Source organism: Thalassophryne amazonica, chromosome 13 (assembly GCF_902500255.1).
Source record: "Thalassophryne amazonica chromosome 13, fThaAma1.1, whole genome shotgun sequence".
Classification (NCBI taxonomy): domain Eukaryota; kingdom Metazoa; phylum Chordata; class Actinopteri; order Batrachoidiformes; family Batrachoididae; genus Thalassophryne; species Thalassophryne amazonica.
In genome coordinates, this window is record NC_047115.1 from 24,732,669 (window position 1) to 24,873,364 (window position 140,696).

The 140,696-nt window shown below is 42.3% G+C and overlaps 5 protein-coding genes across 6 annotated transcripts; 3 read left to right on the forward strand and 2 right to left on the reverse strand.

The window, feature by feature from the left end:
• Positions 1 to 849: 849 nt before the first annotated feature.
• Positions 850 to 21,360, forward strand: LOC117523298 (mitogen-activated protein kinase kinase kinase 21-like). 2 transcript variants are annotated; one of them, XM_034184788.1, is made up of 7 exons: positions 850 to 1,021; positions 7,561 to 7,801; positions 9,433 to 9,555; positions 11,261 to 11,411; positions 12,742 to 12,836; positions 16,183 to 16,976; positions 17,049 to 21,360. In XM_034184788.1, the coding sequence occupies exons 1-7, from the start codon at positions 926 to 928 to the stop codon at positions 17,169 to 17,171; spliced, it is 1,623 nt and encodes a 540-aa protein (XP_034040679.1). In that variant the 5' UTR covers positions 850 to 925; the 3' UTR covers positions 17,172 to 21,360. The 2 variants fall into 2 exon arrangements, with proteins under 2 accessions (XP_034040679.1, XP_034040680.1); XM_034184789.1 differs by having other exon boundaries at positions 16,186 to 16,976.
• il22ra2 (interleukin 22 receptor, alpha 2) lies at positions 21,137 to 30,988 on the reverse strand. The gene is given in 7 exon segments (XM_034184790.1): positions 21,137 to 21,802; positions 22,145 to 22,282; positions 23,568 to 23,710; positions 26,267 to 26,396; positions 26,398 to 26,449; positions 29,405 to 29,516; positions 30,715 to 30,988. Coding segments are annotated over 7 exon segments (642 nt in total). The 5' UTR covers positions 30,779 to 30,988; the 3' UTR covers positions 21,137 to 21,799.
• Positions 30,989 to 45,165: 14,177 nt separating this feature from the next.
• On the reverse strand, positions 45,166 to 78,692 carry ifngr1l (interferon gamma receptor 1-like). Its single transcript, XM_034185479.1, is given in 10 exon segments — positions 45,166 to 45,369; positions 45,371 to 45,525; positions 45,528 to 45,586; positions 45,700 to 45,844; positions 46,630 to 46,792; positions 47,004 to 47,089; positions 47,092 to 47,184; positions 47,837 to 48,021; positions 49,553 to 49,670; positions 78,534 to 78,692. Coding segments are annotated over 10 exon segments (1,170 nt in total). The 5' UTR covers positions 78,607 to 78,692; the 3' UTR covers positions 45,166 to 45,276.
• A 5,165-nt stretch (positions 78,693 to 83,857) lies between these two features.
• Positions 83,858 to 90,071, forward strand: si:ch73-52p7.1 (uncharacterized protein LOC100321084 homolog). The gene is made up of 2 exons (XM_034185517.1): positions 83,858 to 83,934; positions 89,207 to 90,071. Exon 2 carries the CDS (start codon positions 89,261 to 89,263, stop codon positions 90,065 to 90,067), a length of 807 nt encoding a protein of 268 aa, XP_034041408.1. The 5' UTR covers positions 83,858 to 83,934; positions 89,207 to 89,260; the 3' UTR covers positions 90,068 to 90,071.
• Positions 90,072 to 127,380: 37,309 nt separating this feature from the next.
• Positions 127,381 to 128,582, forward strand: olig3 (oligodendrocyte transcription factor 3). Its single transcript, XM_034184829.1, has one exon. The coding sequence runs from the start codon at positions 127,484 to 127,486 to the stop codon at positions 128,396 to 128,398; it is 915 nt and encodes a 304-aa protein (XP_034040720.1). The 5' UTR covers positions 127,381 to 127,483; the 3' UTR covers positions 128,399 to 128,582.
• The last annotated feature ends 12,114 nt before the right edge of the window (positions 128,583 to 140,696 follow it).

Here is a 140,696-nt window from a genome sequence, read left to right on the forward strand (position 1 = left end):
CACTGTAGCCAGTGCTTGCTCACAGGGGGTCGTTTTGACCGTTGGGGTTTTACATAATTATTGTATGGCCTTGCCTTACAATATAAAGCGCCTTGGGGCAACTGTTTGTTGTGATTTGGCGCTATATAAAAAAATTGATTGATTGATTGATTGATGCACGCATGTATGCGTATGTATGCATATGTATGCATGCATATGCACGTATGTATGCGTATGCATGTATGCGTATGCATGTATGCGTATGTATGTATGCATGTATGCGTATGCATGTATGTATGCATGTATGTATGCATGTATGCGTATGCATGTATGCGTATGCATGTATGCGTATGCATGTATGCATGTATGCGCATGCATGTATGCGTATGCATGTATGCGCATGCATGTATGCATGTATGCGCATGCATGTATGCGTATGCATGTATGCGTATGCGCATGCATGTATGCGCATGCATGTATGCGTATGCATGTATGCGTATGCATGTATATATGCGGATGTATATATGCATGCGGATGTATATATGCGGATGTATGTATGTATGCGGATGTATATATGCGGATGTATGTATGTATGCAGATGTATATATGCGGATGTATGTATGTATGCGGATGTATATATGTATGCATATATGCATGCGGATGTATATATGCGGATGTATATATGCATGCGGATGTATATATGCGGATGTATGTATGTATGCAGATGTATATATGTATGCATATATGCATGCAGATGTATATATGTATGCGGATGTATATATGCATATATGCATATGTATGTATGTGTGTATATGCATGTATGTGTGTGTATATGTCTTAATTTTTGCATTGATCTGTTTGTTCAGAGTGCTGGGACCAGGACCCCCATGTACGTCCCTCCTTTTCGTGCATCCTGGAACAGCTGTCAGCCATTGAGGAGGCGGTAATGGCCACCATGCCCCAGGACTCTTTCCACAGCATGCAGGATGACTGGCGCGTGGAGATTCAGGAAATGTTTGATGAGCTTAGGACCAAAGAGAAGGTAGGACAGAGTGCAGTTAATTTTAACTTGTCTCACTGGGGTTAAAAATCAGACACAGACTATTTAGGTGTTGCTTGTGTCTGCTTTGTTTCACGCACATCGAGTGGAAGTTGGAGAGCTGGAGTTTTTTTGTAACCTCCATTCAGCTGCCTTTATTTTTCTCACGATAGATGTAGCCTAATGTACGTATTAGGATTTGGTCAAACCAGTCTGGCTTTGCTTTTGCAAACTTACGTAATTGGTTACTTTCAGTGTAAAAATTTATGGTGCATTTAACAAAACATTCTATTAATGCCGAGGTGCTTTACCCTTTGTTAAAACCCTAATCTGCTTCCTGTGTAAGTCTCCCATCCCTGGCTTAAAGTGGCGGGGGGGTTAATTAGTGTTTGTGAAACAGTAAGATCAGCACACCGAGCTGTGGGACCAGTTGGTGAACTTAAAACTGTACTTCTACTTTTATGTGTTCCAAGATATTTATTTACACAGTGTAAATAAATCACAGCTCCTTCATCCACCACCAGACTTTACGACACCACAATCAATAAATGAAGCACTGTGATGATTCTGTTCTCATCACATCACTACCATCATTCTGTGCTACTCGTTTGGCTTTCTGTCACATAATATTCGAGACCAACTTTTAACTGAACTTGTTTATCCTGCCACACAGTATTTGATAACTTTATTTGTAAGCTCCATCAGGTTGGATGGGGAGCATCTGTGCACAGCCATTTTCAGATCTTTCCAGAGATGTTTAGTCAGATTCAGGTCTGGGTGGATCACTTAAGGACATTCACAGAGTTGTCCTGAAGCCAGTTCTTTGATATCTTGACTATGTGCCTAGGGTCATTATCCTGCTGAAAGATGAACCGTCGCCCCAGTCTGAGGTCAAGAGCACTCTGGAACAGGTTTTCATCCAGGTTTTCTCTGCACATTGCTGCATTCATCATTCGCTCAATCCTGACTAGTCTCCCAGTTCCTGCTGTTGAAAACATCTCCACAGTGTGATGGTGCCACCACCATGCTTCACTGTAGGAATGGTGCCTGGTTTCCTCCAAACATGGCTCTTGTTCAATCTTTGTCTCATCAGACCAGAGAATTTTGTTTCTCATGGTCTTCAGGTGCCTTTTGACAAACTCCAGGCAGGCTGCCTTGTGTCCAAGGAGTAGCTTCCGTCTGGACACTCTATCATATGGGCCTGATTGCTGTATTGCTACAGAGATGGTTATCCTTCTGGAAGCTTCTCCTCTCTCCACAGAGGAATGCTGGAGCTCTGACAGAGTGACCATTGAGGTCTTGGTCACCTGCCTGAGAAGGTCCTGCTCCACCGATAACTCAGAGTAGATGGGCGTCCAGCTCTTGGAAGAGTCCTGGTGGATCCTAACATCTCCCATTTACAGATGATAGGGGCCACTGTGCTCATTGGGACCTTCAAAGCAGCAGAAATGTTTCTGTACCCTTCCCCAGATTTGTGCCTCAAAACAATCCTGTCTTGGAGGTCTACAGACAATTTCTTTGACCTCATGATTAGCTTGTGCTCTGACTTGCACTGTCAACTGTGGGACCTTATATGTAGACAGGTGTGTGCCTTTCTAAATCATGTCCAGTCAATTAAATTTACCCCAGGTGGACTCCAATTAAGCTGTAGAAACATCTCAAGGATGATCAGTAGAAACAGGATGCACCTGAGCTCAGTTTTGAGCTTCATGACAAAGGCTGTGAATACTTATGTATGAATACTTATTTTTATTGTATACTTATGCTTACTAGCCATAACTTTATTTTACAACAAGTCTACAGACTAGGCAGATCTATATTTCAATCTCTTTCAGTAGGAACATTTAGGTTTCAGGCACTAACTCCTATAATATTATGTTGTTATTATAGTTCTTGTATATGTTGTTTACAGCCCTGTTTGTGTAAATGTCATTTATGTATGTGCTGTCTATATTCTTGAGCCACGTGGGTGAGTAGGGAAAGTTCCCTTGGGATAAAAAAGCTTTTAAATCTACCATCCCTGGTTCAAGACCAGGCACCTAGGTGGCTCTGTCCCTTCCTCTTTCTTCCTCTCTGTTTTTTTTTTTTTATATTTAGGAGTATCTTAGTATACACTGGTAGAGTTCTACCTTAGATTTGTAATGTATAATATAAGATATACCTTACTGAGCTTTCATGTGAGTTCTTGGATTTTTTATTTTTAATAAATTTGTAAAAATAAAAAAAAAAATAAAAACTTTTATTCATTGTGTTTGTGGGTATTTTGTGTAGAATTTTGAGTAAAAAAATGCATTTCATCCATTTTGGAATAAGGCTGTAACATAACAAAATGTGGAAAATGTGAAGCACTGTGAATACTTTCCAGATGCACTGTACATCAGTTTGAAGAAGTAAGCAGCCAAAGAAAGCAGGAGGAGAGCGCTATGAATACTTTCTGGATGCACTGTATTAGTTTAATTCCCACTTGCAATTTCCATATCTTGTGCAAGTACTTTGAGTGCTGATAATTTCCTAGTGCAAAAAGGCAGCTACTGTTTTGCCAGTTAAGTTTTCATGCTTTATTATATATTTGTTTTTTAATTGATATTTAAAGTGCCGTATAATAATAATAATAATAATAATTATTATTATTATTATTATTATTACTATCATCAGCATCATCATGACTATTATTACATTAGACCCCAATGACTCACTTATTCATTATAATTGTTTCTTTCACACTTTAAATAGATAATCTTTATAATCAGACAAGTGCAGTGCAAAACCGTCCTTAAATTCTCATTATTAAAACTTACAATATTTTCTCTTTATTTTTTTAAAAACTTCCATAGGGCTGAAAAGTAAGCTAAGTCATGTTTTCCACATAAAAAATTGTAGCGTTCCCATTTATATCAATATCTTATGACTTAAGGTACATAAACAGAACATAAAGCAAGAAAAGGAGAAGAAACGTAGTCTTGAGTATTAGCAAACAATTCTCCTTTGAGGTTTCACTGTAGAATTAGCAGCTGTTGTCAGCAGATTTTCTGTAAACATCTCACGGTGATCTGTGTCGAGGTGTGTGGCTAAAGGGGCTCAACTGTAATGCTGCTTTGTAAAAGTCATCCAGTGCGGATTATTATTCCTCAACTGAGAGCAATTAAAGAGAAAATAGAGGGATAGACAAGGGAATGAGTTATGAGAAGGGAGAAACCTCTGTCTGTCTGAAGAAACATCGTCATTTCTTGAAACATAATTAATAAATGAAGGAATTGTCCAATTCATGACTCTTTTTTTACTGTTTTGTTTTGATGAGAAATAAATTAATAATGTCAACTTTTTCTTCTCCACTCAGCAGTTATTTATCTCTTACAACCACAACTAGCAATCACTTAAATTATTGAATATCATACAAATTTTCCAGTTGATCCAGTAGTGTATGAACACTGTGAATTGATGAGGAGACTTGAAATTTGAAATGAATCGTTTTAGATTTGTGTTTACTATGAAGAAAAACAAGCAGCTTGTGGTCGTGTCGGCTGCAATTTAGTTTTATTGCAACAAATTGATATTGATGTACGAGGTCTATTAGAAAAGTATCCGACCTTATTATTTTTTTCAAAAACCATATGGATTTGAATCGCGTGTGATTACATCAGACATGCTTGAATCCTCGTGGGCATGCGAGAGTTTTTTCACGCCTGTCGGTTACATCATTCGCCTGTGGGCAGTCTTTGAATGAGGAGTCGCTCACCCTCTCGTCGTTTTTTTCATTGTTTAGGAATGGCTCAGAGACTGCTGCTTTGTTTGATCAAAATTTTTTCAAAACTGTAAGACACAACTGAGTGGACACCATTCGATAAATTCAGCTGGTTTTCGGTAAAAATTTTAACGGCTGATGAGAGATTTTGGTTTTAAGTGTTGCTTTAAGGACGGCCCACGGTGCCTGACGGCGATCTGTGCTTCGAGGCGGCAGCGTCTCGCCGTTTCAAGTTGAAAACTTCCACATTTCAGGCTCTGTTGACCCAGTAAGTCGTCAGAGAACAGAGAACTTTCAGAAGAAGTCGGCATGAGGAGTTTATTCGGACATTCCATTGTTAACGGACATTTTGTAATGAAAGAACGTGCGGGCAGAGTCGCATGTCGGGCTGGACCCGACCGCGGGGGGTCGCGACAGGAAAAACACCTCCGTTGGAAACCTTAACGGGCAAGTTGGAACATGCCCAAGCTGTTAAACAATTTCTCAGTTACCGCCTGAATTTTACAAATGGTTTTCAACACGGAGGTGTTTTTCCTGTCGCGGCGCACACAGTCGTTTCCGTGACGACTCGGCGAATTTGCGCGCACGTCTTCCATTAAAAAATGTCCTTAAACAGTGGAATGTCCGCATAAAGTCCTCATGCCGGCCTGTTCTGAATCTTCTCTGTTCTCTCACGACGTCCTGGGTGAATTAAGCCTTAAATTAGGATGTTTTCAGGTCGAAACAGGCTGACGACGGCGCCTGGAAGCGCTGCAGGACGTCCCGCTCTGTGGGAAGTCCTTACACCGACAGAAACACCCCATAATCTCTCATCAGCCGTTAAACGTTTCACTGAAAACCAGCTTAATTTCTCGAATAGTATCCACTCGGATATTCCTCACAGGTCCAGAAAAAATTTTGATAAAGCAACGCGTGCCGTCTGGAGCAGCGTGTGAAACAAAGGAATTCAGCCGAGAGGGCGGGACCACATCTCACTCAAGGCCTGCCCACAAGGAAATGATGTCACCGACGCGTGAAAAAACTCACGCATGCGCACCAGGGTTCAAGCATGATTGGTGGAATCGCACTTCATTCAAATCCATATAGTTAAAAAAATAAATAAAAGGGTCAGTTTATTGTCTAATAGACCTCGTATTAAATTATGTAAATGTAGTACTTAATTCTACTTTTAATGGTGGCATTAATTTCCTTATGAATGTTTTTTTTAAAAGAAGACAGTCTAAGGTCTCTACAGTATAACAGCTGTTGCTGCATTGAAGATAAAATGCATTTACTGTGAAGCACATTTAGGAAAATATGTCATTTGTAGCTTTACACATTTTTCTTGTTGCATGCAGCAGTGAAACACAAGGCAACAGAAATCTGAACCACAGCAGCTCTTATCTCACTCCCATTGTTTTCTAGGTTTAAAGTGTACTTTCTGAGTGATTTCAAGGGAGGTGGATTTAGCTGGAATTTTAACTCGAAAACAAAGAAAAAAGGGGTATTGCAGCTATTTTGGGAGTGAAGACAGGTCAGGTCTGCGAGCATGTTCTGACGCCGCACCGAGTTCTGGAGAGCAACCACTCAGGCACCCAGGACAGGCTCCTCCTCACTTCATGAAATTTATGATCTCTCTACTGCAGCCAGGTGAAAATTAGGCATACTCATGGCCTTTTCCAGTTGTTTGGGTCCTCAACACATAGAAAAACACCAAATGCCTAAATTGTAGTTAATGCTCCTATTCATTTGGTATAAAATTATTCCAGCGGTACCCAAGGATTCTCTGAAGAGACCTAGTAACAAAGACATCCGATTGTTGCCTTAAGTCACTGGTTCTTAACCAAGTCTCACAACCATACAGTAAGACAGGAAGCACCAGGACTCTTAAGAACTGGACCTTTGTTCTCCTGCAAAGATGTCATCATATGAAAATACCTCTGTCTCAGTGCCTTATGACTCATAAGTTCTTCCCAGGCATCTCTCCTCCGCAAATACTGAGGAACTACAGAGACGAATATCACTGCTGAGATAAGTGACTTGGTCTTCAGTTTCAACACTTTAACACCACATAGAGATACGTGTCTGATGGATGACCCCAGAAAGTCAGTGAAAGTCTGAATATCAGTCTTGATCCAGGACACTCGCTCCTCACTCTGCTTTTCAAGGTCTGCATTCAGGGCGTCCATTGATTCTGCAATGATCACAAGATTGTCCATGAAGTGAAGTCAAGGTAGGTATGTAGTACTTTGATTCATCTGTGAGCAGGTCAGTGGTCACTAGACCACAGATGGTGAGCCACCTGATCACAGATTCTTTGAACATTTCTTCCTTGTCTACTCTCAGGTCCAACATAATGCAGAATATATTGATGCTTTTAACAGCACTACAGAAAACTTACTGAAAACACTACTAATACACATTTTGGCTTCTGTGTGGATTTTCCTGTTATGGGAGAGAGCTGGATGTGTAACATTAAAGAAATAACTATTTGACATGTTCCCACAATTTTTGTATTGCATGAAGGTTATGATCCAAGTCGAATTATTGCTCCTAAGTACTTTTCTCTGTTTTTATGACACTGTCCGACTGTCTGAATTAGGTATAAGAAACACAGACATAAGAATAAACCTCATTTCTTCTCATTCTTGACAAGTATATGAGTTTATTCCAGTCATGTTTAATGGATGGACTTCGACCTCCAGCAGAAATCTTTTGTTTCTTCTTCTCCAGTCCTGTTAGTGCCACGACAGCTATGCAGTCAGTCTCCGTCCCAGTTTCTCTCTCCTCATACATGAAACTTTTCTCCTGCTTCTCCCAGGAGCTACGTTCTAGGGAAGAGGAGCTGACTCGAGCTGCCCTCCAGCAGAAGTCTCAGGAGGAGCTGCTGAAGCGGCGGGAGCAGCAGCTGGCCGAGCGGGAAATCAACGTGTTGGAGAGGGAACTGAACATCCTTATTTTCCAGCTCAATAAAGACAAGCCCAATGTTAAGAAGAGGAAAGGCAAATTCAAACGTTCTCGCTTGAAATTGAAGGACGGAAACCGCATCAGCCTGCCATCAGGTGAGTTTCAACAACCAACCTGACTGACTGGCAAAGTTCAAGGTCAAAAATCAAAAGGTAGGAAAAGGAATGTATAAATTATGAAGGGTCATGGTCTAATATGTATTTTCAAATGCATTTGTCATGAAATATCATGGCGGACTTTCCTTTTCTCAAATTTGGCCTTGAACCATAGATAGTAGGACAGATTTGGAGGCGTTTGCTGGTGCATGTGCTGCATCCACCTCATGAATGGCAATCAGCCAGTCAGATCTGTGGTTTGACCTTATCTCATGATCTTAACCATCTGCTGTAGCCAGGTGTTAACTTGGCCCAGTCATGTGTGCTGGATCACACTTGGGAAAACACGCCACATGACCATAGTGTTGCAGATGAAGCGTGCAGTCAGGTTTGTCCTTATTTGACAAAGTAGCACACTATCAAAAGGTTGCAGTTAACATACTGCTGGAGCCCTTGTGTTTGACCTTTGTTTGTGCATTTCTCCAGTGGAGCACAGTGCTGTGCTACATGAAAATGAACACAGACCAAGGACAGAAGGGCTTAAAACACAATGAGAGCCAAACTAGGGAAACATCTTTGGTTAACCGTCAAGGAAACAAGTGGCCAACAGACTTAGAATAGCAAGATTTACAGCCGCACAAGCACGAGACTCCTAATGCTCAGAGTGAGGATGAAAAGGACGATGGACAAATATATTAAAGAGTGAAATAAATATAAAGAACCCTAAAACAATCATTGATATAGACGTATTCCAGTATAAAGTCAATGGGGTCATAAATAACTCCACTCTGTCATGTTAGTCCCTAAAATAGCTTGGTTGCTTAAGGGTTAAACAGCTAATAAACAGAATAAGGTAAGAGGTTGCAAAAGCCATGGCAACCAAGGAAAACAAACACAAATGTGTGAAACCCATGTTTGATACATTCATAAATATAGTTTGGTTCAAGGTACCAAGATCATATTTTGTGCACTTAGTAATTAAAATGTCTTTTTTCCAGTCATAACTGGTGTTTTTTAAAGTAGACTTTGTCATCCGTAGACAATATGCACTTAAACCATCTGTTCCCTCTATTTTTACTCCCTTTCTGATGAATAGCTTTTTTTTTGTTTTATTATTTTACTTGTGTCTTTTAAATGTGTATTTGAATCTTTTAATTTACTCACTCATTTTAATTTTGATTTTGAACTGTTTTTGTGTGGGGCGCCTTGAGGCAACCTTTGTTGTGATTTGGCACGTTATAAATTGAATAACCCCCCCCCCATTTTTAATCTCATAAATCAGAAATGTTCATTTCTTTCAGACATGCACCCAATTGATAAGAAAGTGTTATAACATGAGCATTATATTTAAAAATTTGAAAGATAAAGATATAGTGGGTTCAAAAATTTTGACAGAATATTTTTAATAGATTTCAGCAAGCGTTAACTTAGCAAATATGCAGCTGTAAGACAACCATTTCAAAAGTTAAAGACATTATTAGTGTAGAACAGTCCTGGCAACTTTCAAGCATGTAGCATGAATACTTCAAAAATCACAACTTGTGGAACTTTGCAGTTTTTTACTTGACTCACTAAAGGCAGAACAGGTCTAGGAATTGTTTGACTCCCTGTATACATTTTGCACTTTATAGACTTCCAGCACAAGATCACCGTGCAGGCGTCGCCTTCCATGGACAAGAGGCGGAGCCTACACAGCACCAGCTCCTCTCCTCCCAGCAGTCCCACGCTCATCCCTCGACTCCGAGCCATTCAGCGTAAGCTCTGTTTTTCCTGATCCAAGTTGTCCTTTTCTGTTTGGCCTCTGCGTCAGTAATCTGTCGACTCTGTACCTGGTTAAGTGCACTTTTTGGTCAAGTCAAATCTGCTAATCCGCAAATACAATTCAGAAGAAATGAAATCAACTTAGTGTGAATGTATTTAGGAACGCCATCATAACAGTGTTACATATAGTGATCGGGCGGTGTGAAGAGACCCCACACAGGCACTCAGCCAGTTGTTTGATCAGTTCAATAATGTTGTTAGTCACGTATCAACATCCAGCAGTCGCTGCTGCAAATTCCTGTTGAGCGTTAGGACATGCCGACCTCTGACATCCCCTCACTCTGCTCGTCACTTTTGTTATGATTAGTCCTGTTGGGGGTTTATTGATACACATCAAGATTTTACAGACATGTGGTGTAAGTATAGGTTTTTAAATCTAACCCCAAATGTTGTAGGTTTGACTTGGATTAATTTCATGCAGAGTTAAGTACAGCTTATGCACCATTTGCAACAGTTTACGACAAGTTTACTCATTTAGCTCTGCAGTGCGGGGATCACATTCATGCAAGTGTCAAGGTGGCTTTACTGGTCTCCTTGTACGTTCCCTCTGCCTTTGAGAACTGCCTACTACAGATGGGTTAACCTTGAAGTATTCTATCATATGTATGAGTTGTTCAGTGACATGAGCAGTGGTGGGCACAGTTCCGCTAACTGCTAATTAGTGAAGCTAACTTTTTTGTTAGCGGGTTAGCTTCTCAGCTAATTTTGAAAACCATCAGTGGACCACTTAGCTTCTGCTAAATTTAGTTTCAGTCTGCTAAAAAAACATTTCTGGCGTAGTGACTAAAACATAACAGTCAGAATCATATATTTTAGTAGCTACCTCTTACGTGTTTTGCAATAGTCACATGGCTGTGAGCTCAGTTCTCCCCCAGCAGAAGTGACCGGAGCGGGGTGGCTGCTGTTATCCCAGAGGGGGGGAAAAATCGTTTACTTTCAGCATGCAAAAAGACAGTGTGGAGGAGACATGAAACACAACACACTTTTCACTCATGGTTTTACTCATAAAACAACTAATTCTGGACAGTTTATAGATATTAACGGTGCCTCTGTCATTTTGACAGAGAGAAAATATCACACATATGACATATCTTTTAAAGGAATATGCTAAATTCTAAAAGCATTTAATCCTCAGAATTATGTTACTTGTGGACAAATAATGTATCCTCAAAAGACAATATAAAGTCTTCAAAAAATAAATTTAAATGAAAAAGGAAAAAATGCTCTTTAGGAGAACATGGTAATACCCCTTAATAGTAATAAGCAGGTTTTGAGAATAAATGAAAACACTTTAATAAAATAAAAAAGTAGCAATCTGAAGTCGCTGAGCTGAGACAAAAAAAAATCTACAGTGAACAAAGGAATGACTCCATGTTTGTGAAAGGCGGGTCTGAACCGAAAAGCAGTGAGCCCTGATTTTAAAGTGCCGGCTGATCAGACTGTCTGGAGGTTTGTGTAATGAAGCAAAACTAAACACAGTGACACATGTTACGTTCTGACCTTGGAGCACTAAGGAGACATGGGGCAGAAGATCCAAAAAGTCTGCAGGAGCACTTCTGACGTTTCTGTGTAATGCAGCTGTGTTCTGGGACACAACGGTTGTCTGTGTGCCCACACTCACATCCACTTCATTCACAGTCACTCAGGATGAGAGCAACCGCACGTGGGGCCGCAGCTCCCTCTTCAGGCCAGAGGAGTTTGATGACATGAAGAAAGGAATCAAGAAGAAGGGACGAACCTGGGGTCCCGGTTCAGTACAGAGCAAAGAGAGGCCCAGCGCTGCTGAGAGGTACAAATACACACACAGACAAACCCAACACAGAAAACCTAATACTGAATTAGGTTTTTACTTTAAGATTAACTGAACCTTGATTTTATTTATTTATTTTTTAATAATAATTATAATTCTCCCGTGAGACCTTTTTGGCACCTTTTTTTTTTTTTAATACACTGAGTGGAAATCCATTGTGAAACTTCAATATTTCCAAAAATCACAGGCTGTTTGTATTTTGTAGACACTGGCAGTGTTGTTACTACTTGACTGACTGCAGTCAACACTGCCGTCTTGTGTCCTCAGTTAGAAACACAGACGATGCCTCCGTCAGCAGGTGTGTCATTGAATTTAACTGCAGCTGAAAACCAAAATACTTTGTTCTCTTAGGGAAAGTGAGCCCATGACACCGTCACAGAGAGCTTTAATTTCCACAGCGTGCTCAGTTAGCACGTGTAGCACCACAAGACTTGTTGACATCACTCAGCCCATCCTGGCAACTGGTCAACTTTTGACCGGATGGAACCGACACACTCTACAAACAGTACAATAGGAATTCTGTTTTGCCAAGTGGACATTACGAGTTTAGTCAAGTCTAGGAGTATGCTATGGTGCCGCTTGTCGCCGATTCCAGTGTGCCACAGAATTGCACGGATGGCAACCATCCTAGTAGACAACTAACTCGTCCTCGCCTCTCAAAAGTAACCATCTCTCCATAAACTCATCTCAGGCATCTATCGATCTCAAGACGCCCAAGACCCAGACATTAAAGTCACTGCCGAGATAAGAGAATATCTCTAAAACTTTAACACTTTCACCACATAGATACATTTCTCATGGCCAAGTTCAGGAAGCCGGTAAAAGCCTGGATCTTAGTGTTGATCCTTGACAGTCACAAACCTCGAAACTCTGATTCTTCATTTAGCTTCTCAAATGCTGTGATCAGGGAATCCATTGATTCTGTGAAGATCACAGCATCATCCACAAAATCAAGGTCAATAAACCTTTCTTTGTCAACAAAAGCACCCAATCCGCTGATTTCTACAACGATACCCAAGCCCCAGTTTATGCAAGCATCGAAGTGTCGAGCCAGAGCACATCCCTGATGAGCCAGTTATCATTTTTTTCCCAAATAATTAGAGGATGATCAAAACAAGTTTGTATTAAAATACTACCCTAGCCATGTAACAAATATATGTATGTATTTGAGTATCAGATTGTACGAGTGTCCGCCATCTACTCAGTCCAACTTCTGATGCTTTCATACTAGTCCGTTGTTGTCATGGTGTTTGGCTGATGGGAGTAGAGTTCTTCAGTGTTTGATCTGTGCTCGTACCTCCTTCTTCAGAGTGCGTCCTCTCTCTGACGGCAGTAACCCCTGGTCCACCAGCCTGGTGAAGTCCCAAAAGTCTGTTCCTCTGGCTGCCCTATTTTCTGAACAAGGTGAGTTGTTCTTCTTTGTCTTTCGGCTGTTCCCGTTAGGGGTCGCCACAGCAGATCAATCGTTTCCATCTCACCCTGTCCTCTGTATCTTCCTCTGTCACACCAACCACCTGCATGTCCTCTCTCAGCACATCCATGAACCTCCTCTTTGGTCTCCCTCTTCTCCTCCTGCCTGGTGGCTCCATCCTCAGCATCCTTCTCCCTATATACCCTGGGTCCCTCCTCTGCACATGTCCAAACCATCTCAATCTCGCCTCTCTGACTTTGTCTCCAAACCGTCCCACCTGAGCTGTCCCTCTGATATGTTCATTCCTAATCTTGTCCATTCTTGTCACTCCCAAAGAGAATCTCAACATCTTCAGCTCTGCCACCTCCAGCTTTGCTTCCTGTCTTTTTGTTAGTGTCACTGTCTCTAAACCATACAACATAGCTGGTCTCACTACTGTTTTGTAAACTTTCGCCTTCACTCTTGCTGATATTCTTTGGTCACAAATCACTCCTGCCACCTTTCTCCACCTACTCCACCCTGCCTGCACTCTCTTCTTCACCTCTCTACCACACTCTCCATTACTTTGAACAGTTGACCCCAAATATTTAAACTCATCTACTTTCACCACTTCTACTCCTTGTAACTGCACTATTCCACTGGGCTCCCTCTCATTCACACACATGTACTCAGTCTTGCTTCTACTGACTTTCATTCCCCTTCTCTCCAAAGCATATCTCCACTTCTCCAGACTAGACTCAACTTGCTCTCTACTCTCACTACAGATCACAATGTCATCTGCAAACATCATAGTCCATGGGGTCTTATCTCATCTGTCAACCTGTCCATCACCACTGCAAACAAGAAAGGACTCAGAGCTGATCCTTGGTGTAATCCCACCTCCACCTTGAATGAGTCTGTCATTCTGACTGCGCATCTCACCGCTGTCACACTATTCTTGTACATGTCCTGCACTACCCTAACGTACTTCTCTGCCACTCCAGACTTCCTCATACAATGCCACAACTCTTCTCTTGGCACCCTATCATAAGCTTTTTCTAAGTCCACAAACACACAATGTAACTCTTTCTGTCCTTCTCTGTACTTTTCCAACAGTATTCTCAGAGCAAACATTGCATCTGTAGTGCTCTTTCTCGGCATGAAACCATATTGCTGCTCACAGATCTTCACCTGTTTCTAAGCCTAGCTTCTACTACTCTTTCCCATAACTTCATGCTGTGGCTGATCAGCTTTATGCCTCTGTAGTTACTGCAGCTCTGCACATCACCCTTGTTCTTGAAAATAGGAACCAGCACACTTCGTCTCCACTCCTCAGGCATCCTCTCACTTTCCAAGATTTATTAAACAATCTGGTTAGAAACTCTACTGCCATCTCTCCTAGACATTTCCATGCCTCCATTGGAATGTCATCTGGACCAACTGCCTTTCCACTCTTCATCCTCTTCATAGCAGCCCTCACTTCGTCCTTGCTAATCTCTTTTACTTCCTGATTTACTCTCATCACATAATCCAGCCTTTTCTCTCGCTCATTTTCTTTATTCATCAACTCTTCAAAATATTCCCTCCACCTTCTCAGCACACACTCCTCACTTGTCAGCACATTACCATGTGCATTTTTTACCACCCTAACCTGCTGCACATCCTTTCCAGCTCTGTCCCTTTGTCTGGCCAATCGGTACAAGTCCTTTTCTCCTTCCTTACTATTCAACTTCTTGTACAGCTCGCAATATGCCTTTTCCTTTGCTTTTGCCACTTCTCTTTTCGCCTTACGCCGCATCTCCTTGTACTCCTGTCTACTTTCTTCATCTCTCCGACTATCCCAAAACTTTTTCGCCAACCTCTTTCTCCTTATGCTTTCCTGGACCTCTTCATTCCACCACCAAGTCTCTTTGTCTTCCTTCCACTGTCCAGATGTCATACCCAGTACTGCCCTAGCTGTCTCCCTCACCACATCTGCAGTACTTTTCCAGTTGTCCAAAATTGCTTCCCCTCCAACTAGTGCTTCTCTCACCTGCTTGCTAAATTTCACACAACAGTCTTCCTCCTTCAGCTTCCACCATCTGATCCTTTGTTGAGCTCTCACTCTCTTCTTCTTCTTTACCTCTAAAGTCATCCTACAAACAACCATCCTATGCTGTCTAGTGACACTCTCTCCTGCTACCACCTTACAGTCTGATTTCTTTTAGCTTGCATCTCCTATAAAGAATGTAGTCCACGTGTGTGCACCTTCCTCCACTCTTATGTTACCCTGTGCTCCTCCCTTTTCTTAAAGTAGGTATTCACCACAGCCATTTCCATCCTTTTTGCAAAATCAAGTACCATCTGTCCTTCCCCATTCCTATCCTTGATACCATATCTACCCATTACTTCCTCATCACCTCTGTTCCCTTCACCAACATGCCCATTGAAGTCTGCTCCTATCACCACTCTTTCATGCTTGGGCACACTCTCCACCACCTCATCTAACACACTCCAGAAATCTTCTTTCTCCTTCATCTCACAACCTACCTGTGGGGCATATGCACTAATGATATTCATCATCACCCCTTCAATTTCCAACTTCACACTCATCACCCTGTCAGACACTCGCTTAACCTCCAACACACTTTTAACATACTCTTCCTTTAAAATGACCCCAACACCATTTCTCTTCCTGTCCTCACCATGGTACAACAACTTGTACCCACCGCCGATGCTCCTGCTCTTACTTCCCTTCCACTTGGTCTCTTGCACACACAATATGTCTACCTTTCTCCTCTCCATCATATCAGCCAGCTCTCTCCCTTTACCAGTCATACTACCAACATTCAAAGTCCCCACTCTCATTTCCACCCTTCTAGTTTTCTTCTTCTCCCGCTGTTCGTGGCAACGTTTTCCTCCTCTCTTCGTCGTCTTCGCCCAGCAGTAGCCCAATTTCCACCGGCACCCTGTTGGGCAATAGCACCGGTGGCGGACGTTGTTAACCCGGGCCGCGACCGATCCGGTATGGGAATTCGATTCTGAGTCTGCATAGTTGGGTTGGCTTGTTTTACCGCCGGATGCCCTTCCTGACGCAACCCTCCTCATTTATCTGGGCTTGGGACCGGCACTCAGAATGTACTGGCTGCACACCCCATGTGGCTGAGTTACAAGGTGAGTTGTTTAAAAGTTGAAATTCTTTACTTTTTCTGTGTGAAGTCAACATCAGGTGTGTTTGATAATGGCGTTAATGTTGTGCACTCATAATTAAGGTTTTTGGTTGCAGAATACGTGCCGAGTTCTGGTTTCATGTGCAGCAGCAGAGCGTGCAGGATGGGATAGTTGCAGCCTTGAATGTTTGACCTCTGTGTCTCTTCACAGCAGGGTCCAGTAAAGATGAGACGTTCTCACAGGAATGTCCTGACAGCAGCATCAAACCAAAGCAGCTGAAGTTCCCCAACCAAGTCTACATCGATCTACCTCTGTGGAGGGACGAGCAGCAGCAGCCGCAGAGCCCCAGCGGAGAGGCTGGGGTCGGCGCACTGGGTCACAGTGGCCCCGCAGAAAGTCAGGAGGACCCTTACACCACCACATCCACCTCGTCCACCTCCACCACCCCACAGCTGACCCCCACCAACAGCCTGAAGCGGATCTCAGCTCGCCGCAAGACTGACTCTGTGCTTTACGGCTGTGGCTCCTTGCTGGCTTCAGTCGCTCTGGGCTATGACCTGAGGGAGGCGCTGAAGAACGCAGCCCCCACTGATGATTGTGAAACCCAGCGAGAGGAGAAAGAGAAGAAGAAGAAGGATGGACTGTTTCAGCGTGCAACCAGGTTCCGCCGCAGCACGTCACCACCGAACAGTCGGTCCCGCAAAGATGAGACCTTGTCAAACAACACCTCCAACCAAATGGTCAATCTTATTTCCATGGCAGCAATTACTGAGTGCAACTCCACCAAGTGTCTCCTGCAGCCAGAGCTGGAGGTGTCAGACAGTAAACCCGGAAGGAGGAGCTTGTATCTGTCAGTCATAACGAGCTATCCAAGGAAGTTATCAGGACTACTGCTGAACCCCAGAACCAGACCCTGGTACAAGCCAAAAGCCAGGTCGCAGAACAAGGCAACCATATTACTGGAGGACATGTACGCAAGAAGAAATACGCCGCCAATCACAGCAGTGAGTAAATGACTTGTAGTGCTTGTATTTTAGAAAGTGTTTAAAGTTTAAAAATGTGTCTCCTGTTTCCAGCCAATGGTCCAGTCACACCTCAGAAGAAACAGGACAAAGAGAGAAATGGTTCAGCAGAAGAGGCCCGCTCCAGACAACGACCCGTATCGTTCCGGGCCAAACCTCACACCTGGGCCCTGCTGAGAGGACGCAACAAAAGTTACTCTCTGGGCCGTTACTCTGGAGAGAAGACGGCGCAAAACCTGAACATGGTGCTGTCCTCAGAGGTGGGGGTGGGCTGCTCCCTGCTGGACATGGACACAGAGGGCCAGAAACGTGACTGCACCGTGCCGTTGTGCCGCATTCAAAGCTCCCCGACACGGCCCTCCATCTTTGTACTGGAGAAAGACTTCCTGTCCTAGGATCCTGCACAGCGGTGCCGTAGTTCATCTCGAGCATTCCAGAACTTCAGGCATTGCATTTATCTTAAATTTACTGGCGGGCTGAGCACCAAACTGCCTTTTTTTAAAAGCTCTCTGTATTAGAACCCAGTCTTGTGTTTGTTCCAGAACATAGTGAGTCAGTGTTCTAGAGCACAAGTCTGTAACTTTTAGACTACACTGGTGTTGGAGTTTGGGAACATGCATCCAACTTTTCAATTGTGGTTTCCTGTTTTCCCACCAAAAAATGCTGTGGTGCTGGAACTAGTTCCATTTGGTTTCTGTGGCACCAAGGTTCCATCTAACGAGCCAGCCTGATTTCTGATTTGTACTGGAACCATTGTGCCGCTGTTGATGGAATTGATGAGATTTTCTTGGCACTGATTCTACTCATCAGTCCGCAGCTGTTTTCCTTGTTGCTAAATGCAGAGTTGGACATTGCATTTGACGTCATAACGGATACATTTTTGCAACTTGGAACTGTCAGAAAAACATGGCGACAGTTCCGATGGGCTGAAAGATTCCTTGTTCCTCATCCCTATATCTCACTGTCGTAGAAATTATGGGAAACCCACTGATTAAGGTTTCACGGAGAATAAGCCACACCCACTCATGATGTCATCACAGCTTTTGAGGGAAGTGCTGCTACATTTTGGGACAGTTTTGAGAACACTTCCGAAATAAGATCGCAAACGAGGAAGGAGCGTGTTCAGAAATGACAGAAACACCACCTGAGTTCTTATGCGCTGCCTCATCTCATCACAGAACGTTCCCGGACTCATGGCAGGATGCTCGGCTTCCACCTTCTCCCTGGTGCACTCTTTCTCGTGTCACGGCTAAATATCAACAGAAGCTGCCGTTTTTTTTTGTTTGTTTTGGCAACACAAACCCTCACCTTTTTATTTATATATATATTTTTATAGATAATTTAATGTGATGAGACTTGACCCACCTTAGCAACCAGCAGGACATACATTCTGTGTCAGTTTCCAAGTCCTCCTACACGTTTAGATTTTTGACTTGAGAATCATGCATGTAGCCTTAAAACAACGGCAGTGGGGGATGATTATGCCTTGTTTGTAAATATTTGTTTTTATCCATTATGGGTTTAAATGTTGATTTCTTTTGTATTTGCATCGATGAGGTTTTGTGTTTGTGTTAGACGTCAGTAATGCTGCAGTATAGTATTTGTCCTCACGGGACGCAACATGTCCCAGAATTCCCCAAACGTTAGTCGAAAAACCACTGGAAACCAAACACACGTAATTTTTGGAGTTAAAGGTCCTGATTAAATGTTCGGTAGTCACATTGCACAGAATGTGATCATACTACCGTTGTGAGAGTATTATAGTAAATATTCTACAAACTGTCTGCAGATTGGCAATCTCATGTTCATGTTCGTAATCCTCTGACAAGATGAATGGATTGCAGTGAGAGGAGTACACAGTTCAGGAGTGACAGTATGAAGATATGAGTGTAACACAATTTAAGTAGTAATTATGTTTTTAGAGTTTATGCATATAGAAACTCCTTTGAAGCTCATTTGATTTGGACACATTTTCTCACAGATTTCACCCTCTTGACATAATCAAGTTTAATTTGACATATTGTTAAGTACACTTTATTTTTTTACCGGTGCCACTGAAGGCAGCACTGGTTTGGGAACTACTTGATTATGTGCCTCCGTTGATGTGCACGTGCTAGCTTGAAAAAGACTTGGTCAATTCAGTAAGACCTTGGACAAGTTTGATGTTGGTTGTATTTTAATTCTACTTATGGCCACCAGAGGGCAAAGTCTCTGAAATCTGGTGTCCGCAATATCCTAAAAAATATGAAACGTGCTACATATGGTCACCTCACTAAAAGCTGGGACAAGTTCAACATCAGGTGCATTTGTCTAATTGTTGCCACCAGGAGGCTGAGTCTCAGAAACCTCGTGTAGGCTATAACTTGAAAAAGACTTTGCATATCAAGGAGAATCTTTGTACACAGTCACCTCATAAAATCTTGGACAAGCTTGACATTGGGTACATTTCAGTTGTAATTTCGTCCTCCAGGGGGACAGTGTCTGATATGTTGCGTATGCAAGAATTCATCATGATCTTTGTTTTGTGATCAAATTTCACACAGCCATTCCCAAACCTAAAAAAGCTGGGGCACACTCTGAAATCTGAAAACCATCTGGTGCCCACCCAAACTTTTGACCCCAGTTTTTAACACCATGAGATGAGTAGGTTTGTGTTATTACATCTACATACATATTTGAAATAAATATTTAGATTTTTTATTTTATTACAAAATTGAAAATCAGTAGCTCTTTTTAAAATCACCTCTCAAGGCTCAGTTGGAGTACCTTCACCCCCCACTAGGGGGGCTGAGACCCACACTTTGCAGTAGAGTGTGCTTTGCTCTTTGGCAGCACACTGGTGTAAACAGCTCATGAACTTCCAAAAGAGAAGGTTCCTGGGTAAAGGCCACATGTGTCCTATTCTCCCTGTACATCTGGAATTGTGTTAGTAAGGGAATCCAGCATGGGGGGGGATTTTTACTCCCCTTAACCAAATCTTTACTGATGAAGCTTGTGACAATCCAGAGACATTTGTCATCAGAATTAGACTCTTCTGATGTGTCCCCGTGTTTGGCCACATAGGGTTAATAAATCTACTTCACACACAAAGGTCACTCCCGGCTGTGTACGTATGAACGGATAATTACACTTGAATAAAACTCAGAAGTGTTGGTTGACATTTTATCACTTCGGTTCCTGCCCGACATTTAGAATGATGTCCCACTTTTGTAGAACAGTGGGGCTCCTGGTGTAAATATAATTTAGGTTCTTGATGTGTACGATATCACTGCCACGTCTTAAGATTGTTTAGAATGTGAACAATCGCGTGTTTGACGTCGAACCAGCTCCAACTTTCCTGATTTGGCCAGATGCAGTTAGCTCCTGGGTTTTACTGCAAAAATTAAGAGCTGATACGCGTTATGGTGCATTCAGGCGCCTCACTGTGGGACCAAATTTTGGTGACCAACTCACTAAACGTGAGCACCTGCTGCTGTGGAGTTTTATATTGAAAATGACTATGTGAAAAGCTTCAGGGGGAAAAAAAAAACCCCTCATATGTACTGTGAAAGGGGTCATACTGTGCAAAATCAGCTTTTAAAATTTAAAGTGTAATTTATTCACCCGTGACCCGATTCCCGATAAGCAGTTGAAGATGTATGTATTCATCTAGACCCCCACCCCCCCTTTTTTTTTTAAACTCCACCCACTAAAATAAAGGGTCTGGATCAAAGCACACTTTGCCATCTTGGTGTAAATCAGACCAATCTCAGCTCTCATTGGCAGAGCACAACTATGTTACCATGGTGACAGTTGCCATGCAAGCCTGGTGATGTTAAAGAAGAGAAAGTTGTTTTACGGGTGGTGAAAGCGAAACTCCATCAACAAGTACCATATGATTTAAAACGAAAACTCGAACAATTTGTCACGTAATAACTCACCACTTTCTGCATCACCCTCTAATGGTCACAGTTGGGAGAACCGTGTCACCCGTTTGTCCTCCCGTGGAGGATGTCTCACAGATTGGGGTTAGTCTAGTTTTGTGTTAAACATCCTGAAAAGTTACACATCTTGTTTCTATATGTAGAAACATCGCTGCAAAGTTTAATCCTTAAATGTTTTATAGATTTCTGTGATTTGCCAAATAGAGGATTGTACCAGTATTTTTTGTTTTTGTGGCAGACCGTTTACACGAGACACCCGCTGACCCAGATTATCTTGCTGAGAAGCTGTATAGTATGACCTCTTTAAATTGGACACTGAATCTTTCTTGATCGCATCAAGCTTCAACTACTGTTTCATTGAACGGTTGTTTTTTTTTTAACAGTATTGGTTATTTCACATGATTCATCAAAAAGTTTCAAGTTTATTTTGAATAAAGTCTAAATCAAAACAAATGTCTGTTTTAAGGGTGAAAAAAAGTATTTTAAACTCCCTGAAAAGTGTTTCAAACACCCACAAGACAATGAAGCACTGCAAATGTTAAGTATTTTATTCATACTGTGTGATACAATTAATAAGTCTTGCACAAAAAAGGAAAATAATTTTGCATGTTAAAGGCTTCATCCTACTGCACCATGATGCATTTTAACACTTTTATTTTCTAAAGCACAGCTAAAGAGAGAAATACCTGAATTAATGCAGTTACATTATTCAAGGATTTGGGATTATTAGAGTTGCTACAGTATGAAAAGTTCAAATCGGTCTGAATGTAAACTGCATCATGTGTGGCGTGTTGTGGACGCATTTCGGCTGCAGCCGTCGAGGTAGAAGACGAATAATGAAGATTGATGCAAATCTTCTCATTCGGCCATTCGGAGTCCAGTCTACTGCAAAAAGAAAAAAAGTGAATGCAGGGCAGAAAACTGTTACACTGACCTAAAAATAGTGGAGATAAGTCGAGTCCCACAGGAGAGAAACTCTCCCATGGGAGGTTCACGTTCCTGTCCAACTCTCTTGTGCGACAGCTGATACTTCTTGTTTTTGTGATCTTTTGTGAGCACAGCGAGGTCGCCGGCCACTCACACGTGACTCGTCTGCATGTGGACAAGTCACCTCTTGTGGTTTTTTTTTTTTTTTGTCTCAGGGTCCAATCGTGTGAAGCGCCTTCAGGCACCATTGTTGTGATTTGGCATTATACAAATAAATTTAATTGACGTTGATATTCGTACCTGTGTGCCATCGCATTTCTTTGAGCTGCGATTGCTGCTCCGTCCCTGCAGGGGCAGAATGGTCTGAGCCTGGATGCAGTACCTGGACCCGCGCCTCAGGGTCATTGTCCTGGAGCAACACTCCAGCTTAAACACTTCCTAAAGTGGAGGTGAGATGAGACGATGCATTTGTGTTTCTGCAGCAGTATTTTACCAGTTCTCCATGCAGCCTTCATGAGTCAGTGTTTAATGATACACTTTACAACACTATCATTTTCACACAAACACGACATTTCTCAGAGTTTATAACTAATATTTTCCAGCAGGGGTCATGAACTCTGCTCCTGGATGTTTTCCATGTCTGCCTGCTGCAACCAGAACAGAGTCACCAAGTCTGGTGTTTCCGGGCTCTTGATTGGCTGACTTGGAGCAGGGAGAGTTTCAACACAATGCAGGGTAGGTGACCGTCAGGAGCAGGGTGGGTGACCCCTGTCCCTACAGCACCCAAATGAAGGTAGCACACCTCTGTGCAATCTCACTTAAATGTCAAATTATTTGAAGTGGTATCAGTTGAATAATCGCCTTATGTCAAAGTTGACTTCCTCTTGCAAACAAATAGTAAGTACAAGGGTGCAAACGCCTTACTATAATATCTAAATCATCACTTTCCAGTGTTATTAGCTAATATCCACAGTTTCTTCAAAAATAGTCCTGTCAATGTCTGTTTTGGTGGCGTTCATCCTTGACCCAAAATACATAAGCACACCAGATGGTAAACGCCAGCTCTCCCCAGTTTGTCTGATTAAACTTACATGCATGCACACATGCAGAGCTTTGGGTCTTTTCTGTATTCTGCTGCAAGCAGATGCTTATATTTTTACATAGCCACAAACAGACGGTGGCAGAAGACATCAAATGCACTGTGCTTCCCACCACTGTTATGAATCTGGAAGTCCCAAGTCAAGTCTCAAGTCAGCTTGCAAACAATTGGTGGTCATTATGAATTGAGACTTGGCTTGGGACTTGCCGATTCATGACTTGAGAGTGACTTCGTCCCACTTCTGCTTCCCACACATGGTGATGGCAACATGACACTTAACTGACTAAACCAACTGACTGACAAAAACACAAATCAGTAACACCAACAACACTGTTAAACTAACACGAACCATAATATTTAAAACACTGAACTCCCATGGTGCATTGCAGCACAAAGTCCATTGGTCACTGTTGTTAGCTAATATCGCTAATGTCTCCAAAAAATATTAGTTCTATCAACTTTCCATTTTCACAGTGTTCATCCTTAACCCAAAATACATAAACATACCAAATGGCAAATGTCAGTTCTCCACAGTTTAGACATACAGACATACGCACACAGAGGCCACTTGGCTGTTATAATATATATGTGTGTGTGTGTGTGTGTGTGTGTGTGTGTGTGTACCTCCTTTCCACTGGAGTGTATGACGTAGATTTTGTAGTATAATACTTTGTGGATCTTCCGGACCAGCATGCGGGGAGGCCTCACACGGATCACCACTTCCTGCCTTGTGATGTTCAGCTTCAGCACGGGTGGACTGATTTTGGCTGCAGATGAGAAGGTTTAGATTATTTGCACAAAGTGCACACAACAGTAAAAAAAAGTGATTCAATATACAATTAAAAGAAAAAACAGGAGCGGAAATAACGCACAATGGTCAAAGAACAAAATGTCTTGCCGAACTTTGACATGAAAGTGTATTTGAGGTACAAGGGTTTTTGTTTTCAAATATCATGTATCCCACATGAAAGTGAAACACTCTGAACTTAGAGTATCATGTTGTATTTTAATACTATACTTCTCTATATATGAGTGGATTTTCTGCACTTCCTGTTTGAAATAAAGAACTACTCAGACTGTTGGACTGACATGTTCTTCCGGGTCAAAGCTACAGTGCATCCAGAAAGTATTCACAGGGCTTCTCTTTTTCCACATTTTATGTTACAGCCTTATTCCAAAATGGATGAAATTCATATTTTTCCTCTCAAAATTGTACTCACAACACCCCATAATGATAGCATGAAAAAAAGTATTTTTTATTTTTGGCAAATTTATATATATATATATATATATATATATATATATATATAAAAAAAAGAAATCACGTTTACATAAGTATTCACACCCTTTGCTCAATACTTTGTTGATGCAGCCTTGGTGGCAATTACAACCTCAAGTCTTCTTGAATATGATGCCACAAGCTTAGTGCACTTATCTGGAAGGTTCTCTCTCCACAAAGGAATGTTGGAGCTCTGACAGAGTCACCATCGGGTTTTTGGTTACCTCCCTGACTAAGGTCCTTCTCCCTGATCCCTCAGTTTAGATGGGCGGCCAGCTCTAGGAAGAGTCCTGGTGGATCCAAACGTCTTCTATTTATGGATGATGGAGGCCACTGTGCTCATTGGGACCTTCAAAGTAGCAGAAATGCTTCTGTACCCTTCCCCAGATTTGTGCTTCGAGACAATCCAGTCACAGAGGTCTACAGACAATTCCTTTGACTTCATGCTTGGTTTGCGCTCTGACCGACATTGTCACTGTGGGACCTTAACAACCCCAATTCCAATGAAGTTGGGACGTTGTGTGAAATGTAATTGAATTGTAATTGAATACACCACAAAGACAAGACATTTAATGCTCAAACTGTTAAACCTTATTGTTTTTGTGCAAATATTTGCTCATTTTGAAATGGATGCCTGCAACACGTTTCAAAAAAAGCTGTGACAGTGGTACGTTTACCACTGTGTTACATCACCTTTCCTTCTAACAACACTCAAGCATTTGGGAACTGAGGACACTAATTGTTGAAGCTTTGTAGGTGGAATTCTTTCACATTCTTGCTGATGTATGGCTTAATTTGTTCAACAGTCCGGGGTCTCTGTTGTCGTATTTTTGCGCTTCATAATGCGCCACACATTTTCAATGGGCCACAGGTCTGGACTGCAAGCAGGCCAGTCTAGTACCCGCACTAGAAGCCACGCTGTTGTAACACGTGCAGAATGTGGCTTGGCATTGTCTTGCTAATGACCTTGGGCTCAGAGAAGGCGGCATTTCTGGATGTTGTTGATGTATGGCTTTCACTTTGCATGGTAGAGTTTTAACTTGCACTTGCAGATGTAGCGACGAACTGTGTTAACTGACAATGGTTTTCTGAAGTGTTCCTGAGCCCACGTGGTAAGAGCCTTTCCACAATGTCAGTTTTTATTGCAGTGCCACCTGAGAGATCGAAGCTCACAGGCATTCAGTGTTGGTTTTCGGCCTTGCCGCTTACATGTAGAAAGTTCTCCAGATTCTCTGAAACGTCTGATTATATTATGGACTGTAGATGATGGAATCTCTAAATTTCTTGCAATTGAACATTGAGAAACATTGTTCTTAAACTGTTGGACTATTTTTTCACGCAGTTGTTCAGAAAGTGGTGATCCTCGCCCCATCTTTGCTTGTGAATGGCTGAGACTTTTGGGATGCTCCTTTTGTACCCAATCATGACACTCACCTGTTTCCATTTAACTTGTCACCTGTGGAATGTTCCAAACAGGTGTCTTTGAGCATTCATTAACTTTCCCAGTCTTTTGTCACCCCTGTCTCAGCTTTTTTGAAATGTGTTGCAGGCATCCATTCAAAATGGGCAAATATTTGGCACAAAAACAAAAATGTCTCAGTTTGAACATTAAATATCTTGTCTTTGTGGTGTATTCAATTTAATATAGGTTGAAGAGGATTTGCAAATCATTGTATTCCTTTTTTATTTACATTTCAAACAAGGTCCCAACTTCATTGGAATTGGGGTTGTATGCAGACAAGTGTTTGACTTTCCAAATCATGTCCAATCAACTTAATTTACCCCAGGTGAACTCCAATTAAGCTGTAGAAACACCTCAAGGATGATCAGTGGAAATGGGATGCAACTGAGATCAATTTTGAGCTTCATAGCAAAGGCTGTGAATACTTATTTAAAAAAATGAATTTCATCCATTTTGGAATAAGGCTGTAAAATTAAAAAAAAAAATCTGGAAAATGAGCAGCGCTGTGACTACTTTCCAGATGCACTGTACATCAGTTTGAAGAAGCAAGCAGCCAAAGAGAGCAGGAGGAGCAGTACTCACTGTCCCAGCGTGGGCTGAAGCGGGGCGACAGGCTCCAAGTCGATTTGCTGGAGGGAACCGAGTAAGCCTGCACACGGGCATAGTACCACTCTCTGGGGTCAGAGGTCACATCGCTGACGTCACCACTGTTTGTTCCGGATTCCCTGACACCCGTTCACATCCAACCACTGCGGCTCACCGTAACTGAGGAACGTAGAGCGCAGATGTCTGAGGTGAGTCGCATGATTCAACGACAACAAAACACTGGTGGCCCAGAACAAAAGTGTAATAGGTGGAGCCTGGCAGTGCCACACACCTTGCCCAAACAAAACTGTAAAGACTGAAATTCTAATGTGGATGCCTCCAGCTGCAATCGGGAACATTTTTTCCCTCCTATTGTTTTCCCAACAATAATTTTGTTGTGATTTTGGAAAAAATACTGAGAGTTGTACTCTTAATACTGGCAGTGTTGCCAGGAGATTCAAGTCTTCAGACTGCTCAGATACACAAGATTAAATCTGACCAAATTTCAAGATCAGACTGCTTCTGTGGAATTTGAGTGCAATCTGGTTAGAGAACTTACAGACATGAATGCAACTGGACATCCTAATGGAATGTGGGAGTCACTTTCAGTGTCCAGGATTGTATTGGAGTCACCGGTGTCCATAGGTGTTTCATATCTGTGTCATGCGCAGCTTGATGTAAACTTAGGATGTTTTGGGAGTTGATAAAGTGGGCTGCTATGGCCCTGAGAGTGGACAAGGGGGAGTTTGTTCGACCAGCTGTGGTCTAGTGACCCTCGACCTGCTTCTAATTTTAACCTGTTGCATAAGGCTGATCCTCCTGCTGGGATGGTGGGACATCTCCAGTGCTAGGGTTCTTGCTGCTGATTGTCCATTCAGCTGCAACCAATTGAATTTTGGTGAGATTTCAAAGGATGTAAAACAGCTGAGGGCTGGGATAGCTTCAGGAATCTGCAGCATCAGAGCTGAGCTCCTCCAGGCAGGTGGAGATGCTGTTCTTCTGGGATTAAAAATCTTGTTTTCAATGTGGGACATGAGTATCATTTCCTAGGACTGGAATAACGACTGGTCGCAATCTGTGAAACGAGCATGTGATTGCATGGGTTGCAGTAACTACAGGAGTATAAACTCTGCTCTCTGTGCCAGGAAAAGTGCTTGCAAGGAATTATTATTGATATGGTTTTGTAACCCGCTTACTTGCTGCTCAGGGACTGGAACAGTCTGGCTTAATGCTCAAGAAGTCACCCATCGAGCGTATTCTAGCCGTGCGATATACTCAAATAACACAAGTGTTAAATGCTGCAGTGCTTCTTTGAGCCTATGTCGGTTTTCATAAAGCATTGTTTCAGTTGACTAGGCTGCTCTCCGGGACATTCAAAATACTTTGAGGGATGTCCAAGAACTTCCTGGACTTCATGCTGTGCTACCTGCGACACTGAGTCCTGTGTGGAACTGGGGCAGAAATCTCTGAACTTTTCTCAGTGAAGTGTTCTGGCTCTATACTGTTAATCCTTCCTTTTTGCTTACCAGCAAAGGTTTACTGACCGCACTTCGACAAATGATGGTGTGATCTTTCCTAATCAACAGATTGCCCTTGGTCTAGTGGTTACAGTGACGGGCTTGTGACCAGAAGATCATCAGTTCAATCCTCACAGACCCTTGGGTAAGGGCTTAAAATCCCTAAATTGCTCCCAGTGTGCAGTTGAGCACCTTGCGTGGTGTGAGTGTGCGCATGAATGTAAGCCATCATTATAAGCACTTTGAGCTTACTTACATACATGCAGTCCTATTACCATTTTGATATCCTGATGACAAACTTGAGAAGCTGAGTGAGGAATAGTTGTGTCTGGGTTTGCTATTGTCCTGGTTCCAGGCTTTCAATGACTAACTGGACCTGTCCATCAGAAGCCTATCTGTATGTGGTGAAAGTCTTTCTGTGTAGGCTCTCAGTTGTCCAGGTGGTTTCCACAGTAGAGAAGCTTGAATCTTCGACTGGACTGGGTTGCTTGACGTGAGGACATTTCGCTTCAAATCACAGAAGCTTCCTCAGCTAAAATTCTTGCTCTGGTAGTCTGACTTCTGTCTTGACTCTTGTAGAGAAGAATAAACCAGAAGCCAACAAAAGCTGGACTTTTTTTTTTTTTAACCTAGCCAGACCCCTCCTACCGAGAGCCTATAGCATTCGGCCTCTCGTAGGAGGGGTCTGGTTAGGTAAAAAAACTCCAGCTTTTGTTGGCTTCTGGTTTATTCTTCTCTACAAGAGTCAAGACAGAAGTCAGACTACCAGAGCAAGAATTTAGCTGAGGAAGCTTCTGTGATTTGAAGCGAAACGTCCTCACGTCAAGCACCCAGTCCAGTCGAGATTCAAGCTTCTCTACTGTGGTGAAAGTCGACATTACCAGTGACCTTAACTGAGGACTAGATGCCAATGATACCAGGTCTCTTCAGAGGATCCTTGGGTATTGCTGGACCTACTTTTTGTCTTCTGTTACTTCTGGAGATTCAGATGAGGAGTACCATTTGCACTGTGATGAAGTGTCACCTCTGATGTGTCGTTGTCTTTGCATGATCAAACACACAGGCTTTGATGACACTTAACCTGTTTTGCCCCACTGGCAACAATTGTTGCAGAAGTGTATCACTTATTTTCTACTCACAAAAAAAAAAAAAAAAATCTCTAAGGTACTAATGCAGCTTTCTCCATTTATAAACAAAAATCTGGCCATAAACGGGTTAAAAAGTCGTAATTTTGCATGTGTGCATGAAGTAACTAAAAATGTTGGTTATCTGTTCATAACCCTCCACCTCACAAAAGCTAACGCACTCGATGTCTGAGATGACGCCGTGTCCTCTTGGACTGGGATGTTTCATGTCATGTGAAGATGTATTGGGACGTCTTATCGATGCCTTAAAAATTTTATGACGGCATCAAAGTGAAATAAGCCAAAGGAGATCGATATAACAATATGATACAAATTTAAATAATTTCAAAATAAAGTGTTTTAATATGGCAATTTTGTGCATTTATTGCAGAAATTAAAACCCCAAAATATAAAGCATGAAACAACATGATAGAGAAGAGTTGTGTGATTGCTCACGTGTTCACTCATTGTGTGCAAGTGTGTGTGTGTCTTACATCTTCCACTGGACGTAGTACAGCGCCAAGCTGCTGTTGGTCGCATTCCAACGCAGAACATTTTTATAATCCACAGAATCAAACATTACGTTGGCGGGAGGAGCAAGGATCTCTGGAATGAAACAGAATATTGATCACTTATTGGTTCATGGACAAGTAAATACATGCGCCCAATGTGTTATTCCAATGGGAACTTTTAAGACCATGGTGGGGGGGGGGGGGGTAACGGTCTTTTCAAAAGAACTGAGCAAAAAAGAAAGAAACATAAAATAATAAAGCACATAAACTGAGTCATAAATACAGTAAAAGGTTTCATGTGCACAATTAAAAATGTAATGTAAAAATGTTAAAGCGTTGGACTTGAGACCAGAGGATCCTCGGTTCAAATCCCAGCCTGACCGGAAAATCACACTAAGGGCCCTTGGGCAAGGTCCTTAATCCTGTAGATGCTCCTGGTGTGTAGCGAGTACCTTGTATGGCAGCACCCTCAAATCAGGGTGAATGTGAGGCATTATTGTAAAGCTCATTGAGCATCTGATGTAGATGGAAAAGCGCTACATAAATGCAGTCCATTTACCATTTAATTTAGCAGCAATGAATTAACTTTTTAAAAATATAAACAAGAAGGGTGAAAATCAGAGTGAACAACAACAATACAGGCGGCAGCCCCCCCCACTTCCAGACATTGCCTCTCAGATGTAATGGTTCTTACATCCAGGAGATGATCATAACTCTCACCAGGTTTGGTGAAAACCTGTCAAACTTTACAGTTGACCTTTTTTTGTTCCTTTTTGGTGGGTGTGGGTGTGTGTGTGTGTGTGTGTGTGTGTGGGGGGGGGGGAGTTACTCATGTATGTGCATAAAGACCTCAGGTGTGACCCTGCTCCTAAAACCCTGGTACCGCCCCTGATGCAGCAAAGATCAGAGGTTTTTTTCCAAAGGGCAGGACTCCTTTTTATTGTATTCTTCATCACATTGTTTGGATGCTTTTGTCTTGCGACCTAGATTGTGGCAAGATTCCGTAATTAAAACCACAACATGCACAATGGCACAGATGACCACATCCCAAACATACATTTTTAAATTCTGATAAATGCAATGAATAATATGTCATTGGATTTAATTTTCCAAACCAGTTTTAAAAAATGCTCTGATTAATTTCAGTTGAGCACAAATTTGACATTTAAAAACTCATCCACACACACAAAAAAAGGACATTTTCAAAGAGATAACATTTCCATGTGAGGTCAGAAGTGAGCAGATTAAAAAGCAGTGGAACTTTAAAGTGAAGTGATTCGAGCAGAGTTTACCTGTGGCTGTGAGGCAGACGCACAGCTTTCCCAGCAGCAGGGCTCCGAGCAGCAGGCGGCTCATGGTGTTGATGCTGGTGGACTGATGCTGATGGCGACACCCCGCCTTTAACGGACCGTCAACTTCCCCTATCACATTCCATCATACATTTATGGTATTGTTGGACAAAGAAGGCTGTGCAATGTCAAGATCATGTTACATCCTGTGAAATTCACTAGATGACCCCCCCCCCAGTTTACGCAAGAATAGTCTGTTTACTTACTACCTACAAGGAACACCTTATTTACAGTTACACCCACACATACACACATATAAATGTGTGTGTAAAAATCCTTAGACTCAAACTCAAATCTCTACAACTTGATATAAATTAATTAAAAATATTAAAACCAAGATGATGGGTTGCACAAGTAATCAGCCCCTTTGGTATAACACCTGCAAATAATCTGTTTTATTGCCAGTTTTCTTCAGACAAGTCAGGGGATAGATACATGAACATTTGCAAGTCACTGAATATATTTTAGACTTTACTTGTATCAGTTATGAAGAAATACAAACACTATGGCACTTTATGGTAGATCTGTGTGGAGTATACAGTTCTCAAAACTGAGTGACTGTGCAAGAAGAAGATTGAGGAAAGCCACCAAGACAAACCCAGTTACAGGCTTCTGTGGCTGTGATTAGAGAAATTGTGCACAGTGCATGTTTTGCATTTTGTATCCCCAGTTATACAACTTCATGATGAAGTGGTATAGAGGAGGATTTTTTTTTTTCCCCCCACCATAACCTCAAATCTGGGCTTACATCTCAGATGTACCTTCTGGCAAATTGTATCTGAACTTTCAGGTTGTCTTTTTAAGAAAATCTTCTTCTGTACCACTTCACATGCAGTATCATCATCACTTCAAGTGTTTGTTTCTCACTAGCTTTTACATAATATATGAGAAACATGCATATAAACACACAAAATGAAGCAATTTTGGAGAGACCAGCCACTGACGTCACGGGGCAGCTCTACTCTGATTAGTTGTCTTGCTCACCACTCAAAAACAAAACTTAACACATTGAAACAGAATGTAACTTTTTAACCTCAAACATTAAAAATCAAGGTTAGCCATCTTTGACTTGTCCAAAGTCTGTGTCCCAAGAATGTTCCCTGTGAATTTGAAGATTCTGGCAATAACAGACTGGACTTAGGTTGAGCACAGACAGACGGACAGAGGCAAAGCCTTCACAATACCCCATGACCATATTTGGTGGCCTCAGGCAAAAATAGACTAAACTGTTGTCCATTCGGCTGCTCCCGTTTTGTTCGGGGTCACCACAGCGGATACAACCAGAACCACATTGGTATTTGGCACAGGTTTTATGCCGGATGCCCTTCCTGACGCAACTCCCAGTGTAACCTGGAGAAACACACAGCCGCTGGTGTTCCAAAGAGGTCTCCCCATCCTTAGCTTCTGAGATCTGGAGAAATCAGGCTAACACAGAGCAAAATTTACAAATACAAAATGTTCACTCAGCTCAGCTGAGTGATTCTGCAGCTAAAGGCTAATCCAACGTTAGACCGATAAATCTTCAGTGGTGCACTACATGTGTCATTACCTAAGGCCATCAAATATGACCATCAGGTATTGCGAAGACTTTGCATCCATCCTGTCTGTTGCTCAGCATAATTCCACTCCATATTATTGCCAGGGTCTTCAAATTTAAAAGAGACCAGTTCTTGTGACAACAGACCTTGGACAAAGATGGCTACCTTGACCTATTTTAAGAGGTCAAAAGTTAACATTGTTTCCTATTATGCTGATATGGCTGAGGGAATTTTAGCATTGTGTTTATATATATATATATATATATATATATATATATATATATATATATATATATATACATACACACACATACATACCACACCAGTTGCTGCATCTTCAGATGATAGTGTTTCTCTTTCTCCACATCCACTGTTTCATGATGCCATTCGGGACCTCTGCTAAAACAAATCATTTTTACAGCCAGCTTTAAAAAAAAAAAAAAAAAAAAAAAAAAAAACAAGTCAGATGAGGAATACATGAACATTTCCATGTCCCTGAATATGTCTTGGACTTTACTTCATTTGATCATTAAGAAATACAAACCGTATGGTGGTCTTTGGTAAATCTGTCCTGGAATTGGCCAGTTCTCAAAGCAGAGTGCCTCTGCAAGGAAGAGACTAGTGAGGGAAGCCACCAAGATACCTGTGAAGTTCACTGGTTTCTGTGGCTGTGACTGGAGAAACTTGGCAAAGTCCTCCTCACTTTGCACCTCCAGTCACAGGGTCATGTTCAAGTGGGACAGAGGAGGATTTTCACACAAAGACACAGATCAGATCTCACTCATTGTCTCCATGTGCCTTCTGGCAAACTGCATCTAAAATTTCATGTCTTCATTTTAAGAAAATTCTTCTCTTTGCAGTGGGCATCATGTTCTTCCCCTGCGGTTGCTCATGTTGTCAGCAGATCCTCATGTTGAAACACTTAATTTGCGGAGTTACAAAATGGTGATATTTATCTTTTTTATTATTATTATTGCTAACAGAAGGTGGCTGTAAATTTCTAACTCACCTAACCACCGACACGTACCGCAAGCTGTCCGTTACCAGTGGCCCCCCCCCCCCCAAAAAATTGGTCTGCCCCCTCTTCACCCAAAAATGATCAAATGGATTAAGAACCATCAGATGACAAGATAAAACCTCTTAATCATTCTAAAGTCAGTTTAAGCAAAAAGGCGATAATTGGTAATGCTTGAATTGACCGACGCGCGCAGTGGAACGCAACAGCTAAGCAGCTCCTGTACCTGGTGAATAATATATATATATATAGATATATAGATATATATATAATACACTGATCACTTCCTCCGTCTTTTAGCATGAAATAAGCTGAATTTATATGGAAATGATTGTTGTACAAAGCTTCATATATCCGTCGCTGAGATAGATGATGACTGGAGTGCAGTTGGAAGCAGAAACGAGGTAATAATCTGTGAACCGCGACTGATGACGCATGGCGTGAAGGCAGGCCGGACTGATTTTTAGGTGGGACCGTTCAATTGGCGACACCAGGAATAATCCATCATGGGAAATTATTATGAAATTTACTCAAAACAGCATCGCACAGGGCTAGGCAATTAATCAAAGATGTGTCAATTAGTTTCTAATTAAAGGAATAAATATCTGAGGAATTTACTAACAAAGATCACTAAAAATACATCCAGGAGACAATCAATGCAATCTTGCTTTTATTAATCAATTTGAGTGTTCAATAAATTATAATAAATAGTTAAAAGATACGCTCCATGAGAGAGAGAAAATCCCAGCTTTTGTAGTTCCAGAACTATGAGGGTAGTCAACAAACAGAAACCAGATACCTGTGTTTCCCAGACTTAAGAACACTTGGGAGTCGCAATGAATTCTGAAAATACTGAAGCCTTTTAATCACACTTTTTGACAGACGTATGTCTATATGTGTGTTGTGTTATGAAGGCTTATTCAAATAAATGAACACACAATTTAAATCCAACAGCTTTATTAATTCTGATTACATTTAAGATGATGAAATATTTTGGGTAATTTTTAATAATTTAACCTAAAATTGAAAATCAGACCCTTTTGCCCCCTGATTTATTTTTAATAACCTCTCAAGACCCACCTGCATCACCTTCACACCAACATTTTGACAATCACTGGCCTATATGATGTTAATACAACCCCAATTCCAATGAAGTTGGGATGTATGAAATGTAAATAAAAACAGAATACAATGATTTGCAAATCCTCTTCAACCTATATTCAGTTGACAAGATATTTAATGTTCAAACTGCTAAAGTTTATTGTTTTTATGCAAATATTTGCTCATTTTGAAATAGATGCCTGCAACACATTTCAAAAAAGCTGGGACAGGGGCAACAAAAGACTGGGAAAGTTGATGAATGCTCAAAGAACACCTGTTTGGAACATTCCACAGTGAACAGGTTAATTAAAAACAGGTGAGTGTCATGACTGGGGATAAAAGGAGCATCCCCAAAAGGCTCAACCGTTCACAAGCAAAGATGGGGCAAAGATCACTACTTTCTGAACAACTGCGTGAAAAAATAGTCCAACAGTTTAAGAACAATGTTTCTCAATGTTCAATTTAGGAATTCCATCATCTACAGTCCATAATAAAATCAGAAGATTCAGAGAATCTGGAGAACGTTCTACACGTAAGCAGCAAGGCCGAAAACCAACATTGAATGCCCGTCACCTTCAATCCCTCAAGCGGCACTGCATTAAAAAAACGACATCATCGTGTAAAGGATCTTAACGCGTGGACTCAGGAACACCATTGTCACACAGTTTGTCACTACATCTACAAGTGCAAGTTAAAACTCTACCATGCAAAGTGAAAGCCATACATCAACAACATCCAGAAACACCGCCGCCTTCTCTGGGCCCGAGATCATTTGAAATGGACAGACGCAAAGTGGAAAAGTGTGCTGTGGTCTGATGAGTCGTGTCTTCCGGAGAAAAGGAAAAAGAGGAAAAAGACTATCCAGATTCAGAGTCACCGAGGTGGTTAGAAAGCTCTTCGGTGGCAAGGCTCCTGGGGTGGATGAAATCCATCCTGAGTACCTTAAGTCTCTGGATGTTGTGGGACTGTCTTGGCTGACACGCCTCTGCAACATCGCGTGGCGGTCGGGGACAGTGCCTTTGGATTGGCAGACCGGGGTGGTGGTCTCTCTGTTTAAGAAGGGGGACCAGAGGGTGTGTTCCAACTACAGGGGGATCACACTCCTCAGCCTCCCTGGTAAGGTCTATTCCAGAGTACTGGAGAGGAGAATTCGACCGATAGTCGAACCTCAGATTCAGGAGGAGCAGTGTGGTCGTCGTCCTGGTCGCGGCACACTGGACCAGCTCTACATGCTCCATCGGGTGCTCCAGGGTTCATGGGAGTTTGCCCAACCAGTCCACATGTGCTTGTGGATCTGGAGAAGGCGTTCGACCGTGTCCCTCGGGGGCACCCTGTGGGGGGGCTCCGGGAGTACGGGTCCTTTGCTAAGGGCTATCCGGTCCCTGTACGACCGCAGCAGGAGCTTGGTTTGCATTGCCGTAAGTCAAACCTGTTTCCAGTGCACGTTGGCCTCCGCCAGGGCTGCCCTTTGTCCTGGTTCTGTTCATTATCTTTATGGACAGAATTTCTAGGCACAGCCAGGGTGTAGAGGGGATCCAGTTTGGGAACCACAGAATCTCGTCTGCTGTTCTGTTGGCTTCGTCAAATCAGGACCTTTAGCGTGCACTGGGGCGGTTTGCAGCCGAGTGTGAAGCGTCCAGGATGAAAATCAGCACCTCCAAATCTGAGGCCATGGTTCTCGACCGGAAAAAGGTGCTTTGCCCTCTTCAGGTCGGTGGAGTGTCCTTGCCTCAAGTGGAGGAGTTTAAGTATCTCTGGGTCTTGTTCATGAGTGAGGGACGGATGGAGCATGAGATCGACAGATGGATCGGTGCAGCATCTGCAGTGATGCAGATATCGAACCGTCGTGGTGAAGAGAGAGCTGAGTAGGGGGGGTAAAGCTCTCGATTTACCGATCAATCTACGTTCCGATCCTCACCTATGGTCATGAGATTTGGCTCATGACCGAAAGAACGAGATCGCGAGTACAAGCGGCCGAGATGAGTTTCCTCCGCAGGGTGGCTGGGCGCTCCCTTAGAGATAGGGTGAGGAGCTTGGTCACTCGGGAGGAGCTCGGAGTCGAGCTGCTGCTCCTCCATGTCGAAAGGAGCCAGTTGAGGTGGCTCGGGCATCTTTTCCGATTGCCCCATGGACACCTCGCTGGAGAGGTGTTCCGGGCACATCCCAATGGGAGGAGGCCCCAGGGAAGACCCACACTGGAGGGACTATGTCTCTCGGCTGGCGTGGGAATGCCTTGGGGTTCCCCCAGAGGAGCTGGGGGAGGTGTGTGTGGATCGAGATGTCTGGGCGGCTTTGCTTGAGCTGCTGCCCCTGCGACCCGACTCCGGATAAGCGGAAGAAAATGGATGGATGGACCATCCAGATTGTTACCAGTGCAAAGTTCAAAAACCAGCATCTGTGATGGTATAGGGGTGTGTTAGTGCCCATGGCATGGACAACTTACACATCTGTGATGGCACCATCAATGCTGAAAGGTACATCCAGGTTTTAGAGCAACACATGCTGCCATCCAAGCAACGTCTTTTTCAAGGACGTCTCTGCTTATTTCAGCAAGACAATGCCAAGCCACATTCTGCATGTGTTACAACAGCGTGGCTTCGTAGTAAAAGAGTGCGGGTACTGGACTGACCTGCCTGCAGTCCAGACCTGTCACAATTGAAAATGTGTGGCGCATTACTACAACAGAGACTCCGGACTGTTGAACAACTGAAGTTGTACATCAAGCAAGAATGGGAAAGAAGTCCACCTACAAAGGTTCAACAATTAGTGTCCTCAGTTCCCAAATGCTTACTGAGTGTTGTTAGAAGGAAAGGTGATGTAACACAGTGGTAAATATACCACTGTCCCAGCTTTTTTGAAACATGTTGCAGGCATCCATTTCAAAATGAGCAAATATTTGCACAAAAACAATAAAGTTTAACAGTTTGAACATTAAATATCTTGTCTTTGTGGTGTATTCAACTGAATATTGGTTGAAGAGGATTTGAAAATCATTGTATTCTGTTTTTATTCCATTTTACACAACGTCCCATTGGAATTGGGGTTGTAACAATACATTATTAAAGTGCGTCTTTCAAGGAATCAAGGTCACCTTACAACACATATTAAAAACATACATTAAAATAACAGCAATGAAAACCAAAAACATTAGAAATATACAGAACTGTACAAAGGGAGCATGCACCATGAAAGAGAGTTGTTTTGAGACCATATTTAAACAGGGGAAGCGACTTAGCGTCGCAGAGGTATAATAATCATCACTTTAACAACACTGAAACAAACTTCTTCAAATCATCAAATATAATTAAAAACATTGCAAAGCCAGAAAGAAAATTTAGAACAATATTAATAAATCTAAAAATCTGGGTCTGGAGGCATCTCTGGGTTCTTATAGCTAAAATAAAAACAGTTTTAAGACATTTTAATACCTTTTTTTTTTTGATTAACAAATTCAATGCATCTTAAAGACTTTTTAAGGATCTGCAGGAACCCTGCAGCTGATGACAGCAGAGCAGCAAAAAATAAAAATCAGCCTCGCAAACTGTTTTCAAACCCAACAGAACAGGGTGAGTGAAACAGTGGCCACTACAACACCTTTCTGCACACGCTGATGTTATCAGCATTGATTAAATTTTTTTATGAACTACATGATAATATGCACAGCCTTCACCACACGCACGTATGAAATCAAACGTTCAGGTGAAGCAGTGTGATGGTTTTCCTGCTAAATTACTAAACTCAGGTTCGTGTTCCTGGAAGAGTAATTACTAAACCCTGTGCAAACCTTTTACTGTAAACACTATCAGTTTACTGCATGTTACGTAATCCGCTGTTACCAGTCAAAGCCAAGTGTGAAAAGAGGAGGGACAGAGACTTTTACTTTTATTGCACTAAACTAATTACATACTGTGACTTCTATGTATTTTTTGTGTGTGGCTTTAACTCCTGATTACCAGACTATGCTTGAATTTAATCCTCATGGACCAGTGACCAACATTTTGGTTTGTCCCTGGTGTCTCGCTGCTCCACATTGAGTTTGGGAACCGCAGCTTCAGATTACCAGAAATCCTGCTGGGATCTTTTCTACATGCTATCGCAAACAAACCAGATTGTGATAGTAAAAGTCTGTTATAGGAAGCAAAAAGGTTTCCCTACTCCCACACAGGCAACAAAGAGGAAGGAAGCATCAGCATCATCAAAGTTCTATACAAATACAGATGGGCTTTTGGCTCAAATGACCAGTTTCAGGAGAAGGAACAAGAAGGATTGCTCAAATGTCACAGCACATCATAATGTCTGCCTTTCTTCCCTTACACAGTAACGCAACACAACAGAAAGACACACAATCTAAACAGCAGCTTAGCCCTCAGCAATAATAACTTCCCTTCCATAATGATAATTACAGGCTATACGTATTTGGACAATGAGTTTTGGTCATTTTGCTTCTGTACGCCGCAGCAGTGGAGTTACAATCAGTGTTTGCGGTGTCGAATTTCAGCTTTAGCCCAAGGGGTTTAACAATATTACTGCATTGTTTAGGAACTAGAGACATTTTTAGACACAGTCCATCCATTTTTAGAGTCCAGATGTAAACAAAGTACCATGTTTATAAATCTAAGTATTATTGTTAGTACTTTGATGAAAATCTTTTGCAGCGAAGGACATCACCAAATGCTGAGGTTTTTTTTTTCCTGCAGATGTTTTTTTCCAGGCTGTTACTTTATGGGTTTTTCTGCCCTCAGTTTTATTGGGTTGACATCAGGTGACTAATTCGGGCACTGAAGAATATTTCACAGCTCTTTGGTCGCTTTGGCACTATGTTCTGGATCATTATCCATCTTCACAGTCAAGCAGCATCCTATCAGCTTGGTGGCTGTCTGATGAGACACCTATGGTCTGCTTCACTTGCACCGACACCCCTGTGGCACCTCATACCAAGAGTTCCATTGAACAGCTACCAAATGGAAACTCAACACTTTGTATCAAGGCCAGACTGTTCATCTGTTTATTTTGCTGTGGAGGTTGTCCGGTTACTTATGGCCTTTGAAAGGCTCATCCTACCCGGTTTGATTCCCAGTCAACTACCCGTGTCCTTAGACACTTTTGCATTGGCTCATCCACCCAGGCACCAATTGGGTACCAGCCTTTGGCTGGTGAAGTAACCTGTGATGGTCTGATGTCCCTTCCAGGGGGAGTCATTAGAGTCTCATCTGAAGCATCGCGAAGCTTGGGCCTTCTTTTCTGAAAGTGGGAGCACTAACTAACTAACACACACACACACACACACACAATTTGTCTGTTAATGTTCAAATCTTCAGAATGAGTGCATTATTTTAAAATTAATAGATATGTGGTATAATTTCACTTTGTACATTTTAAGAGTTGACATTAATGTAGTTATCCTATCCAGATTAATTTGATTTATAAATCAAAACCATAAATCAAACCTGCATCTCTTTTCAAGGTGTCTGCCTCATGGATGGACTGCTGTATGGTGTCAAGGGTAATGACTTTTGTTTTTTTTGTAGTACCCTGGTGGCCAGTCCCCCTCTGCTGGAGTAGAGTTGAGCTCAGGTCCTCTCAGTTGCCTCACTACTGCAAAATACATATCAGGCAGGAGCCAACTGGGTTAATAAATGTTTTTCACCATTACTGTAAAAAAAAAAAAAAAAAACACATTAATGGTCTAAAAGTTATCAGAACTAAATTTATTGGAAGCTAATTGGTCCGCTGATGGTTTTTGAAGTTAGCTGAAAAAGCTAATCCGCTAACAAAAAGTTATCTTCGATAATTAGCGGAACTGTGTCCACCACTGGTTATGGGTACGTTTTGTATGAAGAGCACATTGAAGCACGCTGATATATGTTGTAATATGGCGAGTACCTTGAAAAATTTTGGGCATGCACAATATTTTTGATGTATGCCAGTGTATGACTCGTACATCCTGCACAACAGCGACATAAGTTGCAGGTAAGTTATGCAATTGTTGACACGTTTCTCTTAAGTTACTCATAAGTCAAAATATGTCCACTGATTGGTTGAACAACTGAAAGTTGCAGTCCTCATGTGAACAGTTCAGACTGTTATAAACATTAAAACCATTCACACACACGGAGTAAATATAAAGTCTTAATCTGACCTGTTTGTTTCAGTCGGATTCATCAAAACCTGACGAAAACGTATCCACATAAAGCATCCTGATTTTGGAAAATGACATCTGAAAGTGCTTTTGTTCCTTGACGTGGCTAAAAAAAACTAGTGTTTTAAAGCAAGTCCCTCAGTGGCTTTTCTGTTCCAGGTGCGTTTCTCAGCCTGATCCCAAGAACGCTGGCACTTTGTACCACATAAAGACAATTAACTTATTTTAAAAGTTGAAAGTCACAGCACCTCATTCATTCACGTTAGCGTTTACCACAGGCATCAGCTGATTCCTCAGCATTCTGCACGTGATGAAAATAGATCCAATGATCCACCAAGAAAAAAACAAATAATGTTAAATTACCCTGTTTTGCCACCATGTGGAGAAAAGAGGCACGTGACAGTGTACGCATGCTCGACGTGCGTGGTCAATATTTAAATGTTCCACCTGCCAAACCAAAGATTTCTGCCGGTGGTAGAAATGCAAACCAAGCCAGACTTAACTGTTCCAACCAACCCGTACTACACCGTGCTGTACTGACCCAAACCACTCAGTGCAAATGGGGCTGTCAGCATACACTGGCTAAATCGTCAATGTGTGACAGGGCCCTAACGACAAGCACATCCAGAGTGCTTCAATTCAAACTCAGTGTGGTAGTCTGAGGCTTTTTTTTTTATTGTTTTATATAAATAAATAGTTTGGAAATATATGAACACCAGAGGTATACATATGCACATGTAACAGACAAAAGAAAAACCAGAATGATTAACATCTGTGAATTAGGTAAAGAAAAATTAAACAAGTCATATGAAATAAGGCCAAATAATATATAATATATTGCATATAGTCTATCTCTCTCACACACACACACCTCATTTGTTCAATCTCCACTTTGTTTACCAAGTACGAAAAACTACAGTACATTAAAAAGGTTGAAATGTTCTGGGTGGTTAAAGCTCTCTATCACCACCTAGAGGCTGGTCAATAACTCAACCTATTCCATGCAAGTTAAACAGACAACACACACACTCAAGGCACAGAGCAGATACTTTCCCCAAAACATTCTCTATTATTGTACAACTTTTAATATAGTGGTGGAAATAAGTATTTGAGCCACTGTCAATTTTGCAGGTTTTTCCACTACAAAGAATGGAGAGGTCTGTATCTTTTATTGTAGGTAACTTCAACTGTGGAATAAAAAAAAAAATAAAAAAAAAATCCAGAAATTCACATTGTATGATTTATAAATAATTAATTTGCATTTTATGTCATGAAATAAGTATTTGATCCCTAGAAAAACAGACCTTAACAATTGGTACAGAAACATTTGTTGCCATTACAGGGTCACACGTTTCCTGTAGTTCTTGACCAAATTTTCACACACTGCAACAGGGATTTTGGTCCACTCCTCCATACAGAGCTTCTCGGATCTTTCAGGTTTGGAGTTTCAGCTCCCTCCAAAGATTTCTATTGAGTTCAGGTCTGGAGACTGGCCAGGCCACTCCAGGACCTTGAAATGCTTCTTACGGAGCCCCTACTTAGTTGCCCTGGCTGTGTGTTTGGGGTCATTGTCATGCTGGAAGACCCAGCCATGACCCATCTTCAATGCTCTTACTGAGGGAAGGAGGTCATTTGCCAAAATCTTGCAATACATGACCCCATCCATCCTCCCTTCAATATGGTGCAGTCATCCTATCCCCTTTGCAGAAGAGCACCCCCAGAGTGTTTCCACCCCTATGCTTCATGGTTGGGATGGTTTTCATCTTCTAAACATGGCGAGTGGAGTTAATACCAAAACGCTCTATTTTGGTCTCATCTGACCACATGACCTTCTCCCATGCCTCCTCTGGATCATCCAGGGTCACTGGTGAACTTCAAATGGGCCTGGACATGTTGGCTTGAGCAGGGGGACCTTGCTGCCAGGGTTTTAAACCATGACAGCATCATGTGTTACTAATGTAATCTTTGTGACTGTGGTCCCAGCTCTCTTCAGGTCATTGACCAGGTCCTCCTGTGTAGTTCTGAGCTTTCTCAGAATCATCCTTACCTCATGAAGTGAGATCTTGCATGGAATCCCAGACTGAGGGAGATTGACAGTCATCTTGTGTTTCTTCCACTTTCTAATAAATAATCATAACAGTTGTTGTCTTCGACCAAGCTGCTTGCCTGTTGTCCTGTAGTCCATCCCAGCCTTGTGCAGGTCTACAGTTTTGCCCCTGGTGTCCTTAGACAGCTCTTTGGTCTTGGCCATGCTGGACAGGTTGGAGTGTGATTGATTGAGTGTGTGAACAGGTGTCTTTTATACAGGTAACAAGTTCAAACAGGTGCAATTAATACAGGTAAAGAGTGCAGAATAACAGGGCTTCTTAAACAAAAATTAACAGGTCTGTGAGGGCCAGAATGTTTGCTGGTTGGTAGGGAATCAAATACTTATTTCATGCAATAAAATGCAAATTAATTATTTAAAACTCATACAATGTGATTTTCTGGATTTTCTGTCTCTCACAGTTGAAGTTTACCTACGATAAAAATTACAGACCTCAACATTCTTTGTAGGTGGGAAAACCTGCAAAACTGATAGTGGATCAAATACTTATTTCCCCCACTGTAATCTGTGTGTCCAGATATCATTGGGTTTTTTTTTTTTTTTGAAAAGGTACTAAATACTAAATGCCAGGGTGCACATTAGAGAGCTGTGCCATTTGTGTCAAGTCTGGTAACAGCAGACAAGTCAGTTTGAAAAAAACCGGAGCTCCTTTACACAAACAGGCACCAACTGTCCATTTCTGATACATCACAATACTTCCAGGACAATGAAATAAAAATGCATGCAAAATTAATAATAAAAAAAAATTTTAAACCACCAAGAAAAAAATAAAAATTAAAAAATTTCTAACTATGAAACAAAGTGAGGATTGGTCGACACTGATCTGATGGTGTTACGTAACAATAGTCCAACTACACTTGTAATTTTACATTCTCAAAACAAAATCACCAAGTTAAATGTTCACAGAACCACTTCACAGGTTGTATGGTCTGGGTGGTATAGAGGCAGGCTTCTGACCAAAGGGTTCTTGGTTCATTTGCCTGATCAGACAGAGAAATGCACAAATGTGTAGTGGAGCAAAACTGGGCAACTTCTTGACGCTTGTGTATGTGAATATGTGAGTCATCACTGTAAAGTGCATTAAACGTCTACATCAGACAGAAAATGGTGGTAGACTATATGGCTGTGTACCAAAAAAAAAAAAAAAAAAAAAGATACAGCTGAGTATCACTTTTTTTCCCATGACACCAACTTTTCCACCCTCATATCTTGAGGCATTAAATGCATTTCAAATGACCTTAAATTTCTCTCAAATCCTTGTGATCATTATATCTACACCTATAGATGTCGCTATAGGGCTAGTAGGCTGGCACTAAGCATTTCCCATGAACGGCTTGAACTGTGGCCATAATGACCCCAAAATAATTTACACTTATCAAATCAAAATCTCTCTAATGTTGTGGTTGTGCTAAACATTAGTTAGCCCGCCCAACAGCTCATAATCCTTTGTGACCTACTTCTCGTCTGCCATTGTGTCATAGTTTTTTAGACAGTACAAAGGCTACACAGGTCATGTGGACCCACCTGTAAACAGTCTATAGCTGCTGCCTGCTCAAACAGACATGAGCACTGGAAGCATTCTGAGAATTCAGGCTGAAATATGCTAACAAACATTAGCCATTGCAATTTTAGCATTACCAATACACACTAGTGAACAGAAGATGTTACAGCAGATGTTCAGTCACCACAGCAGATGCACTACAGATCTACACTGAGATCTGGCACAAGTTTTGTGCTGGATGCCCTTCCTGACCCAACTCCAGCTCTGCACGGAAAAACCAGCAGGCTGCGCCTGGTCTTCCCATGGGCCTCCCCACCACAGTGGCATGCCACCCAAATACACTGGAATGGTCTATGTATTTGTATTGTTCTTAATACACAGCCCGACTACAAAGGGCAATAACTTTAATACCATTTATAGCTGAAGTGCAACTTAGAAGCAAGCAAGTCAATTAGCACAAACATGCACAACAGCACTGACAGCATACTGACTGCAGGGTTGGTTTGGAGAAAATGTTTTCCACTGTATATGCTGTGTACTTGGCTAGATGACACAGCTAAGCTATTTGTTAATAATGTTATGAGAACTGTAATTGCAGGTTAACATGTTTGTGAATAACTGTAGCATTTACAACATTACTATACAGGCACCTGGCTCTGATCCATGGGGGGGATTATAATGTGGAAAAATTAAATTCTAACATGGACAAGATGACCAACATTGTGCTGACAGATCCAACAGACTGTTACACCACGCACTCACCAATTGACCAATTTTGATGTATTCATGTGAATACACAAACAAATTTAACTTGATAGCAAAGTGCTTGTCCTGCACAAAGCAGACTGTTACTCTTCCCATTACTTGGCATCAACACAAGCCAACATGGAAACAAAACAAACCCAGACCAGTTACTCATCACGATGTCTCTGATGATTTTAAGGTCAAAGGGTGGTATTTTTTTTTACCCCCGCCTTGTTAGTTGTTCCTCTGAGACATCTTGACTTTATTACAGAGTGCCTTATTTGCACTAACGTCAGAAAGCCAGACCATTCAGTGCGCTACATGCACAGACACCAGTTCGCGGAGTTTCATTGAAATGTTTCAGTCACGATAGCCTTGAGCCAAGTCTTCAGGTGCCATCTCAACCAACACCGGACGGCTCTCATAAGGTGAGACCTCCTGACCGACGTCATCTTCGTACTAGACGACCGCCTGGCATATATTCCGCATCCCCTGCACGCCTTACCCTCCTTGTCAGGAGCTCATTCCCCTGGTGGATCCCTACCCCGATGGGTGCTCGGAAGTCAGGCTGAGTGCCTTCAAGTGTTGGTTCACTCACATCTGTGTCAGCAGGAGTTGTGTGGGTGATGTAGGAGTGACTTCAGGCACTATCATCATCTCATCATCATCTCTAGGCTCTTTCATGATAGGCTTCTTCACCTTCCATTGGAGATGCTCTTCAAAACACAGAAGTGAAATGAACTGTTAGAACTAAACAACTCATTCTGACTCAAAGTACATCACTGGAAGTCATTTGTAGTAAAGGTACACCACCATGGAAGAGGTAAAGGTGTGTGGGTCCGTGTCATTTTTCGATAGACCATGAAGAGAACGAGTGCAAAGACAGCAAGGATCAGCAGACCAAGCACAACGTAGAGTGGAGTGAAATCTGAACAAAACGGACAGAAAATTGGGTTCAAGCTGTCATTTATACTTCACCCAAATGATCTTATGTCAAGGTTGGTGAATTGACGTCAGTTCATGTTTGACAAAATCTTTAACATGAAATCTTACAGCAGAAAATCTAATATAGTATCTTTACACAAAGACGTTCTTGTGTGCCATGATGGGGACTCAAACAGCTGATCATTACACAGACGCACTCATTTTCCTGTAGGTTGATGGTTTTTTGGAGGAGGAAGGTGATAAAACAACGCACCTACAAATTATGAAATCTGACAGCTCTTACTTCTTTAAATGATCTTCAAAGCCAACATCTTAATAACAAAAATATATATTTTAAACAAATCCCACATGAAAACAAAATAAAAATATGGCCTCACACCACCAACTTAAGAAATAGAAACAAATGTGTCCAGCACAATTATTTTTAAATTTCTGATGGTTCAAACTGTATTACTTTATTCTTGGAATTGGAGTGGTTCATGTTCAATGCCTCCATTGCTGAGGCGGCTGCTTTGAATTGGGGCCAGACGGCTGTCAATGCTTTTGACGCTGGCAAACTAAGAACCTGCTGGTGGACACCTGCGGTGAGGGAAGCCATCAGGTTGAAGAAGGATGCCTTCCATGTCTGGCTGGCACAGAGGTCTCAGGAATCAGTGGACAGTTATCAGCAAGCTCAAAGAGTGGCAACCTCTGGTTCCTGCCATCTAACAAAAAACCCTCCAATGTCCTTGTTGTGCATCAACATGGAACTTTTGCATTGATTTTTACCGGTTTCCTGATGTGGCAGGCTGCAATAAACCTGTGTGGCTCGCACATCGATGTTCTCCAGCTCTCCGCTGACCTTCAAACAGTGATTCTTCTGCGAGCCATCTACTGGAACCGTGTGTTTGCACATGCTCTGCTTACAGCGGAAGCTGTGGTGGCGTTCCATCTGCACACAGTACAAAAAAAAAAAACAGTGCACATCCTGTTCACCTAAACTTTAATGTGACACAGAAGAACTTTAAGTGAATGCGATGATGCAGTAGCATCTACAAAATTATTATAACAGCACAATGATATAAGAAAACAGAAACCTATTCTATTAATTAGTTCATTTATCTTACAGAAAACTTTCCAATTGTTGTGAGCAGCACACTGACCTGGTTGATAACCACAACATTGTAGCTAAATACAGGTAAGTCCCTGATTAATGCATTGTTCTTTTTCTTCTTCCCATTTTGGTAGATGACTTATGGTACAACAGCCATGGATGGTGGAAGCTGAATTCGACATTATCGTCTGGTATGGCTGTGACATTTACGGATGGGAAGTCCACAAAGCCTAGAAAATAACATAAACGCTGTTAATGTGAGATCATTTCATGGGTTGTGTTTAAAGAGGCATCTCAAAGTCAATAAACCAACAGCAATTTGACATTCACACTTTAGTTTTACCTGCATAGCATTTCTCTTCAATCTGTTCACACATATTTTAGCCTTGGTCTCTGAAATCAGGCGATCACGTTCCTGTCACTCACTGTGCATCTTCCTTAGCATGCACATTAAAAAAATAAATGACAGGTTCCCCATATAAAACCGATCCTGTCCAAACAGGGGTTAATCCAACCTCCAACTTTTTGGGAGAAATCCAGTATCTTTTGGTATCAAATTTACTTTTTTTGGCCACGTTGTGACAGCTGCAATGAGTCCAGTTTATTGAGGAGCCACTCCTCTTTCTGTTATTTATACACAGTAGTTAAAAATGAATGTTAGATTAAGTCAACTGTTCACAAAGAGGGGAAAAGGCCACAACGCCATTATCTATTAATGCCTCCCACCGCTCACCAAGTGGCTGAATGTTCTTGGCTGGAAAACATGAGCTGCGGAATCATGATCAGTGGCTACAGGGTACTGAACAATAACATTGAAAATAGTTAACACTGGTAAAAATGTTGCACTGCACATGAGGCCATCAACGAAATAAGATGACTCACATTTCTGTTCTGCTTGGGAGTCCTTGAGATAACTGAATTGCAGTCCATCAGGAGGGCTGGTCTCGGACTCATTCTGTCCTTTCACAGCCGTCACAGTGACAACATACTCGCCAAATGGATCACTTATAGATGAAAGATCAATTTGCAGAGTTGATGAATTTGCAAAACGTGGATGTTCAGGAGGGCTGCAGGGCAGAGACAATGGAAAAACCTTACAATATATAATATAGAGATGTAACAAAATAACAGAAGCACTTTAAATTTAACAGTGAACTGTGCGCAGTCCACAATGACAAAGTTATAGTTTTCATGTTCAGATGTTTGTTTTTAATGTGATTATGCAAAATGAAATGTAAATGTCAGGTAAAATGTTCAAGAAACTGTAGATCTTCCAACTGTTGAACATTTCAAGTCATATTATTCCATCGTTTTAATTTTCTTCTATACCCGTTTGAGAAGCCTCACAAGAAAGTACTGCAATGCAGACTACATGTGTACCAAACTAAGACGGAGGTGTACTAACTCACCCCTAACATCATCTCTTCACCTATCTGACAAGGAACAATGGAGACAAATTAGTCACAATCCCTAGATTGAGATATGCAAAATCAAATACAGTTTATACAGATGTGGTTTCTGTGGCTAACCAAGTAAATTATCTACAATTAATCAACGGGCTGAGCAAAATACAAGCAAGACCTAAAAGTGAAAATTTAAAATGCGATGAATGTAGAAAGAAAAGCTTGTTGAGGGTCAAATTAGTCCTGAATAAAGCATAATCCAGAGACGGAGAACTTTAAAACTGTTACGCATGACACAGAGTTACAGAGCTGCAGCTGCATAAATCAGCCTTTAAATAAATAATCATAAATTGTAAATGTATGTAAATTTCATAGCTTAACTATTCTTATATTTATTTTGATAGCACCTGCACCTGGATGTGTTGCTGTATGTGGTTAAATGATGTAAAAAAATGTTGAAAACATAAAAGGGTCATTCAGTAGTTTATCGCAGTTAGACCCAAAATGGCGCCATGTTCTGAGTTGACGCCACTCTCCAATCAAGGCACTCTACACGACCCCCCAGCCCCACCCCCAAAAACCTTTTTCTCCTCCAGTTGCACAACACATTTCTTTCATTTCATCTGAAGATTAACTGTCCACATTTTCATTGCCAAATCATTGAACATTTGCATTCTGCCTTTTGAACTAGAAAACTATTTATTTATTTAGACAATTTCTGGTGTAATTATTAAACACAAGTCAAATCAAATCAATTTTATTTATATAGCGCCAAATCACAACAAACAGTTGCCCCAAGGTACTTACAAGTGTTTGATAAAAAAAAATTAAAAAAAATTAATTAATTAATAAATGCATTTCTAGGTAATTTACTTGTGGTGATCATCTTCCTACAAGAATCTCCAAATCATGTGTGCAGTGTTTGCTTGTACAGTTCAAGGTAAGATTGGATTCAACAACCACTTCTGATACTGATGGAAAGATGGTTTTAACTTGCGCAGCCAACTCCTGCTGAATAATGTATTCCAGTCGTGTTAAACTCAATACCTACATCAGAAATGCTGGCAACACTTTTAAAAAGAGACATATCATTGAAATTAAAAAACATTTACTGAACTGGAGGAGAAAATAATTTTGGAAAATCTGGATTCACAGAGTTGAATACACATTCTGCAGAATCACATTTCATTCTAACCTTGATATGCTGGAAATATCAACTCTGAACTTCAGATCAGCAGCAGCTTTGTCATACTTCCACTGCAGGATGTTTGTTAAGTTGTGACAGAGCAGAGTCACATTTGTTGGCGGCAGCACTGTGGAAACAGATGTCAGACTGTTGATATTCCAACATAGTCCTATTTAACACCTTAGTGTTATAACATTTACCCAAAGCCATGAGACCATTAGTGGATCTGCAACTTTCTAGGGCCAGTAACCCAATACTGACTAGAACATCAAATCAAAATTAAAAACATTTATTTCAATTATTTAAAAAAAGCCAGAGCTTCACTCATATATAGACTGCACAATGCAGAGAATACAAACAGAGTAATATACATACATACATATACACACATACACACACGAGATCTGTTAGAAAAGTATCCGACCTTTTTATTTTTTCAAAAACCTGATGGATTTGAATCACGTGTGCTTGCATCAGCCAACCTTGAACCTTCGTGCGCATGCGTGAATTTTTTTCACGCCTGTCGATTGCGTCATTTCCTGTTAAGCAGCCTTTGTGTGAGATGTGTGTCGTGCGCTCGGCGTTTTTTCATTCCAAGGAAAAAGGCAGAAGAACTGGAGCAGCGCAACTGCATCAAATTTTGCCAGAAACTGGGCGACAGCCATGTGGAAACCATTCGGATTATTCAGACGGCTTTCGGTGACGATCCTCTGGGCATCACACAGATTAAGGAGCGGTACAACCGGTTTAAAGATGGCCGCAAAACGGTGGAGAGCGAGCCGTGCTCCGGTCGGCCATCAACATGCTGAAATGACCAGATCATTTCCAAAGTGAACGCTGTGGTGATGCGGGACCGTCATGTGACTATCCGAAAAATTGCGGAAGAGGTGGACATCAGCACTTTTTCGGCACATTCCACTGTGACAGAAGATTTAGCCATGAAAAGAGTTGGAGCGAAATTCATGCCGATGGCTTCAGCATGAAGCTGCTGACGGAGCAAAGTGCCACCGTGTTGAAGTCTCACAAGACATGCTGGACTCTGAAAAATGATGCCCACCTCATCACCATTTGGAAGATTCAGACGGCTTTCGGTGGCTTTTCAGTCATGTGACTATTCGAGAAATTGTGGAAGAGGTGGGCATGTCACATGTCCTGTGAGACTTCAACACAAAGACGCTTTTGCTCCGTCAGCTTCCGTCAGATTTTGACGGAATCTTCTAAATTATTCCAAACATCAACTTCATGGTATGATTGATCTTGAAGAAATGACGCACAGAAGATTAATAACCCAAAAATCAGTATTTTCTTAAGCATTATTTGAATGGACTGTTTTGTTGAACACAATCTGAAAATATTGTCAGCAAGAGATCACGTTGAAATCTGTACATAAATATATCCATTCTGAATAAGAGTCTGACTAATGGAAGAGTTTCAAGCGTACAAAATAATGGTTCACAATGCATTCTAAAGTGTACACCAGAGCAGAGTCGAAGCACTTTTTTTGTATAACTATCAACTTGAGCAATTGGCACAGAGCATCTCTACTCCTTATAAGAGTGCAATAATTACAGTATGGTGAAATGTGTCAATAAACAGACCTTTAAGTATTGTGAAGCCTGCTACGTTTGTAGATTTAGTTTCAGAAAGAACAGTGTGGAAACAGCACAAGTCTGTAACCCAAGGATTGGATGGCAACATTAAATTCCCACTAGAGGGCACTACACACAAGACAACAAAAACAGCACAAGCCTGAGAGGTTGTTGTTGGACTCATCACACAGATATGTACAGTAGTGTTCAGAATAATAGTAGTCCTATGTGACTATAAAGATTCATCCAGGTTTTGAGTATATTTCTTATTGTTACATGGGAAACAAGGTACCAGTAGATTCAGTAGATTCTCACAAATCCAACAAGACCAAGCATTCATGATATGCACACTCTTAAGGCTATAAAATTGGACTATTAGTAAAAAAAAAAAAAGTTAAAAAGGGGGTGTTTACAATAATAGTAGTGTGGCATTCAGTCAGTGAGTTCGACGTTCAAGACATTGTTCAGAAGAACAGCGTAGTTTGACTAAAAAGTTGATTGGAGAGGGGAAATCTTATACGCAGGTGCAAAAAAATATAGGCTGTTCATCTACAATGATCTCCAATGCTTTAAAATGGACAAAAAAAACAAACAAAAAAAAACAACAGACGCTTGGAAGAAAACGGAAAACAACCATCAAAATGGATAGAAGAATAACCAGAATGGCAAAGGCTCACCCATTGATCAGCTCCAGGATGATCAAAGACAGTCTGGAGTTACCTGTAAGTGCTGTGACAGTTAGAAGACGCTTGTGTGAAGCTAATTTATTTGCAAGAATCCCCCGCAAAGTCCCTCTGTTAAATTAAAGACGTGCAGAAGAGGTTACAATTTGCCAAAGAACACATCAACTGGCCTGAAGAGAAATGGAGGAATACGAGGTCTGTCCAAAAAGTATCAGACCTTTTTATTTTTTGGAAAAACCATATTGATTTGAATCACGTATGACTGCATCAGACAAGCTTGAACCTTCATGCGCATGCATGAGTTTTTTCACGCCTGTCGGTTGCGTCAATCGCCTGTGAGCAGGCTTTGAGTGAGCAGTGGTTCACCCCTCTCGTTGGATTTTTGTTGCGAATAAATGTCTAAAGGATTTGGAGCTTTGCTGCATCAAATTTTTCCAGAAACTGTGAGAGCCCTCCAGGTGGACACCATTCAGAAAATTCAGATGGCTTTCAGGGACCATTTTATGGGGATTACACAGATTAAGGAGTGCTCCAGCCGGTTTAAAGACCGCCCACAGCGTCAGAGCGCGGTGCACTCCGACAGGCTGACACCCCGCTGAAACAACCAGATCATTTCCAACGTGAAGGCTTTGTTGATCCAGGACGTCGTCTGACTTCCACAAAAAAGGCATAAGGCGTGGACTTTTTCGGCACATTCCACTGTTACAGGAGTTTTTTTTTTTCATGGAAAAAGAAGCGGATGGATGCGGCACCGTGCCGCTCATTGCGCGGGACAAAACCACCTCCGTGTTGGTCTCACAGGACGGCTTTGAGATGGATTTCAGACGGCTGTCGGTGGCTTTTTAGTCGTGTGACTATCCGAGAAATTGAGCATGAGCTGGACATGCCCCAACATGTCCTGTGAGGTTTCATCACGGTGTTGCTTTGCGCCATGCGGCTCCGCCGCGATGCGCAGAATTCCGCCGCTCTTCTTTCCATGACAAAAACTCCTGTAACAGTGGAATGTGCCGTTCATTTCTAAACTGGACGCTGTGTTTTATCCGGGACGTCCTCTGACTAGCACAGGAATTGCGGAAGACGTGGACATCAGCAGTTTTTCGGCACATTGAGACAGACATGCGGAGGAATTCCGCGCGTCGGGACGTTTCCACATGGCGCAAAGCAACGCCGTGATGAAGCCTCACAGGACATGTTGGGGCATGTCCATCTCATGCTTAATTACTCGGATAGTCACACAACTAAAAAGCCACCGACAGCCGTCTGAAATCCATCTCAAAGCCGTCCTGTGAGACCAACATGGAGGTGATTTTGTCCCGCGCAATGAGCGGCACGGTGACGCATCCATCCGCTTCTTTTTCCATGAAAAAAACTCCTGTAACAGTGGAATGTGCCGAAAAAGTGTTGATGTCCACGCCTTATGCCTTTTTTGTGGGAGTCAGACGACGTCCCGGATCAACAAAGCCTTCACGTTGGAAATGATCTGGTTGTTTCAGCGGGGTGTCAGCCTGTCGGAGTTGCGCTGTGCTCTCAGACGCTGTGGGCGGTCTTTAAACCGGCTGGAGCACTCCTTAATCTGTGTAATCCCCATAAAATGGTCCCTGAAAGTCATCTGAATTTTCCGAATGGTGTCCACCTGGAGGTCTCTCACAGTTTCTGGAAAAATTTGATGCAGCAAAGCTCCAAATCGTTCAGACATTTTATTTGCAATAAAAATCCGACGAGAGGGGTGGACCACTGCTCACAGGCGAATGACGCAACTGACAGGCGTGAAAAAACTCACGCATGCGCACGAAGGTTCAAGCTTGGCTGATGCAATCACACGTGATTCAAATCCATATGGTTTTTGCAAAAAATAAAAAGGTCCAATACTTTTTGGACAGACCTTGTATTTTGTGGACTGATGAGAGTAAAATTGTTCTTTTTTGGTCCAAGGGCCGCAGACAGTTTGTGAGACGACCCCCAAATTCTGACTTCAAGCCACAGGTCACAGTGAAGACAGTGAAGCATGGTGGTGCAAGCATCATGATATGGGCATGTTTCTCCTACTATGGTGTTGGGCCTATATATCGCATACCAGGTATCATGGATCAGTTTGGATATGTCAAAATACTTGAAGAGGTCATGTTGCCTTATGCTGAAGAGGACATGCCCTTGAAATGGGTGTTTCAACAAGACAATGACCCCAAGCACGCTAGTAAACCAGCAAAATCTTGGTTCCAAACCAACAAAATTAATGCCTCGCAGATGTGAAAAAATCATGAAAAACTGTGGTTATACAACTAAATACTAGTTTAGTGATTCACAGGGTTGCTAAAAAAGCAGCTTGAACATAATAGTTTTGAGTTTGTAGCGTCAACAGCAGATGCCAATATTACTGTGAACACCCCCTTTTCTACTTTTTTTTTTTACTAATAGCCCAATTTCATAGCCTTAAGAGTGTGCATATCATGAATGCTTGGTCTTGTTGGATTTGTGAGAATCTACTGAATCTACTGGTACCTTGTTTCCCATGTAACAATAAGAAATATACTCAAAACCTGGATTAATCTTTTTAGTCACATAGCACTACTATTATTCTGAACACTACTGTAGATTCACGCATGTGGGACAAAAAAGGAAAAGAAAACTTTAGGAAGCATTTAAAATCATATGTGGGGAGGTGATGGTCTCAGTTACAGTGGTGAATTTGTGTCCAGAGAATGCTTATACCAGCATGAAAATGAATGAATGAATGAAATGAAGCCCATTTTTAATTTTTATATAGACTACCAGTCAAAAGTTTGGACGTGTCCAGTCTTTTGACTGGTAGATGCATGTTGATGGACTTAAAATCTGCATATTACAGTTTCATTTCCTTGTGAACTAATGCGACAGTAACTCACACCCACTCAAACAGGATCAAATGCACATTTAGCTCTGAGAAAGACAGAAATTACAGATCACAGCGCCCGTCGTCTAAAAAAAAAAAAAAAAAAGGTGATAACCGCAACTGTAATGCTGGTAGACAAGGTTCGTCACCACAAGGTCCCTCTACATAACCACCACCTTTCATTGTTTTACTAGACACACCTCAGGATGTTCTATAGGAAGTTTGTGTCACCTGACAAAGACGAAAAACAAACGGCGGTAGCAGGCTGACAAATTTGGATTTGTGCCGACAAAGCAAAACTACATTTCTGAAGCAGGAAGAGAAAGCAGATGCTGTCGGAGTTTAAAGGAGGCCACTGACAAGTTGTTCAAAGCTTTTTGCAAAATGACAAAACTTTCCAGAGTGATGACACACTCCAAAGAAACAACAAAAACACTTTGTTGAGTTAATAAATAAAGAAAACAGTGAGATCACCAGTCTGTCTTTCGCTTTCTGTATATGTGCCAGAAAACCTGTTGTCTGAGCAACACAGAAGTTTCATGAAAATTGTGATGCTGCCAGCAGGTGCAGGCCTAATGCACCATTTTAATAAGACAGCTGATCTAGCTGGTGCAAAGCCTTTTATTTCAACAAACACTACACAATAGAAAACTAGTCAAAAACAAGGCAGCAATGAAGAGAATTTCAAAACAAGAAGAGACTGAGCTATATACATAAATACAAGAAAATGAATAGCTCAGTGTTAACGTTTCTGGCGCCTGTTACAAATACTTGAGCATGCAAATGCAAAGATTAGCCACCTTGCATCTTCAGCTTAGTCTTTTTCTTGTTCCTATCCTGTGAACAGTGTTGCCACAGTTACTTTGAAAAAGTAATCCAATTACTGATTACTCCTTGAAAAGTAACTTAGTTACTTTACTGATTACTCAATTGTAAAAGTAAGTTAGATTACTAGTTACTTTTTAGTTACTTTCCCCAGCTGCCGACAACAGCCCTCTGCCACCTCAACATGACAATGATACTTGTTTTGCCAAAAGTCACTTTATAGTCACCCTTTCTTGACTTCAATGAAAATAAATACTTGTTTTATAGAAATTAAAATAAAGACCTCTTTCTTGACCTCATATTTAACTGTTGACAGCACTGTGACAGTAAAACCTGCAATTTCTAACCTACATTGTTTATAAATGTAACTATTAAATTCTAACATTTTTCTAACATTTAAATTCTCTCTAAACATTTTACTTGTCGAAATTATTATTATTATTATTATTATTCTAAGTAGTATTAGTAGTTGTAGTAAAAAAAAAAAAAAGAAGGCTTCAAAACTGGACCTTTAATCTAGGGGTGTTGTGGGGGGGGGGGGGCACATCCCTGCCCCACGCACCCATTCCATGCAGAAATCATGACCAGATTTACAGGTAAGAAAGTTTTACTACGTTTTCACATGTGGTCCTCAGAAAGAGAGTTTAGGTGCATTTGAGTTGTTGACGCATCACGGAGGATCAGCTGTTTTTAACCAGCAGATATGGAGCAGCTCAGCTCAGAATTCTAAATAAAGGAGAAAAAAAAGCATAAAAATGTCTTTGTAAAGCTCAGTGCAGGTGTGCTGTTGTCACCGCGCTTTAAGATGTGAGGACAAGCTGCTGCAAAAAACCGCAGATGAAAAGCTCACACCTCACTTAAAGCGGGCATTTCAGTCACGGACCACGTTTAATGCTGTTATCGACCCACAATGCAAAAACAATAGTAACGCACAGTGACGTGGAGAAGTAACTGTAATCTGATTACTGATTTGGAAAGGTTAACGCGTTAGATTACTCGTTACAAAAAAAAAGTGGTCAGATTAGAGTAACGCATTACCGGCATCACTGCCTGTGAAGCAGTCACTTGTTCCTCCTGCTTTGTGATCATCTGAAAAAAGTGCTCATTTTCTTCCTCAAATATCTCCTGTGTGCCTCCATCTAACTGGACATCAATCAATCAATCAATCAATTTTATTTATATAGCGCCAAATCACAACAAACAGTTGCCCCAAGGCGCTTTATATTGTAAGGCAAGGCCATACAATAATTACGGAAAAACCCCAACGGTCAAAACGACCCCCTGTGAGCAAGCACTTGGCGACAGTGGGAAGGAAAAACTCCCTTTTAAAACAGGAAGAAACCTCCAGCAGAACCAGGCTCAGGGAGGGGCAGTCTTCTGCTGGGACTGGTTGGGGCTGAGGGAGAGAACCAGGAAAAAGACATGCTGTGGAGGGGAGCAGAGATCAATCACTAATGATTAAATGCAGAGTGGTGCATACAGAGCAAAAAGTGAAAGAAACACTCAGTGCATCATGGGAACCCCCCAGCAGTCTAAGTCTATAGCAGCATAACTAAGGGATGGTTCAGGGTCACCTGATCCAGCCCTAACTATAAGCTTTAGCAAAAAGGAAAGTTTTAAGCCTAATCTTAAAAGTAGAGAGGGTGTCTGTCTCCCTGATCTGAATTGGGAGCTGGTTCCACAGGAGAGGAGCCTGAAAGCTGAAGGCTCTGCCTCCCATTCTACTCTTACAAACCCTAGGAACTACAAGTAAGCCTGCAGTCTGAGAGCGAAGCGCTCTATTGGGGTGATATGGTACTATGAGGTCCCTAAGATAAGATGGGACCTGATTATTCAAAACCTTTTAAGTAAGAAGAAGAATTTTAAATTCTATTCTAGAATTAACAGGACGCCAATGAAGAGAGGCCAATATGGGTGAGATATGCTCTCTCCTTCTAGTCCCCGTTAGTACTCTAGCTGCAGCATTTTGAATTAACTGAAGGCTTTTCAGGGAACTTTTAGGACAACCTGATAATAATGAATTACAATAGTCCAGCCTAGAGGAAATAAATGCATGAATTAGTTTTTCAGCATCACTCTGAGACAAGACCTTTCTAATTTTAGAGATATTGCGTAAATGCAAAAAAGCAGTCCTACATATTTATTTAATATGCGCATTGAATGACATATCCTGATCAAAAATGACTCCAAGATTTCTCACAGTATTACTAGAGGTCAGGGTAATGCCATCCAGCGTAAGGATCTGGTTAGACACCATGTTTCTAAGATTTGTGGGGCCAAGTACAATAACTTCAGTTTTATCTGAGTTTAAAAGCAGGAAATTAGAGGTCATCCATGTCTTTATGTCTGTAAGACAATCCTGCAGTTTAGCTAATTGGTGTGTGTCCTCTGGCTTCATGGATCGATAAAGCTGGGTATCATCTGCGTAACAATGAAAACTTAAGCAATGCTGTCTAATAATACTGCCTAAGGGAAACATGTATAAAGTGAATAAAATTGGTCCTAGCACAGAACCTTGTGGAACTCCATAATTAACCTTAGTCTGTGAAGAAGATTCCCCATTTACATGACCAAATTGTAATCTATTAGATAAATATGATTCAAACCACCGCAGCGCAGTGCCTTTAACACCTATGGCATGCTCTAATCTCTAATAAAATTTTATGGTCAACAGTATCAAAAGCAGCACTGAGGTCTAACAGAACAAGCACAGAGATGAGTCCACTGTCTGAGGCCATAAGAAGATCATTTGTAACCTTCACTAATGCTGTTTCTGTACTATGATGAATTCTAAAACCTGACTGAAACTCCAAATAGACCATTCCTCTGCAGATGATCAGTTAGCTGTTTTACAACTACCCTTTCAAGAATTTTTGAGAGAAAAGGAAGGTTGGAGATTGGCCTATAATTAGCTAAGATAGCTGGGTCAAGTGATGGCTTTTTAAGTAATGGTTTAATTACTGCCACCTTAAAAGCCTGTGGTATATAGCCAACTAATAAAGATAGATTGATCATATTTAAGATCGAAGCATTAAATAATGGTAGGGCTTCCTTGAGCAGCCTGGTAGGAATGGGGTCTAATAGACATATTGATGGTTTGGAGGAAGTAACTAATGAAAATAACTCAGAACAATTGGAGAGAAAGAGTCTAACCAAATACTGGCATCACTGAAAGCAGCCAAAGATAACGATACGTCTTTGGGATGGTTCTGAGTAATTTTTTCTCTAATAGTTAAAATTTTATTAGCAAAGAAAGTCATGAAGTCATTACTAGTTAAAGTTAAAGGAATACTAGGATCAATAGAGCTCTGACTCTGTCAGCCTGGCTACAGTGCTGAAAAGAAACCTGGGGTTGTTCTTATTTTCTTCAATTAGTGATGAGTAGTAAGATGTCCTAGCTTTACGGAGGACTTTTTTTTTTTATAGAGCAACAGACTCTTTTTCCAGGCTAAATGAAGATCTTCTAAATTAGTGAGACGCCATTTCCTCTCCAACTTACGGGTTATCTGCTTTAAGCTGCGAGTTTGTGAGTTATACCACGGAGTCAGGCACTTCTGATTTAAAGCTCTCTTTTTCAGAGGAGCTACAGCATCCAAAGTTGTCTTCAATGAGGATGTAAAACTATTGACGAGATACTCTATCTCACTTACAGAGTTTCTGTAAGGCAGAATAAATCAATATGTTGATCAATTATTATATCATTTACTAACAGGGACTTAGAAGAGAGAGACCTAATGTTTAATAGACCACATTTAACTGTTTTAGTCTGTGGTGCAGTTGAAGGTGCTATATTATTTTTCTTTTTGAATTTTTATGCTTAAATAGATTTTTGCTGGTTATTGGTGGTCTGGGAGCAGGCACCGTCTCTACGGGGATGGGGTAATGAGGGGATGGCAGGGGGAGAGAAGCTGCAGAGAGGTGTGTAAGATTACAACTCTGCTTCCTGGTCCCAACCCTGGATAGTCACGGTTTGGAGGATTTAAGAAAATTGGCCAGATTTCTAGAAATGAGAGCTGCTCCATCCAAAGTGGGATGGATGCCATCTCTCCTAACAAGACCAGGTTTTCCCCAGAAGCTTTGCCAATTATCTATGAAGCCCACCTCATTTTTTGGACACCACTCAGACAGCCAGCAATTCAAGGAGAACATGCGGCTAAACATGTCACTCCCGGTCCGATTGGGGAGGGGCCCAGAGAAAACTACAGAGTCCGACATTGATTTTGCAAAGTTACACACCGATTCAATGTTAATTTTAGTGACCTCCGATTGGCGTAACCGGGTGTCATTACTGCCGACGTGAATTACAATCTTACCAAATTTACACTTAGCCTTAGCCAGCAGTTTCAAATTTCCTTCAATGTCGCCTGCTCTGGCCCCTGGAACTGACTATGGTTGCTGGTGTCGCTAACTTCACATTTCTCAAAACAGAGTTGCCAATAACCAGAGTTTGATCCTCGGCGGGTGTGTCGTCGAGTGGGGAAAAACTGTTAGAAATGTGAACGGGTTGGCGGTGTACACAGGGCTTCTGTTTAGGGCTATGCTTCCTCCTCACAGTCACTCAGTGGGCCTGCTTTCCCGGGTGCTCGGGATCTGCCAGAGGGAAACTAACGGCGGCTAAGCTACCTTGGTCCGCACCGACTACAGGGGCCTGGCTAGCTGTAGAATTTTCCACGGTGCGGAGCCGAGTCTCCAATTCGCCCAGCCTGGCCTCCAAAGCAACGAATAAGCTACACTTATTACAAGTACCATTACTGCTAAAGGAGGCCGAGGAATAACTAAATATTTCACACCCAGAGCAGAAAAGTGCGGGAGAGACAGGAGAGGCCGCCATACTAAACCGGCTAAGAGCTAGTAGCTGCGCTAAGCTAGCGGATTCCTAAAAACACACAAAGTGAATAATGTGTAAATAATTTAGAGGTGATTCAGCAGAGGGAGTGCTTTAGTTAAGGCACGTGAAGATTACACTGTGAAACAAATCGTTATTTAGGTAACAAGATCAATCTAACTGCGCAGATTAAACAACTAACAGATACAGCGAAACACCGCTATGCTCCGGAACAGGAAGTGATACAATACCGCAGTGAGAGCCAACCACCAGTAGAGATGACATGAGAATATCTACCTCTGGTCCCTCTTTCCTGTAATCAAGTCAAGTTTGGGAGAATGTGCTGGTGCTGTACTTCACCGTATCCATGACACCAAGGAATCATCATGGGTCCTGAATGGCAACGACCCAGGAAATCCATCTCAGTTGAGTAGCTACTATCCAAATTTCTCTTCCCCTTTTTTTTAAGTTTATGGTTAGGGTTTAGATTAGAATACAGGTCTGGGTTAGGGTACAACTTCTGTAATACACAAAAATGTTTGATATATTGGTAATTTAAGCAGTAGTTTTGCTTCTAGGTCACAGGTTTGAGCATTTCTGTGAGCGAAGTAGCATAGTTGCGGTACAGCTCCGGTCCCATTCAGCAAATAGTTCAGATTTGTAAAATGCATTTAGAAAAGCATAACCACAAACTAGAAACTCATATCATTAAAAGGACATGTCGCACCTTTATTAATGTCCCAGTTAACAACACAACATCATAGTATTTCATGATTGGAATTCTCTCCGTGCACATGCACTCATAATTAGTGGTCTCTGATGTTTTTATTCCTCTCCCTGAGCGAGTTAACAGGTGCATTCCCAGAAAACGTCTCACTCGGCATGTGATGTATTTATTAGCAAAACAGAAACATCCCGATGGCTGACAGACAGAGCAAAACAAATGCGGTTATGTCTGATAACTAAGCGTCTGAGCTCTTATTTGAAAGTGGCTTGGCTTTACAGAGGCAACAACACACTTCACTCAAACTTTTTCAGAGTCTGTCAGATTTTGGAACCTAAAGTGTTGTGATGCTGCTGTTTTAACCCACGTCAGCTGTTTATTGCCGCTTCATGGACGTGTAATGTCTCTGACATTTTCCCAGGCAACATGATGACAGAGTCACCAGAGCTCCACAGTGCCCTTGCACATTTTTTGGACAGTGAGCTATCCTGCTCCATTGTCTTTGCTTTACAGCACTATGCCTGTGCTGAGGATCAATAAACAGAAAGTGTGACAAACAAATGAAAGCAAACTCTGAAAGCAAGGTGTTTTTTTCCACAGGAAAGTCCCACACAGTGTGAGAAGCAGTTTTCAACAGTGAGTCATGTACAGCCTACGGGGAATACTGTGTAAGGACGTATTCAGGTGGCTTGGACTGTGCCAGAGCATAACCCCACCACCACCACCCCCTGCTGACCTGCCTCCTTATTTGGGGCCAAACACGCCTACGAGGTCTGTCCAAAAAGTATCAGACCTTTTTATTTTTTTCAAAAACCTTATGGATTTGAATCATGTGTGCTTGCATGAGCCAACCTTGAACCTTCGTGTGCATGCGTGAGTTTTTTCACGCCTGTCGGTTGCGTCATTCGCCTGTGAGTAGGCTTTGAGTGAGCACTGGTCCAACCCCCTCGTTGGATTTTCATTTTGAGGAAAATGTCTGAACGATTGGAGCAGCGCTGAATCAAATTTTTCCAGAAACTGTGAGAGACAGCCAGGTGGAAACCATTCAGAAGATTCAAACGGCTTTCGGTGGCTTTTCAGTCGAGTGAGTATCCGAGGAATTGTGTAAGAGCTGGACATGTCACAACATGTCCTGTGAGACTTCCAACTTCCGTACGTCTTTCATTACAAAATCTCCTGTAACAGTGGAATGTGCCGAAAAAGTGCTGATGTCCACCTCTTCTGCAATTTCTCTGGAAGTCAGGCGACGTCCCGGGATCAACACAGCGTTCACATTGGAAATGATCTGGTCGTTTCAGCCTGTCGATGGCTGCTCAGAGCGCGGCGCACCCTCCGCCATTGTGCGCCGTCTTTAAACCGGTTGTAACACTCCTTAATCTGTGTGATGCCCATAGGATCGTCACCGAAAGCCGTCTGAATCTTCCGAATGGTTTCCACCTGGCTGTCTCTCAGTTTCTGGAAAAATTTGATGCAGCAAAGCTCCATATCGTTTCACCTCGCAATGAAAATCCAACGAGAGGGGTGGACCAGTGCTCACACAAAGCCTGCTCACAGGCGAATGATGCAACCGACGGGCGTGAAAAAAATCACGCATGCGCATGAAGGTTCAAGGTTGGCTCATGCAAGCACACGATTCAAATCCATATGGTTTTTGAAAAAAATAAAAAGGTCTGATACTTTTTGGACAGACCTCGTATATCAACATAATGTGGCTTTTGTTTTGCTAAAGACCACTCTCTCACACACTACAATGACTACATGGACAGCAATAATATGACTGCTGACCTTATTCTGAAGATTATATTTGGATTATGGTGTTTACTAGGGCTGCACGATATTGGAAAAACTGAAATTCCAATTTTTTCTTGCCCATGGCAATATATGAATATCTTGCAGGATTTTTTTTAAGGATATACTGAAAACACCTGAAAATACTGTAGTACATATGACAGGCCTCTATGTAGTGCTGTAACGCTTCCACTGTAGAAGTGTTTTGTGGAAGTTTAACCACAAAACAGAGAAGACAACATGGAGCATGCACATAGGAGGTGTAAGCTAAGAAGCTTATCAATGTAGCAGCAGAAGCTACAACTTTCCAAAAAAAGCACACTGAAGATAGACTTTTTAAGGGATAGACGGTCTGTAGCGATCACCTGAAAAAAGATTTATTGCACATTTAAAGCGAAGCAGTGTGCTTGTGTACTTAAAAAAAACATGTCACTGTGTGAAGAGAAAGGATGCGCACTTTAAGTGAATGAAGTTTAGCCTAACTACTAAAAAATGCCTTCATTCAGATTCAATCAGAGTTTTATCAACAGGGTGAACAGCGGCTTTATTACTGTGACTTTTGCAGAAAAGCTGCACTCCACAGCCCAGTTTCACATTCACAGATTTTTTAGCTGGATTCATCACCACAGCCTGCGGAAAACTTAACAGAAGACACTGTTTGGAAATATGAGGTCTATTAGAAAAGTATCCGACCTTATTATTTTTTTCAAAAACAATATGGATTTGAATCACGTGTGATTACATCAGACATGCTTGAACCCTCGTGGGCATGGGAGAGTTTTTTCACGCCTGTCGGTTACGTCATTCGCCTGTGGGCAGTCTTTGAGTGAGGAGTGGCCCACCCCCTCGTTGATTTTTTCATTGTTTAGGAATGGCTCAGAGACTGCTGCTTTGTTTGATCAAAATGTTTTCAAAACTGTAAGGCACAACTGAGTGTACACCATTCAATAAATTTAGCTGGTTTTCGGTAAAAATTTTAACGGCTGATGAGAGATTTTGGTCTGTGTCACTTTAAAGATGGCCCACGGCGCCTGACGGCGATCTGCGCTCCGAGGCGGCGGCGTCTTGCTGTTTCAAGCTGAAAACTTCCACATTTCAGGCTCTGTTCACCCAGGTCGTCGCCAGAGAACAGAGAAGTTTCAGAAGAAGTCGGCATGAGGAGTTTATGCGGACATTCCACTGTTAAAGGACATTTTGTAATGAAAGAACGTGCAAGCAGATTCGCATGTCGGGCCGGACCCGACCGCGGGGGGGTCGCGACAGGAAAAACACCTCCGTTGGAAACCTTAACGGACAAGTTGGAACATGCCCAGCTGTTAAACAATTTCTCAGCTACTCACTTGTTGAAAGCCATCAAAAGTCGCCTGAATTTTACAGATGGTTTTCAACACGGAGGTGTTTTTCCTGTCGCGGCGCAGACGGATTTGCGGCGTCGTCACGGAACCGACTCGGCGAATTTGCCCACACGTTCTTTCAGTACAAAATCTCCTTTAACAGTGGAATGGCCGCATAAACTCCTCATGCCGACTTCTTCTGAAACTTCTCTGTTCTCTGACGACGTCCTGGGTGAACAGAGCCTTAAATTAGGAAGTTTTCAGCTCAAAACAGCCAGACGGACGCCACTTCAGACCGCGCCGATCCGCTTTGTGAGCTGTCCTTAAAGCGAAAGAAACTCCACAACCTCTCATCAGCCGTTAAACTTTTCACCGAAAACCAGCAGAATTTCTCGAATAGTGTCCACTCGGATATCCCTCACAGGCCCTGAAAAAATCTTGATAAAGCAACACGCACCGTCTCCAGCAGCATCTCAGACAAAGGATTTCAGCCGAGAGGGCTGGACCAGTGCTCACTCAAAGCCTGCCCACAGGCGGATGACGTCACCGACGCGTGAAAAAACTCACGCATGCGCACGAGGGTTCAAGCATGTCTGGTGTAATCGCACGTGATTCAAATCCATATAGTTTTTTTTTTTTATAAAAGTCCTCAATGTTTTAAAACGGTGCTCCGGGTGCACCGTTTTCAGCCACTGAAAACAAGACAAGTTGCAGTACAGCGAGAGAGAAGGTGCATGTCACACACACACGCATTACCAGGATCCTTTATTCCAGCAAATTCAACATCTTCAATGTCTTTTGTTGATTATTCATGAAAAACAAAAGTGGATTTTTACCCTCATCACTTGGCATTGCAAACGTGCATGCTTAATTTAATTATGCCGCATCGCATGATGTAACAGTCACACACGTGCACATCGCAATGCCAATGTTCAAAAGATATATCGTGCAGCCCTAGCGTTTACATTAGTTGCACAAATAATATTCCAAATATATTCCTCTTTACATGTTACAGAGTGTAATGTGATTCATGACTCAGTCGCATAATGTCTCCTATGCCTTATGTGTTATAAAAATGCTGTTAAAACACCAACAGGACGTCATATTCTGATTAAAGTGTCTGTCTACAATGCACTTCAATAGTGAGATAACTGTCAGATTATCACTTAGTCCAATTATGACCTGACTCTGGTTAATCAGAAAATGCCACTTTATTTGGATTATTGTCTTAAATCGTCCATGTCACCGGAGCTAGTAATGACGTACTGGCATATCACTGAAAGATGAGTTAAACCACAGTCAGATGAGATTAGTTTTATACAAGCAGGTGTGCACATAGAGTTACTGGTGTTTATGGTGCTCGCATGTTTTAAAATGACATGATGCGCAGCAAAAAAGACAGAGGGAAGGACTTTTCCAACTGTCTGCAGTTTCCAACTGTCAGTTCCTCCTGAGAAGAGATTTCCTCCATGTTTGCTGCTGTGCATCATTTTTTTTTTTTTTTTTACCATGCACAAACTCCAGTTATGTGCATGTCTATATAAGGAAGTGGAAGAATGTAATATTATGACCAAATGGCACAGGATAAAAATGAGTGGCTACTTAATAAACAGTTCAGACCACCTCTCTAGCAGCACAGCCATGTCCTGTCCAAATGACTTTGGATTTTAAATGGCATGCAAAGCACAGTCTTTGCAGGTGTATGCATATGACAAAGCAGGTGATCCAAGGCAGCATAGTGTATTTCTTAAATTATAGCTCTACACACCTCCATGCTTGAGATAAACAGCAGAAAACTCATATTTCAAGATGTGTGTGTTCACACGAGATGAACATGACTTGAGGTAACTTCTATGGATCATTTCATAGAAAGAAAAAGGAGTGGAAATACTGGCATGGTTGGGCATGTTCTCTAAAGCTGAATGAAACGGTGCACTCAGACGTGTCCAAAAACTGAAGAACTCTAGTAATAATTACTTCACCCCACCTCCACATATAAAACCGGTGCTACTGGAATAACCGTAATAAAGCTGCTAATAGAGCACTGTGCTCTTAGAGCGCAAACCTCCATCAACACTAGTTTTCAGTTACACAAATTTTTACCTTGTAAAAAAAATTTTCAAGGTCAAAATCCTGTTGGAAGTGGCTTTTCATATGCTAAAATATAACAAAATACAGATCAAAAAGGCATTTCAATGTTAAAATCAAATATCTGCTAAATCCACAATACATATCAGATGCGGCTCAAACTTAGTCTATTCATTGAGAGTGGCAGTTTGCACGTCATTGTCATAAATGAGAGTGATTGAGGCACTTTTGATTGCGATATTATGCAAAATGTACATCAAATAGGCTTTTCAATATTAAATTCAAACGTCCACAAAATCCAGAATCCGGATCAAACTTTGTCAGGTGATGGTGAGTGCCAGTCTGCATCTCACTTTGAAATATGAGAGTGATTGGGACACATTTAATTAAGATATAATGTAAAATATACATTAAATGGGGTTTTCAATGTTAAATTTAAATGGCCACAAATCTTTAATCTGGATCAGATCCAGATCAAACTTTGTCAGTCAATAAAGGAGACCATCCTACTAAACACTCTTGAATATGAAAGAAAATTCGATCTTTTTTGACAGAGTTATGAATTGCTGAAAGTTCATTCAATGTTAAAGATAGAGATTTTTCCAATTTTCCAAGATTTTTCCTGATTTTTCCCTTTGACCTTGAAAACTGAATCAGTTTTTACCCATCAGGATATGAATCTTCAGCACAAATTTCATAATGATATATGAAAAATTGTGGGCTCCAGGCTGTTCACAATCAAACGAACAGACAAACAGACAGGGGCAAAAACATAACCTTCTCCAACTTCGTTGACAGAGGTAATAAATACATAACTTGCAACACAACCAGATACCTCCGATTTCACTTCTCCTGAAGTGGCACACAGTAGTCAGAGAATATCGTCCTGCTGTCTGATACTGCTTCTGGCTTCACAGGGCTGCGTATGCTTTAATATTTAAAAGTTCCACAAGTTCCAAATGACAGTCAAACGTCTGACTGACATGGTCACATTTGTGGTTCTTGATTCTTTTATTTTTCTGGCCACAATCAATAAACCAGTAAGCATAAGCATCGCCAACAGCCTGCAGAGCTAACGGTTATGAAGTCCTGTCTCCACACTACTCCACAGCCGTCCCCTTGAGATCGCTAACCCGATGTCACTTCCTCTCCAATCCTTCATGGCCACACCTGCAAAATCGACTAACCTAGCACGGCTTTCTCATAGGCACATATAGAAATAAAATGTAGATGTCAAGCACTGTAAAGAATGGAACTGGAAATTCAACTGTCTGGGTGGGTGTCGACTTATCTATTTGTCCTATATGTGATCGGGAGAATGGTTAATTTTAGTTTTGGATGGCATGCCCTGTTCTTACTTTGAACATAGCCAAAGCTTTCTTGTGTTTACATTTGTTTCTCCCCATCATTAAAAAGAATTAAAACTTCATTTTATGACTAAATCTTAGCCTTTAAAAAAAAAAAAACACACACACACACACACACACACACACAGTGTTTAGAGTGTTTAAAGTGTTTTTGTAAGCTCCGCAGAATGCCTGTTACAACCAGGACTGCGTACGGCGGTAGAGAGAAACGGAAACACCAATCATGATATGGGCATGTTTCTCCTACTATGGTGTTGGGCCTATATATCGCACACCAGGTATCATGGATCAGTTTGGATATGTCAAAATACTTGAAGAGGTCATGTTGCCTTATGCTGAAGAGGACATGCCCTTGAAATAGGTGTTTCAACAAGACAATGACCCCAAGCACACTAGTAAACAAGCAAAATCTTGGTTCCAAACCAACAAAATTAATGCCTCGCAGATGTGAAGAAATCATGAAAAACTGTGGTTATACAACTAAATACTAGTTTAGTGATTCACAGGGTTGCTAAAAAAGCAGTTTGAACATAATAGTTTTGAGTTTGTAGCATCAACAGCAGATGCTGCTATTATTATGAACACCCCCTTTACTACTTTTTTTTTTTTACTAATAGCCCAATTTCATAGCCTTAAGAGTGTGCATATCATGAATTCTTGGTCTTGTTGGATTGGTGAGAATCTACTGGTACCTTGTTTACCATGTACCAATAAGAAATATACTTAAAACCTGGATTAATCTTTTTAGTCACATAGCACTACTATTATTCTGAACACTACTGTACAATGATACATACATGCATGCATGCAGCTCGTTTATAGAACATGTCAATATCACAATATTACTCGCCACGTCATTCATGACGCGACCTTACAGTCATAAGCCGATGCACGAAAACGGCACCATCAACCACACTAAAATTCAGCACGGTTTCAGGATATTGACAAAATAAATGTGTGCAAGAAACTTACAATTTTAGTCCTTCTGTTACATCTGTCTGGATATTTCTTTTCTGTGCGGAAATTGTGTACAATGAACAGAGGTTTACAACCACATTTCTTCTTCTTTCCATCTTTGGGTGGACTCAGTGGAGCCTTGCAATCATGTGTTTTCAGCCAACTTTCAAGCCTATAAATTCCGTTCGAGCATTTTAAAACAGGACAATGTGCACCTGTCATTATTGTATGCATCGCTTAAGGCTTAAAGCCTTTGAAACAATCCCTGTAAGCCTTAACGTTCACAGTCTGCTAATGCTACCGTATACAAAATTCAATGGTAGCGGTGTGTGTTTGGTAGCTGGAATTTTTGACCCCGTATGACCCATGCATGCGCAGATGCGTTGCGCACTTCGCTTATTATCTCTCTTCTTACGCTTTCTTTCTACACCTTAAAACACTAGACCTTCTGAAACCCAGACTGGGAAGTTCACACACAAACAGCATGCATCATGAACCCACAGTTTTAGCCACAAGCCCCTGTGGCCACCAGCTGCCTCAAAGACAACATGCACAGGACGCAGTTTACACACCAGACACAGACAGTAAGCATGACGAGCAGGAAGCTGCTGAATTAATTTGAAAACAGCGGTTACAGACCGAAACGTTTCAAATCCCTCATTATGTAGTCATGATGGGAACAACCAGTCATGTTCAAACTGAGCAAATTGTGCTTGAACACATTCAGACTGTGTCAAAATCCAAGTCAAACAAACAGCAGTGCGTGACACATTTCCACATGCACTGTAAATATGACTGCTGCTGTTACACTGAAGGGGAGAGGAATTACACAAATGGTCACAGAGGACTGAAGGAATGTGGTGGTTTGCCAAGACAGTCGTGCTATATTTATTTTTGAAGATCATGTTTACAAAAAAAGAAAAAAGAAGTGATTTTAATATAAAAGGGGTAAAATTACCATTCAAAATTGCTGATCATGGGATTGTTGCAGGAGCTAATTTTAACAGTACAACTGTACGAGGTCTGTTAGAAAAGTATCCGACCGTTTTATTTTTTGCAAAAACCATATGGATTTGAATCACGTGTGATTGCATCAGCCAAGCTTGAACCTTCGTGTGCATGCGTGAGTTTTTTCACGCCTGTCGGTTGCGTCATTCGCCTGTGAGCAGGCTTTGTGTGAGCAGTGGTCCACCCCTCTCGTCGGATGTTTTTTGGGAATAAAATGTCTGAACGATTTGGAGCTTTGCTGCATCAAATTTTTCCATAAACTGTGAGAGACCTCCAGGTGGACACCATTCGGAAAATTCAGATGGCTTTCAGCGACGATTTTATGGGGATTACACAGATTAAGGAGTGCTCCAGCCGGTTTAAAGACCGCGCACAGCGTGTGAGCGCGGCGCACTCCGAGCGCCGATCGACAGGCTGAAACCCCGCTCAAACAACCAGATCATTTCCAACGTGAAGCTTTGTTGATCCGGGACGTCGTCTGACTTCCACAAAAAAGGCAGAAGGCGTGGACATCAGCACTTTTTCAGCACATTCCACTGTTACAGGAGTTTTTTCATGGAAAGAGGAGCGGAGGAATGCGGCACAAAAGCACCTCCATGTTGGTCTCACAGGACGGCTTTCAGATGGCTTTCGGTGGCTTTTCAGTCGTGTGACTATCCGAGAAATTGTGGATGACCTGGACATGCCAGAACATGTCCTGTGAGGCTTCATCACGGCGTTGCTTTGCGCCATGCGGCTCCGCAGCGACGCGCGGAATTCCTCCGCCCCTCTTTCCATGACAAAAACTCCTGTAACAGTGGAATGTACCGTTCATTTCCAAACTGGACACTGTGTTGATCCGGGACGTCGTCTGACTAACACAGAAATTGCGGAAGACGTGGACATCTGCACTTTTTCGGCACACTGAGACAGACATGTGGAAGAATTCCGCGCGTCGGGACATTTCCACATGGCGCAAAGCAACACCGTGATGAAGCCTCACAGGACATGTTCTGGCATGTCCAGGTCATCCACAATTTCTTGGGTAGTCACACGACTGAAAAGCCATGTTGTCAAGGCAACTCCAGACATTATGCACACACTGACAGAAACTGATACAAACTGATATGACTGATACGAACTCATCTCATCTGCACACTCACATTGCCTCAATTCAGATGACAGTCTTAAAGTAGTTTTGTCTGTTTTTGTCTGAGGTGACTGGTTGTTAAGATAATTTTGTTGCACTTGTAACTTCGTTGCTCTTGTGTAATGACAATAACATCTATCTATCTATGTAAAAGAACGAAATGTTATACATATTTATGACATGTAAATGGTGCCGTTGTTGGGTGAGTGGCTGAAGTTTCATCTCTTGAACACCAGATGGCAGACCCGCCCCGAGTACACGTACCATTTTAAAAACAGCGCATTTCCAAAATGCGATGAAAACCACCAAAAATAAATAAATAAAAGTACTTAATTTACTAATATTTGGAGTCAGTCTGGGTCAAAGGTCTGCAACCTTTACTGTCAAAAGAGCCATTTTTGTTCGGTCTTCCACAAATACGTTTGACCTTTAAATTAATGAATAAAAGATAACATCTTATAAAGTTTTTCTATATACAGTTCAACTAATACTATATACACTCAACAAAAATATAAACGCAACACTTTTGGTTTTGCTCCCATTTTGTATGAGATGAACTCAAAGATCTAAAACTTTTTCCACATACACAATATCACCATTTCCCTCAAATATTGTTCACAAACCAGTCTAAATCTGTGATAGTGAGCACTTTTCCTTTGCTGAGATGATCCATCCCACCTCACAGGTGTGCCATATCAAGATGCTGATTAGACACCATGATTAGTGCACAGGTGTGCCTTAAACTGTCCACAATAAAAGGCCACTCTGAAAGGTGCAGTTTTGTTATATTGGGGGGGGATACCAGTCAGTATCTGGTGTGACCACCATTTGCCTCATGCAGTGCAACACATTTCCTTTGCATAGAGTTGATCAGGTTGTCAATTGTGGCCTGTGGAATGTTGGTCCACTCCTCTTCAATGGCTGTGCGAAGTTGCTGGATATTGGCAGGAACTGGTACACGCTGTCGTATACGCCGGTCCAGAGCATCCCAAACATGCTCAATGGGTGACATGTCCGGTGAGTATGCCGGCCATGCAAGAACTGGGACATTTTCAGCTTCTAAGAATTGTGTACAGATCCTTGCAACATGGGGCCGTGCATTATCCTGCTGCAACATGAGGTGATGTTCTTGGATGTATGGCACAACAATGGGCCTCAGGATCTCGTCACGTTATCTCTGTGTATTCAAAAAGCCATCAATAAAATGCACCTGTGTTCTTTGTCCATAACAGACGCCTGCCCATACCATAACCCCACCGCCACCATGGGCCACTCGATCCACAACATTGACATCAGAAAACCGCTCATCTAGATGAAGCCACACAGGCTGTCTGCCATCTGCCCTGAACAGTGTGAACCGGGATTCATCCATGAAGAGAACACCTCTCCAACGTGCCAAACGCCAGCGAATGTGAGCATTTGCCCACTCAAGTCGGTTACGACAACGAACTGGAGTCAGGTTGAGACCCCGATGAGGACGACGAGCATGCAGATGAGCTTCCCTGAGACGGTTTCTGACAGTTTGTGCAGAAATTCTTTGGTTATGCAAACCGATTGTTTCAGCAGCTGTCCGAGTGGCTGGTCTCAGACGATCTTGGAGGTGAACATGCTGGATGTGGAGGTCCTGGGCTGGTGTGGTTACACGTGGTCTGCGGTTGTGAGGCTGGTTGGATGTACTGCCAAATTCTCTGAAACACCTTTGGAGACAGCTTATGGTAGAGAAATGAACATTCAATACACGAGCAACAGCTCTGTTTGACATTCCTGCTGTCAGCATGCCAATTGCATGCTCCCTCAAATCTTGCGACATCTGTGGCATTGTGCTGTGTGATAAAACTGCACCTTTCAGAGTGGCCTTTTATTGTGGGCAGTCTAAAGCACACCTGTGCACTAATCATGGTGTCTAATCAGCATCTTGATATGGCACACCTGTGAGGTGGGATGGATCATCTCAGCAAAGGAAAAGTGCTCACTATCACAGATTTAGACTGGTTTGTGAACAATATTTGAGGGAAATGGTGATATTGTGTATGTGGAAAAAGTTTTAGATCTTTGAGTTCATCTCATACAAAATGGGAGCAAAACCAAAAGTGTTGTGTTTATATTTTTGTTGAGTGTATATATATATATATATATATATATATATATATATATATATATATATATATATATATATATATCCATCCATCCATTTTCTTCGGCTTTATCCGGAGTCGGGTCGCGGGGGCAGCAGCTCAAGCAAAGCCGCCAAGACCTCCCGATCCACATACACCTCCTCCAGCTCCTCCGGGGGAACCCCAAGGCGTTCCCAAGCCAGCCGAGAGATGTAGTCCCTCCAGCGTGTCCTGGGTCTTCCCCGGGGCCTCCTCCCAGTGGGACGTGCCCGGAACACCTCTCCAGCGAGGCGTCCAGGGGGCATCCGGAAAAGATGCCCGAGCCACCTCAACTGACTCCTTTCGACATGGGGGCTGTGAGCATGGACCGGGCCGCCGAGCCACCCGCCCTCGACCACCACCCAATCCTCTCTGCACCCGAACCCCATGGCCCCCTCTGCAGGTGGTGAACCCACAGGAGGGCGGGCCCACGTCACTCTTTCGGGCTGAGCCCGGCCGGGCCCCATGGGCTAAGGCCCAACCACCAGGCGCTCGCGCGCGAGCCCCAACCCCAGGCCTGGCTCCAGGGTGGGACCCCGGCTCCGCCATATCGGGCAACGTCACGGTCCTTGATCTTTTACTGGTCATGGAGGTTCTGAACTGCCCTTAGTCTGACCCATCACCTAGGACCCGTTTGCCTTGGGAGACCCTACAGGGAGCACAAAGCCCCCGACAACATAGCTCCTAGGATCATCCGGGTATGCCAACTCCCCCACCACGATAAGGTGGCAACTAGAGGGGGAGAAAGGATATATATATATATACACACTCAACAAAAATATAAACGCAACACTTTTGGTTTTGCTCCCATTTTGTATGAGATGAACTCAAAGATCTAAAACTTTTTCCACATACACAATATCACCATTTCTCTCAAATATTGTTCACAAACCAGTCTAAATCTGTGATAGTGAGCACTTCTCCTTTGCTGAGATAATCCATCCCACCTCACAGGTGTGCCATACCAAGATGCTGATTAGACACCATGATTAGTGCACAGGTGTGCCTTAGACTGTCCACAATAAAAGGCCACTCTGAAAGGTGCAGTTTTATCACAGAGCACAATGCCACAGATGTCGCAAGATTTCAGGGAGCGTGCAATTGGCATGCTGACAGCAGGAATGTCAAACAGAGCTGTTGCTCGTGTATTGAATGTTCATGTCTCTACCATAAGCCGTCTACAAAGGCGTTTCAGAGAATTTGGCAGTACATCCAACCAGCCTGACAACCGCAGACCACGTGTAACCACACCAGACCAGGACCTCCACATCCAGCATGTTCACCTCCAAGATCGTCTGAGACCAGCCACTCGGACAGCTGCTGAAACAATCGGTTTGCATAACCAAAGAATTTCTGCACAAACTGTCAGAAACCATCTCAGGGAAGCTCATCTGCATGCTCGTAGTCCTCATCGGGGTCTCGACCTGACTCCAGTTCGTCGACGTAACCAACTTGAGTGGGCAAATGCTCACATTCGCTGGCGTTTGGCACGTTGGAGAGGTGTTCTCTTCACGGATGAATCCCGGTTCACACTGTTCAAGGCAGATGGCAGACAGCGTGTGTGGCGTCGTGTGGGTGAGCGGTTTTCTGATGTCAACGTTGTGGATCGAGTGGCCCATGGTGGCGGTGGGGTTATGGTATGGGCAGGCGTCTGTTATGGACGAAGAACACAGGTGCATTTTATTGATGGCATTTTGAATGCACAGAGATACCGTGACGAGATCCTGAGGCCCACTGTTGTGCCATCCAAGAACATCACCTCATGCTGCAGCAGGATAATGCACGGCCCCATGTTGGAAGGATCTGTTCACAATTCTTGGAAGCTGAAAATGTCCCAGTTCTTGCATGGCCGGCATACTCACTGGACATGTCACCCATTGAGCATGTTTGGGATGCTCTGGACCGGCGTATATGACAGCGTGTACCAGTTCCTGCCAATATCCAGCACCTTCGCACAGCCATTGAAGAGGAGTGGACCAACATTCCACAGGCCACAATTGACAAACTGATCAACTCTATGCGAAGGAGATGTGTTGCACTGCATGAGGCAAATGGTGGTCACACCAGATACTGACTGGTATCCCCCCCCCAATAAAACAAAACTGCACCTTTCAGAGTGGCCTTTTATTGTGGGTAGTCTAAGGCACACCTGTGCACTAATCATGGTGTCTAATCAGCATCTTGGTATGGCACACCTGTGAGGTGGGATGGATTATCTCAGCAAAGGAGAAGTGCTCACTATCACAGATTTAGACTGGTTTGTGAACAATATTTGAGGGAAATGGTGATATTGTGTATGTGGAAAAAGTTTTGGATCTTTGAGTTCATCTCATACAAAATGGGAGCAAAACCAAAAGTGTTGCATTTATATTTTTGTTGAATATATATATATATATTTTTTTTTTTTTTATTGTTCTTTTTGTTTTGTTTTTTACAACCCCAAATCAGAAAACTTTGGATGATATGAAAAATGGGTGCGTACATTTAAGGCTGCAGCTTTTTCCGAGAAACATCAGGGGATGAAAACATGAACGTTTCCAAATCAGTGACTATTTCTTCGACTTCATTTACATCAATCATACAGAAATACAAACAGTGTTGTACTTTATGGTAAATCTGTGTCAAGTGAGGGGAGCCACCAAGACAACTTTGGAAGAACTTTTGGCATCTGTGGGTGTGAGTGGAAAAACTGGAAATAGTGCAACATTTTTATTCTTATCTTCATTTTACATATAGTCCAAACTTTTTTCTGGTTTGTGGTTGTTTCTGTTGCATTTCTGAAAGTACAAAACCGCTAGAAAAGTGTGAATATTTTATTAAAAAAACTTGAATGTAAACACCAAACTCTTATAAGGAAGGAAAAAGAAAAATACCTGGGCATGTGCAGGCAAACTTTGATATAAACTGAACAGAACAATGCAGGCTGATTACACTCCCCATATTTTTGTAAATAAATAAGAGTAAAATAAGAAGTAACTCACTTTGAAATGAATAAAACATATAGCTGCAGCTTAATAACTCTGAAAAATAACAAAAATCAGCTTGTATTTTTATTAACTCCAGTTAATTTTAGTGTGATGAAGTCATCCTTTTTTTCTCATCAGTCACATTTTGTGCTTGAACATTACATTAACCTCTAGATTGAATAAATAAATACTTTTGGAAAATAACAGCTGTTAAAGTTCAGAGTTCTCACCTGCTTTGTGTGATCTGTGCCTCTGAACATCACTGCAGAGCTTCTCCACAGCAAGGTTTTTGTTTTTTTTTACCTGTGTATGCTTAATTTTTTCCTCTGTTTATTCATATATTCTCATTTTTTTATTAATTTTTTAAGGATATTTGACCATTTATTTCATCTCATGATCTCATAAATTCAGTATATGACGCACACATGGTGTGAACAGGACAGAAGCGTCAGAACCGCACCGGTAGAAGTACAGAGAGAAGTAAAGGCATCTCCACGGTTTTGTTTTTTAACATGTTCACTTGGGTTAAAATCCTCTCTCTACTCCATGTTCGCTGTCTCACGTGCACTGATGTTTCTCAGTAGAATGTACAGTCTCATGCCTCCGTTCAGGAAAACCCCTCCCTCACAGTCTGCAGCCAGTTGGTGCCGCACGCACGCACGCACGCACGCACGCACGCACGCACGCACGCACGCACGCACGCACGCACGCACGCACGCACGCACGCACGCACGCACGCACGCACGCACACACACAGCACCTTCAGTAAACTGCACATTTTAGACTGCTTTGAACAAGACGGCCACTGTTTTAATCGGCCGTCTTTTTCAAAATTTGAGCGTTCCAATGACGGCAGGACGGCTCGCTGCCTAAACCTATGGCTCAAAGCTTTCTTGCAAAATCGTGTACCAATGGTGCATTAAAAAAAAAAAATTTAATTCAGTATTCTGGCTACCACCATTACCCACAGAAGCACAACTGTTGTGTAAATGAAACAAGTGGCAGAAAGCCCTGAGGTGAATGTGGCAACCAATCTATAACCACAGGCTAAGAACTCGCACTTCCCACTCACGCTGACTGAAGTCTTGGCTTAAAGAGCCAAAACATCCCATAATGCCAAGTGCCATTGATGATAGGGAACAGTCTGAGCCAATCCAATAATGGTATCACTTCCTGTACTAATATTATTCACACATTCATTATCAGAGGGACAAGGCAGATGCATTAACTGACCCAAGCCGCCACTGGGTGATTGTTTTATCGAAGCACTGTCCCCATATTTTCGATATATCAGCACTGCATATGGTGGCTCTGGGAATGTGATCTGTGTTGGAGCCAGCATCAATCAAGGAACTATACTTCGTGGTTGGTGTCAAAATGCGAGCTCAAGTGTGGCTGTTTGGTCATAAGCAGAGGGAACAGGAAGGCTGCGGGACTGGAAGTCATCCATCAAATCATCTTATCAAATTTTGACAGAAGGTGTCAGTTCCTCCGAGTACATCTGGGTGTTCAACTTGGATGAGTCTCAAGAAAGCGAAAACATCCAGTTGCCTCTAATATTAAGACGCTTCTGATCTTCACCTGAGAACCTTCATGGTGGGGTTGGAGCCTATCCCAGCAGGCACAGGCCATGAGGCAGGGTGCACCTTGAACAGGATGCCAGTCTGTCACAGGGCCATGTATAGACAGAAACACATTCACGCACACCTATGGTCAATTTAGAGTCACCAAATCACCTAACCTGCATGTCTTTGGATGTGGGAGGAAGCCAGAGAGCCAAAAAAAGAACCCACACAAACACAGGGAGAGAACACGCAAACTGCATACAGAAAGGACTAGGCAGGAAGCGATCCCACGGCCTTGTTTCTGTGAGGCAACAGTGATAACCATTAAGCCACTGTGCTGCCCTCATCACTGGAATTAGAAGTAAAAATAAAAGCACTGATGCCTCTATAGGACTGCATCGTGACTGAAAGGATACATCACAGCTGAGCTGTCTTGGGCAATACTAAAAACTACAAAGAGGAAATAAAACCCAAAACCTTTGCAATGAAACCTCCTTTAAAAGGAAATGTCTATTATTATTAGAACATACAACAATATAAACCACATTTTCACAGATAAAATCTGAATGGCGCAGATAGTTTACAGTTAAATTACAGTTGTATGACACTTTTTAGTGTTTTGGAGAAAGACCTCTCACAGTTTACACCCTACTATTATTTTCATTTTCATGTACTATTAGTTTCATTCTCATATTTTCAGCCTACTTAACCCTATTTTGTCATCTGATTTTTCGGATCACAGTGAAACTACGTGTTTACAGCTTACTGTGTTATCAGAGTAATTTAATGCACATATGACGTATTTTGTACATTATGTCACTAAATAAACTCAATCAATCCCACATATTCAAACAATCTAAAATCAAAAGAACAATAAATACAGTGACTGTATTTACGTAAATAAAAAAAAACATGCCATACTGCAGTCTACTAGCATAAAGAGGCGGGTAGCCGTCACATTTTATTCCTACTTCTTATTTCACCTCGTCATAGCTAAAACTCCTACACGGTTTTATGACATTTCTAGCGCTGATATTCACAATGACAGTACACTTTGAGGATATTTTGACACGTGAGCTATCGTTAGCAAGCTCGTAGCCTGTAGAACGCGTTAACTTACGATAAGCCGCTACGTCCGCGATCCTTATCAGAACCAGGCAAAGGGAAACCAAGTCGTTTCTGAGAATCTTCATGCTTTTCTGACACTTCTCCCTGTTTTAAACGCCGACAAGAAAACAATAGAACGTTACAGGCTGCAGCGGTGCTTCTTGTAACTAACGCAGCCTGCCAATCCCAGGAGGAGGGGCAGGGATTGGGCCTTTCCATGAAGTCGGACATCCGGTCATGTGACCCGCATAGCAACGCGGTCTCCATTTTTTAAAATGAGTGAAACACTGAAATTCTCTCTTGTGTGTATTGATGGAGTGTGGTAAATATATTTTGTAGAGGAATGTATTGAGGGATACATTGTATAGTCTAGGTAGGGGATGGAATTTGCAGGGTATTTTAGGAAAGGGTGATTAATGTTAAAGAGTGTAGTAAGGCTGTTATGGGTTATCTTAAGAGCACAGGGTTAATACATAAATTTTAAGGTTTTTTTCCCCCCCCTCTTATTAGTCTGTAACTTGAAGTAGCCTACACACCCTGGGGATGCACACTCCGGTACTGTAGGTGGCAGTATGCACCTATTAAGTTGGTTGCGACCCGCCATTATTTAAAAGAAGAAGAAGAAGAATTTGAGCTGTGTTGCTGGCTGTACAGCCAATCAAAATAATAAATAAATGAAACATTTTTTCTGCTCAGCACAACACTGTTGCCTGTTTTTTTTTTATGTTTCGTGTCGCCGACATTAATGAGTACAGCTCCTCACCATCTCACTGTGTCATTTAGGTCCTTCAGACTTTTTCAGTATCAGTTTTGATTAGGGGAGAAAAATTTACTTATTTTCAAAGATCCAAATATTTTTACATGTAATTTACACGCTAGATAGTCACTGACTGACATCAAGGGCTGTCGAATTAGAGCGCTGGCTCTCGGGTCAGCTTTTCTGGTTTCAGTGTCGACTGTCCACTGAATTCGCACAAGATCTCTATAGACCCCGCAGACAGTCGGGACTTTACTGTGCACCCAGCCCCTTCACTGACTATCAATAGCAGAGCTGCTGAAAACAATCTGCTGTGAACAAATCTCACTTGTTGCGGTCACGTTGCTAACTGGATGTGACGTAGCTCCGTGCCCACCTATTAGCATGAGATCTCCTCTATTATCGCTCTAGGTAGGGTTCAACATTTGGCATTTCCTGTTTCAGTGTCGACTGTCCACTGAATTCACACAAGATCTCCTCTATTATCATTCCACGAAGAGTTTAACATTTGACATTTCCGATTTCAGTGTCGACTGTCCACTGAATTCACATGAGATTTTCGCTATTATCACTCCAGGACGACTTCAACATTTGGCATTTCTGGTTTCAGTGTCAACTGTCCACTGAATTCGTGTGAGATCTCCTCGATTATCACTCCAGGAAGAGTTCAACATTTAGCATTTCAGGTTTCAGTGTCGACTGTCCACTGAATTCACGCAAGATACCCTCTATTATCACTCCAGGAAGACTTCAACATTTGGCACTTCTGGTTTCAGTGTCGACTGTCCTGAATTCGCATGAGATCTTCTCTATTATCACTCCAGGAAGAGTTCAACATTTGGCATTTCTGATTTCAGTGTCGACTGTTCGCTGAATTCGCACGAGATCTCCTCTTTTATCGCTCCAGGAAGAGTTCGACATTTGGCATTTCTGGTTTCAGTGTCGACTCAATATTTGGCATTTACGAAATCAGTAACAACCAGATCTCTAATCAGAAGCAGCGGGTCCACAATTTATTCATCAGTCTCCATCAAAGCCATATATAAATGTCAACCGTGATCTGCTGATTAAAATCGCTAACTGGGACTGTGGTCCATTGTTACGGCAAGAAATGAGAATTGTGCGCTGTTTCACGCCATACAGTTTTTTTTTGTTCCTCATTATTTTGCCTTTTTCCAGCAGGGCGGCCCACGACAGTTCTCTTCGTTTGTAAGCTGAACTTATAGTCTTGTGTAAAGGAAAAACAATCATTCTTGCAGTCTCTACGTAGCTTCTGATTAGCAACGGGCCATGGTGGAACATAAATAATGTCAGCTAGATCTGTTTAGACAGCCTACCAGCCAACAAGTCTTTTGCTGGTGTCGCCAACCAAACAGCCCCCCTAAAAATCAGTCCGCCTTGCCTTCACTGCACATGCGTCATTTCAGAGCGTCAGCAGTGTCATTTCTGAGCGTCAACAGCGGTTCACCAGTTATCACCTTGTAGTGAGATTGGTTTCAATGGTCCCTCAGAGGCCACCATAGCTTGCGCATGGTGACCACCAGGGGGCAGTGTGTTAAAAAGACCTATGTCAGTGAGTCTTAAGTGCAGACGTGTGCAGCATGTTATTGGGTGTTCGATAGAATAAAGAGCAGTTCCTGAAGGTAACCACGAGCACGAGCGTTGTCCATCACAACATGACACACCTCGTTTCTGCTTAAAACTGCACTCCAGTCATCTTCTATCTCAGCTTTTGTACAACAATCATTTCCACATAAATTCAGCATTATTTCATACTAAAAGACGAGGTACCGACCAGCGCGCCACAGCAACACGTTTGAGTCTGACATGCTGCTGCTGCTGCACCTACATCATTTCAGAGCGTCAGTAGCGATTCATTGTTTATCCCCTCGTTTCTGCTTAAAACGGTCTTGTTTCTGCTTAAAACTGACTTTAGAATTATTTAAGAGGTTTTACTTTGTCATCTGATGGTTAATAATCACATTATTATTCCCTTTGATCGATTTGGGTGTAGAGACTCAGAGTCAGTCTCAGACGCATGCACAATGAAGGCACAGTGAAGGCAGAGCAGACCAATTTTTAGAGGGGGCCGTTTGGTCGGCGACACCAGCATAGTCCCATGAAGTCTTCTCACAGTTTGCTAGCTGGTGTTTGTAATGGCTTATGACTACACAGACACATTTGTTTCATAGGTGTCAACCTGACTCCAGAAAGGGCAAAGAGGGTCGACAGGATGAGTCTGCTGCTAACTGGGAAATGGCGCTGCTGTTGACATGACAGTCAGGTAACAATGACATCACGCTGTCTTCCCTTTTCCTGTTTTTGTTTGGCTACTTCTGGGCACCATTTCACACTCAGAAATTTGAGCTTCTGTCACAGTGCAAAAACTTCTTCTTCTTCCACCGAGTTTTTTGGCGGGTTGCAAACCGACACGGTGCATTACCATCACCAGCTGTTAGGGTGTGAAGCATTAATGGAGTCTGATGTATGCTATACTAATGGGGAGATAAAGGAGGGGGAGGAAAAAAAGGTTGGGAAATTACACTGTGCTAAAGTAATTCTTGGACGGTTAAACTGGTCTGTAGTGCTGTGATGTGTAATAGAATTTTTGCTGTCTGTTATATGCTTGGCGCTCCAGTAACACGTGCTCAACAGTCTCCCTTCTACTGCATCTCAAACACTGACTGGTTTCATGTTTTCCAATGATGTTGAGAGTATGATTTAAACCAAAAAACCTATTTGTAGTCCTGTGACTACTTCTTCTCCCCCTGTTTCCTTGATACAACCCGTATCTGTATTTGGTGTAAAAACAGACCTTTAGATTTCCTGTCCCACAGCTTTTGCCATGCTTTGTTCATTTCTGTTTTGACTTCACATTTACTAAGTGGAATCTGCATTTCTGATTTCACAGCTGCTTTTGCCAGCTGACCTACTGCTTTGTTGGCCACAATTTCAGAGTGAAATAGACCCCACATGAGACACACTGAAATATTCTGTTGTTGTAGTTTAAATAAGCTTTGAAGAATCTCATTGATTAGGTCTATCCTGCAAACAGATTTGCCATCTGAAATGCTGATTAATACTGCCATTGAATCTGAACAGATGGCACGGTGACTAAACTTCACCTCCTCTACCCAATACAGTGCAAGGAAAGTGCTAGCAGTTCCACAGAAAAGACAGCTAAATGATCAAACAGTCATGTTATGATCTACTTCTGAAATTGGGGAAAATAAACCGCTGCTCCTGTCTTTCCTGTGACTTGACCTTTAGATCCATCTTTAAATATTTGAATCATATCAGTATATTTCATATTAAAGTACCACTGCCATAAAGATCAATTGGAATTGGTGGATTATTACGCTTTTTGGCGAAACATAAGGCCTGTGTTTTATCCACAGAAAAATGGAAACCCCACTTATTGCCCCATCTCTCCACTGTGCTGACAGCCACCTGAAGCTTTTTTCACAATAAATGCAGCATTTTGACCCTTAATCCACAATGCACCATCATCTGCATACAACAGTGGGAAAACGATTCCTCCTAGGAAAAATAAAATAAACATATTTATACCTGAGAAATGATTAGAAGACACATTCAGTTCAATTCAATCAGTTTACTTCCTGCTCCCGTTTTAATTTTTTATGCTTTGAAAAAGCCTGGACCCCTGTAAATGCAGTGAGTATGTGAAACAGTGGATGGATGAATGTAGTTTGTTAACAATAATGGAAAAACTGAAAAGGCTGTGATCTTATAACTGTGAAAAGTAAAAGGGAATATAATGAGGGCAAATGCATTAAAATGTTTTGATTTTTATTGTACCAAATTATTTAAAAATGAATGAATAAATAAATAAACAACATTCTTTTGCGGATAATATCAGATAGAGGTGTCTGCCATCTGATGGATGGTCATGGGAAAGTTCACATTTTTCAGCCTAGGGTCTATTTTTAGATGTTTTTGGGATCATCTTTTCATTCTGGTCAAAAACTAATTGTTTTAGAACATAAACACCATCACAAGCTAATTGCCTACATGTTATTGTGTGGGGCAAGCACAAAAACACGCAGAGTAAACCGCTTTTTATTGCCATCGAAGAGGCAAAAATGTAATAAGACATAATAATATAATAATAAGACAAGACAAATGACATTTTTCTCATAAATTAGGACTTCTTTCTTATAATATTACTTTATTCTCATAATATTATGAGCTTATTCATCTAGTATTGTGGATTTTTTTTATGTAAAATTTCAACTATATTTTCTTAATATTAGGCCTATAACTTTATTCTCATACATACTATTACCATTTTATTCTTGAAAATTTTATTTGTCTGCAATGTGACCTGAATACACTCTAGCGTACAAGCAGGTGTAAATGACAAAATGTCATACTCCTGAATGCTTTCACATGTTGTGAACATAAGAACAAACTTTTAACTGAATGCATGACAGATGACAGCAGTCTGTGGATCCTTTACAGTTCTGTCCAGAACCAGAAAATGCTTTAATAAACACAGTTTTAGCTGAACTCGGCTCATAAACTCAGTTGTCTGTGGGACACGTCCCCTCTCCTGACGTCAGCTGGAGAAGAGATTTAATTCCCCGCAGCCTGAAACAGACACAGTCAGATATCAGCTCTTCAGCAGCAGCTACAGGTGAGTTCAGCACCACAATACCCAACTTTTAGGTCGCTTGAAAGGGGTTAAAGTTGCTATAAAGTATGTGGGAGTCACAGTAATCTGTACCAGGAATACCTCAGGAATGTGCTGTGTAGTGTGCGCTCTCCCTGAGATTACATCACTTGCAAATTCCTCAGTGCAAGTTTAGGAATGTAAAAAATCCCCACAACTAGCCAGGTTTGAAAAGTGCATTATTTTTTCACAGATAAATGAGGCAGTTGATTTTAAATATGTTTGTTTTTTTTAACATTGTACAGTATATAAGATGTGGGTGTTGCTTTAATGAGTATTCTTACTGCTGAAATGTGCTGCTGGTCAGTGGCGGCTCCAGAAGCTTTTTGTTGGTGGGGCTACAGAATTTGCAGTAAATGTATAAATATGCATTTTAAAGTAAATTTCAAGTCCCTACTGTAAAAATCCATTTTAATTACCATGCATGCTGTGTGTGTGTGTGTGTGTGTGTGTGTGTGTGTGTGTGTGTGTGTGTGTGTGTGTGTGTGTGTGTGTGTGTGTGTGTGTGTGTGTGTGTGTGTGTGTGTAGCAAATAAAGAAAAAGATGACTGAATTTTAATCAGAATTAGTAGTCTTAATCCTTGGGTGAGTGTCACCAGTTGATTAAAGTTGGGAGCAAATCAGTCAAAGGTCGCAAGTCAAGGTCATCAAAAATACAGTTAAAAAAAAACACATTTTCCACACAGCAAAATTGCCAGTGTTAAATGGACACTTGAAAGAGTCTGTGTGTGTGGACTCTCTTCATTTTATTCTTTTAAAGGTTTTTTAAGGACCTTGCAGAAAGGCAGTCTGTCTGTCACTGTTTTTAAATTGATGTTGGACCCAGGTTTTTATGATGATGTTGTTTGACTATGTTGAGTGAAAGTGTGTCTATGCATTTATTTGTAAGTGATTTTGTATTTATTTGTAACTGCGTTGCTGCCACTTGTCAGGACACTCTTGTAAAAGAGATTTTTAATCTCAGCGAGTTTTTATCCTGGTTAAAGGTTTGACATTAAGACTTCCGAATTAATTTAATATTGTCAGTGTAAAATTAAATGTTAACACTAGAAAAGTGTTAATTTCACACCGAATAGAACAGACACAGGCAGCACGGTGGCTTAATGGTTAGCACTGTTGCCTCACAACAAGGAGGTCATAGGATCGATTCCCACCTGTGGCCTTTCTGTGTGGAGTTTGCATGTTCTCCTCATTTTTGCATGGGTTCCCTGAGGGGCTCCGGCTTCCTCCCACATCCAAAGACATGCAGGTTAGGTGGATTGGAAAGTTTAAATTGACTGAAGGTGTGTGTTCGGGTGTGAATGTGTTTGTTTGTCTATATGTGGCTCTGCGACAGAGTGGCGTCCTGTACAGAGATACTCCACCTCACACCCCATGGCTGTTGTGATAGGCTCCAGCCTCCCCTCCATGACCTTTTATTGGAGTAAGCAGGTATAGAAAATGGACAGAGTGGACACATACAGACACTTTCTACTGTTAATTTTACTCTGGCAATTTTGGGGGGGCAAGATATCTCTGCAACCAGTAGTGTCAGAGTGATCACCATAAGCTCATACTGTTCAGACAGTCGTTTGTTGTTACATACGTAGTGTAAGTGACATCATCACGGCATCACTAAAACCATGAAATGATATCACTATACTCCAAAAAACACTTTTCCTGGCTATCTGCATTACAGTATGTGGATGTACATGCTGTGAGTCACCGCTCTGTCGCCTTTCGTTACACTTCTGTTTTCATAACAGGAAATGTTAAGTGTTTGAGGTTAAAGGTCATCAGCTTGTACAAAAATTCTGACACATGCAGACACGTGCTGACTTGCAGGAAACCAGTTTTAACTTGACCACAGTCGGAGAACATTTTCAACCACCGAGCCAAAAAAAACAAACAAACTGACATTTGAGCTTCTTGTCAATGAGGGTTACGGTCAAAACACACTACAACGAAAAATGAAAGGTCACATTAGCTGTAATTTACAACAGTATAGTCTGTGATCAGATCTTCCATGGTGTGTAAAATAGTTTGAATAATTCCACCACATTACTGTAGTCTGAGAATGAACCTGAGAACAGCAACGAGCACGTGAAACATTTCTGTTTGATGTCACTCAAGGTCAGAAGACGTTTGCAGCAGTCGAGTCTTTTTTGGCTTTCCCATCCTGAAAAAATAAAACAGACACTGAGCGAGTTCACATATTATTATTTCAGGAAGAAGAAAAAACAAACAAACATCAAGACATTTATGAAAGCCAAGATTTCAAAACAATGTTTTTGGAACGTTTTTCTTTGGAAATTGGTTCGTGCACGTGTGCGTGCATGTGTCTATTTATACAGTACTGATTGAAAACAGCTGTGAACGTGTTCACATCCCCTTGTTTCACATCCTGGTAATAACAGATGTAATGAAGAGGAGGCACAGAGGTGCGACCTTGTCATTTTTTTCTCTGATTAGAAATGAACTGCTCACACGTTGACCTAAAGTCTGGGTGCAGATGTAAGTCCATGGGCCAAGCAGGATTTTGGTACCACTTACGGGGACTAAACAACACTTACAATCCAGTCTCTGTATACGAAGGCTTACCCAAAAAAAACAATGGTGGCCATCCCAGTGTGGTAGCTGTAGCCAGGTAGGGGTCAGTGACAGAAAGGTCAACATTTAAAATGTTCCAATCATATTGAGAGGTATACCATAGTATTTTTTCTGATCATAAAGATTCCACAAAGGTATAGGACCATCTCTGACTGAATGCACTGGAGTTATCAGTTAAAAACAGCATACACGGTGATAAAGGTCCATTTCAGTTTGCACAGTTGCTCCAATTCTAGTAAAAAGTGGATTAATTGGATTGACAAATGGAAGAGTTTTGACTACTGAATGCTTTGTCTTCAAAGTTATTGTCAAACAAGTTTGACGTCCATTTGATTCTGCGACATATGTTACCCTGTGGCGTGATATGACAGATGGTGCAAACTATTCCTTTCACAACCCATGAGCCCAAAATTTTATTCTCATGTCAGGAGCCAGTGATGCTCCATTTGACTGACAGATGTCCTACTCAGCCCATCATGTCTGTACTTGGATTCAATACTGTGTACTGGATGAGCGTCTACAACCCCCCCTGGATAGGACACCAGTCCATCACAGGTTACTCCCCAGCCAAGGCCAATACCCATTTAGCGCTGGGTAGAGTGGGATTGTTTGTGACGGACACACAAGAAATCAAACCCCATCTACAGGTTGGCACTCCTATTCCTCAGAGTTGTTCTGACGAAGCATCTATTCCTTTTATAGGCATCACAACCGTGCGAGTACAAAAACCCTACAGCATGATGAAACAAGTTCACACCCACTCTTTGACAGCTGTCAAAACACGTGAGAAATCTTACATATGCCCTGAAGCCTACTGGTGCCTGTGCTTATCCCTGGATTCTGTACCATGAAGCACATAAGAGTCTACATTTCCCTTTGACGGGACTCCAGTCCATCAGAGGTTACTTCCCCCAAGTAACCCGCAATACAGTGGGGAAAATAAGTATTTGACCCCCTGTCAGTTTTGCAGGTTTTCCCACCTACAAAGAATGGAGAGGTCTGTAATTTTTATCGTAGGTACACTTCAACTGTGAGAGACAGACTCTAAAAAAAAATCCAGAAAATCACATTGTATGATTATTAAATAATTCATTTGCATTTTATTGCATTAAATAAGTATTTGACCCCCTAGAAAACAGACCTTAACAACTGGTACAGAAACATTTGTCTGCCATTACAGAGGTCAGACATTTCCTGTAGTTTTTCACCAGGTTTGGTCCACTCCTCCATACAGATCTTCTCCAAATCTTTCAGGTTTGGAGTTTCATCTCCCTCCAAAGATTTTCTATTGAGTTCAGGTCTGGAGACTGGCCAGGCCACTCCAGGACCTTGAAATGCTTCTTATGGAGCCCCTCCTTAGTTGCCCTGGCTGTGTATTTGGGGTCATTGTCATGCTGGAAGACCCAGCCATGACCCATCTTCAATGCTCTTACTGAGGGAAGGAGGTCGTTTGCCAAAATCTTGCAATACATGACCCCATCCATCCTCCCTTCAATACGGTGCAGTCGTCCTGTCCCCTTTGCAGAAGAGCACCCCCAAAGTATGATATTTTCACCCCCATGCTTCATAGTTGGGATGGTTTTCTTGGGGTTGTTCTCATCATCTAAACATGGTAAGTGGAGTTGATTCCAAAAAGCTCTGTTCTGGTCTCATCTGACCACATGACCTTCTCCCATGCCTCCTCTGGATCATCCAGATGGTCACTGGTAAACTTCAAACGGGCCTGGACATGTGCTGGCTTGAGCAGGGGGACCTTGCTGCCCTGCAGGATTTTAAACCACAACAGCATCATGTGTTACTAATGTAATCTTTGTGACTGTGGTCCCAGCTCTCTTCAGGTCATTGACCAGGTCCTCCTGTGTAGTTCTGAGCTTTCTCAGAATCATCCTTACCCCACAAAGTGAGATCTTGCATGGAATCCCAGACCAAGGGAGACTGACAGTCATCTTGTGTTTCTTCCACTTTCTAATAAATAACAGTTGTTGTCTTCTACCAAGCTGCTTGCCTGTTGTCCTGTAGTCCATCCCATCCTTGTGCAGGTCTACAGTTTTGTCTCTGGTGTCCTTAGACAGCTCTTTGGTCTTGGCTATGGTGGACAGGTTGGAGTGTGATTGAGTGTGTGAACAGGTGTCTTTTATACAGGTAACAAGTTCAAACAGGTGCAATTAATACAGGTAAAGAGTGCAGAATAAGAGGGCTTCTTAAAGAAAAATTAACAGGTCTGTGAGGGCCAGAATTCTTGCTGGTTGGTAGGAGATCAAATACTTATTTCATGCAATAAAATGCAAATTAATTATTTAAAAATAATACAATGTGATTTTCTGGATTTTTTTTTTTTTTTTTTTAGATTCTGTCTCTCACAGTCGAAGTTTACCTACGATAAAAATGACAGACTTCTCCATTCTTTGTAGGTGTGAAAACCTGCAAAACTGACAGGGGGTCAAATACTTATTTTCCCCACTGTATATCGATAGACAGATGTTTATGTATTGTTGAATGCTTTGTTGAATTAATGGTTGAAATCCTGTAAAATTCCTGGAGGGCCTGACTGAGGGAGGCACAGAATACTTTCTACTGACCTTCAGTGTTTGAACGTAACCATGTCATGAAGCGCCGAAGTAACAGAGGGTTTTTGTCTTTCCTACAGGATTTAGGGTGCATATCTACCCAACATGTGAGCTGAAGCCATCCTCCAGCAGTGATGCACACCTTCAGCCCACCGGCCCCTCTGCTCTGCGTCCTGGCCTGTGTGTCTTTGGGTCTGCAGCGCTCTGACCTACGTCTAGCTTATGTGACCCACAGCAGTTTCTACTACTACACCTGCAGCCAGGATCTGCAGCCCTGCACCCTGTCATCGCTTACTGACCGCAACTGCAAGGAGCTCCAGTTTTCCACCCTGCGCGGCTCCTCCACTGTTTTCAGGATGAGGCATTTAACCGTTTGGTACACATCGCCTTCAAACGCAGCGCACCTGCTGAATAACTCTGAGGTGAGGCATGTGACCCTGATCCGCTGTGGATCCAGCGTGGCAGCACGTCAGGGATCTCAGGAGGGACATTTTGCTGTGCAGCACCTGGAGCGGCTGACAGTAATAACCCTGCAGTGGAACAATGCTCCAAACGGAAACAGGGCCAAGAACGTGCACCCAAATACTGACCCAGAAGGAGAATCCAGCGTGCATCTCGACACAAATAGATACACAAACAGCAGGGATCCAAACCTGTACCGGACAACTGACATGAAGACAGGCTCAAAAGCTCCAGCCTCTGCTTCTTCCTCACCCCAGGTCCAAGAAATCTTCCTGGGAAGGGAGTATGGAGCAGCATATCGGGAGCAGGCCAGGCTGGGAATCATCCACAGCTCAGTGCTGGAATGGGGAGCAGTGGTCAAATCGTACACGGTGCAGTCTTACATAAACAGAGATGGAGCGCTTCCATTCCCCAACCTCTTGTTGCCGAGGTTACCAGAGACAACCACTGTATATGTGAGCTTTGTATATGGAGTCTGATGAGGAAAAATCAAACACTATTCATGTCTCTTTTTTTTTTACTGATGAATTTCCTCTGAAATTTGGGAGAAACAGTTTAGATTCTATAGATTTCTAAGCTGAAGAAAACAAATTTCTGATTGACGTGTTCTTTTAAGCAGAATTTAAATATATGCTCACTTAAAAGGAAACTTAAATTGGCAGTTTGTGAGTTTCCAGGTTATGTCACATTGGACTTGACACAGACAAGTCAGTCTGCTGATAATGAAGTGGAGCAAATCTAGGCTTGTATCTCAGATTTACTTTCTGGCAAATTGTAGCTGAACTTTCAGGTTTTCTGTTTAAGAAAATCCTCCTCTATACCACTTCATCATGAAGCTGTATAACTGGGGACACAAAATCCAAAACATGCACTGTGCACAATTTCTCCAATCACAGCCACAGAAGCCTGTAACTTCTTCTGGGTTGTCCGGGTGTCTTGGTGGCTTTCCTCACTCTTCTCCTTCTTGCACAGTCACTCAGTTTTTGAGAACTGTCTACACAGATTTACCATAAAGTGCCATATTGTTTGTATTTCTTCATAATTGATGTAAATAAAGTTCAAGACATATTCAGTGACTTGGAAATGTTCATGTTTCCATCCCCTGACTTGTCTGAAGAAAACTGGCAATATAATTGATTATTTACAGGTATTATACCAAAGTGTCCATTACTCTTGCAACCCATCATCTTGGCTTTTATAATTTTAATAAATTTATATCACACTGTAGAGATTTGCTTTGAATTGGAGTTTAAGGGAGATCATTTTAGAAAATTTTATATTGAGAAGCCTGATTTACTTTTTGTATTTGAAATAGTATAAACAAACTAAAATGTGTGAAATACCAAAGAGCTGAATACTTTCGGAGGTCACTGTATGTATGCATTATTAAGATTTGACCATGGTCTGTGATCTTGACTTTTAACCAGGTTTTTTTTTTTGTTAGATTTTTTTTTAATCAAATCACTTTGTTCATGACTAACCCTCATTTCACCATGTTTCATACAAATTTGGATCAAAACTCTCTCTATTTTGTTCACACAGGTGGCCGAGACATTAGAGCCTGTGTTTCCAGAGCAGAAGGTTCTTGGTGCAAGACCACTCCTGCTTATTCTCCATACAATGTGGAGTTGTGCTGGGAAGCTCATTTTATGCAAAACCTGCAACAAATCAACATGCAGGTCCATCTGTGGCGAGGGCAAGTGAAAAAAAGGATTATTATTTTGTACCCACAGGACCGAAAACAACTACCACAGACTTTTTTGCTTCCCAGTGACCTCATCTCCTTAAATTTAGAAATAAACTAACAAGTTTTATTTGAGAATACTCATGCATGTATGATTACGTTTCATTTAAAGGAACCTTTTCGCAAATTTTTTTTTTTTATTTACCCTTAATACTTCTTTATGGTGTTTCTTTGTATACCTCCTCAAAGTCAAGCAGTTCTGTTTGCACATGTAGAAATTTCCCTGCTAGAAGCAAAATGCTGCCATAAAAATAATAATTGCTACTATTATTATTTTACACTTTCTTGACCTATATTTAAGCAAAGTCTGTATCACATCTGTGGGGAAGAAATGCACTATTTACCCTTTACTTTGCTCCGCCTCCCTTAAGAGAGGAGGTGTGGTCAACAGCAGCTTCTTTCCATTTAAAGCAACAGGCACAGAAAGAAATTATTTCTGAGAAACCTTAAAATATATTTTTAAGGATGCACCACCTTTTCTTAGTGATGCCAATGGGTATTTTTTAAGATACTTGGAGATCCATTTCAGCTGGCTGGCAAGATGTATAATATGACTGTTTAAAAACATTAAACAAGCAAGTTCAGTGAAAATATATTATCAATGAAATATGTTGAGCAAATATCTAAGAGTGATTCCTACTGAAAAGTACTTTATTAATTTTAAAAAATGCACGATAGATTCAGTAATCAGCAACAAGAACATCCTAGGTATTTTTACTTCTCAGTTTTGTTCCATGAAAGCAGCACCAAATCATAAATCACCTCAAAGTGCTAAAATCGAGACAGATATCGACACCTGAAAGGGGTTAAAAACTCCCTCAGTTTTTATTTTCTCTGCAGAATTGGATGCTGCACAGCAGCAACCTGTTGCACAGCGCCGTTGCTTCCCCACATTGACCACACGATGGCAGCAGACACATTTCACAGAGAGCTACTACGTTGCGCCATGAGGCGTTACAAAAATGAATAAAATAATTTATTTCCAGCTATTGTTCTCAACTATCAAAGATGCCATTTAAAACCTAAGATGAACAAATATGTCATGTCATTACAAATCTCATTAAAAAAAAAATCATGTAAATATATCATGTTGATACAAGATATATTCTGGGCCTGAGATCCAGAAGAATATTTGGCGCATAGCAACATTTATCTCAAAAAGATATGAGAATGTGTTGATAAAATTTGGTGAGCAGACGGATAGTGTCCTAGAAAAAAAATGGATTTCAGGAACATATAGTTTCTGGAACATATGTGGGTTTGATGGAGGTATGTGCTCTATGAGTACCTTCTAGTTAAAGTAATGCAATCCATTGTCTTTGTGTAAGGGTACTGTGGAGGTCAGAGCAGTCAAACTGGCTCTTAGAATTGTATTATCATGTTCAGTGTGGTTATGCCTGTAGCTGTGCAAGTGCACGTTTTCCTAACTAACGAAACTAAGGAGGAACTAACTTAACTAAAATGTGTTTTCATCATGCCTGTGCCCAGCTGCATACATTAAAGAAACTAATTATTCTAAAGTCATTCATTCATTCATTCATTTTCTGCCACTTATCTGGGTCTGTAACAGTAGCACAAGCAGCTCATCCCACACTTCCCTAGTCCAAGTACCAAATTTTGCAGAGTAAAATGCCTACAGGGACTACAATGGATCCCACTCCAACAAGAGTTAAATAAACTCTGTTGTTGTGTGAAATCAGCTCTATCGTCTTGTCAAATCAAGTTTTTCAACTGCACTGAGTCATTCACAGCATGATAGTGTTGATTTAACACTGTGATAGAGTTTATTTAATTCTATTTGGAGTGGGACCAAATGTAGTTCAGGCAGAGTTTATTTTGCTCAGCAAAATTTACTGTGTAACTCTTCCTGGGAATCCCGAGGAGTTCCCAAGCCAACTGGGAAATACAATCCCTCCAGTGTGTCCTGTGTCGTCCTTGGGGCCTCCTCCCAGATGGAAGTGCCTGGAAGACCTCCCTAGGGAGATGACCAGATGCTGACAACCTTAGCTCCTTTCCATGCAAAGAAACAACGGCTCTACTCGGAGTTCCTCCCGGACTGGTTGAGCTTCTCACCCTGTCCCAGAGTGTACCCTGAGGACTCTCATTTCCACTTCTTCTGCAATCTTGTCTTTCAGTCATTACCCAGAGTTCATGACCATAGGTGAGGCTAGGAGCATAAATCGGTTAGTAAATCAAGAGTCTGGCCTTCTGGCTCAGCTCTGTCTTCACCACAACAGCATCCATAAAACATCACAAGTAGCCCCAATCTGTCAATTGATCTCACGCTCCAACTTACCTCCACTTGTAAACAAAAGACGCCAACATACTTAAATTCCTCCACTTTGGGCAAGAACTCTCCCCTGACCCAGAGGGGACAACGCACCCTTTTTTTCTAACAGAGGATCATGGTCTCAGATTTGGAAGTGCTGAAATACATATATTGCAAGCCCTGATGTTACCTGTTTCCTATTTTTATGTTTTAGAAATGACTTCTGATTCTTCTGCAAGAGGTCATTTATTCCTTCCTTTTCATGTTATCACAATACTCGTTTAAAAAAATCAATAAAAAACGCCACCAATCACGATTAAAGATGCACCATTTCACCTCTATTGACCGAATAACTAAAAACACGTGTTTTTCATGATGCATGTGCTGAGCTGCGTTTTGCAAACCTTGCGCGTGTGCTTGATCCATCGCGCTGAGTGCGCGCTCCGCGCTCACACACCTGCGAATTTGCATGACGAGCGTGCGCGCTCCAGCTTCATTAAGCGTCTTGTGTAAATACAGACTTGTTGATCCCGCACCTGAGAGGTCAGAACCGGCCGGTAACGGAGGGACACCGCCCACCACACACACACACACACACACACACACACACACACACACACACACGTGCACACTGGTGGCCGCTGCAGGCCTTCATTTGTAAATCAGATCACTTGCAGCTCGCGCACTGTAAATATTTATGTTGAGAAGAGCGGACTTTGGCGCTGATTTGGTTTGGGCTTTCCCTCCTCTGCTCCCCTCCAAAGTGCGTCTTTAACCGCGCTGCCGCCGTCTCCTCACCGGCAGTTCAGCAGTAAAACATTTTTATAATCAGACGTTATTGTTCGCCGCCTCCTTGAGGGAGATGCGCCCATGTTCATTTTTTAAAAGGGCAAATCAGCCATAATTCAGTTTATAAACTGCAGCGCGCAGGGGAGAAATGCCTGGATGAATATTCATTAGGAGGCGCCCGGACTGCCACGCTCAGTGATTCATTAGGCATATGTAAATATCACTCACTTTAATTGCCCCTAAACTGACTCAACATAATGTTGTCATTAGCAAATTATTACTTATTTGTGATACTAATGGTGCGTAATGGCGCGCGGTGCCGAAGCTTCACATATATGATTGCAATTACAGCTCTTTTTGTTCACTGGATGGATACACTGACACCGTGCGCGCTGAGGTGCCAGCCTTTCAGTGCCATGACACATACGCACACGCACACACACGAAAGGTCACTTTTATTCCACATTATCTGACTTCACAATGAAGTGAAATCAGCTCCCTTGAGTTTTCACTGGATTTTTTTTTTTTTTTTTTATAAATGCAGAATTTGTAAAATCATTTTTTTTCTATAACAACACGAGACATAAATGCATTTAACTAAATCATAATAAATACACAAATAAATTCTATACAGTAATAAATAATAATGTGTTTACTTTTAGTACTTTCAAAAACGCATGCAAAGTGTTACAGAAAAACAAAAAAGATGAAAACACCAAATATTTAAACCACAGTAATTTAAAAATAGGTAATGCACTAAAAATACAAATAAACATTAAGATAAGAATTTCCCACCATCATTGATTGTAGGCAGCTGAGAATAGAAAATTTGTTCATTCTGCTTTAAAAACAGTTGACCTAAATTCAGTTTCATAATATGGGTGCACAAAATAATAATAATAGTAATGATTTAAAAAAAACACTATATCCTGTAATTTTAACGTAAAAATGTAATCATAAAAGGTAAGTGTCTTGTAAGGTGAAATATTTAAGAATTCAATTTTTTAAAAATCTAAATTGTGTTAATTTGTAATTAGTTATATTATTCACAAACTAACTGAAGTCAGTAAACTTAAACTGTGTGAAGAGCATCACCACACGTTTCCTTTGTACAACTGAATATGCAGCTGGCTGCACAACATCAAAAGTACTTATGTTAATTTTATTCTCATTATGATTATCTATCTACGGAATACACACACACACACACACACACACACACACACACACATAGAATGTTCCTATACTATGTGCTATATGTCCATTTTCAAATATGTTATTATTAATATTTATTATTCATTATTTATTCATTTTGTTGCCTGGCTTCTAAAAATCTGTCCAAATAAATGATCAAGGAAGGACTGCATGGAGTCACCTCTGTACACCAACATCTGTCCCAAATGTCCACCATCAATTATGGATGTAATTTTGCTTTTTGTAAAGAGGTTAAAATAAAAATGATCAGTCATAAACCTGCTGCTTTCCTAATTGTTATTATCATTCTAATTTATAATTTCTGTATTTGTTTAACTATCTGTTTATTTATTTAGCAGAGGTTCATTATAAGGCTTCTAAAATCTGTTCAAATAAGTGATCCATTCATGCATTAAAAAAACATCCTCCTGGAATTCTTACAGTCACGTCTATAAACAGCTGAACAGCAACACAACTGTTATTTTGTTATTATGACACCAACACAATGGCGTTGAATTGGAGACAGTCAAAATGTGCTTATATTGTAAATATTGATCTTAAATTCAGTAAGGTTGATCAAATAGGTATTCTGACTATTTTTTAAGGAGTCCATCCATTTTCAAAGCCTACAAGTCATTGGACAAACTAAAATACAGAAAAATTACTTTTCATCCAAATCACTGAATACGTAAACTTAATTTACATCAATCAGTAAGAAATACAAACAGTATTGCACAGTGTGGTTAATCTTTCTGCAGCTCCCAAAAACTGTGACCTTACAAGAGGGAGACTAGTGAGGGAAGCCACCAAGGCACTAGTATCAGATTAGATTAGATTAGATTAGATAGAATTTTATTAATCACTTGAGAAGACTCCCTCAGGGAAATTGAGGTTCCAGCAGCATTGGACAGCAGCACACAGGGAAAGAAGCACACAGAGTATCAAAAGTAGACGTAAGAAACAATTTGCAAAAAGTAAATACAAATATAAATACCACAACTACTGGCTAGTGGCTACAACTAGAGGTGGGCGGATCGATCCTAATATCGATAATATCGATACCAACGCTGATATTGATATTGAATGATCTTCATGTAAAAAGACTGATACTCAAGCTTTTTTCTCTCTCACACACACTGACTGCTGCGCAGGCAGATTCATCAAAGTCTACTCTCTGTCTGTAAGAGCAGCGCTGCGCTGTGTCACACAACACGGAGCAGCGCACCCTTGTATTGTTGTTTGTCAGCCCTCTACCTCAGGAGATTTTAAGTTGTGTTGAGTGATAGTTACTTAAACAAAAATGTTGGTTGTGATAATAAGTATTTTGTTGTCACGTACAATGTTTGGCGAAATTCTATCCTAGGTCTTTTGGATCCTTTGGATCAATGAAGATTAAATATGAAAAAGTATCGATATCGGTATCGATATCGGCGATACTGGGCCTGTATTTAATTGGTATTGGATCAATACCAAAATTCCCGGTATTGCCCACCTCTAGCTACAACTGCTTCTTTCCTTCCCGACCTCTATCTTCCTGTTACTCCTCCTCCCCCCCCAAATGAGGAGTTGTACAGTCTGATGGCCTGAGGGACAAAGGAGTTTTTCAGTCTCTTGGTCCTGCACTTGGGAAGGAGCAGTCTGTGGCTGAAGAGGCTCCTCTGGTTGCTGATGATGGTGTGCAGAGGTCTGACTGGCATAATGTCCAGCAGTTTGTCCAGCACAGTATAGTAGTGTGTATCAAAACCTGTGGAACTGAAAAACCGCAATAATTTTACATCCTCAAGCCACTTCCTTGAATCCAAGATTTGTACCAAACTGTTAAACTCCTTCAAAAAACACCCACGACAGCGCAGGAGTTATAGGTTTCTGTGGCTGTGATTGGAGCACCTAGAGATGATGAAAGTTTTGCCTGTTGTATCATCAGATTGTGACGAGACTCAGAGAAATATTTTACAAGAAAACAGCTCAAATCCACGCAAGAGTCTCCCATGTGCCTTCTGGCAAACTGTAGCTGAACTTTCACTTACAAACAAATACATAAATAAAAACCTTCTCTGCTGTCTCAGCATGAAATTGTAGCTATTTTATTCTTGAAAAGTTTAAGACAATCAGACAACAAAGAAAAAGCTGTCAAATCGAATGAATAAGAGGAAAATACATCATCTTACTTCTTGACATAGTGTCAGTTTATGAATTACAGAAGATGCCTCCTGCATTATTACTACAAACTTTAAGGTGGTAACTTTGAGTCTGGAAACCTGCTAAGACTGAAATTAGCTACAAAATGTCAGAAAGTGAAGCTACAGATTAAAAAATAAATAAAAATGTGATGAAAGTGTATAGATTAAATATTGTGTCTTCAGAAAATTGATGGCTTCACGGAGCTCAGCATCAGATTTCTGACATTTCCTTAAATCCTCTGACACTAAACTGCTCCATGACTCACCCTGACACCATCAGGCTATGACATCTTCGAAACAAACTACTGTCGCATTAAAAAAAATAAAATAAAGTCCCTCCCTGCCTGTCACAGTCTGCACAGTACACAGTTTGGAGTTGTTTTATAGATCGAGCAGCAGTTTGAAACAACAACCCTGACAAAACGGGAGCGCAAAACAGAGGGCGAGAGAGTGAGAACGGAAGACAGAGAGAGAGAAATGATGACTGTGTGTGTGTGTGTGTGTGTGTGTGTGTGTGTGTGTGTGTGTGTGTGTGTGTGTGTGTGTGTGTGTGTGTGTGTGTGTGTGTGTGTGTGTGTGTGTGTGTGCGTGCGGGTATGTGCATGTGTCTGCATCTGTGCTGGGAGAGAGAGAGACAGAGAGAGAGAGAGACAGAGAGAGAGAGAGAGAGAGAGCTAATAAAGTAATGTGATGGATGGTCTCCTTCCTCCCAGAGGGACCAGCACCATGTAAATTGGCCCACACAATACATTATGGATAAGGCAGTTGAGATTATAGCTTGTTAATGTCTCCCTCCCTCCCTCCCTCGTCCGCTCCCTCCCTCCTTCCCATTTTTCTGTCCCCATCCCTCTGCTTCAGCTCAGGCAGTGACATGGTCACCTCATTGTCGGGGCGCGCAGGTCTTTTAGGTGCAGATGGGTGGGAGTGGAAGTGGGGACAGTGGATCTGATCTGCCAGACTTAGCAGAGACGTGGTTTGGCCATTCGACCGGCACAGACAGTCAGTCGGCAGGGGCCAGTGCTGTGGACATATGTCTCTTTCCTCACCCATCACCCCCCCACCCCCCCCCCACCCCTCCTAAGAGGGTGCCAGCCTCCCACAACCTCCCCGTCCCCCTTCAGCCCCCCAACCTCCCCCTCTGCAGGCCCGTTCAGGGACGTGCCAGACCATCTGTTGAAACTAGACGAGAGGAGCTAACGGCTAGCATGGTTATGTGGCTAGTTTGGCTGTCAGGAACCCCACCAAATCAAATTAAATGTATTTATATAGCGCCAAATCAGAGGAGACTATTCTAGGATTTACAGAGTCCCAGTTTTCTGGGAGCAGGTATCCCAGCAGAGAGGAGAGGAGACCTGGACCACATGCTTCATCTACATTGTAATTGGCTACCAGTCTTGGCTGGGGAAGCAACCTGAGTTGGTCTAGCATTCCGTCCAGGGAGAGTCATAGTTTGCCATCTGCTTCATGCTACAGAATCCAAGGATATGCACCAATAGGCCTCTTGGCCAATATAGAACTTATGTCTTCTTCACCATTTGCCCAAAAGCAATCATACAGTGACAGTGGCAACAACAAACTCTCTGTTAACAGGAAAAAACATCAAGCAGAACCAGATGAGTATTGTACATGGCTGTGTGAGCTGTTTGTGTGCTTTGGTGGAGATGGAGCACTTGTGAGTTGCGTATCAACACATTTGCCACCAAGAGTTCTCAGTGATGGTGTTGCCTGCTTTAGTTTCTAGATTTTGGGTCACATATGTGTTTAATTGTCCACATATAGGGTCATGTGGGACATCAAGCATAGACTGCACCTTCAACAAGATAAGCAGAAGAGCATCTATGAAAAGATTGATTGGTCAGCTCTGGTAAGGTTGAAGAACATGCACCAGTGCCGCATCAATCACCTCATGAATCTACTTTGCAATCACCCAACAATTCAGGCAATCCTGCAGTCCGTGCTCATTTCCTGACATCAATCTGCTGGAGCCAGGTGTTACAGGGTGTCTTCTTGACCTATTCTACCTGCTGGGGTCCTCAGAAATGAGCCACCTGCATGCTGGAGATTGAAAATGTGGCACATGGCAGGAGCATCACAGTTGATGCTTGGTATGACTCATCTGGGTCTTCTTAAGTAACCAGGCATTTGACAAAAAATCATTCCAGTGGTCCCCAGTGATTCTCCAAAGAGACTTGGCATTCAATCATTCATTCAATCATTGCCATAGCTCTATGATTCATGACCATACAATAAAACCAAAAAGCACCAGGACTCTGAGGTTTTGTACTTTAGTCTCCCAGTGAAGGTATGAGGATTAAAATACACCCCAGTCTATTAACATCATGACTCCAAGCTCGACCCAGACATCCTTCAACTTTATAGGCTAAGCTCTTGGAGCAGCCTATTCTCATGAGAAAATTATTGTAAAATGTAAGAAAAAAAGGCGCACAAAAACTCATACTTTGCATATTTTTGTTCATTATCCCACATATTTTCCTCTGGGAGGTAGTGATGACATCACAGACACCAAGATGGTTAATTATTTGAGCAAAAATAAAAAGCTGTATGTCACCTTATCCTTATATGTGGGTATTCTAGCCTTAAACCTAACCTATACCTAAACCACGAGTGTGCATTTCTGAACATTTTAATCAAAATGCATGTGGTATTCAAAGAGACCATACCATTTATTAGCATAAGCTGAACATCTCTTCTGTCTGCATCACTCCTATTATTGCAGCGGCCTGTTTTATTCTATATTCCAGTGTGTGGCACAAGCCAAAAAATACTGTTGTACATTCATGTAATTAGCTATCAAGTTTGTTTAATACACTATGCATTCCTACCTTTTGAGGTTCTAAATTCAACTGTCAACTGTTTATGGATGAATGCTAACATTATTTATATTATATTTATATTTCAAAATTTTGCCTACAGTTACAATTTAGCTAGCTTCTGCTAATGTTTGAGTTACCTAACATTAGCTACCTAAAATTAGCTTACTAATGCTAGGTAAAGACCTCCAGCTGTAAGTGTAAAATTTGTACTCTGATTAAGGACTTTGAAGACATTAGCTGATACATCCTACACATTTCTAAGATATACACTCAAAAAGCTCATTTTATTGTAGAAAAGAACGTGGAATGGAATTTAAAACCTAAAACTCTGCACGACTGTGCGGCCTGCATATTAGGCAGATATCACACAATTTTAGGAATCACTTGTTAGGCCATTTTGGGGTTGTAATGAGGGTTTACATCAAGTAGCGTGCTTCAAACTCAATCCAACTAATGTGAGCATAGAGAGCATGGATCATTAGTTCATGCTAAACCAAGCAATCGCAACTCAGTCTGAAGGTGGTGGCAGTAGTGTGTGTGGCTCTGTGTATGTGGGTGGTGGTCTAGACCCATTAGAACGGGTCATCTCTCTCTCATGGAGAGTTTTCACGGCTGTGGAGCGGATTAAGAACACAGACAGAGGGAGAGGGAAAGCTGTTGAGACTACGAGCGGGCTGCTAAGGAAGGAGAGAGTGACAAAAAGAGGGCATTAGCATGTACCCTTCAGCGTTTGCTCGCGATATGTCTTGGACACTCATCTGGAGTGACCGCCAGCTTTACAGTGAGGCAGAAACAAGCTTCAGCATCGCCACAAGTGGCCTTTTAACAAAAGACGCACGAGTAGATGAGAGGTGGACTGAAGAGAATGGAGAATTTTAGATTAAAGAGAGAGTAATTTAATTGACTTTTAATTGCATAATAAAGTCAGATTTACATAATTACGCTGCACGCTAAAAGACAGGAAATTAGACTATTTTCTATCCAACTGTCAAATCAAGTATATTTTTAATTTCTATTATACATTATACAACAGGTCAACAATGAACACGGTGGGATACGGAAACATTGAGAATAATAGAATAAAACATCGAAACATTAACGGAAATATTTTGATCATATTTATATATATTTACCATTTATTTGATTACATTGTTTTAGTTTTTGAAACAATAAAAGTTATAAATGGGGTTCTAAAATTGAAGTTATTTTGCATTTTTTGCTGCATCATGAGTTCAGAATTTTCTAAGTTAGCTAGCTAATTAGCCTAGCTCAGATGTTAGGCCATTGTGAGGTTAAATTATTTCACAAAAACCATTAACTGGGTAGCAGACTGGTTGTAACCAATCAACATAAAGCTCCAAAGTCAAGTATTTTCTCCCAGCCAAGTTCATCAGACTTGTTTTTGAGCTGGCAATATGCTAAGTACTAGCTTTATCCTAAGTAGCCTGGCTCAGCAAGTTGTACTCAGTGCAAAGCTACTTAGCATAAAGGTTATAGTTAGCATATACTGTCGCTTGCACAAAAAGAGCTTGTTTGGGAGAAAACACTATACTTTAGTACTTTACATTGATTGGTTACAACCAGGCTGCTATGCAGTTAATTAACTTGCTAAATAATTTAACCTCACATTTGTGATGTTACGTATTTGCATTTGATTAACTTGACAATATGAAATCAATCAATTACAGGTTTGTTGTCAGTCATTGAGTGAGGCTGTGGGTATACAAATGTGCAATTGTGTTTGCTCGTGGACACACCAAAAATGCACTATGCCCTTAAGATAGTGTACTATAAACCCTCAAGACAGAGCTAAAAGTTTTTTTGTGCAGAATGTTATCTTTTTCCTGATGTTGTATTGCCTTAAAACACGCCATCATAATTGAGAAAACACCTGGCAGCATGTAACAGTGCACAATCAGTATAAAACTAAAAAAAATATGTCAGCAATTCAGCAACCTTTAAGTGTCCTCATTTCCCATCTCACGTTCATAATGCATTACTACTCTGACAATCAGAGATGTCTCAACAGAAATATACGGCCTTTTTTATGGGATGTTTACTCCCCGTCTTAGTGGGACTCTGAATGGGCCTTGGAGGTGATTAAGACTTTAAAGTGTTAAAGTGATCCAAACATTAAACGAGACAAAGTTTGTCATTTACAATTAGAGGTTGAGCTATGGCCTTAACTGCTGTCTCTGTTAATCATCGCAGCCACACAAGCAAACAAACATAAACACACACAAAGTACCAGCCGCCATTTGGTCTTAAAGCGGCAAATTCCTCCACAGCATTTCCTCAACATCGTAAAGCGGCTGCCGTTAAGGCGATGTTTTTTCAATCCGTCTGCTCAGCCTGACATTTCCAGATAACATTGGCGTTAGGTTGATTTGAGGGAATTTGCGAACCATATGCTGCTGTGTCAAACACCTACATTTAAGCAGGCTACAGCGTTGCATTCTCTAATAGCGGCATCATTGGCGCTTGTTTATCTAATGCGCCTGTTAATGTTATTTATTGGGAGTCTGCCCACTACCCAGTTCCTCCATGAATGCTAAGGAGGCCGACATAAGATATGCAAATACTAACGTCGGCCTAACTTCATGGCAGTAAAAAAGAGCATTTGCATTTGATGTAGCACATAATAAACCGGTTATTAGCATTTTAAATGCGTCAAACAAACTTGAAAAATGTGGCCTGTGCTGGTGTGGATTTTATTGTCGCTGCTTATAGTCAAAAACACACATACACATGTCACACGTACCTTCAGACACATGTAGAAATGTGTGCACGGGGCATGAATACGTAACTGTTGTACTCAGGAGCAAACTGATGTCAAAGAATCAGAGGGCAGCTCTTGTGTTTGATGAAGTTGTTTCCTCTTGATCGCTCTTTGTCTCTTTTATGCCATAAATGTTCCATTCTAAAACATTAAAACCAATTATGGGCACTGCTAACTTAAAAGTTAGCTTTCATAAGCGCTAATCTGCTAACTGAAAGATTAAATAATAAGGTTAAGCCAATAAACTGCTAAACATTTAGCTGAAGCCAACTGCTAACTTTGGCTTGGCTTTGTGTTTTGGCTCTTAAACTATGAAAAACAGCCCTGAGATGCAGGAATTTTAGTATGTTTTTGCATAAAAAAGAAAGTTCTTGGAAAGAGGCATGCTAAGATCAGATGATCACTGAGAAGTGCTTGTACATAAATAATTAAATGAACAAATGAGTCTAATTAATGCATTTACTCTGACTTGACCTTCTTCTACATCTCTTTGAGGTGATGCTGAGTGCATTCAAATACTGTATGGATTTTGCTTATGGAATTAGTTTACAAGCTCCAGCAGGAATAAACAAGCATGATTTCAGGGTTTGCAAACATTTTTGATCATTAAACTTTATTTATACAAAATGTCAGTTGACTTAAAGTTATTGAAACAAAATTAGTGGAAGCTAACTAGTCAAGTAATGGTTTTCAGTGTTAGCTGAAAAGCTAATCGGTGAGCAAAAAAGTTAGCTTCACAAATTAGCTGATTACATGAACAGTGCTCACCGCGATTAAAACAAACAGGAAAATTTTACTGTTATGATACATTGCAGAGGATAGAATTACGGCCAGTTGACAGGAATATGATTAAAGCTGCTGCATTTATGATTTAGGAGTGTTTATTAGCAGTAGCATTCATAATTATCTGTTCATTCGTATATAATTACCTGCAACAATGAATCTGTGTATTTTTCGTAAATAGGCTGCATTTATATAGCGCTTTTCCATCTGCATGAGAAGCTCAAAATGCTTTACAATTATGCCTCACATTCACCCATTCACACAGACACACCGATGTCAGGGTGCCGCCATGCAAGGCGCTCATTGCACACCAGGAGCAACTAAGGGATTAAGGACTTTGCTGGGTCTGACTGTGTTTTCAACCGAGGATCCTCTGGTCTGAAGCCCAACGCTTAACCACTAGACCATCACCTTGTACATCACCACAAGCATTAGAATGAACCCTTCATATCTACACGGGAGTGGTCCCCCCTCATGGAGGCCACCACGTTGCACCACCGTGTTGATAAAGTAGCCCAAATGGGACACCACCTCATGAATTTTGCATCATGACCAGAAGACTGAAGAACAAAGAGTAAAAGTTAGTCGCTGGTCTCCTAAACTCTGTTTAATGGTTGCTAGCACAGGCTAATATGTTTGAGAACCCTAATTTTTGTGAAATGGAGGATCACATGTTGCTTATCACAAGGCCCAGAGTAAAAGCAACGTGAAAGGAAACAAAATCATGGCACTGCATCTTCAAGCAATCTGCAGCCTGACCACTAGATGACACCAAATACTACACACTATAGCTTTAAAGTATTAAATCCACTATATCAAATGACACCCTAAACGTGAAATAGTTGCTTCTTGTTTTTACTTTCACTCACTGTAAAAGGATGCTCATGTATAATTGTGTCTTCTGTGTTTGCATTTTGTACAAAATCTGGAATTTATGATCAGTTTTGTCATGATCGGTTAAAGTTGAACAAAACTTTAACACCGCAGACACTGATAACTGAAGTGTAAAACATTAAAAATCAGGGATGCAAAATGAAGCAAGATGTAATATATTTAATTCATGGAATTGGTTACTCCTTATATAGTGCATTAGCTCCCATATTTGGGAACATGTCTTTTTGAAATCCATTCACTTAAATCCCAGCTGGAGCCAACAGGAGCTTCGCTCAAATATTATGCACAATTTTTTTTTTCTGTAGGTTGCAAGTCATAAATTGAATCAACAAATAAAGCCAGTATCTTTATTTAAGGAGGACGAGACTCTTTCTATTCCTCTCACAGAGCCGAGGAGGCGTGCTGTTTGAATTGGTTTGTCATTAGCAGTTAATGATGTGATAATCTCTCCAGCAGATACTCCTCCAAATGTATGAGTGTGTGGTTTTGGTGTACATGTGAGAGTTTTGATGTCATGGCTAATCTGTAATAAATTGAAGATGGACACGTGTGCACAAGACAGACCTGATCCTCTGCATATGAGCCCGATCCAACTCACCCCGTCAGCCCCTCAAACCAGTTGAAGGCAAACACGTTAATCTCTCTCGCTCTCTGCTCCTGCCTCCCTCTCGCTTTCTTTCAAATACACAAATATTCTCCCATTCATACTCTACTTTCCCTCTGTTTACCAAGACCCCCGCTTCATTTTCTGGTCATGTGCACCCATTGGGAGGGGGCGAAGCGGACACAAAATGACACAGGGAGCAGAATAGAGAGAAGAGGAGGCGAGACTGGAACTGCAGCCTGAAAGGAGGCCATGGGTGGTGTCCAATTGTCACTCACTGAAAGGGACGGCTAAAAGGAGAACCTTGTTGCAAATGCTGGTGGGCCGGACCGAGCCGGGCTGGAGGCTGGTTAAGTGTATGAGTGAGGAGGCGCAGGACGAGGACACTCCTGATGATAACGGAGGTTTAAGTTTTAATCAACAGAGGTTCAGGGTTTTTGTTCGTGCTGAGGTTGGGTGGGGTCATGATGATTTTGTGGTTATGTGAAATCATGTACAGAAAATATGTAGATATACATTTTAAAGTGAATTTCAAGGGCCTGCTATACGAGGTATGTTAGAAAAGTATCGGCCCTTTTTATTTTTTGCAAAAACCTGATGGATTTGAATCACGTGTGCTTGCATGAGTCAACCTTGAACCTTCGTGCACATGCGTGAACTTTTTCGCGCCTGTCGATTACATCATTTCTGGTAAGCAGCCTTTGTGTGAGGACGTGTGCAGCGCGCTCGGCGGATTTTCATTTCAAGGAAAAAGATGGAACGACTGGAGCAGCGCTACATCAAATTTTGCCAGAAACTGGGCGACAGCCAGGTGGAAACCATTCGGATGATTCAGACGGCTTTCGGTGACTTTTCAGTCGTGTAACTATCCGAGAAATTGTGGAAGAGGTGGGCATGTCACAGCATGTCCTGTGAGACGTCAACACGAAGGCACTTTTGCTCTGCCGTCAGAAGCAGCATGAATTTCACAGCCAGTCTTTTCATGGCCAAATTTTCTGTCTCAGTGGAAGTCTTCTACAGTGGAATGTACCAAAAAAGTGCTGATGTCCACCTCTTCCGCAATTTCTCGGACAATCACACGACGGTCCAGCATCACCACAGCGTTCACTTTGGAAATGATCTGGTCATTTCAGCATATTGATGGCCGACCAGAGCATGGCTCTCTCTCCACCGTTGTGTGGACGTCTTTAAACTGGTTGTACCGCTCTTAATCTGTGTCATGCCCACGGGATCGTCACCGAAAGCTGTTTGAATCATCCGAATGGTTTCCACCTGGGCTGTCGCCCAGTTTCTGGCAAAATTTGATGAGGCGCTGCTCCAGTCGTTCCTGTTGGGGAAAGTGTAATGCACGGACCCACAACAGGGGGCGCAAATGAACGGTCAATAGATAATCCAATAAATACAATTTATTGCGGCAAAAGTGCACAACAGGTCAAATACTGATTTTAGACAGTCAATCACAAGATACAGTAAGTGACGTGTGGGCAGGCCCGAGGATAGGAGACGCCTATCCAGAGAAGAGCCGGGGCCCACAAGGTTCCGCCGCCAACGAAGACCTGCAGTATACTGAAGCCGCCAAGTCCCGAGTCCCTAGCTGGCCTCTGCTTCCAGCTGTCAGATCCGGTACTGCTGGCTGGAAACAATGGGGGCTGGTACCCCAAACACGCTTCAAATGGGGAGAGGCGGTTGCTGATGAAACTTGACTGTTATGAGCGTACTCGATCCAGGCCAGATGTTGACTCCAGGCCATCGGGTGCGTGGAGATCATACACCGTAGGGCCTGTTCCAGCTCTTGATTAGCCCGCTCTGCTTGTCCGTTGGTCTGTGGGTAGTACCCGGACAAAAGGCTCACGGTGGCCCCCAGTTCCCTACAGAAACTCCTCCAGACTTGCGAGGAGAACTGGGGACCACGATCCGAGACGATGTTCGCAGGGATACCATGCAGACTTATGACGTGGTGGACCAGGAGGTCTGCAGTCTCCTGGGCTGTCGGGAGCTTCGGGAGGGCCACGAAGTGGGCCGCCTTGGAGAACCGGTCCACTATTGTCAGGATGGTTGTCATACCCTGGGACACAGTCCAGGCCGATGTGGGACCAGGGGCGATGAGGCACCGGCAGCGGCTGGAGGAGTCCTTTTTCTGGTTGGTGGACTGCCTTGCCCCTGGCACAGGTGGTACAGGCCCGGACATACTCCCGGACGTCGGCTTCCAAAGACGCCCACCAGAACCGCTGCCGGACAACTGCCACGGTCCTTCGCACCCCTGGATGGCAGGTGAGCTTAGAACCGTGACAGAAGTCCAAAACTGCAGTCCTACCGTCTGGTGGGACGTACAAACGGTTAGGTGGTCCACCGCCAGGGTCCGGGTGACACATCAGGGCCTCCCTGACGATGTTCTCCACGTCCCACATCAGTGTGGCGACGATAGTGGACTCCGGGATGATGTTTTCTGGTGGATCCGACAGCTCCGTCTTGACTTCTTCTTCATGCACCCGGGACAGTGCATCTGACCGCTGGTTCTTGGTCCCGGGGCGATAGGTGATCCTGAAGTCAAAACATTCAAAAAATAGAGACCAACGGGCTTGCCTGGGGTTCAGACGCTTAGCGGTCCGAATATACTCCAGGTTCCGATGGTCAGTGAAAACCGTGAATGGAACCACAGCTCCCTCCAACAAGTGTCTCCACTCCTCCAGGGCCTCCTTCACCGCCAGGAGCTCCTATCCCTGAGTCAGAGGCATCTACTTCCACAACAAACTGGCGGCTAGGATCGGGCTGCACCAAAACTGGCGCAGTAGAGAACCGGCGTTTCAACTCCCTAAACGCGGCTTCGCACTGATCCGACCAGGTGAAGGGAACTTTTGGGGAGGTCAGGGCTGTAAGGGGACCAACAACCTGACTGTAGCCCTTGATAAACCTCCGATAGAAATTAGCGAAGCAGAGGAACTGTTGCAGCTTCCTACGGCTTGCCGGTTGGGGCCAATCTCTCACCGCCGCTACCTTGGCCGGATCGGGGGCGACGGAGTTGGAGGAGATGATGAACCCCAGGAAGGACAAAGAAGTACGGTGGAACTCGCACTTCTCGCCCTTAACAAACAGCTGGTTCTCCAACAACCGGTGCAGGACCTGACGTACATGCTGCACATGAGTCTCAGGATCCGGGGAGAAGATGAGGATATCGTCTAGGTATATGAAGACGAACCGATTGGTGTTTAACCACTTGGGGCATTGTTTCTGCAAATGCTCATTAGAGCCGCAGAAAAAGCACTCTCCACGGGCCAGCCTCCTCTGTCTGTTTTCTAATTTTATTTTGGCCCTGCTCGTGTCCATAGCTTCGTCAGCAGGGGGAGCTGTCATCACACAGAGCATTCTGGCTCTGGAGTGTGGGGAAGGCAGGGCTGCTTCGGACCGCGAAGGGAGAGGGGCGGCGCGTGCCCGGCCACGTCCTTTGTCTCGCTCCCGTCGACGTTCTTCCAATCGGTCGTCTAAATGTATGACTAAATCAATAAGCCCGTCTAAATCCCGTGGCTCATCTCTACCCACCAGGTGCTCCTTCAGGACCGAAGACAGTCCATTTACGAAGGTGGCGCGGAGCGCTACTGTATTCCAGCCGGTCCTCGCGGCCGCGACACGGAAGTCGACTGCATACTCTGCAGCGCTCCGACGCCCCTGTCGAATGGACAGCAGCAGAGTGGAAGCAGATTCGCCTCGATTAGGGTGATCAAACACTTGTCTGAATTCCCGTACGAACCCAGTGTATGTCGTTAGGAGCCGTGAATTCTGCTCCCAAAGTGCCATAGCCCAGGAACGGGCCTCACCTCGAAGCAAATTGACAACATAAGCCACCCTGCTGGAGTCTGACGCGTACATTACTGGACGCTGAGCGAAGACGAGCGAGCACTGCATTAAGAAGTCCGCGCACGTCTCTACACAGCCTCCGTACGGCTCCGGGGGACTTATGTATGCTTCAGGGGATTGGGGGGGGGGGGGGGTCCGTTGAATGACCACTGCAGAGTCCCTGTTCTGCAACAGGTTGGCAGGAGGAGGAGCAGCAGCCGTGCCCTGTGCACGCGCTTCCACCTGTGCGGTGAGAGCCTCCAACCTACGATTGAGTAGTACATTCTGCTCGGTTACCAAATCCAACCGAGCAGTGAAGGCGGCCAAGAATTGCTGCAACTCACCCATTATTCCTCCTGCAGAAGCCTGTGCACCTTGCGTCTCCATTGACTGTTCAATGGGTGGGTTGTGCCCCTCGGGATCCATGACATTGGCCGAGATATCCTGTTGGGGAAAGTGTAATGCACGGACCCACAACAGGGGGCGCAAATGAATGGTCAATAGATAATCCAATAAATACAATTTATTGCGGCAAAAGTGCACAACAGGTCAAATACTGCTTTTAGACAGTCAATCACAAGATACAATAAGTGACGTGGGCAGGGCCGAGGGTAGGAGACGCCTATCCAGAGAAGAGCCGGGGCCCACAAGGTTCCGCCGCCAACGAAGACCTGCAGTATACTGAAGCCGCCAAGTCCCGAGTCTCCAGGTGGCCTCTGCTTCCAGCTGTCAGATCCGGTACTGCTGGCAGGACCAAAAACAGGTTAAGGGTGGGTGTGTGGACACCCAGTAAGCAGTCAGCAAAAATAAGTTCTCACTGTAGTAGGGTGGGAAAAACACCTCCACCACCTACACAGGAAACACAGTTCGTGTAGAGCCTGAAAAGTACTACTTAGCCGGTTTGGAGTGAGGGGTGAAGACGTCACTCCTCCACTAACCACAAACCCAGCTCCCAGCTGGCAGTAGTAGACAGGAACTCCTGCAACACTCAGAAAAAGAGAACATGTGCGTACGGCACAGTCAAATGGCTGAGAGGTTACCTGAGAGGTAAGCTGATATCTCGGCAGAGATGTGGTGTCTCCTCCAGTCTTTTATGGGATGGGATGGTGATGAGATGATTACTGACAGCTGTTAGTCCTGGCTCCTGGGTGATAACTGCGCCCTCTGGTGCCTGAAACCCGACAACAGGCAGGGCGCCCTCTGGCGTTGGCCAGCAGTACCTCGTCTTCGGGTGGCCCACACAACAGTTCCATCTTTTTCCTTGAAATGAAAATCCGCCGAGCGCACAGCACACGTCCCACACAAAGGCTGCTTACCAGGAAATGACGCAATCGACAGGCGTGAAAAAGTTCACGCATGCGCACGAAGGTTCAAGGTTTGCTCATGCAAGCACACGTGATTCAAATCCATCAGGTTTTTGCAAAAAATAAAAAGGTCCGATACTTTTCTAACAGACCTCGTATACTCATAAGGCCCTTTTCCCTAATTGTTCAGTTTAGATGGGCAGCCAACTCTAGGAGGAGTCCTGGTGGATCTGAACTTCTTCCATTTATGGATGATGGAGGCCACTGCCCTCATTGGGACTTTCAATCAACAGAAATGTTTCTGTACCCTTCCCCAGATTTGTGTCTCAAGACAAGATGAGGAGTATCACTTGTATTGTGAGGGAACATCAGCTTTGGCATTTTGGCCATGTGGCACATTTCTTGGACCATCCGGTGCCTAGGTACCTCAGTGTCTAAAATAAAGGCCAAGGGGACACTCATGATTTACCTGGCTGCAGGAGATAAATAATTACTTTCAAGAAGTGGACCGGTTGTACGCCCAACCCAGTCTCATGGCAGTTCGTGGTGGCATTATGAAAAGTACATTAATCTATGGGATCGTGGCGGGGGCACGAAAATAGGGCACTTTTCGTGACAGGGGCACAAATTCATTTTGTTACAATGGCATGAAATGTGGGTGTTCCAATTATTTGGAAGACTTATTGTTACCAATAGTATTAAATATTATATTACAGTGTAAAATATTTTTGTAAAATGCTTCAAAATGACAACTTATTAAAAATGAGCATGAGACCTAAGTTTTTTTAAAAAGACTAAAACTTTATTGCTTCTAACAGGGTGTGCCAACTTCTGTTTGACAATCAGTCATTATGAACATTCTTCAGAAAGCTTTGAGATGCCAAAATGATCTCAGAACATGTTCTGATCAAATTTAATAAGAACATGAAGGTATTTTTTTCCATTACTGAAATGTTAATTTCACTGTTTTTTTTTTTTTTTTTTTCCTAATTAACGCCAACGTCTTCCAAGAACAAAACCAGCCCCACAAATATTAATTAGAACCTCAATATTCATGTTTTGCCTGAGATGGTTGTGAGGTCTGTAATTAACGAGCCTTTAATCGTTTGATCGTCTCGTTAATTAAAGCCTTTCTATAATTTGAAGGTTTGTTTATTTCTCAGATGACTGAAAGCAGGAATGAGAAAAAGCAAAATATTACTGATATACTGCTATTAGCCACAATTTGTCCAAAGAGAAAGTTACACAGATACCTCAGAGAGGTACAATACGTCTTTAAAAAATAATAATAATTAAGCTTTAATCAAAAATATTCTCATTACATTTGATGTGGATATACTTGGCTTCACTTTGAGCACTTTAGTTGCTGTCTTCCGTCTGTTTCCACCTCTGCAAAGTCTCTTATTGTAAAACTTCAAACTGTAGATGGTGCGTTTGATGAGTAAAATAACATCCTCTTATATACGACATAGATACGCTCAGTACGTAGTACAACTATTAAGTCTCTCCACTTGCTGTACATTATGGTCACATCTCAAGGTTACACTTTTGTGGCTCCATTACAACTGATTATGTTGTAACAGCAGTACTGTGGAATTTTTAACTGGTCTTCAGAAGCTTGATGATAATTTGTACAAAGAAAAAGATGTGCAGGTGGTTTTGGAAGAACAAGGTGCTTAAATGTTTCACCTCAGGTAACTGTGGTGGATTGCTACTCCTGTCAACTCACATGCTTTGATGCTTTGTGCACAAATACATGTCCTCGACAGAAAACCTCTCACTTCTGAGCCTGTCATCTAAAGAAGGCCCTGGAGCCCTTTGCTGTCAGTCCTTATCCCCGGATTCCATAGCATGAAGCAGATAAAACACTACAACTCCACCTGGATGGGGATGTCAGTCTCATACATGTTAGATGACAATCTGAGTCATGTTATCCCCAAAACACACCCAAGATTAACCCCCTTTTGTCCTGTGAGTTTTATATATATATATATATATATATATATATATATATATATAGCCCAAATGCATTTGTGATATCAGCTTTAGACCATGCACTGCAAATGGTCAAGATAGGGCCCATACTGTTCAGGTAAGTGACATTTGTAGCATTCTGGGGTGTACCAGTTCCAGGTAGGGATGAGAATTAATATGTTTTTAATAAATTTTGATGTCATTATTACCTCCGCCAAGGAGGTTATGTTTTCGGTCACGTTCGTTTGTTGGTTGGTTGGTTTGTTAGCAGGATTACTCAAAAAAAATCCTCAATGGATTTCAATGAAATTTTTACCAGGGGTGTATCTTGACCTAACTTAGAAGTCATTAAATTCTGGTAATGATCCGGAAGATGATCTGGATCCAGTAATTTTTTTTAAGGATTCTTTATCATTGCAGGATAGGGCCAATTTCAACATTTTTGCATCTGACTTCATGAAGACGGGTCACAAAGGCTGAACAAAAATTAAGTTACGACACAACAATAATTTAGCATTTGTTTCTCCTCATTGAATAAACTTGTTATTAGAAAAAAAAAAAAAAAAACGTGTAGTTCATGCAGTTTCTCTTTATAAATACATTTGCTGAAGATCTAAGAGTTTAACCCTCTGGGGTCGAAGGACATTTTTTGGACAGTTCACTCGCCTGGCATAAATGTTTTATTATTGCTGTTAACAGCTCTCCCTGCATCCCACAATCAAGTTTTATGTCACTTTTTTTCAGGACAATCTGTGCTTTCAGTATATATGTTTTTGTTGTGTTTTATAAGTGTAATAAAGGTTTACAATCAAAAAAAGGCAAGGAAAAAACAAAGTGAAAAATAATTTTCCACACACATTTATTCAAAACACACAGCAAACTATAATAAATAACTGTTTTGACACTTTATAAAGGTAATTTGAGGTCTTGTGTGGAAGACTGTACAACAAAAATGTTAAGGATAAGACGCGGATTGAGGAGCGGTCCAGTATCTGACTGAACCCAGCATGAAATAATCAGAAGCAGTTCCAAAAAGAAAACACATTTATTTTTCTCCCTTTGTGCTATACATGAAATACTAAATAACTAAGATTCTGGTGAGGTGAAAAGGCGGCGCGCTCTCTCAGCGTCTCAACAGTCAGAGTCCGAACGATCAGGACTCAGGAGTTCCGCCAACACCCCCCCAGGTGACTTTCCCAGACTGTACTCTGCGAAGGAGGAACAGAGATGAGATTATTCAACACTTATTACTACGAAATATTGTTTAGAGGCAAACTTATCAGCTACACGTTTAGGTCTGGTTTCAAACTTAGTTCAAAGAGGCTGCTGCTCACAGCTAGTGAAGGATCATTAATCCGCACGCCACTGCCGTGAGGAGCACGCCAAACAATTTCCACCAATAATTACTTATAGCTGCGTATAAACGCCAATTTACATTCACGGATAAACTTTTCAGAATATTCACCTCTGTCGTGTGCTGACAACGTTTGCCTCTCACCCTCGTCCTCCTTCACAGGCGCGATGTCAGACTCTGAAACGGCCCTCAACGTCCCCACACGGTCGTAACAAGGTCGTATTCTCCGGCAATCTTATCCAACTCACTGCTGGTTTAAATGTAGTTCTTCATCACTACATTGGTACCAGCTGGAAGTCCTCAGATCTGCACGTGAACATCACAGGTGTTGTGGATTGTCCTGATAGAGAGCCGCACGAGAATGCAACAGGCGCAGCCAATCATCGTAACAGAGGAGAGAGACTCTTCTGCAGTACATTTTCCTCAGAGAACAGCCCCAAATCACCTGGGAAGGAAAATAAACACAAAACAACCCAACCTTGTCCAGCCAAACCCCCCCCCAACACACAACAAAAAAGGTTCAGACAATAAACACAAATGCACATTTTGAACAATATATACAAAATGGTCTATGCGTTTTATTTTGATATGGTAAACAGTGCTTTACGCAGAGAAAGCAACAGAGTTATCCAGTAACATTCACATGCAAATTAGTGGAGCAATCCTGATAGTTACACACTCTTTGTTTGAGCATGTGAGATTGTCATCAGAGGCTCTCCATCTGCTCCTCTGCTTTCACTTTCGCTGTGCATAATGGCGCAGGGCACACTGAGTATGTACTAATAGTATGTACTCATTGGAGCACCCAGGGGGCTATTCAAACAGGCCAACTAGTAACATATCACTCCTGAAAACGATCTTTGGCTTTTCACGTGAGGTAAATCTGCCCTACGATTGGATTTTGGAAAACCATGTGATGGTGAACCAATTCCGATTGGACACTCACATTGCGCACGTCATCACACAGCTTCTATGAGGAGTACAAAGATGGTCAATACCTGGCTTGAAAGTCCGCGGAGTTAACTTTTCAGCAAAAAAAAAAAGGTAAGTTTCTGAGATTTACTAAATTATAAATAACTTTTTAATGACATGAGATTTTGAGCCACCATCCACCATCTTTGTACTCCTCATAGAAGCTGTGTGATGACGTGCGCAATGTGAGTGTCCAATCGGAATTGGTTCACCGTCACATGGTTTTCCAAAATCCCATCATAGGGCAGATTCACCTCACGTGACACACCAAAGACTGTTTTTAGGAGTGATGTGTTACTAGTTTGTTATAGTTTGCTGTGTGTTTTGAATAAATGTGTGTGTAAAATTATTTACTGCTTTACTTTTTCCTTTCTTATTTCTGATTGTAAACCTTTATTACACTTGTAAAACACAACTATAGCATATATATTTTGAAAGTACAGGTTGTCCTGAAGAAAAAGAGACATAAAACTTGATTGTGGGATGCAGGGAGAGCTGTTAACAGCAATAATAAAACATTTATGCCAGGCGCGTGAACTGTCCAAAAAATGCCCTCGGACCCCAGAGGGTTAACCACATAATCTGAAACATGATGATAGATGCGTGAAACGACGTGGAATAAGTCTCTTTGACAAAGGGTATTCCATGTGACGTCAGTGGCCTTGGTGGAGGTTTGCGCTCTCCGAGTGCTTGATTCTGCTTATCAGTCCAATTCCTCATCCATTCCCTTCTTGATTCCTAATCAACTTAGAGTTTGAAAAAATGGAGGCTTACATAGGTTTTCAAAGTTAATGCAGCTGTTTTGTTGGAAGATGCAGGTTTTGATGTCATGATGCCAGACATGACATCATGACACGTACATTTCTGTAATGCAGAACATGCCGCCTTTGAAAAGAGGAACTGATCATGTCTGAGGCATATAATTCCGATGTCCTGAAAAATATGGAACTGGCCCTCAGTTTCCCAACCCTAGTTCCCAGCATGCAACAGGATGGTGTTCTGCTATTAACCTTTGTACAAATCTAAACAAAACAGTGTGTTGGCTGTTTGACAAGCTGGAAATGGAATCAGAAATATAATACAGTAGAGATGACATTTGGGAGACAAAATCCATTTAAAAAGTGAGGGGGCACATGCTCCCCCTGCACCCCCACTCCCGATTCCTACGCCAGTGTCTTGCTGTGACCTTGATCTTGTGTTTCGCTCCAAATTGCTTCCCATCGAGCACTCTGCTTCTTTCAGCTGACACTGTTTGTGTCACAGTGACAGTAGACAGCTGCTGCTGACTTTGGGTTTCAGTGTCTTTACATGCTGCTGGAGGGACGCCTCCATTCAGCGTTTATTGCCCCGAGCTTATTAGAGGCGACCTATAGCGACCTGGCCCACCCAGGAGAGAGACGCGATCGGTTCTCTCAGCGATTTGTGATGCATATTCCCTGACAAACACAAAATCCGATTCCTCCATCTGGGCATAAACAATATGATCTGCAGACAGCAAAATAAATGTAGTTCTGCAGAAAACTGGTGGAAGATGTGCAAAGAGAGCGAGAGAGAGGAGGAATATCAAAAAGATCAAGTCAAGAAATAAAGCAGATTAATAAAAGACTTGAGAAGAAGTAACTTAGACCAGTGTAATGTACATCTACGAAGCTCAGCTGGACGTACAATCAACAACACACACACACACACACACACACACACACACACACACACACACACACACACACACACACACACACACACACACACACACACACACACACACACACACATAAATAAAGAGAAGTTCACACATTCACAGGCACAACAACCACAAACACATTAGGACACCTCAGTCCTCCTCTGTCCCACTCATTCACACATTTTCCACATTGGCCGGATTAGGAACACTTTCTCTTGGGTGTGTGAGGCTGCCCCCCGCACAAAGAAACACTTGGAGACAGGATTAGTAGGCTTACAGCGGATTCACATATGTCCAGTTCAAGAAATTGGTATTCAAAGCTTTACACTTTCAAATGCCACCAAGAGAGAGCAAAGCCAAGCAGTGCTTTTCTTTGCATTGGCAGCACCTTTATGAGAAGGGCTCTTTTGCTGGACCAACAATGTGGCTGAGAACACTTAGTTTTACTGTTCTGTGAGGGCGAGGTCATTGGAAAAGGACAGAGCACAAGAAGAGTTTGAGACAGACTTTATTATGGTGGCTTGAAGTGATGGATGGATGGATGGATGGATGGATGGATGGATGGATGGATGGATGGATGGATGGATGGATGGATGGAGAATTGCTTCAGTTGCTTCCTGCTCAGTAAAACAGATTTGTACAATCCTCACAAATGATGAGAGCCTCTCAGCAGCTCAGTACTGATTCTATTAAATTTATTGTTCCAGCATTTTGATACAAAAATACCTCAAGAAAACAGTCAATTCATTCAAGCAGTCTAGTTTCAAAGCAACTGACCCTTGATTTCAATATGTATTTATAGCTTACCTCCGCCAAGGAGGTTATGTTTTCGGTCGCGTCCGTTTATTTGTTGGTTGGTTGGTTGGTTGGTTGGTTGGATTGTTAGCAGGATTACTCAAAAAATCCTCAACGGATTTCAACGAATTTTTACCAGAGGTGTATCTTGGCCTAACTTAGAAGTCATTAAATTTTGGTCATGATCCGGAAGATGATCCGGATCCAGTCATTTTTTAAAGGATTCTTTATCATTGCAGGATAGGGCCAATTTCAACATTTTGCATCTAACTTCATGAAGCTGGGTCACAAAGGCTGAACAAAAATTAAGTTATGACACAACAATAATTTAGCATTTGTTTCTCCTCATTGAATAAACTTATTAGAAAATAACAAAAAACTTGTGTAGTTCATGCAGTTTCTCTTTATAAATGCATTTGCTGAAGATCTAAGGGTTTAACCACTGAATCTGAAACATGACGGTAGATGCGTGAAACGATGTGGAATAAGTTTCTTTGCCAAAGGGTATTCCATGTGACATCAGTGACTCTATGGCCTTGGCAGAGGTTTGGGCTCTCCGAGTGCTTCTAGTTATTATTGTTTGCATGTTCTCCCCGTGTCTGCGTGGGTTTCCTCCAGGCACTCCAGTTTTCTCCCACAATCAAAAACATGCTTATTTAGGGTCTGCAATTAACTGCAACACGCTCTACTAGTAAATATTTGTATTATTAGCAGTTAGCAAAGCACAAACATTACTATGACATTGTTTCCATCATATATGAATGAATAAATCCATCATAAATCACTGGTTTATGGCCTTTACCTTAAACGTCATCACCCCAACCCAGTTCATGGAACTGGGTTATGAAAAGTATATTAAACTACGAGTTTGTGACAGGGGTACAAATATGGGGTGCTTTTCGTAATGGGGGCACAAATTCATTTCGTGACAGGGACACAAACTGGGATGAAGTTTAACCTTTAACCTCTACCCTCTCCAGACTTTAACCGTGATGGTTAAAGTTTGGAGAGGGTAGACACTTACGCTGGTTAGAGTTACACTGAAAATATAGTTAAAACTTTCACACACGTGTGTGTAAGTTTTAACTTGAGTGCAAATCATCTGCATTTATTGGCAGATCACTACAGGTTTAGAGGTCCATACTGCCACCTACTGTATTGGAGTGTGTAGGGACAATGGCCTTAATTATTTGAGTAAGTCCCTTCAACTGCTCCCTTGTTTTCATCACAAAGTATAACACCGGTTTCCAGCGGAAACCGTTCAGAGTACAGGGGTTTCAACAAGTTATGCCATTTAAGTGTCACCAATTGGAGTCAGGGTTTGAGTTTGTTTGGCTATCTGTTTTTATTTTTCTCTGGCCTGTCTGTTATTTTTCTTATTCATTGGGTTCTGTATGTTTATTTTCTTGCTGGGTTTTTCTGCCTGGGTCTGTCTGTCTCTGTTCTCTGACTGTTGGTTCTTGGTGGTAGGTGTTTCCCTCTCTCTGGTGCTTTCCATGCATGCCTGTTCTTGATTTGCTGCTCATCACCTGGGGTTATATAAGCTCACTGGGTGTGTTAGTCCTTAACCAGATTGTTGTGCCTTGAGCCACATTCCAGCTCTGTACCTGTGTTCCATAGTCCTGCCTGCCTGCCTCCTTGTGTGTTCCTGACCTCCAGCCTGTTGCAATGACCACGCCTTACGCCTGATGATTTTTGTACTGGTGCTTTTCCTGGACTGCCTGTTGTGAAAGTGTAGGAACACGGACCCACAACAGGGGCGCAAATGAATGGACAATGAAGGAAGTCAAATAACAACACTTTACTGTTGTGAAAAAGCACAACCAACACGGCGAATGTGAAATTTAACAGTCAGTCAATTACAAGGGTGACGTGTGGGCAGGCTCAAAGATAAGAGACGTCCGTCCAAAGCAGAACCGGAACCACACGATTTCCTCCGCCACCGAACCCCAGGAATACTGGAGCCGCCAAGTCCCGAACATCCAGGTGGCCACTGCCTCCGCTTGTCGGATCTGGTACTGCTGGCGAGGAACAAAAACAGTTAGATGTGGGTGCGTGTGCACCCAGCAACACGTATGGTGGGAATGCCACCTCCACCTCTCGTCGAAAAAAGAAACAGAATATCTGCTGTCCAACACACACAAGCAATAGATATTCCTGTCAGAGAATCAACACAGTCAGCTGAGATCGTTACCTCCTTGGTAGAGCGATATCTCGGCAGAGAAGTGGAGATGGCGTCTTGCAGATATACCGCTGCGGATCAGATGATTGGTAACAGCTGTCGTAGGTGACAGCTGTCACCCCGGCTGCTCCTGTGAGATGGCAGCGCCCTCTGGTGCCTGGAGCCCGCACTCCAGGCAGGGTGCCCTCTGGTGGTGGTGGGCCAGCAGTACCTCCTCTTCAGCGGCCCACACAACAGGACCCCCCCCCCTCAACGGGCGCCTCCTGGCGCCCAACCAGGCTTGTCCGGGTGGCAGCGGTAGAAATCGTCCAGGAGGGCCGGGTCCAGGATGAAACTCCTCTTCACCCAGGAGCATTCTTCGGGGCCGTACCCCTCCCAGTCCACCAAATACTGGAAGCCCCGGCCCATCCTTCGGACATCCAAAAGCCGGCGCACAGTCCAAGCTGGCTCGCCATCGATGATCCGGGCAGGAGGTGGTGCCGGACCCGGAGTACAGAGGGGTGAAGTGTGATGTGGCTTAAGTCGGGACACATGGAAAACGGGATGGATCCGCAGTGAGGCTTCAGCTTCCGGCCTCACTGCGGCTGGACTGATGACCTTGAGGATCTTAAACGGACCGATATACCGATCCTGCAATTTAGGGGAGACCACTTGGAGGGGAATGTCCTTAGTTGACAACCACACTTCCTGCCCTGGCCGATACGTAGGGGCCGGGGTCCGCCGACGGTCTGCATGGGCCTTCGTCCTCATCCGGGCCCTCAGCAAAGCAGAACGGGCGGCACGCCACACCCGACGGCACTTCCGCAGGTGGGCCTGGACCGAGGGCACACCGACCTCTCCCTCAACCACCGGAAACAAAGGAGGCTGGTACCCCAGACACACCTCGAAAGGGGAGAGGCCGGTGGCTGACGACACCTGGCTGTTATGGGCATACTCGATCCAGGCCAAATGAGTACTCCAGGCCGCCGGGTGCGCGGCCGTCATGCAACGCAGGGCCTGTTCCACCTCCTGATTGGCCCGTTCTGCTTGCCCGTTGGTCTGGGGATGATACCCGGATGAGAGACTCACCGTGGCCCCCAGTTCCCGGCAGAAGCTCCTCCAGACTTGCGAGGAGAACTGGGGACCGCGATCGGAGACAATGTCTGTTGGAATCCCATGCAGCCGGACGACGTGGTGGACCAGGAGGTCCGCTGTCTCCTGGGCCGTTGGGAGCTTCGGGAGGGCCACGAAGTGGGCCGCCTTGGAGAATCGGTCCACTATCGTGAGGATGGTGGTGTTGCCCTGGGACGGCGGGAGGCCCGTGACAAAATCCAGGCCGATGTGGGACCAGGGGCGATGAGTCACGGGCAGCGGCTGGAGCAGTCCCGAAGCCCTGCGATGATCAGCCTTGCCCCTGGTGCAGGTGGTGCAGGCCTGGATATAATCCCGGACGTCGGCCTCTAGGGACGCCCACCAGAAGCGCTGCCGGACAACTGCCACGGTTCTTCGCACCCCTGGATGACAGGAGAGCTTGGAGCCGTGACAGAAGTCCAGGACTGCAGCCCTAGCCTCTGGTGGGACGTAGAGTCTGTTCTTCGGCCCAGTTCCGGGGTCCGGGCTTCGTGCCAGGGCCTCCTGGACGGTTCTCTCTACATCCCAGGTGAGGGTGGCCACGATAGTGGACTCCGGGATGATGGGTTCCGGTGGATCCGACAACTCCGCTTTGACTTCATCTTCATGTACCCGGGACAAGGCATCCGATCTCTGGTTTTTGGTCCCTGGACGGTAGGTGATCCGGAAGTCAAAACGGCCGAAGAACAGTGACCAGCGGGCTTGCCTGGGGTTCAGCCGCTTGGCGGTCCTGATATACTCCAGGTTCCGGTGGTCAGTGAAAACCGTGAATGGCACGGACGTTCCCTCCAACAGATGTCTCCACTCTTCAAGAGCCTCTTTCACCGCAGGGAGTTCTCGATTGCCGACGTCATAGTTCCGTTCGGCCGGGGTCAACCTGCGGGAAAAATAGGCACACGGGTGAAGGACCTTATCGGTCTTCCCGCTCTGGGAAAGCACAGCTCCTATCCCTGAGTCCGAGGCGTCCACTTCAACCACTAACTGGCGACTAGGATCGGGCTGCACCAGAACGGGTGCAGACGAGAAGCGCCGTTTCAACTCCTTGAACGCGGCATTGCAACGATCCGACCAGGTGAAGGGGACTTTTGGTGAGGCCAGGGCTGTCAGGGGGCTAACTACCTGACTGTAGCCCTTAATGAACCTCCTGTAGAAATTAGCAAAGCCGAGGAACTGTTGCAGCTTCCTACGGCTGGTGGGTTGGGGCCAGTCTCTCACCGCCGCGACCTTGGCCGGATCAGGAGCGACGGAGTTAGGGGAGATGATAAACCCCAGGAAGGACAAAGAAGTGCGGTGGAACTCGCACTTCTCGCCCTTCACAAACAGCCGGTTCTCCAACAACCGCTGCAGGACCTGACGTACATGCCGGACATGAGTCTCAGGATCCGGAGAAAAGATGAGTATATCGTCCAGATATACAAAGACGAATCGGTGCAGGAAATCCCGCAAGACATCATTAACCAATGCTTGGAACGTCGCGGGGGCGTTTGTAAGACCGAACGGCATGACCAGGTACTCAAAATGACCTAAGGGGGTGTTAAATGCCGTCTTCCACTCGTCTCCCTTCCGGATCCGAACCAGGTGATACGCATTTCTAAGATCTAGCTTAGTGAACATTTGGGCTCCATGCAGGGGCGTGAATACTGAATCCAATAAGGGCAATGGGTATCGGTTACGAACTGTGATTTCGTTCAGCCCCCTGTAATCAATGCATGGACGTAGTCCGCCATCCTTTTTCCCCACAAAAAAGAAACCTGCACCCATCGGGGAGGTGGAATTCCGGATCAACCCGGCAGCTAGAGAGTCCCGGATGTAGGTCTCCATTGATTCGCGCTCAGGTCGTGAGAGGTTGTACAGCCTGCTGGACGGGAACTCAACGCCTGGAACCAAATCAATGGCACAATCGTACGGGCGGTGCGGGGGAAGGGTGAGCGCCAGATCCTTGCTGAACACGTCCACAAGGTCATGGTACTCCACCGGCACTGTCCCGAGATTGGGCGGGACTCTGACCTCCTCCTTAGCCTGGGAACCGGGAGGAACCGAGGAACCTAAACATACCCGATGGCAGGTCTCGCTCCACTGAACCACTACCCCGGACGGCCAATCGATCTGGGGATTGTGTTTTAACATCCAGGGGAACCCTAGAATCACGCGGGAGGTGGCAGGAGTCACAAAAAACTCGATCTCCTCCCGGTGGTTCCCTGACACCACCAGAGTTACTGGAGGTGTCTTATGTGTGATTAAAGGGAGTAGGGAGCCATCTAGTGCCCGTACTTGCACAGGTGAAGTAAGTGCCACCAGAGGGAGCCCTGCCTCCCTGGCCCATTTGCTGTCTAGCAAATTCCCTTCTGAGCCCGTGTCCACCAGTGCTGGGGCCTGAAGGGTTAAATCCTCATAAAGGATTGTAACCGGGAGTCGTGTGGCAATATGGGTGTGTCCCACGTGAATGTCTTGGCCCACCCCTAGCCCAGTTTCTAGGGGCGGGCGTTGGTTGTTTAACCGCTCGGGGCAGTCCCTCACTTGATGCTCTATCGAGCCACAAACAAAGCACGCTCCGCGGACCAGCCTCCTCTGTCTATCCGGTGGTTTAAATGTGGCCCTGCTCGTGTCCATAGCTTCATCAGCAGGGGGAGCTGTAACCACACGGAGCGTAGAGGCCGTGGAGCGTGGGGAGGGCGGAGCTCGGTTGGAACCGGAAGGGAGAGGGACGGCGCGTGCCCGGCCACGCCCTTCGTCTCGTTCCCGACGGCGTTCTTCTAACCGATTGTCTAATCGTATAACCAGATCAATAAGCCCGTCTAAATCCCGTGGTTCGTCCTTAGCCACCAGGAGCTCCTTCAGGACCAACGACAGTCCGTTTACGAAGGCGGCACGGAGGGCAGTGCTATTCCAGCCGGACCTCGCCGCCGCGATGTGGAAGTCGACTGCATAAGCAGCTGCGCTCCGGCGCCCCTGTCTCATTGACAGCAGCACGGCTGAAGCGGTCTCTCCTCTATTTGGGTGATCGAACACTGTTCTGAACTCCCTCACAAACCCATCATATGTCTGAAGGAGCCGTGAATTTTGCTCCCAGAGCGCTGTAGCCCAAGCGCGTGCCTTACCGCGAAGCAGATTAATCACATAAGCTACCTTACTAGCATCAGTCGCGTACATGACGGGACGTTGTGCGAAGACGAGCGAACACTGCATGAGAAAGTCCGCGCACGTCTCCACACAACCCCCGTACGGCTCTGGAGGGCTTATGTATGCTTCAGGGGAAGGTGGGAGGGGTCGTTGAACTACCTGTGGAATGTCAACGTTGCGCACAGGATCGACAGGAGGGAGAGCCGCAGCAGCGCCCTGAGGGCGCGCTTCCACCTGAGCGGCGAGAGCCTCCACCCTGCGGTTAAGGAGGACGTTCTGCTCGGTCATTAGATCCAACCGAGCCGTAAAGGCGGTGAGGATTCGCTGCAACTCACCGATCATTCCTCCTGCAGACGCCTGTGCGCCCAGTTCTTCCATTGGCCGTTCAACAGCCGGTTGACGCCCCTCGGGGTCCATGACGCTGGCCGCGATATCCTGTTGTGAAAGTGTAGGAACACGGACCCACAACAGGGGCACAAATGAATGGACAATGAAGGAAGTCAAATAACAACACTTTACTGTTGTGAAAAAGCACAACCAACACGGCGAATGTGAAATTTAACAGTCAGTCAATTACAAGGGTGACGTGTGGGCAGGCTCAAAGATGAGAGACGTCCGTCCAAAGCAGAACCGGAACCACACGATTTCCTCCGCCACCGAACCCCGGGAATACTGGAGCCGCCAAGTCCCGAACACCCAGGTGGCCACAGCCTCCGCTTGTCGGATCTGGTACTGCTGGCAAGGAACAAAAACAGTTAGATGTGGGTGCGTGTGCACCCAGCAACACGTATGGTGGGAATGCCACCTCCACCTCTCGTCGAAAAAAGAAACAGAATATCTGCTGTCCAACACACACAAGCAATAGATATTCCTGTCAGAGAATCAACACAGTCAGCTGAGATCGTTACCTCCTTGGTAGAGCGATATCTCGGCAGAGAAGTGGAGATGACGTCTTGCAGATATACCTCTGCGGATCAGATGATTGGTAACCTCACTCCAGGCAGGGTGCCCTCTGGTGGTGGTGGGCCAGCAGTACCTCCTCTTCAGCGGCCCACACAACACTGCCTACTTGTGTATTGACCTCTGCTATCCACCCGAGTAAACTAAAGTAAAGTAAAGCCTTTGTACAACCACAACTGTTTGTTTGAGCTGTGCATTTGTGTCCAATAATTCCTGACAATCCAGCCTGATAACTGGGTAAAGGTTAGGTAACCTGATTTTCCATGATGCCTAAACCACCCCCCACCCTCTACTCTGAATGGTTTCCACTCAAACCCTCCTATTCCAAATTATTTCCGCTGAAACCCCCATCCTCTGTGAGGGTGTGATTTGGCACAGGTCTTCCTCATGCAACTCCACATTACATGGATGGGGTGGGGTTTGAACCGGGAACCTTCCGCACTGAAACCAACCATATTAACCACTTGGCCACCACAGCTTGCATGGTCTTAATTATTCTAACATAATAAAATACAAAACATGAAACAATAAAGTTAAAAAATATCTCAACACTAATAGGAAACTAAACATGTTTGATTTACAGGCTATACAGCAATCTAAGTGCTGAACTTTATTTATTGTCTAAACTGACTGTCTAAGAAATTGTTTAGCCTGAGGTTCAACAGAATTATCCAGTGAAAAATTGAATGTCCACTTATTAATTATCCTTCTTCAGCAAAGCTGGTACCTCAGCTGGTAAGGTTTGATCTATTTTCATCTTCAAAATAGCAGAATTTCTTTAAGTTTTTGGTGGCCTCCTTCAGGTTTATAAGCAAACCAGGTTGATTTTGTGTTCAACAATTTTCGTATTAAGTGATCATTTGCCGTGTACCCATTGCTGCACATACAAGAACAAAACCTGTTTGTCTCTTTATTTTATATATATATATATATATATATATATATATATATATATATATATATATATATATATATATATATATATATATATATATATATATATACTCTAAAAACAGATTGGTTGGATTGGACACATCTCAACCAATCTTTTTGGTTGAAATGTGTCCAACAATCCAATTGGTTGGACACATTTCAACCAATCTTTGGTTGTTTCAATATATATATTTGAAAATGAAGTTTGTAACACGATAATCAATTAGTTTCTTTTAAACTGGAGGCGGGGCTTTGGGGGAGAGTAAATATCTCTAATTTTGATTTCTATTGAAAAAGAAATGTTTGAACATTTAAAAGGATTTTTTTGTAAATTTTTTGCACATCTTGAAACTAAACGTTCAAGCATCACTAAAACGTTTCAGACAAGCAGTTGTTTGTTAATTATTTTAAATGTAATGAAGTTAACATTTTTTGTGTGCTGACAGTTTATAAAATTCAATTATTAATTACATTTTTATTTTCTATTTTGCTTGGGGGTGAAATATTTAAAAAATATTTATATTAAAATCAGTAATAAATCTAACAAAAAATTCTTCTTATTATTATTAATAATAGTAGTAGTATTCAATATTTCATTTATACTGCGCAATAGTGATGATAATAATAATAATAATAATAATAATAATAATAATAATATTATTATTATTATTATTATTATTATTATTATTATTATTATTATTATTATTATTATTATTATAACGGCGATGATGCCTATAAGAAGTTTTATGAAGGCCGAGTCATGAGGTGCGCCTGGTGCAGCACATGCTGCCATATGGCCAGCAGCGCGCCGAGCAGGTTACCTCTGTCCCAGGAGGCCTCGAACCCCTGTGGCCCCCAAGAGCCGCTGAAAAGGAAAACAATTTCCCTTGCGGGATCTGTTTTTTTTATATATATATATACTCGAAAGCCAGACAATCACACCAGGTTTGATCCAACGAGCTGTTTGTCAAGTTTTTCATCGTCTATCCCCTTTCTTCTTTGAGCTTACAGTAAAAGACAAACACAACTTTATCAAAGTTTCACAGCAAATATGAGCAATGCATAACATTCTGCAAGAGAGACAACGATCGGACAGTCTGCTTTAACTTTTGACTGTTCAGTGCCAACAATTTTTAATTTCTCCGCGCATGCAGCACGCGTTAAATAGCACGAAACGCGGAAAATCAGTGCGCGCTCTGCAAAAAAGGCGCAGAGAGGAGAGGAGAGGAGAGGAGAGGAGAGGAGAGGAGAGGAGAGGAGAGGAGAGGAGAGGAGAGGCTCTCTGGTCACTGGAACAGTCAAAGCACACCGCCCCCTTTCCAAAACGGGGCGCGTCCTCCTAACGAGGCGCTTTGAAAGGGAAAGGCGCTTTTCTGACCGGATATAAAAAGGCACAATCAGAGTCCTTCTGACCGCAGAGAACCAGAACTCGGGCAGGACCAAGCAAGGGTCCGCTAATGTGACAAAAGGACATAAAGAGGAGAGACATCAGGTGACTTTAGGAGAGAGGGCGGGAGAGAGGGAGAGAGAGAGAGAGAGAGAGAAAGAGAGAGAGTGGGGAGGAAGCCAGCAGCGACCTCCTACCCGTCCCGGGAAACGAAGCCATAAAATGAATTCCGACTCCAGCCCGAGCAGCAGAGCCTCTTCCCCGGACATGGACGGCATGTTTCTGCGCGACCACCACCAGCTTCACCACCACCATCACGTGGGCTCCTCCGTGTCCTCGTCCACGCAGAGCGGAGAGCAGCAGAAGATGCCCGGTGCTGACCTGCTGTCAGGTCGGTCCGGTGAGTCCAAAGGCGCTCCGGTGGGCAGCAGCAGCTCCAGCAGCTCCAGCAGCAGCAGCAGCAGCAGCAAATACAAACTGAAGAAACAAGTCACCGAGGAGGAAATGTACCAACTCCGCCTCAAGATTAACGGCCGGGAGCGGAAGCGCATGCACGACCTCAACCTGGCCATGGACGGGTTGCGTGAGGTGATGCCCTACGCGCACGGGCCCTCGGTGCGTAAACTGTCCAAGATCGCCACGCTGCTTCTCGCCAGGAATTACATCCTGATGCTCACCAGCTCCCTGGATGAGATGAAGCGGCTGGTGGGGGAGATTTACGGCGGTCAGCACTCCGCGTTCCACTGCGGCACCGTGACGCACGCCACCGGCGCCGGCGGACACTCCGGCGGCGGCCCCGCCGCTGCAGCCGCCGCGGCTGCCGCTGCTGCTGCTGCCGCCGCCGCCGCCGCGCACCAGATGCACCCACTCCTCGGGAGCGCGCTGTCTTCATCCACGTCGTCCACGCTGACGAGCGCGCTGCCGGGACTGACGTCCATGCGGGCGCCGCACTCCCTGATGAAGGGCTCCCCGGCCGCGCCTCCGGGGCTTCAGCTGGGTTCGGGGTTCCAGCACTGGGCCGGACTGCCATGTCCGTGCACCATCTGCCAGGTGCCTCCTCCTCCTCCTCCCCACATCCCTATCACCTCCACAGGCCTCACGAGACTGACAGCGGAGAGCAAAGAGGGGATGAAATGATGCCCGAGAGACTCGCAGAGACACAGCCAAGCTTGTAAATAGAAATTTCAGGGCATGTGGGTGGATTTGGCCTCATTGATGCATGCGATGTTCGTTTTCTTGTTTAGTGTATGAGAAAAAAAAGTTATTTTCTTCCTTGTAACAAGGACTTATAATGTTTTTTTAACCAAATGAAAGGTAAAACGGAAAAGTTGTGTCACGTAAACACCATGTCAGAATCCTCTTTGTGTTGAGCCACTTTTAATCACAATGTGAAAAATGATGGAGGACGCATGAACATTTTAGATTTCGTTTTGCATTTTATTTTATTTTAATTGTGTGTCATTTTGTGGAAACGAAGAATGCTCTCTGTGCCTTGTACCAAGGATTGAAAACTTGAGTTCAAATAATTTTGTTTTTGGCGAAAAATGACACAATGATTTATATATATATATATATATATATATATATATATATATATATATATATATATATATATATATATATATATATATATATATATATATATATATATATATATATATATATATAATTATTATTATAATTTTGCAGGACACACTGTGTGCATTTGTGTTGGGGTTTCTTTTTGTGCATGCTCTTACACGGTGAAAGGCCTTTGTGGCCTGCAGACGTCACAGCATGATCTCTTTTGTTAAACTGAATTTGCCCAGAGACCCTGTGTCTTTATTTTTGTACATTGTGAATGATTGATGAAATATTTATTATCACCCAGTGTCCCTGGATGAAATTTCAATAAAATGACGTTATGGACAATATCCACTGTCTGCTTAACTTTAAAAAAAGAACAGTAAATTACATTTTACATGTGAAACCTTTCAACTGAAATTATTTATTATAAAAATAAACAAATAATAAATCTTTAAATTTAATAACAAATAAATGAAATGTAGATGCACACTCACTAAAGAATAAATACATAAATTTAATGTTTGTTTTTTGCTGTACCTGTCATGAATGTGTACCATATTTTTCCACATTATTCTGTATAAAATTATGAATTTTAAAATAATTTTTAAGAAGCAAAAATGTCCTATTTTAATTAAGCATTAACACAGCTTCTTTGGATTTGCTTATGATGTGAGGAAGAAGTCACAAAAATAGCACAGATAATGCAATTTTAAAAGACACTAACAAAAACATTCCTGAAGTATTTTTTTCATGACATTTAGTAGAAAAAATTAAATACATGTTTATCAAAATTATTGTCATTTATAATCAAATCGTGTTTTTCCTTCGCAGTACTTGAGTTGGTTTTGAATTTAGCGTTTATGTTTAAATGCTATTTTAACAATGCAATAATAGTTTTAAAAATTAAATGGGTAAAGTTTATGAGGCAGTCACAAAACCTTAATTTAGTAGAAATTCAACTCTAGTGATCATTTTGTCATTTTTGCACAACAAAGAAATGCAGGCCTCCTGCCACACAAGACAAATTAAATAGTCATCAGTGTTTATTTAATTTTTTCTCAAATATAGCTAATACAATTGGAAAGAAAAGAGAGAGAGAGATGAGAATGGAATGAGGGCTGCAGCGGAACAGAAAGGGGTCCGCTTTGGGAGCCCACAGCAGTTTGTCCGCCGGGTCCCTTGGGTGCTCGGTCGTCTCATCTCTGCAGCGACAGAATGTATGTTTGTGCAGATTACAAGTTAATTGTTCATGTGGGACCAAGAGAAGAAAATCACATCAGAGAGAGGCACCGGGATTACAGGCTGCTAAATGCAGAAGATTATACAATCAGACCCCCTCCTCAGCTCCAGCGCATGCAAATGAGTGCGTGGATTAAAAAAATGAAGAAAGAATGACAGAGAAAAGGAGTAGAAGCCCTTTTGTAACTTGTTTAGAGGTGGTGGGTGGGTGTGTGTGTGTGTGTGTGGGTGTGGGGGGGGGGGGTGCATGAGTTCTGCGTGTTTGTGGGCAACTCAGGAAAGAGTGAAAGAGTTCGTTTTACACTTTTTTGTCTTTAGGAATGAGATTTGTGTGTGTGTGTGTGTGTGTGTGTGTGTGTGTGTGTGTGTGTGTGTGTGTGTGTGTGTGTGTGTGTGTGTGTGTGTGTGTGTGTGTGTGTGTCGCAGGCTGCCAGATGGGATGTAAATAGCCGGGGAGCTGCAGTGGCCTTTTAAGCGCACAACACTGAGGAGGATGTTGTCAAGGGAAGCTGCCCGTTTGCGAGTTAATAGTCATGAGTTGGGGTAATTACTTAAGGTTTATTATGCTCCTGTTTCAAAGGAAATGGACTCGTCAATGGGCCGAGAAATACTTCTTAATTCTGCCTAATTAGGAGCCGAGTAAAGCAGAGACAACTGCTGCAGCTGCTGCAATGAAGCACTATATTAAATTCATAGAGGGCGTCATTTGTACACGTTCCGGGCATTAATTTACACATGCAACAATAATAAAAAAAATTACATCTGCAAATAACGTGCACAAGACAAATGTTGCATGTTTAAGGGATGAAGCGAGGAGAACGTTACGGGCTGTCACGGTAGATGTTGCACAGTAAAAATAACAGACTCTGCAAGGATTACATTTGGTTCCACCAGTGTCAAATAGTGTTAAATCATATGTTAGTGTTCAACTCCACTAAATGAAGTCTGCAGACTTCATTTTATTTTGCAAAATTTACTGAGTTGCAAAGTTGCACATCATTTATTATTATTAATTGCGCAATTATTAAATTAATTTCATTTATTTATAGAAGCATGTTTTTTTTCCCACATTGCGCATATTAATGTCAAAAAGTTTAATTTTCTGTCTCTTCTTTCAGTCCCTTTTCAGCTCATATTTGCAAAATTTATTTTCTAACTTGGGTCAACAGAAGTAGTCTGATTACTTTTATTAAAGTCTAGTGAGATTGAAATTTAAATAAAATAAAATTAAAATTAAAGGCCAGAAAATTTTGGCAAAAGAGAGACCAAAACATCAATTAAAAAAATATGCTCTAAAAGTGAAATGAAATTGAGAAATGACTGCAAAACAGAAAATAGAAAGGAAAAACAAACACAATGTAGAAATAAATTACATTTTGGTTAAAAATAAATAAATAAACATGTCTTGTAAAAAAATCTGACTCATCAAATCTTTTAAAGAAAAACAACAGATTATGTATGAATAAATAAATAAGTAGTTATAATAATTTATGTGTTTCTTTGTTTCATATGGCCCAGTCAGTGATGACTGAATGAACTTGTAAGTTCCTCTTTTCATCAAATTTGACAAATGTCGGGTCCTTTGGCGAGCACACACCTGTTACTGGGATGGTTTATCACTCAAAACAAAAAAAAACCTGCTTTGTTCACTCTCAAATAGGCCTTGATGGATGTTTGGATGCTAACAAGGCGACAAAGCTGTCAGGCTGAGCCACTTTTCCCAAATCTATCTGAAACATTCAAAGTTGTTTTAATGTGAATAAAATTTTAAAAATCTGAATATTTGGTGGCTCTGCAATATATGTGCCATTGAAACAGTGTGGGAGTTTCACTCCAGAGTAAACACCATATTTGGCACAAACTCTCAGTGAAGAGCCGTGATTGTTTGTGTGTGTGAGTGTGTGAAGTGCACGGTCTCTGTCATCATGCACTCGGCCAGCGAGCTGCTGCAGGGCCGCAGCCTGAGGGCAGCAATTGAAAATAAATTTCAGTTGAACAAGGGGCAGCAGGCGCATCAGGCGAGCTGCTGCTAGAACAAAAGCAGTTGAGGGGGATAACTTATTGACCGGGCTGACAGCCTGAACGAGGCTGATTATAAGCGCCTGGTCGTCCTCTGTGTGCGTGTCATCATCAGTGAAGCAGGTGCACGGGCCCTTCCCTCACTCTTTATCTGTGGCGGCCCTCAGGGAAGGGCCGGGGCCTCCTGGCCTGCCCTTAGCTGATTCCATGCACTAATGTTTAGCCCATACTGCCAAAAACAGAAAACATATTTCCATCATAAGAGCACACTGCCATCACCATTAGCAACAGAGCTCATTTGCATGTTAATTGTGCATTTAGAGAGGTGGCGTTGACACTTGCCTTTGTCCATACATGGGTCACAGGAAGTGAGAGGATGCAGTTGCAGGGGGACATCCACATGCATTATTATTTTCAAGTATTCAAGTGCAGTTTGAAACACACATATGGGCTTAGGATACACAGCTTCTGATTTGACATATAACCCTAACTTCAGTGTATTTTACTAAGTGCAGACTTGATACCACTGCTTTTATTCTCCTTTAAATAAATCATTTTCCATACAGTTTGTTACATGGAGCTGATTAGGATCTCTCTTTTTATGTTTGGGAGCATAAGGCTGTACAAATCACTTTTTCACTTTGTGTATGAGCAGCTAAGTGATAGTCTTCAGGCAACATCAGTAATTTCATCATACTTTGGTATAAGAAAGGTTTTATTTTCACACATCTGGGGATATATATTGAGACATGTATCAGTATACATGAATAAATAAATTAAAACAGTAACAACAATAACAATATCCACAACAATAATGATAATAATAATAACACTTTTATTTGTACAGCACTTTCAGGTATACCTTTCAAGTCAAAGTGCTTAAAAGTGGTTAAAATTGTAAATACAAAGTACAATCAGATCAAATGGATTAATAATAAACACCCATAAAATACACAGTTTATATATATATATATATATATATATATATATATATATATATATATATATATATATATATATATATATATATATATATATATATATATATATATATATTCTTCTTTACCATTGTAATCCTGCATTCTGGGAATGCAGAGCACAGGCTGGTACATAAGGCTCCACAAGATAAACATGCAGTGTGTGCCAATGTTGGTCGTCAAAATTATTGAAAGATGATGGAATCAAGAGATACAGTTTATTGTCATCCAGGGTGAGAAAAGCAAGACAGAACAAGACAGCAACTTTCAGTGTCTGGTATATCAATTGACAAGGTTCTCAGACCAAATATTTGTGTCTCAGTTAAAAGCTAGCTAAGCCACAAGATAGGCTCCAGACTAAAATGTAGATCCCTCATTTCCCAATGTCACTAGTAGGAGGTTTTTAAATTTTCACTGTAATTCCATACATGCAGAGGATTGATTGCTAGGTTTGTGGCTCAGTCTGCTTAGGTTTTGAATAAGCTTTTCTTTTGCACTGCTTCTCTCATTCATGTGGGGTTGCTTTAAAAACACACACAGATTATAAAGGGTTAATGTGGATTTGTAATGTCTGATCAATAACCAACTGCATAATATCAGCAGTCATCTAGTGCATCAACTTTGTGCTTATTGTTTTGTGCCTTAAGATCACAGCACTTCTATTGAGAAAGATGTGATTTGAAATGATAAATCTTTATAGAAAATAAAGCTATGAGATCTAAAGTTGCCATGGGTCCAAGTGAGCAAGAGAGAGAGAGAGAAAGAGAGAGAGAAAGAGAGAGAGAGAGAGAGAGCGAGAGAGAGAGGAAAAAGATGTTATAATTATTAATATTATGGACTTTTAAATTAATAAACTAACACAAGGGCAATATTCCAGACAAAATGGTCATTTTTTTTGTTTTGTTTGTGTTTTTTTGTTTGTTTGTTTTATGTGCATGCTCCAAATGTGCACAATAAATTCTTGCATGTGCGCACGCACACACACACACACACACACACACACACACACACACACACACGCACGCACGCACGCACGCGCGCACACACACACACACACACTGAAGCTGTTGTTGCTGCTCATTTTGTGTAATAAATGCATTTTTGGCTATAGAGTGCATGTTTATATGTGTGCATGTCAGCAGTGATGTCCTCCTGCAGTGACTGACAGATGGCGTTCAGTGTTTTGGCTGTAAACGTGCTCGCTCTGAGTGTTTGTCTGCGTGCCAGTTGCCTGTAGTTTGGAGACTGTGAGAGCCTAACTATCCTGATGCTGCTCAAAACTAACTGTCCTTGATTGTCAACCAATGTGCATTGTGTGTGCGTGTGTGTGCACGCACATGCAGGAGCAGGCCAGGGGCACAGATGTTAGTGGAAGAGATATTTATCAAAGAACCTCTGGCTACCAAATGCTTCAAATATGAGAAAATTTAATGTCTGAGCAAGACGACAGCAAGCAAACACCTCACTTTAATAGTGTGTGTGTGTGTGTGTATATATATATATATACGTATATATATATATGTATATATATATATATATATATATATATATATGGGTAATGGGTGCATGCCATCTCTGGGCCTGGCAGCGTGCAGGGTGACAGCACCCTCTCTGCAGGGAAAGGCGAGCAACAAAGTGAAACATGCTCGCAAAGAGAAGGAGCCAAGAAAAGGCCAATAAAGAGATCAGACCCCTCTTTGTACAGACAGTTCCAAAAATGAGATGAACATGTCTGGAAATGACAAGATGACAAGATAACTGGATATTCTTTTTACAGCCCTGCAGCTTCCACGGGTGAAGTTTATTATTCTTCATTTTGATGTCAAAGCATTTAATTCATTGTTTGCTAGAGGATTTCAAGTAACATTAATAAAAACAAAAGTCTTCAGAAATGATGTACCATCACACCTTTAACATAGACGCACCAGATGAAGCAAATACCAAGTTTGTTTTGCTGATGTAATATCCCATAGACGTGTCTGCCACCTGCTGGACATGTCAGGGCATGTTGCAAGAAATAATCACATTATCATATGCATAATGATAGATTGTGGTTGAAGTTACGTTATTTGACATGAGCTTCTTTGTCTGCATTTATTTTCATTTACAAAGCCTCTGTAATATTCTTTCAAATGTTCCCAAGTGTGCAGGTCAGCACCTTGTAAGGAGCCTCCTGACCCCTCAGGTTATGAGACAATGAGATTATAAAGCACTTTTTATAAAAGCCTCTGCAGATTCATAAATGTGAGTATAATGTTTGAACAGAATGATCCAGTAAAAGTTGCTTTCGGTCTTTCTTTTATCTGGACACTAAAAGCGAGGGATTCTGTCTTTTGGGAATTACACTAATATTCCTGTTGTTACACCCCTCTAACTCACAGGATGTGTTTTGGCATCAGCCCACATTTACACCACACACACACACACACCTTTGTCACGTATTAAATGGCAGAGAAGCAATGCCGCTCCTCTCTGTGCAGATGCTGCACCTTTCCACTGAGCTGGAAACATTTGACAAACTCAAGGATTACAAACTGTTTTTTTTTGTTTTTGTTTTTTTTAATTCTATCACTGTGGTTGTTCTCTGAGTGTGTGAGCTGGCACTGATGTTAACCCCGGTCTTACCTAACCCATTCTGCTGGCTGGCAGCCATTTAGCCTCCTCCCTCTGGCCTTGATTCAGGTGGCACATCAAGCCCTCATTGATGGGGATGCCAGGCGGACTCCGTCACAGTTGGTGATTTTGATCAATATCAATGTAAACAACACCCAGCAGAAAATACAAGAGACATGTAATAAAAATCTGCCTTAAAACAATCTTTAAGTAAAGTATTTTAAGACAGAAAAATATCACATCTTTAAAAATTTTATTAGGAGCCACATTTATACTGTCACGATGGGGTTTTAGGCCCACATTGAATTATTATTTTTTTTTAGACTTTGAGAATAAAGTCGTAACATTACGAGAATAAAGTCGTAATTTTAAGACTTTGAGAATAAAGTCGTAATATTATAAGAATAAATTAGTAATTTTACGAGAATAAAGTTGAAATTTTACGAGAAAAAAAACTCATAATATTACGAGAATAAAGTCGTAATATTGCGAGAATAAAGTCGTAATTTTATGAGAATACAACAAGTTTCCCGGTCGACACACATCAGCACAGCTAACGTAGGCTAACGCTATCATGTGGAAGCAGCCTTAGATGTTTTTTTTTTTTGTTTTTTTTTTGGAAACAGTCTTACAAGTAGTTAACTAAACAGTGCCTTAAAGTTGGGTTTATGAACAACCAAAACTGTTTTATAGAAATTTGACATGGATGCGGCGCAACAGAGAAGAGTCACAGAGGCTGTTTTGTGTGCTGTCAATGTTTCATTTCCGGAATCAAACTTTTTTTCTCTTTCACAATTTCACACGAGTTTTTTCTCGTAAAATTCCGACCTTATTCTTGTAATATTACGACTTCATTCTTGAAGTCCAAAAAAAGAAAAAAAAAAATATTCAATGTGGCCCGAAAACGCCATCAAATACTGTAGATATCTCACTATAAATGAGACAAATTTCTATTTTTTCATAATGGTTCATGTAATACTTGAAAAAAACAAAACAACAACAACAACAACAACAACAAAAAAACAAACAAAACAAAACACAAAAAACAAAATTTGGATCTACCCAATTGGGATCTATTCCAAGATTTATTCCAAATTAATAAAAAAAAAAAGTGTTAAATGTGTCATAGTTCTGGTGTTTGTTGTACACCTCCTGCACATTATATTCTTTATTACTCTCTGGTATTTCTTCCCCATATTATTAATCCCTTGCATTCCCCTTGTGTTACTCGCTATTGTATTATTTGTTCCCCAAGCTTCCATGTTAGATTATGTTTGTGTTCCCTTGTGATTCTCTTCCATGCTCTATGTTTTTGAATCTCCTCCTTGCATCTTTGCTTCCTGTTCACTGGCTTCTCTCTCTCTCTGGTTCCCTCTGGTGTCGTTTTCCTGCACTATTCTCTGTCACACATGTTTTGTATTATACAAAGTACTCAGAGTGGTTTTCAGTGTGTTATCACTCCAGCTGTAGTTAAGTTTCTCCCGCTGTCTTTTGCATTTGCTGGCTCATATGTTTCCTTGATACAGTATTTTGGAACCACCATTTGTATCCTCAGGACTTATATGGAATGTACTGCTGATAGGCAAACAAACAAAAGCAATGAATGGTGATGAAAGCATAACCTCCTGGGAGGATATAACAAAGCTAATTTATAGGTGTAAGAGGCAACACAACCAAGAACCAAAGGCTGAAGTCCAAAAAGTCTATGATCAAAGCCCAGCTGGAAGTCCAAGAGAAATTATGACTTGAACACTGAAAGTTGGATTCACCACAATCTGGATATGACTGAGAGAAAATGGTCACATGAGGAACAGGTGATGGGCAGAGCTGACATTCATGAGTAGACTGAAAGGGGGCAAAAATTGAGAAAACAACCCCTCAAACCGTTGTTTACTCCAGATTTCAATTAAAACAAGGGTGATAGTTACCCTAATGTGGATTCCAGAGTCGAACCCAAATGTGTGCAAATTATCATCAAGGTATAATCCACAGTAGAAAGTTTGGTCACAATCCATGAAGACCATGTGCAGTTCTTCCATATAGGGTTCAGACACTAATGCATCTAATGTTGAATTTATCTGAGATCTTCATGAGATGAACTTTTATACCAAAATTTACTTTGATAAACAAAGTATTTGTCAAGATATTAGGCACAAATCAACCACACAGATGCACACAAACAGTTCCTAGACCTGCTCTGCCTTTGACAACAGGTAATAAAAGGCAGAATTTTAAAGTTTGGTTTTCCTGGCAAAGCAATGTGCATGGTCATCTCCACAAAAAGTAGAGTGCATGGCTCAAGAAAATAATCAGTTTTCCTAAAAAAAAAAAAAAAGATCCACATTATTTTCACAAAAACAATCTCGGTGCACAGATCACTGTGCACAGAGGACCTAAGTGCATCCTCAGACAGACCGTGGCAGCTCAGCTTTGGCATAGCTCAGCGGTGTGAACGGAAAGCACAGCTCTAATTATAAACAGGCATTATGGTGGTTGTGAAACCAGAAGTGACAGCAGCACACACACGTCTGTATTGGTCAGAGTCATCATATGGACAAATCACAACTGCTCTGGCTCAGTAATGTCTGGCAGATGTTAACGCTTTGTACATAATGACTCCCTTGAGGTCTCACCCAATCAGACAGGACACAACGATGTGCTGGGGGATGTGTGTGTTTGTGTGTGTGTGTGTGTGTGAGAGAGAGAGAGAGAGAGAGAGAGAGAGGGAGAGAGAAGTTAAGATGATTTTTCAATTCAAACATTTTAAAGCTACAGTGTGTAAAATTTAGTCTTATCTAGTGGTGAGGTTGCATCACTTCTTTGGCATCATGCTCCCTCACCTTCTCTTGTGGAAGAAACATGCATGTATGAATGGTAAATGGACTGGATCTCTATAGCACCTTCCCATCTCTCAAAGCTTTTAACAATGATGCTATGCATTGACCCATTCACACAGACACCGATGGCAGGGTGCTGCCATGCAAGGCACTCACTACACACTGGGAGCAACTTGGTAATTACAGACTTTGCCCAAGAGCCCTTTAGTGATTTTCTGGTCAGACTGGGGTTTGAACCGTGGATCCTCTGGTCTCAAGCCCAATGCTTAATCACTAAACCATCACCATCTGTAGACAGTGTATATGGGAACAACCACTGTTACATCCTTTCTTTTTTCTTCAGTCTTCCAGCCAAGCGTCAAAAAGTGAAAGGTGGCATATGTATGTGCCTCTTGGGCTACTGTACCAACATGGCAGCCTCCATGAGGCCTGTTCCCTTGTAGATATGAAAAGCTCATGAAAACACATTGATTCAATCAATCCTGAAGCAGAAACTCAATGCCTTTAAGCACGTAGAGTTGGTCGAAAAGATGTGGCACTGTTGTTGGTGCCAAATGGGCTGGATTGTGTATTTCGCCAACTGCTTGTCTACTGGGCTTTTCATGAACAACCACTTGAAGAGAATGAAACAAAAATGAAGAAACATTCAGACAGAAAGAAAAGGCCTTGCTGTTGGCAGAGGTCAGAGAAGAATGGTCAGCCTTGTTCAAGCTTTACACAAAAGACACAGCAATTCAAACAACTACTGGTTACATCCAAGGTATGCTGAAGAGCATCAGTGAGGACTCACTACATCAATCATCAAATTATAAAAAGTGTTGGCTGGTCTGATGAGTCTCAATTTAAGAATTAAGGTGGTTCTAAATAAAAAAGGGTGTCAAATTTATTAACAGCAAAGTGGCAAGTGAGTGCACATCTGAAAATAGTGTGATGGAACTGTTACTGTGCAGCCACAGATACAGTGAGGAAAATAAGTATTTGATACTTGTTACCTGTATAAAAGACACCTGTTCACACACTCAATCAATCACACTCCAACCTGTCGACCATAGCCAAGACCAAAGAGCTGTCTAAGGACACCAGGGACAAAACTGTAGACCTGCACAAGGCTGGGATGGACTACAGGACAACAGGCAAGCAGCTTGGTAGAAGACAACAACTGTTATGATTATTTATTAGAAAGTGGAAGAAACACAAGATGACTGTCAATCTCCCTCGGTCTGGGATGCCATGCAAGATCTCACTTTGTGGGGTAAGGTTGATTCTGAGAAAGCTCAGAACTACACAGGAGGACCTGGTCAATGACCTGAAGAGAACTGGGACCACAGTCACAAAGATTACATTAGTAACACATGATGCTGTCATGGTTTAAAATCCTGCAGGGCAGCAAGGTCCCCCTGCTCAAGCCAGCACATGTCCAGGCCCATTTGAAGTTCACCAGTGACCATCTGGATGATCCAGAGGAGGCATGGGAGAAGGTCATGTGGTCAGATGAGAGCAGAATAGAGCTTTTTGGAATCAACTCCACTTACCATGTTTAGAGGATGAGAACACCCCCAAGAAAACCATTCCAACCTTGAAGCATGGGGGTGGAAACATCATACTCTGGGAGTGCTCTTCTGCAAAGGGGACAGGACGACTGCACCATATTGAAGGGAGGATGGATAGGGTCATGTATTGTGAGATTTTGGCAAACAACCTCCTTCCCTCAGTAAGAGCATTGAAGATGGGTCATGGCTGGGTCTTCCAGCATGACAATGACCTCAAATACACAGCCAAGGCAACTAAGGAGGGGCTCTGTAAGAAGCATTTCAAGGTCCTGGAGTGGCCTGGCCAGTCTCCAGACCTGAACTCAATAGAAAATCCTTGGAGGGAGCTGAAACTCCAAACCTGAATGATTTGAAGAAGATCTGTATGGATGAGTGGACCAAAATCCCTGCTGCAGTGTGTGCAAACCTGGTGAAAAACTACAGGAAACGTTTGACCTCTGTAATTGCAAACAAAGGCTACTGTACCAAATAATAACATTGATTTTCACAGGTGTTCAAATACTTAATTGCAGCAGTAACATACAAATACATTATTTTAAAAAAAATCATACATTGTGATTTCTGGATATTTTTTTTAGATTATGTCTCTCACAGTGGACATGCACCTAAGATGAAAATTTCAGACCCCTCCATG

What these genes read in the sequence shown, in the direction of transcription:
- LOC117523298 (XM_034184788.1), top strand. Translation starts at nt 926, where the DNA reads ATGGCCACCATGCCCCAGGACTCTTTCCACAGCATGCAGGATGACTGG. An exon ending in AGCTTAGGACCAAAGAGAAG is followed by an intron (nt 1,022 to 7,560) that starts GTAGGACAGAGT and finishes TGCTTCTCCCAG; the next exon opens with GAGCTACGTTCTAGGGAAGA. An exon ending in ATACGCCGCCAATCACAGCA is followed by an intron (nt 16,977 to 17,048) that starts GTGAGTAAATGA and finishes TCCTGTTTCCAG; the next exon opens with CCAATGGTCCAGTCACACCT.
- si:ch73-52p7.1 (XM_034185517.1), top strand. Translation starts at nt 89,261, where the DNA reads ATGCACACCTTCAGCCCACCGGCCCCTCTGCTCTGCGTCCTGGCCTGT.
- olig3 (XM_034184829.1), top strand. Translation starts at nt 127,484, where the DNA reads ATGAATTCCGACTCCAGCCCGAGCAGCAGAGCCTCTTCCCCGGACATG.